The 144,179-nt window shown below is 38.5% G+C and overlaps 3 protein-coding genes and 3 long non-coding RNA genes across 10 annotated transcripts in view; 1 reads left to right on the forward strand and 5 right to left on the reverse strand.

Moving 5' to 3' along the window:
* Positions 1 to 6,898: 6,898 nt before the first annotated feature.
* On the reverse strand, positions 6,899 to 40,983 carry LOC120722694 (scavenger receptor cysteine-rich type 1 protein M160-like). Of its 2 annotated transcripts, none has more exons than XM_040013780.1 (19): positions 40,889 to 40,983; positions 39,210 to 39,530; positions 38,914 to 39,012; positions 38,492 to 38,710; positions 38,214 to 38,405; positions 37,950 to 38,104; positions 16,717 to 16,861; positions 16,162 to 16,470; positions 14,832 to 15,137; positions 14,250 to 14,546; positions 13,577 to 13,885; positions 12,684 to 12,980; positions 12,121 to 12,393; positions 11,545 to 11,711; positions 11,007 to 11,115; positions 8,541 to 8,729; positions 8,002 to 8,094; positions 7,285 to 7,434; positions 6,899 to 7,199 (listed from the first exon to the last, which is right to left on the reverse strand). In XM_040013780.1, exons 1-19 carry the CDS (start codon positions 40,944 to 40,946, stop codon positions 7,015 to 7,017), a joined length of 3,873 nt encoding a protein of 1,290 aa, XP_039869714.1. In that variant the 5' UTR covers positions 40,947 to 40,983; the 3' UTR covers positions 6,899 to 7,014. The 2 variants fall into 2 exon arrangements, with proteins under 2 accessions (XP_039869714.1, XP_039869715.1); XM_040013781.1 differs by lacking the exons at positions 37,950 to 38,104; positions 38,214 to 38,405; positions 38,492 to 38,710; ... (1 more) ...; positions 39,210 to 39,530; positions 40,889 to 40,983 and adding exons at positions 17,050 to 17,204; positions 17,320 to 17,499; positions 17,618 to 17,833; ... (1 more) ...; positions 18,785 to 19,105; positions 20,134 to 20,224.
* On the reverse strand, positions 28,663 to 84,065 carry LOC120722695 (scavenger receptor cysteine-rich type 1 protein M160). Of its 4 annotated transcripts, none has more exons than XM_040013783.1 (19): positions 83,954 to 84,065; positions 82,219 to 82,539; positions 81,874 to 81,972; positions 81,511 to 81,732; positions 81,241 to 81,432; positions 80,985 to 81,139; positions 80,021 to 80,168; positions 79,466 to 79,774; positions 77,959 to 78,264; positions 77,398 to 77,694; positions 76,669 to 76,977; positions 75,776 to 76,072; positions 75,213 to 75,485; positions 32,702 to 32,883; positions 32,171 to 32,273; positions 31,816 to 31,965; positions 30,700 to 30,795; positions 29,506 to 29,640; positions 28,663 to 29,365 (listed from the first exon to the last, which is right to left on the reverse strand). In XM_040013783.1, the coding sequence occupies exons 1-19, from the start codon at positions 84,009 to 84,011 to the stop codon at positions 29,181 to 29,183; spliced, it is 3,837 nt and encodes a 1,278-aa protein (XP_039869717.1). In that variant the 5' UTR covers positions 84,012 to 84,065; the 3' UTR covers positions 28,663 to 29,180. The 4 variants fall into 4 exon arrangements, with proteins under 4 accessions (XP_039869717.1, XP_039869718.1, XP_039869719.1 ...); XM_040013784.1 differs by lacking the exons at positions 75,213 to 75,485; positions 75,776 to 76,072; positions 76,669 to 76,977; ... (2 more) ...; positions 79,466 to 79,774; positions 80,021 to 80,168 and adding exons at positions 33,271 to 33,543; positions 33,834 to 34,130; positions 34,724 to 35,032; ... (2 more) ...; positions 37,068 to 37,376; positions 37,609 to 37,753 and having other exon boundaries at positions 28,666 to 29,365; XM_040013785.1 differs by lacking the exons at positions 28,663 to 29,365; positions 29,506 to 29,640; positions 30,700 to 30,795; ... (1 more) ...; positions 32,171 to 32,273; positions 32,702 to 32,883 and adding exons at positions 70,251 to 71,126; positions 71,269 to 71,421; positions 73,231 to 73,326; ... (1 more) ...; positions 74,079 to 74,187; positions 74,602 to 74,765 and having other exon boundaries at positions 75,318 to 75,485.
* Positions 51,844 to 59,922, reverse strand: LOC120722696. The gene is made up of 4 exons (XR_005693568.1): positions 59,632 to 59,922; positions 54,762 to 54,901; positions 54,444 to 54,543; positions 51,844 to 52,704 (listed from the first exon to the last, which is right to left on the reverse strand). It is a non-coding gene; the product is annotated as an uncharacterized LOC120722696 (long non-coding RNA).
* Positions 84,066 to 99,305: 15,240 nt separating the features above from the next.
* On the reverse strand, positions 99,306 to 111,258 carry LOC120722622. The gene is made up of 3 exons (XR_005693550.1): positions 110,814 to 111,258; positions 107,691 to 107,696; positions 99,306 to 99,317 (listed from the first exon to the last, which is right to left on the reverse strand). It is a non-coding gene; the product is annotated as an uncharacterized LOC120722622 (long non-coding RNA).
* A 17,203-nt stretch (positions 111,259 to 128,461) lies between these two features.
* On the forward strand, positions 128,462 to 130,131 carry LOC120722676. The gene is made up of 3 exons (XR_005693562.1): positions 128,462 to 128,805; positions 129,235 to 129,378; positions 130,017 to 130,131. It is a non-coding gene; the product is annotated as an uncharacterized LOC120722676 (long non-coding RNA).
* Positions 130,132 to 130,249: 118 nt separating this feature from the next.
* Positions 130,250 to 144,179, reverse strand: part of klhdc8b (kelch domain containing 8B) — a 56,903-nt gene continuing 42,973 nt past the window's right edge. The window contains exon 3 of the mRNA XM_040013762.1: positions 130,250 to 134,558. Within this exon, the coding sequence (XP_039869696.1) occupies positions 134,362 to 134,558 (197 nt within the window). The 3' untranslated portion in view covers positions 130,250 to 134,361. The remainder of the gene's footprint in view (positions 134,559 to 144,179) is intronic.

Genomic DNA, 144,179 nt, shown 5'->3' on the forward strand with positions numbered 1-144,179 from the left:
TCAGGTTTCCTCACTGCACGTGGATTTCAACTTACAAGTACAAATTTTGACCCGATTTTTCTTCCTTTAAGCTGATTGGTCAATGTAATGTCAATCACAAATTTAACAATCCAATCAGAGAACAGATGGGTTTGGCTGTTGGAGGGGTCCTCTACGGAGCTTCAGGTCCTGGAAGGGTAATACAGTTTGAAGCTGGAAGATCTCTATATAAATCTCTATATAAATATCCCATAGAAGCTAGGTCCACTAACTTTCAGTAGCTGCTGAAAGGATAAAGTTTTGGTATATCAGTGGTTAGAAATAGCATTATTACTTTAGGATTAGGGGACCTGAGTGCAGAGTTTTACACATAGTTTTTTGCTTTGTATCTGCAACCGGACCTTAACAAAAAAAATTGTAACTCGTGTAAATATTTTTTACAAACGCATAACTTTTTTTACACACACAAATTCTCATCTGTAGATGCACAAACATAAAACATAAACATAAAACTTTCAGAAATTTTGGTTTACAAGGTTACAAAACTCAGTACACAAATTCAACATTTGATTTACAAGTACAAAATATTTATGACCACAATTTGAGACTAAGGTTATGTGTGCATGGCGTGCATTGCAACTTAAATGAACTACTATAAATACTTGAAACTGTCTGTAAAGAGATTTCATGCACACTTAGTCAATGATGGCGAAATAATATTGGGTTTACAAAAACGTATATATTTGAAACATTCCTGGTTGTGTTGATGAAGGAGAATATCTGGCAGGGTTGGATGTGGGTTTACACTTGATGAAAAGGTTTGAGAAACACAGTTAAAACAAGAGGTTTATTTGGTCTTTTTTATGTAACAAATTTTACCTCAAGTCATCTGAGCATGCTTTGGATTCCACTAAATGCATGTGAAAATGTTTACTCAGAACCCACATCCACCCCAAACACGTAAACCACAGACACATAATGTCTTCCCCTCCTCCAGTGCACAAAATGTACCCAACTTACGCACACAGGAACACACGTACACACAGAGTAACCAATGAGAAAGCTGAGAAATATTTTGGTTTTTTATTTGGTTTTGAATGTGGATGCAGATGTTGAAGATCTCAGTTAATATAGGAAGTCATGAGATTACAACAAGAAAAACAAAACAAGTTTGAAAAAAAAAAACAACTAAATATATATTGGTCCAGTGGCACCATAGTGTAGTAGCTTACACATTTGTTTAACAAGTAATACATCTGTCATTTGGTTACATTAATATTAACTTACTAAATGTTGGTTTAAAATTGAAGTGTCATGGTCTGCGGTGGGTGGCTGGAATTTCCATAAGGCTCCTGAACTGACCTGGGATCCGCCCCTGGGCAGGGCCAACTCCAGCTCCTGCACACCTGGAGCCTATTGCAGGCAATCAAGCCAGAGGGATTTAAACCACACGTTGATGTTCATTCACTGCCAGTTTGTCATCAACACATGTTGGTAACAGGCCTTATACTTAAAGTTCTTGCTGTGATCTATCTTGTTAACACGACTCTCTTGTGCTGCAGTTGCTGGATTCATCTTGGCTCACGCTCCACCTCCGGACTCAGGATACCAAGCAATCATTCTGAAAATCTCTCTGTGCCTCACCTGCCTGCCCTCCTGCCATCACACTCCATCTGAAGCCCCGGATCTCAGGCCAGCCTTTCCACGCCACTCAGCCTCCCCTGGATTCTCATCACCCCCGTCTCAACACTCCATGTCCCCTACTGCAAGTAAGAATTGCTACTCTTACAACTGGCCACTTCAGAGCTGCCTCCACTACCTCCCTAACTCTATCTTCTCTCTTCAGTGTGACTGTTCCCTGCTCAGCTCCACTCCGCATCTCAGGCCTCATTCCCTAGCCACGTTCCCCAGGCCACACCTCGTCAAACTCCATGTCTTATTGTGTGTTTTTTTTTTGTTTTTTTTTTTGTCTTTGCTACGTTTTCTTTTTTGCACTTTAGCCTAATAAATTGTTACATCATCTGCTGTCTCTGCTCTGGGTTTCTGCACCTGAGTCCTGTTCAGTACAGGCCACTCGGCCCCGTGACATGAAGAAGACATCAGTCCATCGTTTGAATGTCACTCAGCATATTTCACATTAATATTGAAAGATAAGGACCCAACAATTACACAGAGAAAACCCCAACAATCAAACGATCCCCTAAAAGCAAGCACTTTGGTTACGGTGGGAAGGAAAAATTCCTTTTTAACAGAAAGAAACCTCTGGCAGAACCAGGGTCAGAGACATAGCTGGACTGGCCATCGGGCATGGTAATTTTTCGTTTTAAATGGACCAATGTTTTGTTGTTGTCTTTTTTTCCGTAACCGTGTAAACAGTGAAAGGTGGCGGATTGGACAGATGCTGGCAGACGTGTAAAAAATAACTCAATTGTTTGGTAGTGGCTATGGTGGAGCTTTCACAGATTCAGTAAAATTAGCAAGTGGTGGAGGCCAGCAGGTGGATGGGGGGAAAGGGGAGGCGGAGGTGGAGAGACCCAAGGCGGCCGCAGGTCCGACTGTCAGGTGAAATGAGCTTCAGGTAAGAAGTTATGACCTGCAGTCTATCTGGGTCAGATATAAACCAAGTTTAGGTGTAGTTTATTTTCGTTGTGCTAACTTTTTACAGTCAGTTACAATAACTCGTACTGTGTACTCTAGCATGACGGAGTTTCTATACAGTTGGGTGGGTGCTATGATGTTACTGGTGAACTTTATTTTATTCATATGGTTAGTTAGTAGAGTTGCCTACCGTCCAGCAAAAAACGGAATCCTCTGGTATTCAGAGTTAATATTATGCGTTTCGTATTGAGCTGAAAATAAACGGGATTAGTCCCGTACTTCAGCTACAATAAAAAAAAAAAAAAGACAAAAAGCTGGAGTTATTCTGTGTCTTTTAAGCTGTCAGCTGCCTCTTCTTCTCTCATTCTCAAACCTCCCTCTCCTGCTGCTACTTCAATCATGAAACTGATCAATGATCAGCTGATTGGCGTTTCTGCCACAAGTCCCGTCTCTCTTGCTTGTTTATCTCCCGCTTTGCGCCAGAAAGAGGAAACTAGCAGAGGTCGCGTTAAACAGCAGCAGAGCCTTTAAACTTAATAAGCTGTTGTTAGAATTTATTTAATATTACTTTCTAGTATCAGCTGATGTTTGTAGGAGCCACGGCCGTAAAAGCTGCTGGTCATGTTATCGGTTTGGTTATCTGGTGAGAGGGAAACATGAAGATGAAACCAGGAGATGTTCTTACTGAATCATCAGAGCTGAACAGGTGATGGAGAAACAGGTTTACCTTTTAGGTGACATGAATGGGTTGAAGGAAAGCTATGAACTGTTTCTAAGAGACAACTTACACCAGGATCCTTTTCTATGTAGAGGACAGCTGGTAACTGTGCAGGGGCGGGTCTAGCAAAGTTTTGCCATGGGGCCAGGTAGAGCATTAACAGGGAAAGGGGGCACAAAGAAATACTTTTCTTTCTTATTCTCATTTAAAATTTCTAGCTTTTAACAAATAATTATCCGAATCTTACAACCAAAGTTTTCATCTGATGTCAAATTTATAGAAATCCATTATTGTACATAGTAAGTTTTTTTCAGGGTCCCAACATAATTTCTTCAGAAGAAAGTACTGTACATGATGCCAGTATTTTCCCACATTTTCTACATACTGTATTAGTACTTTGTGTAAAATGCCATCAAAAAGTCAGTTAAGTTTTATTCTTTCTCACCTGTCTTTCTGTCTCCTTTCACTTTTAAAAGGTTGCCATGTTAGAAAAAATATTTTGCCCTGCCATGCTGTTTATTGATGTGGTAAATAAATAGTTTATGAAAATATCACTAAATCTGTCATTTATTATTTTTAATATTCAGTAATGATCATGTCTCACCTCTAGTCTTCTCTGTCTTAATTTCAGGTTTCCACCATATGTTGTAGATAGTTCAGGAAGTTAACTCAACCAAGCAGTCTTTGGGTTTCGGCTAAGTACTGTTTAGAATACCAGAATAGGGACGATGGTGTAGGTTTAAGTTTATTAGATTGATACATATGTACCAACAAGACAGTGTACATCACTGTCACAACAACGTTTGTTTTCATTCAAAGGCTTTATGGTTTTTCCTATAATACCTGGTGGGCCGGTCTCTAGTCAAAATGCCTGGAATGATTTTTTGTCCCAGTCCAGCCCTGGTCAGGGAGGGGCAGTCCTCTTGGTTGGGGGTGACAGGACAAAAAACATGCTGTGGAAGAGACCCAGAGGTTAACAATAACTGATAATTAGGTTTAGAGTATAAACGTATTGTGGGTGAAAAGAGGTGAGAGAAAGAGAAATGCTAAGTGCATCATGGGAATCATGATTGGGAAGAATGGCCTTCCAGATCTGAACCTGAATGGTGTTCTGTTACCACAGTTTTTCCAAAATGAACAGCATGTTCGACATAAGGGTGTCCATATGTACACATGGCAACAGGATACTCTAGGCTGCAGGTGGATGATCTATTTTGTAATTATATCATCAAGATCTGCAGCCATATGTTCTGGACACTCGATTGAAGAGAGGTGCTGAGCTGTCAACTGATCACCATCTGGTGTTGAGTGATCAGGTAGGGGAGGATGCTGGACAGACCTGGCACGAGCTCTGGCAGTGGCTCAGTTTGGGAGGAGTTCAGAAAGGCCATAGAAAAGACTTTTGGACTGCCTCGAAGAGATTCTGGCAAACTATCAGGTGACTCAGGAGGGGAAAGTGGTGCTATACCTGCACTATGTATAGTGCGAAGGGAGCACTGCTGACCTCAACTGAGGAAGGAATACTTTGAGGACCTTCTTAATCCCACTCATGTCTTCCATAGAGAAAGCAGAGTTTGGGGATGAGGAGGAAACTCATCAATCTCTGGGAGGGAGGTTACTGAGGCAGCTAAACAACTCCTTGGTGGCAGGGCCACTTAGGTGGACGAAGTTGGACGATCTGATATCCTCATGTTGGTGTTGTTTCCTCGTCATCATAAATAATGTTGTTCCAGGTTCAACATCGCAAGTGACCAATCACCTTCTCCTGACATCATCCGCGACCTCGAAAAAAAACAAATCTACTTCACTTGCGAGAAGAGAAACCGCCTCTGTAAGGACAATATGTATAATGCTTACTGTTTATTAAAGAAAAGTATCCTGAAATGCAAAGAATTCAAGTTCCTGGATCGGCGGACAGAAGCGGTTTCTCTTCTCGCAAGTGAAGTAGATTTTTTTAAGGCGGTATTTTTCAAAGGCACAAAAGGGGGACGTCACAACAATGTGACTGGTCACTTGCAATGTTGAACCTGGAACAACATTATGGAAAGGTGCCATCTGAGGTTGTGTGTTCTGGGCATGTCCTACCAGGAGGAGGCCCTGGGGCAGATCCAGGACACACTGAACAGATTATGTTTCTTAGCTTGCCTAGGAATGCCTTGGTGTACCCAGAAAGGCTAGAGGAGGTGGCCAGGGAGAGAGCGGTCTGGGCTTCTCTGCTTAGACTGCTGCCCCTGTGTCCCTGCCCTAGATACGCGAGGGGGGGGGGGGGTGATCATCTGCATAGCAATAAAAATTTATGCTATGCCCTCTAATAAAACTGCCTTGGGGACGTATGTATAATGTAAACAGAATGGGTCCTAGCATAGAAACTTTTGGAACTTCATAATTAACCACTATGCATGAAGAAGACTCCCCCATTGAAATGAACACATTAAAGTCTATTAGATGGGTATCATTCAAACCACTGCAGTTCACTACTTTTAATACCTACAGCATGATCTAATCTCTGTAATGAAATATTATGATCAACAGTACTGAGGCCAACTAGAACAAGCACAGATAATAGTCAACTATCTGATAATTTGTGACCTTCACTGATGCTTTTTCTGTACTGTGATGAGTTTTAAATCTGGCTGAATAAACCATTCCTCTGCAGATGATCAGGTAGCTGTTTTATAACTACTCTAAACCCTTTATAGACTTTATAGACTCTTTATAGACTGCAGTAAAGGTTTATCATATTATCATATTTCTTCATATTAGACAGATATGCATCGCTTTCTGGAGAAGGTCTGGAGAAGGCTGTATCTATTTCAGCTTCAGCTACACCATGATCCCTCAACAAGGCCTCTGACAGGGATGCTAGATGTGATGTTTACACGAGATATGAGGGGCACTGCTTACAAATTAGTCCTCTTGCTTGTATCGCTGTCTCTCTTCTCAGTGGTCTTCTAATAGCTGCGCTAGCTGGTCTGTCAGTGCCTTAGCAATGACCTTATTCATGTTAACATTGGTAGCAAGCAATGACTCTAGCTTTGATCACCAGGAGAAATTATTAAGTTATTACATAGAACATTAAATTGTGTGATAATGAATTTTTATTCAAAACACTCTGAATCGAAGCATTGATTTTAAAAAAGAAAGAAAGAAAGAAAGAAAGAAAGAAAGAAACAAACAAGTCAACAACCTAAAAGAATGGGACATTTTATTTTCAGTTTTAGAACTTCAGAGACTCTAAAACCGACATCTTATGGATAAAACGGCTTATTGTGCTGTGTATCAAACTATATATAGCATACATAAAATACAGTTTGATACTCAACATCTAAACCATTTCCCAAATTCCTGAGTCTCTGAGGCATCACTAGAAGTACTTAAAGGTTAAAACCTAAAAATGTAATAATTATAAAAGATTTAATTATAATAAATGTTACATATGAAACACTGTAAGGATGTTTATAAAAACCTTACATTCAATTATAGGTTTACAAACAAACAAAAAAATAGAAAGATAGAATACTAGTACTTAACATTCTTTTTATATATTATACATTTCAAGTTTTTTGCCAAACTTTATCAAAAGACAGATTTTGCTACTTTTTACACTGAGGTTTTGGGTCAAATTGAATTTTCTTTTAGCCATTTAAAATAATATCATTTAAGGAAGGCAAATTTTACATGATCTGATTTTTTAAGTAGGTGCTAAAGCCATATTTGGCTCACCCATCCACATCTGGCTCTAGGTAGTCCTCATCTCTCTCCACCAATCCTGGGGCTGCTGTGTTTAAGTCATCAATTGTTTGGGAGCTGTTGTGAACCTCTGCTGTAGTCTGTGCAGTTTCAGTAATCATACCAATGTCGTCATAACTTTCCTGTGAATCTTCCTCTTCGTAAGTCACCCCATCTGTCACAAAGAAAATCAGATTGCAAATGTTAAACATTGATTAGTCAAAACACTGTGATAGTGCTAGTACTTTCATTATGGACACCTTCATGAACGTTGATGTCTCGGGCAGCAGGAGCAGTCGTGCCTGAGAAGGTCAGGGGTCGAGCCTCATCTGCTTCAATATCCTCATAAGGTAAAGAGGAAACACTTTGCCCATCTTTCTCTGAGATTATTTCCGCCTCTGATCTGACTCCTGAATGAAAAATAACATGAGAACACAAAAAAAGTTTCCCCCAAAACGCCCACATCTCAGATATGTGCATATTTTTAATGAAAACTGAACCTTGACTAGTGCAGTAATTTGAAATCTGTTTTATATCTCTGTTTAGGCCCACGCTGAAAGGGAAATTGTGCACCTTTAAGTGGACATCAGGGAGAAGCAGTAGCTCAAGGCAAGAAGACAACATCAAAAAGTAAAGCCAAATTTAATTCAGGTAAGGTTTTCATTTCTATAGCCAGAACCTCTCAAGTTGATGATATAGTGCAATTAAGTAGACATAACTTCAATTGGCGTATTAATATGTAATAATGATTAATATTATCAGTGTAAAGTATAACAGTGTTTTAGGTATTACTGCTTCTTAAATTACTACATCATTACCACAATACAAATAATGAGTTTTAGTTATGTACACATGTTTAAATGACACTAAAATCTAGACTTTGATTAGGATTAATAACACGAATATGAAAAAACTGAATGAATGAACAAAATAATCAATCAATCAATAAACAAATGAATGAATAAATGACACACTACCATGACTGAGGTCTTCCATCTCATTTTCTTTGTCTATGACATCCTCATATTCCCCACTTTCAAACTCCAGTTCTTTCCCAGGCAGCATTTTTGCTGAAAGATTAATGTATTACACATTTACTGATAGAGTACATAACTACAGCTGTCTAACCAATGCACTGTGCTATTGAACCAGTGATGTACCAGTGTACCAGGGTACAACACAAGACAAGGAAAATCGCAACACACGCATAGGTTTGGGTAATTCTACACGTTTTGTATGTACATTTTCAATCAAGTAAGCAATCTTCGACTTTGCTAATGTGCTGCTTGTTCAGTCAGCAACAGTGACTGTGTTATTTAAAATGCTGTCTGAAAAGCACAGAGAAGTCAGAATTCAGTCAGTATGCTGAAAGACTGCCCTCTTGTGGCAAAAAGCCTCCAACGCCTTTTTCTTTAAACTTGGATGATGAGGATGGATCTCATGTTCAGTTTAGTTTTTGATACGTTCTAAGGTAATTTGTTAAAAGAGAAACAAGCCATGTAATAAATATACTCACATGAAACTTTGGACTTCCTGGCTCTCTTGACACAAAATCGTATAAATACAGAAATCAAAATTATTACAACAAGAAGAAATCCCACACCCACAATAATAGGTGCTATGGATGTAGAAGGAGGTGGTGAGGTTGGTGAGGGTGGTGGGGGTGGTGAGGGTGATGTTGGCGTGGGAGTCGGTTTCACATAGCCTGAAATAAAGCAAAGCCACTTAGGTGTTTCTGGATCAATTCAATTCAATTCAATTCAATTTTATTTATATAGCGCCAAATCACAACAAAAGTCGCCTCAAGGCGCTTCATAGATACAGAGAAAAACCCAACAATCATATGACCCCCTATGAGCAAGCACTTTGGCGACAGTGGGAAGGAAAAACTCCCTTTTAACAGGAAGAAACCTCCGGCAGAACCAGGCTCAGGGAGGGGCGGCCATCTGCTGCGACCGGTTGGGGTGAGAGAAGGAAGACAGGATAAAGACATGCTGTGGAAGAGAGACAGAGGTTAATAACAGGTATGATTCAATGCAGAGAGGTCTATTAATACATAGTGAGTGAGAAAGGTGACTGGAAAGGAAAAACTCAATGCATCATGGGAATCCCCCGGCAGCCTACGTCTATTGCAGCATAACTAAGGGAGGATTCAGGGTCACCTGGTCCAGCCCTAACTATATGCTTTAGCAAAAAGGAAAGTTTTAAGCCTAATCTTAAAAGTAGAGATAGTGTCTGTCTCCCGAATCCAAACTGGAAGCTGGTTCCACAGAAGAGGGGCCTGAAAACTGAAGGCTCTGCCTCCCATTCTACTTTTAAATACTCTAGGAACAACAAGTAGGCCTGCAGAGCGAGAGCGAAGCGCTCTAATAGGGTGATATGGTACTACAAGGTCATTAAGATAAGATGGGGCCTGATTATTTAAGACCTTGTATGTGAGGAGCAGGATTTTGAATTCAATTCTGGATTTAACAGGAAGCCAATGAAGGGAAGCCAAAACAGGAGAAATATGCTCTCTCTTTCTAGTCCCTGTCAGGACTCTTGCTGCAGCATTTTGGATTAGTTGAAGGCTTTTCAGCGAGTTTTTTGGACATCCTGATAATAATGAATTACAGTAGTCCAGCCTGGAAGTAATAAATGCATGAACTAGTTTTTCAGCGTCACTCTGAGACAGGATATTTCTAATTTTAGAGATGTTGCGCAAATGGAAGAAAGCAGTCTTACATATTTGTTTAATATGTGCGTTGAAGGACACGTCCTGGTCAAAAATGACTCCAAGGTTCCTCACCGCGTTACTGGAGGCCAAGGTAATGCCATCCAGAGTAAGAATCTGGTTAGATACCATAATTCTAAGATTTTCAGGGCCGAGTACAATAACCTCAGTTTTATCTGAATTAAGAAGCAGAAAGTTAGCGGCCATCCAGGTCTTTATGTCTTTAAGACATTCCTGCAGTTTAATTAATTGGTGTGTGTCATCTGGCTTCATGGACAGATAGAGCTGGGTGTCATCTGCATAGCAGTGAAAGTGTATGCTATGTCTTCTAATGATACTGCCTAAGGGAAGCATGTATAATGTAAACAGAATTGGTCCTAGCACTGAACCCTGTGGAACTCCATAATTAACCTCAGTGTGTGAAGAGGACTCTCCATTTACATGCACAAATTGGAGTCTATTAGATAGATATGATACAAACCACTGCAGTGCAGTACCTGTAATACCTACAGCATGTTCTAATCGCTCTAATAGGATATTATGGTCGACAGTATCGAACGCTGCACTGAGGTCTAGCAGGACAAGCACAGAGATGAGTCCACTGTCAGAGGCCATAAGAAGATCATTTGTAACCTTCACTAAAGCTGTTTCTGTGCTGTGCTGAGCTCTGAAACCTGACTGAAACTCTTCAAATAAACCATTCCTCTGCAGATGATCTGTTAGCTGTTTGACAACTACTCTTTCAAGGATTTTTGATATGAAAGGAAGGTTGGAGATTGGCCTATAATTAGCTAAGACTGCTGGGTCTAGAGATGGCTTTTTGAGTAAAGGTTTAACTACAGCCAGCTTGAAGGCCTGTGCTACATAGCCGATCATTAGAGATAGGTTGATCATATTTAAGATCGAAGAATTAATTAATGGCAGGACTTCTTTGAGCAGTTTTGTAGGAATGGGGTCTAAAAGACACGTTGATGGTTTGGAGGAAGTAATTATTGAAGTTAACTCAGAAAGATCAATTGGAGAAAAAGAGTCTAACTTAACATCAATAGTACTAAGAGTAGCTGTAGATAATATTACATCTGTGGGATGATTACTGGATCCAGTCACAGTGAGAGCTGTAGTTGGTTCATCATGTTTATCTGCACCACCTCAAGGTAAGTAAGCTCAGAGTTACAGATTTAAAAAAAAGTATCTTCTCTGCAAAACATGTGAAGGAATATTTCTGAAACCAATAGAACATATTAAGAAAGGATTCATGAATTCTCTTACCGGGACAAATGATTGTAGCTGGAGAAACGTTTTCACAGGAACGTTGTTTGACAGAGCGCTTGATGTCCATGGTAACATCAGTGAACTCCAGTGTTGTTTCTAAGTTGACCTTGAATCAAATTTAAACTTTTTCACATTTAGAGATACAGCCAGAATAGAAAACACTGAAATTTCTCTGGCAGTAAAAAGCAGGCCGGACTGAAGCATCAAAGCAACACACAGCAAAAGAAGTCACTAGAAGTCCAAACCAAAGGTAGGACAGTCCATTTCTTTTACGTTTCTGCAAACTTTGTGTCAGCAAAGTGTCCAGTAAGTTTTTAACTTAAAAATCTTTGAGCATTTTGTATTTAGTCAGCTAAACCTCCCATACATTTCTTTCCATTTCATAAACCTAAATAATATAAAAGTCACATTCCAGTCTTCATTATTAGATTTAAATAAACTGAAACACAGAGCCAGGAAACTGTCCATGATATTGGTTTGTAGCATACGAGATAAATTAGTGACCGGTTTCAAGAAACAGAATGTAAAGATTTACCTGTTTGTCTTCCGTAGAGCCGCTATGGTTTTCTTTCTTAATCTCTTCACAGAGCTTTCTCTCTAACACTGTGGAACGATTAAATGGACATACTCTTTCCCACTTATCTCGATAATTGACTTCAAGGACACCTCCATGTTTTTCAGCGGTGCGGAACTTTACACTTTCTGTAAAAGCAAAGAAACTGTGTTTAAAGAAGGAAACAAGCTCATCCACTTCTGTCTGGCAAATATGATGTTAGAGATGGTCTGCTTGCGTTCATAATGTGTTTAAAAAATGAACAAAAATAACTTGTACATTTTTTAAATTTTTGAGATGACTTTTCTAATGAACAAGCCAAATGGTCATTGTTACAGAAACTGGAATAAGTTCCTTAACGATGGCATAAACAACTTGAAAATGTCATTTTTATTTAAAAAAAAAAAAAAAAAAACTTTCCTTTTGTAAAAAGAAAGAAAGAAAAATTACTCAAAGATAATGAATTAAAATACTACCATAATTAACAGAGGACATACATGTATGTACTGTATATAGGGATGAGTTTATGGAAAGAGAGGTGTATGGACTCACACTTACCACTACAAGTAATGAACACCACATTTGTGTCACACTTTCCTTTAGTCCTCCTGCACTGGCCAATGATGGAATGGTACTTTTCACAGCTGACATGGTAAATGTTACTCGAACCCTTTGATGGAGCTTCGGGTTCAGTGAAGACAGCATTGCCACAAAGATTTTCTTGGCAAACTTTGTGTGCGTAGGATAGATCCCAGTTACTAGCACACACTGGAACGCCATCTATCCTCACTTCCCCACGACAGCCCTGTGAAAGGCTGACACTGGGCTCCTCTGGGAAGGAAAGCAATAAACACTGCAGTCAAGTATTGATAAAGACATAAAGCACTGAGATAGAAGTGATCAGTTAATCTTCTCTGCACTGCAAAGTCAAAATATGAAGCACAAGTCCATAATCAAATAGTTCATTTAAGACTTTTAGCTTTGGTTTGTTACTTTATCCAGTGTATCTGGAATAATTCTCCTTCACACTCCGAGTGTCTTGTTTCACTCTTCAGTGTTTCCAGTGCAAATGTAAAAAGTCTGTGATCATTTAAGATCAGTCCTGCTGATATAAATCTTACTTTTGCATTCAATAAAGACGGGCTCCTTCCTTGAGGGTGTGGTTTTATTTTCACATTCCCAAATGCTTCCTGGATTTTCACCACAGCTGAAGCTTTTGTTCCAAAAAGAATCTATTTCAATTGTTTGGGGGTGGATTTTATTTGTTGATTGGTATCCACCACAGTCCATATCCTGGCAAAGCTTTTCCTTCTCAGTTTCATTGAAGTTTTCTCTGGAAACAGCACTGAGTCCCTGTCTCCAGTGAACCAACACTGTTCCACTACAGGCCTTTTTGTCAGGTACCATCGTCCTCCATTCTGAGACAGACAAGAGAAATAAAAAGTTCACAAAACATGATGTAACCAACAGGATCTGAATGATATAAATAACACACTCTGCACACAGAAATGACATTATGATCCTGCATCAACTTAAAGTTTTACACTTTTGAAGTTTAGCTACCCTTCTGACTGCTGTGTAAATAAAATGATTTTATAGAGTGATAACAAAGAGATGACAACTGATGGCAGCGATATTTCTATAACCATCAGACTGCACAGGCCAGCTGTTTCCAGCTGATTCCAGACATTAAGTGAGTCAGACTGTGTGGCAGAGCCATACTGGTGACATGGACAACAAGCAGAAAAGAAAGAGTAAAACTGAGTAGAACAAATATGATTAATGGAGGTGAGGATGTTAACATTCTACCCTTTATTGCACTAAAAGTAACCTTTGAAGGCGAGCATGTCAAAGTTTGAACGCAGCATTATTTTTATCTCAATATTTTTCTGAAATACAAACTAGTCTCAGTTTGTTTCAATTTCAATTCAGTTTCAAAGCCTTTATTTTAAAATTAGGCTGAAGGAGCAAAGAATAATTCAGAAACTGCTGACACAAAGATCATTATACACACCAGAGCATCGGAGGCCTCTGTGTTTGCAGGCAGCTGTAGAAGCAGTAATACTGCTGCATGCAGATAATGGACTGTTAGCATTTGCAGTGCAGTTTAGGTTTGAAATGGCTAATTTATCTGCTGGTGCAGGTCCAAAGTAGGGAAGAGTCTCGACAGCATCACCACATTTAAGCTCCTGACAGATGGTGTTTCCATTGTTAGTGTCTTTGAGAGCATCCTCGCACACAGGGATCCACTTCCCCTCATACTCCACCTCTACGTTTCCAAAACATTTGTAACTGGGAATGCTAAATCTGGGCTTGACACTACCTGAAACAAATTAGTAATGTTGTCACTTTATTTTTAATTATCCATCATAGTCGTAGTGAAAAGATGAAAAGGTAACTTCAGAAAAATTCAAATTTGCTTCTTTAACACAAAAAGGATTTGAAGGAATATTTAAAAACAGATTCATGTTAAAGCAAAAATCAGTCTCTTTTTGTTTTTTAAATTCTGGTATCCTGTAACTTAGTGACAAAAATTCAACAATCCAATAAACTGCAACAATAAAACTGGCACTTTTTTCCAAAGGAGGCAAATTAGTTGAAAATGAAACATTCTGCCAAGGAAAGTCACAACATTTATTATATGTTTGCAATCTAAAAATAGTTTTTTTTAAAAAACAATTAATTACCTGAGCAAACAACATAGGCTGGTTTTTGTTTACAGGACTTATCATTGTCCTGGTTTTTGACAAAGATGCTCTGTGTCAGGTCAGTAGTCTGATTTGTTGGGTGTAAACTCTTAAAGAGGATATCACCATCTTTGGGACTGTTGTGGGCTTTTATGGGCATCCCACAGTTCAGCTTTTCACACAGCTTCACAGACTTGTCTTCTGTCCAGGTGTCTGCACACATATCTCCTTCCTTCTCTTCTACATGAATCCTGACTTTTCCCCAGCAGCTGTTCGTCAACCTCATCTCAATATTTCCTGTTGTGACATGAAAAAGTTAAATTTAAGAGGAAACTAGTATCAGCAGATATTTCACAACTTCTTAGACCAAGCTAGGTTTCAGAAAAAATAGAAAATAGTAGAAATTTGATTGAGAGAAAACAAGGAGGTGAATGTACATCTATGGACATTAAAAGGTAAAGTCTGTTATAAATAAATTGTGTCCTCTGAGTGGATCACATTACAACTAGTGACACAATAAATCAATTCCATATTGACCTTATTCTTAGTTTTATACTTTAACTCCTTCATATTTCACATTACCTGAACATTTCACATAAGCAGTAGAATTATGGTGGTCAGGAGGCAGAGGTGTAGTTCGGTTACACTCAAAAAGAGACTTTTTTCTGGATGAGCAGCTAAAAGAGTTTTTCCAAACTTTATTAATCATATCAGCCCTAGAATTGAAAGAAAAGTTTGCAGCGTTCCCACAATGCATCTGCTGACACACTGTGTCTGCAGACTGTTGGTTCCATGTCTCTTTAGACCCAGAGAGCCAGTAGATTTCTCTGCCATGCTCTATCCCCACGTGACCAGAACAGGTTCCACTTAAAAACACCACCTTGTGACCTGATGGACACAAAGAGAGAAACATGATATGTAGTAAGTGGCTGTGCAGGTCGTCTACCTGTTGAAAGGTCAGTGGTTCACAAAGACATAGACACAAAAATAGGAAAGTGGTGCATAAATACATACTTGGTGAAAGAAGCTGAATGGAGATATACCACAGTCTGGGCTTATTCCAGCATAACTAAGTGATTATTCGGGGTCACCTTATTGAGCATTAATTATAAGCTTTATCAAAAGGAAGGTTTGAAGCCTAATCTTAAATGTAGACAAGGTGCCTGCCTACCAAATCCAAACTGGGAAGTAATTCCAGAGGAAGAGGGGCCTGAAAGCTGAAAGCTCTGCCTTCTATTCCACTTTTAGGAACCGTAAGTAGTCTGTAGTCTGAGAGGGAATTTGTTCTAGGGATCCAATGAAGAGAAGCCAATAAATCACAAATCTGCTCTCTACTGTTAGTCCATGTCAGTACTTGTGCTGCAGCATTCTGAATCAACTGTTTTTTACTGGCGAATTTAATTTTTGGCCAATTTAACGTTTATAAGGTTAAAATGTGCTTAGTTTTATCTCTATTTATAGGCAAAAAATTAGCATTGTCTGTAAGACTTTCATTACTAAGCATGTAACTGTGCCAAAATAATCTTTTAATTAAATTTTTGTGTAAACAGTCAAGTATTTTAAAGAAAAAAAATGTTAAAATGGAATGAACAATGAAAATTAAATTGTAGGCATGGAAGGACTTTTGAGCCTGAAGGAGCTGTAGGAATAAAAAGTGAAGTTAACTAAGCTGAGCTTTTCTTCTGACTGACATTGATGAACGAAAATGTTGTTTTCCTGGTTTTAACAATTTATCATATTTTAGTGTGTCTGCAGCTTTTCCTGTCTTGATCCATCTTCACCAATATCATCTGTGACTTGTTCAGCAACTAAAAGACCAAAGATATAGACATAAAGCCTTCCTTTAAGGAAGGAAATTGTTTTTCTGGTTGATGTCACTGAAGGGCAGAGAAATAAAAAAAATAACACTCACCCTCACAGGTGATTCCAACTGCTTCCGTTTCCCGATCCGAAAATTGGTTGTTTGAGTTTTCTGTTAAACACTCAGATATCTTTGATATCTTCTTATTTCTTGGACACGTTATTGACAGGAAGCTACCAGAACCCTGACTGAATTTTTCAGTTTTGCCTTTTTCCCCACATTGCAGTTGTTTGCAGACAGCTGCTGATTGAGCGTCTGTCCATCCTTTTACAGGAACTTTCTTCCACTGGCCCTCATGCTTTATCTCCAATCTTCCAGCACATCTTCCAGGACCATCTGCCAGTTTCACCTCCACACTGTCTGTACCACGACAATAAGAGATTTATCAGCCACGAAACACAAAAAGAATAAATATATTAAATTAAACTCTTACTGAACACATTTTGGAAAAATAACATCAGAATTTAACAATGTCACAATTTCACTGAATGAAGTAACTCATTTTCTCTCTCGTCATAGAATTTATTGCAGGATTTAAAATCCCATTATAAAAGCAGACAAAGGCCATCAGCAGCCACTCTGTACATTTCCACTGCTGTATCTCACCTGAACACACCACATAAGGTTGGTTTGAACACTGGATATTGTTGCCATGCTGAGACTGACAGTGCCACAGTGAGGACTCTCTGCCTTTGCAGCTCACATGGTCCATTATCCCTCCTGAATTCTGATGTTCTTCAGTATAAATCAGCTAGAACAAAGCATTTATGAGTTTGCATTATTTCATTGATAATCATCCAGTATTAATGGTGCACGTTAGTACACTTATCACAATAAATCCAGTAGCACTGCTGTATGGACAGTTTCTGATACATGAACGCTCTGTATCCATGTATCAGAACAACAGGTAACTTATGGTGAGTAAACTTGAAAACTCACTTCCCCACATTCAAGCTCCTTGCAGACCAATTCAGCTTCAGTTTTAGTCCAGGTGGAGGCACACACAGGATTAACTGAATCATTCACTTCAATATTAACTCTACCATAGCACTTGCTGTCTTTACCAGAGTGCTTCAGAACTACTTTAACTTTATCTGAGAGAGAGAGAGAGAGAGAGAGAGAGAGAGAGAGAGAGAGAGAGAGCAGTTTTACAGTGTGAAGTGTTTGCTTGGAAGTTGTTTGTGTTGGAATATAGATGTGTTGAATTACCTGTGCATGTCACATTAAGGTTTTTGTTTGGGCTGAGAGAGTTACCGCAGTGCATTTGCTGGCACACATCAAGATCATAGTTGTCCTGTTGAACAGGTACCCAGTTGTTATTTTCTTCTTTTTCCAGCTGCCCAGAACACACATTTGACGGATTTCCTTTGAGCTGCAGTCTCGTATACCCTGTTCATAAAAACACTTTCTGAATTCACCACCATATTTAATATTTAACAGTTTTTATCACAGCTTTAAAATCGGTTTACATAATGTGTAAGTGTGTGTGTGTGTGTCTGTGTGTTACCTTCACATATGACAGAAACAGGTTTGCATGATGCTGAATTGTCCTGTTTGCCACTCACACACTGCCACAGATGATCTGGGTCTGCATTTTTAAAGGCTGAACAATCGAGCTCCATCTTTGATGAGCTTCTTTCACTATCCATCCATTTTAAGGTAAGAATTTCTTTGAATTCACCACACCCGAGATTTTTACACAGAAGATCGGCTTCTTTTTTTTCTTTAAGAGAGAGGAATTATATATTCTTTGTTAATCAAAAATAGTGTACAACATTTTAAAATGTGATCGAAGTAGTACACCATTAAATAAGAAGAAGAATCTTTCACAGTAGTGGAACTCTTCTGTCCTTTGAAACACAGAAGATATTTGATAGTAGCATGAATCTGATAATTTAGCACAAAGAGATTTTCTTTAGTGTGATACTTTAGTATTTCAGGCTTAACAAGACAATGTTGAAGCTTCTAATTCTGCGACTATAGTGTTTGAATATAAAAGTATCAATGGTGAAAAGTAACTTTCCTTAAGTATCTTCATTTTTATTTTCGATTGGGATTATACATTAAATATATCATCATTATTTGTCTTAGTGAAAATCTTCACTGAATGATATTTTAATAAGTAACTTAATTACAATCATTATTGGAAAATATGAGTCAATTAAAATTTAAAACTATCTGACATTAGTTTAGAATTTATTTAACCATAATTGCATTACGCTGATCTTAAACGCTGTTTCTAAGTTGCTGTGTATTGTTTACTGCATTTGCATTTTACTGAGAAAAAGTTATCTTTGTTTCTCCTCTGAAGTTATGTACAGTTAACATTTAGAAAAGAACCTACAAATGTATACATGAATGAATCACAGTCTTACCCAATCTGTCTTTACAAAAGTAACCCGATTTGCCATCAATGGAGTACTGGACAGCTCCAGCACATTTGGGTCCATTCAGGCTTATTGTGATATTACCTTGAAGAGCACAATCATAAACCAGCCAAATACAAACACAGACAAAAAACCAACAAACATCACAATCGATCTTATCAAGTCATTTCCAATATAGTTAATGTACCTTAACAACCTTTAGCTAAGAGTCATTGTCACTGAGCTCACTAAAAAAGCCCACCAACAACAACAAAAAAACAACAGAAACAAAAATCTGAAAAACTTACTTGAACATGTAATTTTCTTCACTGTGAGCTTTGGGTAATGGCTGTAGTTCCAACCAGGATGTTTACATTCCCACAGAGCGCTCTCGTGTCCTTCACACTTCAGTTCATTGAGCCAGATCGGTCTGTCTTTAGAAGGCTTAACAGTATCTATTACTGAGTTCTCCACAGGTTCCCCACAGTGAGTGCTCTTACAAACCACTTTTTCAGTGTTGTTGCTCCAGAGTGTATCCCCAACAAAGCCCCATGTGTTGTTATGGTAGACTTCAAGGTAGCCTTCACATGGGTAGCCTCCTTTGTTTTTTAGAATCAGTTTGTCCTCAGCTAGGAACATACAAGGTTTATACAGCAAAGTATTATTATTAGAATTATGATTTGTTTCATGACTTACTTTTGGGAACTGCAAAGGATAAAATTTTAAACCTTTGTTTGTGCCATAACATCTGAATACAAGTAAAAATAATAATAATAATAATTTTTTGTTTTGTATGCCTTTACGTTTTACTTTATTATTGTAATATATTTAGCAAGATATTTCTAAACACATTGTTTTTGTGTATCATTATTATTATTATTATTATTATTATTATTATTATTATTATTATGAATCCATTAAGTCTTAATCCAAACAATTCTGCTTATAAAATTTCTGGGCGGTCGGAATCCAGCCGTCATGGGGAAAGAGGCAGATAACACCCTGGACAGGTCACCAATCTGTTAACATATGGAGAAACTTGTGTTTACATTACACACACAGTTAATTTAGATTTACCAATTAACCTACTGCACGTATGTGTTTGGACTGTGAGAGGAAGTTAGAGTACCCAGAGATAACCCATGCAGACTCAGGTGGCTGTGCCAGCTCCACACAGAAAGGATTATGCAAAAATCACAATTAAAAAAAAATGCTTAAAGTGGACCCCAGGCCAGATTGGAACCCGGTATTTTCTTTCACCGCCATGCTTCCCACTATGTTTGTTTATACGTCTTTATAAATAGAAACATACATAGATTTAGCAATGGAAGCTTTTAGCGGTTGTGAATTTTTGCCATTCTGTATTTTATGTTTAGCCCCACAAAAAAGACCAATTTTTACATTAAGCTTTGAAAGATATTGTAGCGAGTGTAAACAAATAACACTGATTGTTTTCTTTGTTTGAAATCTACATTCTAACTCTTTTAAAGTATTAATATTGTATACTAATTATCAATTAATTAATTTATTAATTATTAATTTCTATAGTTTTTTCCCCGTAAATTTCAAAGACATTTTAAAGACTCATTCGTAATTCAAATTCATAATAATATTTATTACTATTAATAACATCCAGAATTAAAGAAACTAAACTTACCTTGTGAGATCACCAGCTCAACGTGAGCGATGTGAAGAAACAGGAGCAGGAACCACATCATCACCACAGCTCATGACTTGAGAGTGAGACAGTCAAACGATGTGCTGGGCTTTATATTGCCGTGGCTTCGCCCACCAAAAAGGAAATGAGCAGCATACGCGCCAAAGTTACAAATATTATCTTAGGCTAAAAGAAAACTAACACAAAAGTGCTCTGATTTCATATACAATACCCTTTTCAATTTAAACTCACTATGATGCTGCGAAATTGAAAAAATGTTTAAACATATCAACGGTAGAACATACCGTCCATAAGAATGTGAAATTGGTCAACTATTGATAAAACATAAATTCAATAAAGTTGAATATCAACCTTTTTCAGTAATTCTGATATGTAAGAGCATTATGTCCTTAAATACAAAGGCTGCTTTAGGGAACAGCAAATACAGCAATCATCAGGAAAACCAAACATCATCTTAGAGAAATATCAGATTTTTTAGAAACGGGTCATTCCATCTCACATCAGCCAAATTTCTCCTTCAACTTGTCCATTTCACATAAACATTCTATTGCACAAAGTTTGAACATGTAAAACAAGTGCTGTGAAATTTTCCTTTATACATTGAGCCCCTTTCAGGCCATTGTTCGGAACATCTAAATCTGAAACCATGTTTGAAGATGAAAAAGTCTTTTAGAGAAAAGCCTACAATTTTCACTGGTTTTTCTTACACTCAGCATGAATCAGTTTCTGGTACAAATTAGCGTATTTTTTGTTATGGAGACCTGGGTCACTTGTCTCAAATTATGAAATTTTTTAGAACATCTTCTGTTAAACCTTCGACAGTTTTTATGTCAACTGTTGAACATACATAATGATTACTGTTAATTTTTTAGCTTTTATACTTTCCAAGATACATATTTAAAAAAACATAAATACAAAACAAACAAAAAAAAACCCTTTCGGTCCATTTCTTCACACATTGTTACAACTATTCTCGATGTAACTGAGGAAATATTTTGCTAAATATATGAATATTTGCCTCTTAGTCTAAATTATCTTGAGGGCAGTAGTAGGCAGTATTGTAGGTAGGCAGAATAGGTTTTGAAAATGAAAAATATACACATAATTAACAGAATATGATTTTGAATATTAACTGGAAAATTCAGGTTAGACTATGTACTAATTTATTTATTCATTTTTTGTTTGCATGTGGTGCAGCCTTTGATATTGTGACTATGAATTAAATGTTAAAAAATATTCTGTTTTAGCATTATCATGAAATATAACTTTATACTGTTCAAAATTGTGTGAAGTTGTATTTTATTCATGTGTTTTCAAATACGAAACTGCTTGAATTATTTCTTTTTTAATATATAAATAATGTTCGTCTTGTAATCGGAAGGTTGCCGGTTCGAGCCCGGGCTCGGACAGTCTCGGTCGTTGTGTCCCTGGGCAAGACACTTCACCTACCGCCTACTGGTGTTGGCCAGAGGGGCCGATGGCGCGATATGGCAGCCTCGCCTCTGTCAGTCTGCCCCAGGGCAGCTGTGGCTACAACTGTAGCTTGCCTTCACCAGTGTATGAATGTGAGAGTGAATGAATAGTGGAATTGTAAAGCGCTTTGAGGGGTCCCGAAAAGCGCTATATAAATGCAATCCATTATTATTATTATTATTATTATATATATGTATAATTTAATTAGCTAATACACAGGCAATACCCAAATACAGATACAGATCTTTGTCTTTAATATTCAGTAAACATTACCTTCGATTTCAATGTGCAAGAAAAATGCCATGAAAGAGGGTCAACAGGTCTTTTAAAAAATAGATGTGTAAAAAGGTATTTTATATATGAAGCTAAAATTAACAGTAATTTACACAGACTGTATATTCAAACTTTGAACCATATTTATTTATTTTTTTAAATAATCGGAGGTGGCAGAGAAGAAAATATTTACAATTTCTTTATGATTTGAGAGCCCACCCTGTTCTTTAAAATGTAAATTTGCATACATTCAAGTTATTCAATTATTTTCTGAGTTAAACAAGTGTACCATCTGAAAACTCCAATATTTGGGGGGGGGGCAGGGTAATCCATTAATATTTTTGTTTTTGTGTTACACGTGTCACATTCATCCTACTAAATGAGACTTAGAATTTAATATTAAAAAGTATTCTAAGTGCTTCATTTTACTGTACTTGGGAAATTCTGCTACATAACTTTTGGAAATTGTCCAAATTTGTCTCTTCTGCACAAAATGCAGAAAATTTGTGTAAAAATGTTGAAAGAAAATGACTTATGTAGCCTTATATATGTAGCCTTAGGAGAAGTAAATAGCTATCCATGCATATCATGATAAGCTGTCAGTACAGTTACTCTAATGATAATATCCATTCTGATGTTTACAAGTTTTACATTTGAATTTGCTTAAACTGTGGTCCCAGGTGTAAACTGAAAGTATGAGAGAACTGCACAGGGCTGTGGGTTTGTGGCTAGAGACTTTTCAGAGCTGTGACTAACTGCAAAAAATATTCTCAAGTGCACTTTAGTAACTTGCTAAACTACATTCACCACCAGGGCAACAAAAATCCAGGTGCTATTGGTGCCATTAGACAGAAAAGAAATAAGTCATTAAAGGAGTTATCTGTTTTTTAAGAGTTATCTGCTTGATGCTAGCTGTCTCAAAGGATCAAAAAACGTCATACTTTTTATACCGTGCCAAACATACGAAATGTACAGGATTCTGGGTAAAGTTGGAAGTTGTAACTAATGTGGCTGCAGTAACCTTCATTATAAACTAGTAAACCTCATCCACTCTGGAGTCCTGGCCACCAAGTAGTTGTTTAACTGCCTTTTGTGTAAAATTGGAGGATAATGTTAGGATTAATTGGAAGATATTAGTGTGGCGGCAGGAGTAATAATAGTAGAACAAGAGCCTATGCTTGCCCTTAATGCTGCATGTGCTAGAATGGTTACTGCTGTTACCCCAAGTGTTAGCAACTGCTAACTGATATACTTTTAGCATTAAGATTCATCCATCCATCCATTCGCTTCCGCTTCTCCTTTTCAGAGTCGCGGGGGGCGCTGGAGCCTATCCCAGCTGTCATTAAGATTATTTCTACTTTTTTCAGAAACTGTAGAACACAAGGAGGAACACATTACACACACCTATCATGTCTGTCTCTAATGTTACTGCACTGCTGTGTAAAAGTCTTTATTTTGCTTGGAAAATGGGTGCATGAAACATGACAAGATGGAGATACGGTATATAAGGCAAAAAGAGAGCATGTAGAATTCTCAAAAGCTTGAAGGTCAATATTTGATATGTCCACCTTTAGTCTTCAACAAATTATGAACTTGTAGTTTGAATATTTAGTATAGAGAAATAGTTTTCCAGGCTTTTTGAAGGACATACAAGGTTTTTCTTTGATTCGAACCAAGCTCTTCATATTGGTTTATGGCTCTATAACCCCCTTTTGCCACTGATTTTTACTCTAGTTCTTGTGTACTTTGGCATACCTCAACAGTTTTCTCCCTGTTTCCTTATGGCTTCCTGACAGTCACCCTTCCACTGATTAAACTTTGGTAAACAGTAAAAAGAACAACTGAAGTGGCAGGTGCATCAGTCAGGTCACAGATATCAGGTCTTTCCTGGATTTTTTCCTGTCTCTTGATGACATGTGTTTCAGATACTATTCATCTACAATAAATAATTATTTAGGCCTGAAACTTCTTCTCACCAAAAAGTTCTTTGGGACTTAGAGTGTTGCTGCAGAAATATTGCTTGATGTCTAATAAACTGCTATATTTATCAAATTTAATTAAATGCAGCCAAAGAAATGGAAACACAGCTAGTAACATGGTGTCTAAATATGCATTTTTATGCTCACTTGTATGTTACGTGTGGGCACAGTCGTTCATCCTTTGAGTTAGGTGCCTTTTTAAGCTTAAATGATTTACAGGTAGTTTAACAAATCAAAAAAGTGATGTCAAGGTTCGGAGTTAATACAAATACTATATCTTCCTTTACATTATTTTGCTAGTGTCTAAAAATTAAGACACTAATGTTAATGCAACATAAAGTTTTGACATCAGTGGGTGACTTTTTCAAATATGCATGCCCCCTAAAAAAAAGGTTGCCTTTATTTATTTATTTATTTATTTTTTAATAAATTGTTGGTGGGAAAATCTGTTTGATCTTACATCTAAGCGTAAGACTCACACAGAGGTGTCTTGACCACATTTACCAGTGACGTGATCAGAAATGAAGCATAACTGACACAACCATGAGCTCTAGTTTGGAGGTAGCTTAACAGAAATGAAGCCACAAACCTCTGGGTTGTATTTTTGAAACCAGAACGACTATCTAGGCAGGAAACTGTGATCACATACGCTTCTGCTTCAGATATATTCTCAGAAAAATATGAAAGTATCAACTCCTACTGTACCTGTGTTTAAAAGTTGTTGTTTTTTTAAATAGATCCTATATTGGGTTTTAATTTGCTTTAAACATTTACTGTAAATATTCGTTCAATATTCGTATGTTTGTATGACATTGAATACAATATTAAAGGGCACGCTAACCAGCAAACAAGACTCTCTGTGTGCACAGCCCCCAACACACTACAGATACACACAGTGTTAAACAAAACTGTGTGACTTTTACACATACCATACATTACCACAAACTGTAGCAACTGCCAGGGACTAATACATTGCTTGGTTTCAAGTATTTCAAAATGAAAAAAAAAATCACATGAAAAGACAAAAATTAATTAGTGCAGTGATGATGTATATATCTGTGCAAACCTTGATAGAGTCACTTCAGAAGTTACTCAGACATCCTCTTTTACAACATGCACAAAAATCATAATAATGTTTTAAAAATGCATTTTCTCTTGTACCAGCCACACCCTGGCCTGATTACTGCCAAACAAGTTCAGTTAAATAAAACCTGTCTTAAAAAGTGTAGCAAGGTGAACAATCTCAAAAGTCAACACATCATTCCACAATCTAAAGAAACTCAAGATGAACTGAGAAACAAAGATATTACATCTATTGGTCTGGAAAGTTTTACACAAATTCTTTTATGAATTTCAGAAGGCTGGGTAGTATAGCTGAATATCATCAGCAAAAAGATGATAAGAAACATCAGGAAACTGCTGTATCATCTGGCTTCAAGAAAGAATGTATATTAAAAACAGAATAAGTCCCAGCATGGAGCCTTGAAGAACTCCACATAGAAGTTCTGTAAATTAAAAGGATAATGGATAACTACATAAGTTACCTCAAATTTCCCAAGACAAGAACAAATCACCATCATCTAAACAAATCAGTCCATGACAAACTTAAAAAAAATGGCATTATCATAAAGATAGTAGAAAATGAATTAATAAGGACACTGTAAATAACAGAAAAGTACAACAATACTTTTCTGTTATTTACTGTAGCATTAAATGACTTTTTAGTAGTTTACAGTGTCATTAATTTAGTAATATCACACTAAATTAATTACTAAAATTAATTAATTACTGTACTAAATTAATTAAATTCTAGTCACAATTGTGCCGTTACTTGGATTGCAAAGGTTCTTCAGTTATCTGCACACAAGGTGGATAAAAGACACATTTTCTTTCACCTGAAGTGCCAACTACATCCATGAAAGATACAGCTGAATTATACACCTAACACAACTTCGGCTCTTCATGCAAGCATCTGCACAGACAGCATGCTTACACAAAGATAGCCAGGAGCGCAGAATTTTGAGAAAATAGTCAGAATTTGACTTTTTTTCTCAGAATTCAGAATTTTTTCCCCAGTGGCCCTAACCTTTTTCCATATGTCTCTCTATATAACAATAAAACATCAAATTTAAACAATAAAAATGAAAGCACTGTCAAGGAATAATTATAAATAAGAAATATTATGGTCCAGTGGCTTCATAGCGTAGTATTTGCCTAAAAAGATTTCTAGCTGGATCCCACCAGGAGACACAAATCCCTTTGAACTTAAGTTTTGATTGTTTGGTCAGGGACTTTCACACCAGTGACTTGATGGACGTAATTTTGCAGCTCTAGCAGTGCTCATCCTGTTCCTCCTTGTAGAAATGACCCGACACTGACAGCAGTTTATGGCATATTTTCAATGTCAAATTAAACAGTGTCAAAGATTTTACTTCTTACCTAATGCTGTCAATAGATAAAAAAAACAAACAAACAAATTAATCTCACAATTTTCTGTAATTAATCACGATTAATCACTATTACTTGATCAATAGCCTGGCTGCAATTACACTTCAACTTTATATTTAAGCTTGTAACAGACATTTATACAATATAATGAATTAAATGGAGAATAAACACAAGGAATGTGTGCTTAAATTCCAAGAGAATTTGAATAGTTTTCTTTTTGCACAGGTTCTCTCCTGTGAAATACAACTTTTTAAAAAACCTACATACTAGTAGGTAAGCATAGACTAATATATAATATATATATAATATATACTAATATATAATATATATATTAGTGCTCTCAAACAATTACAATTTTAAATGAGATTCATCACACGGTTACTGTGGATTAATTTTGATTAATCACGAATAAATATCATTCATTTTTATTCTATATTAATAACATTTCATTTTGCATGAGCAAACAGACAGAGTAAAAACACTGAACATTTTGAACATTCAAAAAAGCTCTGTAAACATTTATCCACTCTCTCTCTGTCACTCTTGGGGAGGCACTTCAAGTCATTGAGACGAGGAACCAAAGCTATGTAAAGCGTGTGTTCTCAACATTAACAGGTCTGCAGTTTGTTGCAATTCACTTGGCAGTTGTGTCAGTCAATATGCCCGAGGTAGACTTACTGAGCCCCCGATGCTCCGTGAGAAGGTAACTACTTGGGCAAACTGCCCGAAATGCGTTGACAGAAACATTTCAGGGATTTTGAGTCATGCTGCACTCCAGATGCGTTGATAGTGTTCATTTTTTTTATTGCGTTAATTGTGATGACGCTTAATCTATGTTAACACGTTAATTTTAACAGCACTATTCTTACCACATTAAATAATATATATAGATATATAGGTAATAATAATTACCTTTATAATTTACAGTATTTAAATAACACAAAGCTCCAGACTTTGATCAATAACATGTTTAAAAATTAAAAAAAATGCAGATAAGAAAAACTGAACAAATTGATCAATTTTACACGTCATATCTGTATCTCTGTTATGACACAAGGTAAAATGGAGGCAAAAATGAAATTATGTACCTTCAAGTGGTCAACAGGGAGGAGCAGTAGCACTTTAAATTCAATTCAGTATTATTTATATAGTGTCAAATCACAACAAGGTTTGGCTCAATCACGACTGTGTCAGGGCGCTAGGTCTTTGACTCAGCATTTTTAGTTTATTTTGTATACATGATTCTTTCCGTTGCATTATGCAGATGTTCTAAGTTCACGTTTATATAGTTTAGCCTGGAGTTTAGTTCTTTTATGCCTGTGAGTTTTTTTGTATTTCTTTTTCTTGTCTTTGTGTCATCTCTGTGTCTCCTGTAAGAGTCTGTCATGTCCTCTGTGTATATGTTTCCCCAGTTCCCCAGTAAAAGCTGCAGCTCAATGATGAGCTTACCCATGTTAACATTTGCAGCAAGCAGTTGCTCCAAGTTTAACCACTGGGGAAAATTATAAATTGCAATAGAGAACATTAAAGTGCATGATGATGTAACTGTATTCAAAATATTTTCAACCCAAACACTGGTGAAAGAGTCAACAACCTGTAAGAATGGAATGTAACAAGTTTCAGAACTTCAGAAACTCTAAAAGCGTTGTCTTATTGATAAAACGGCTTATTGTGCTGTGTATCAAACTATATATAGCATACATAACATACAGTTTGATACTCAACATCTAAGCCATTTCCAAAATCCCAGAGTCTCCGAGGCTTCACTAGATATTCTTTAATTATTAAACCTAAAAATGTCAATAATTTAAAGCTCTGTGAGTAAAGCAGTGTTATTCATCCCTCCAGTGACTCATGGCAAGAACAAAATAATGAGTTAGTAGCTAACGGTCATGCTAGCTAGTTAGTTCTGTTAGCAATGTACATCCATAATTCACAGATATTTCTAATCACATGCTACTGTTGACTAGTTTCAAAACAAAATGTACCTACCCAGAGAAGCTAAACAGGATGAAACATGTCATTCACATCAATCACAACCTTAATCATGCTGTCATTAAGTCTCAATACAAACAATACACAAATTGGGTGAGTTATAGAAAAATGTGCACTGTGAACAGTTGTCAGGAATGTGAAAATTAGCCACAAAAAAGCTGTAGTCATGGGGGAAATAATCAAAAATAATAATAATAATAATAATAATAATAATAATTGGGTGTTGGGTTTTTTTGTTTTGTTTTTTTGTCAAGTTGAGCATCGTTAAGATAAGCTGTTAACAGACCAGTTAAGAAATACCAACTGCACTGGTATTTCATGTTGGACCATTTAATGACACATTGCATAAAAATGAAACAATATCACAAAAAGACGACAACCACAAGATATTGAATTCTTTATATTTATGCTTTAAAGAATATACTATATTTAGAACAATAGCTTAATATTGTGAGAAATACACTTGTATTTTTATACTCAGAGTTTGATGAGAATATTGATATTACACACATTTCTATGCTGAATATAAAAGTAACAAGACAGTTAGGTAAGCCTATAGACTAGAAGCAGGAAGAAGCGACTGGCATTATAAAACATAATAAAATGATGTCTTTTTTTACATTGTACATTTTAAGTTTTTTTGCTATACAGTATCAAAAGATAGATTTTCAGTCATTTTGCACTGTTCCTCCATCAAATGGAAGTTTCCTTCACCCATTTCAGTAAATGTATGTTGAATTTAAAGATTTTAATATTGCTTTTCATTTGATATTTATTTGAGAGAAATGAAGGTGAATTTGGACATGAGCCACTTTTTGAGACTGATTTTTAAAAGTAGTTTCTAAAGCCACATTCGGCTCACCCATCCACATCTGGCTCTAGGTAGTCCTCATCTCTCTCCACCAATCCTGGGGCAGCTGAGTTTAAGTCATGTGATGTTTCAAGGCTTTCATGGACCTCTGCTGTAGTCTGTGTGGTTCCAGGGATTGTATCGATGTCGTCATAATTCTCCTGTGGATCTTCTACTTCGTAGGTCACCCCGTCTGTCACAAAGAAAAACAGATGACATGTGTTAAACAGAGATTAGACTCACTGATTTTCCAAATTGCCATTTACTGTTATTGAAATGTGAAAACACTGTGATCGAACTAGTTTAGAACTCCAGTGCTTTCATTATGGACACCTTCATGCGTGTTGATGTTGATGGCAGTAGTGCCTGGAAAGGTCAGGGGTCGAGCCTCATCTGCTTCAACATCCTCATAAAAGGAAACATTCTGCCCATCCTTCTCTGAGATCAATTCAGCCTCTGATCTGGCTCCTGAATGAAAAATAGCAAGAGAACACTTACATCATGTTGGCTTTTTAAAAAGAACTCCCACTTGGAAACAATCTGAGATAAATCTAAGACAGGCAAATTGTTTTATAAAAACAATTATTTAATTAATTAATTTTTGCAGCTTCTCATGCTGAAAAATAGGTCCCCCAAGGATGTTTATACTGCACAAAATGAATTAAGTACTGCAAAAGATAAACCATTAAATCATAGAGAAGTTCCTGTCTTTATGATTTACTATTTCATTTTTTACAGTCGGTCTAGATTGAAAAAAAAAACCCATCAGGGTATTTCCTGTGAATTAATAGAAACTTTCTATTTTTCTGTAATATTACACATTTGATGATTGCAATTCAAATTGGACATTTACTACGGCAGCATTTCTTTTTTTATCATGCAGAAAACTAAGAAATACTATTTAAATTGCCCTTATTATTATTTTAAATGTGTAGTTACATTTCTTTAGGCTGATAGAAAGCGGGATTTTACTGGTTCCTGTAAGTGGCCTACCATGTAATTTAAGATTGACAGCCATAGACTTTCACTAAAAACTGCTGCTCTTTGTATCCAGAGGCTTAACTGTTATTACCAATGATCTCTGCCATGAAAGTCAGTTTGAAAGATAATGTTTCATTTCATATATGTTTTATATCTCTGTTCAAGTCCACGGTGAAATTGAAATTGTGCGCCTTCAAGTAGTCAGCAGGGGGGAGCAGTAGGGCTGCACAAAGAGACGACATCAGATGGGGTAAAATCCAGATTTAACTGAGGTAAGGTTTTGTTCTTGACACAGTATGATTAAGCAGAAATAACTTGCAAAAGCAGAAAAAATGGAATATTGATATGCAGTGATAAGAAATATTTGTTTAAAATATAACCATGGACATAGAAATATAAGAAGCAGCAAGACCTACAACAAACAAACATGGTGTACAGTATTTAAAGGGCACTTTGATCAGAAGCAAAGTATTTAGAAAACATGAATGAATGAATGAAAAAAATAATCAATCAATCAATAAACAAATTAATAAATGAATGACTCACTGCCATCACTTAAGTCTTCCATCTCATTTTCTTTGTTCGTGACATCTTCATAGTCCCCACTTTCAAACTCCATTTCTTTGTCTTGCAGCATTCTTGCTGAAAGGTTACAGTGTTACACATTTACTCATAGAGTACATAACAACAGTGCACTGTGTTAATGTACCAGTGATGTACCAATGTACCAGGGTACAGAAAAAGACTAGTGCGCTAATCTGGAATCAGCCATAAAAGCACTGTCAGCAGGCATATTCATTTTTGATACAGGCACTTTGAATGTAAGCAACAGTGTTATTGTTCAGATAAGATTACTTTTTGTTATGAAAAAACAGGGTTACATTTTCCTTTCAGGTTGTTGTTTTCAAATCTTTAAACTAGGCCCTCCCCTACTTTCCATGTGTGCTCACACAACTTGCAGAACAGAATTTAGTACGGACGAAGTGGCAAAAAGGTGGAGCTGAAAAGCTGAGAAAAGGAAAAGAAACGTAAAAATAAATGCAGCAAAATATATCATATTAGGCCACTTGTTATCGGGGCTGCTGCTGTTCCAGCAACAACTGCTGTAGTAACAAACCCTCACAGTAACAGGAGGCTGCCGTGGAGAAGTGCAGGGGGAGGGACAGCAGTCCCAACAAAAGTAAAATGAATGGCCACTTTGTCCATGAGCCACTGTCAACAGATAAAGTTTAGCTATTAATTGTCACATACTGTAGTGCAGTTCAACTAAGAACTAACCCAAAAACAACTTTAGCAAGGAGATTAAAAAGAAAAACTAAGGGCTGATTTTTTGTAACAGTCCAGTCCTGAGTATGCGAGCAGGAAATACAAGACACAAGCACAAGTTTGGGTAGTTTTCACAATGTTTCCCTAAGTTTTTAAAGTGAGCAATGTTTGAATGAGCTGATGCGTTCCTTGTTTTGTCAGCAGTAGTGATGGCACTATTTGAATTCAGAATTCAGTCAGTATGTTGGAGACTGCCCTCTTGTGGCAAATAAAAACTCTCAAACACCTTTTTCTGGATCATGTTCTCATGTTCAGGCAGGTTTTTTACACTTTTTAAAGTAATTCATTAAAAGTGAAACAAGCCATGTGTTTAAGTCATGTAATAAAGATACTCACGTGAAACATTGGACTTCCTGGCTCTCTTGAGATAGAATCGTACAAATACCAAAATTAAGATCACAACAACAAGAAGAAATCCCACACCCACGATAATAGGTGCTATTGGTGTAGAAGGAGGTGGTGGAGGTGTAGGGGGTGGCTCGTAGCCTGAAATCAAAAACAACCACTTTATTTATTCTGGATTCAGTCACACTGAGAGCTGTACTTGACTCATCTTGTTTATCTGCACCACCTCAAGGTAAGTAAGCTCAGAGTTACCCATTATAAAAAATCTCTTCTCTGCAAAACATGTTGAATGAATATTTTTGAAAACAATAGAACTTATTGAGAAAGGATTTGTGGTTTGTCTTACAAGGTATTTCAGCTGGAAAAGCGTTTTCACAGGAACGTTGTTTGACAGAGCGCTTGACATCCATGGTAACATCAGTGAACTCCAGTGTTGTTTCTAAGTTGACCTTGAATCAAATTTAAACTTTTTCACATTTAGAGATACAGCCAGAATAGAAAACACTGAAATTTCTCTGGCAGTAAAAAACAGGCCGGACTGAAGCATCAAAGCAACACACAGCAAAAGAAGTCACTAAAGTGACCAAAAGTATTGGGACATTCAATTTATTTTATATTTCTGCAAATTACGTGTCAGCAAAGTGTCCAGTAAGTTTTTAACTTAAAAATCTTTGAGCATTTTGTATTTAGTCAGCTAAACCTCCCATACATTTCTTTCCATTTCATAAACCTAAATAATATAAAAATCACATTCCAGTCTTCATTTTTAGATTTAAATAAGCTGAAACACAGAGCCAGGAAACTGTCCATGATATTGGTTTGTAGCATACGAGAAAGATTAGTGACTGGTTTCAAGAAACAGAATGTAAAGATTTACCTGTTTGATCTCCGTAGAGCCGCTATGGGTCTCACTATTAATTTCTTCACAGAGCTTTGCCATTAAGTTTTGGACATACTCTTTCTCTTTCGCCCTAAATGGACATACTCTTTCCCACTTATCTCGATAATTGACATAAAGGACACCTCCATGTTTTTCAGCGGTGCGGAACTTTACACTTTCTGTAAAAGCAAAGAAACAAGCTCATCCACTTCTGTTTGACAAGTATGAAGTTAGAGATGGTCTGCTTGTGTTTGTAATGTGTTTAAAAATGAACAAAAATAACTTGTACATTTTTAAAATTTCCGAGATGAATTTTCTACTGAACCAGCCAAATGGTCATTGTTAAAGAAACTGGAATAAGTTCCTTAACGATGGCATAAACAACTTGAAGATGTCATTTTTATTAAATAAAAAAAACAACTTTCCTTTTGTAAAAAAAAAAAAGAAAGAAAAATTACTCAAAGATAATGAATTAAAATACTACCATAATTAACAGAGGACATACATGTATGTACTGTATATAGGGATGAGTTTATGGAAAGAGAGGTGTATGGACTCACACTTACCACTACAAGTAATGAACACCACATTTGTGTCACACTTTCCTTTAGTCCTCCTGCACTGGCCAATGATGGAATGGTACTTTTCACAGCTGACATGGTAAATGTTACCTGAACCCTTTGATGGAGCTTTGGGTTCAGTGAAGACAGCATTGCCACAAAGCTTTTCTTGGCAAACTTTGTGTGCGTAGGATAGATCCCAGTTACTAGCACACACTGGAACGCCATCTATCCTCACTTCCCCACGACAGCCCTGTGAAAGGCTGACATTGGGCTCCTCTGGGAAGGAAAGCAATAAACACTGCAGTCAAGTATTGATAAAGACGTAAAGCACTGAGATAGAAGTGATCAGTTAATCTTCTCTGCACTGCAAAGTCAAAATATGAAGCACAAGTCCATAATCAAATAGTTCATTTAAGACTTTTAGCTTTGGTTTGTTACTTTATCCAGTGTATCTGGAATAATTCTCCTTCACACTCCGAGTGTCTTGTTTCACTCTTCAGTGTTTCCAGTGCAAATGTAAAAAGTCTGTGATCATTTAAGATCAGTCCTGCTGATATAAATCTTACTTTTGCATTCAATAAAGACGGGCTCCTTCCTTGAGGGTGTGGTTTTATTTTCACATTCCCAAATGCTTCCTGGATTTTCACCACAGCTGAAGCTTTTGTTCCAAAAAGAATCTATTTCAATTGTTTGGGGGTGGATTTTATTTGTTGATTGGTATCCACCACAGTCCATATCCTGGCAAAGCTTTTCCTTCTCAGTTTCATTGAAGTTTTCTCTGGAAACAGCACTGAGTCCCTGTCTCCAGTGAACCAACACTGTTCCACTACAGGCCTTTTTGTCAGGTACCATCGTCCTCCATTCTGAGACAGACAAGAGAAATAAAAAGTTCACAAAACATGATGTAACCAACAGGATCTGAATGATATAAATAACACACTCTGCACACAGAAATGACATTATGATCCTGCATCAACTTAAAGTTTTACACTTTTGAAGTTTAGCTACCCTTCTGACTGCTGTGTAAATAAAATGATTTTATAGAGTGATAACAAAGAGATGACAACTGATGGCAGCGATATTTCTATAACCATCAGACTGCACAGGCCAGCTGTTTCCAGCTGATTCCAGACAGTGAGTCAGACTGTGTGGCAGAGCCATACTGGTGACATGGACAACAAGCAGAAAAGAAAAGAGTAAAACTGAGTAGAACAAATATCATTAATGGAGGTGAGGATGTTAACATTCTACCCTTTATTTCACTAAAAGTAACCTTTGAAGGCGAGCATGTCAAAGTTTGAACGCAGCATTATTTTTATCTCAACATTTTTCTGAAATACAAACTAGTCTCAGTTTGTTTCAATTTCAATTCAGTTTCAAAGCCTTTATTTTAAAATTAGGCTGAAGGAGCAAAGAATAATTCAGAAACTGCTGACACAAAGATCATTATACACACCAGAGCATCGGAGGCCACTGTGGTTGCAGGCAGCTGTAGAAGCAGTAATACTGCTGCATGCAGATAATGAACTGTTAGCATTTGCAGTGCAGTTTAGGTTTGAAATGGCTAATTCATCTGCTGGTGCAGGTCCAAAGTAGGGAAGAGTCTCGACAGCATCACCACATTTAAGCTCCTGACAGATGGTGTTTCCATTGTTAGTGTCTTTGAGAGCATCCTCGCACACAGGGATCCACTTCCCCTCATACTCCACCTCTACGTTTCCAAAGCATTTGTAACTGGGAATGCTAAATCTGGGCTTGACACTACCTGAAACAAATTAGTAATGTTGTCACTTTATTTTTAATTATCCATCATAGTCGTAGTGAAAAGATGAAAAGGTAACTTCAGAAAAATTCAAATTTGCTTCTTTAACACAAAAAGGATTTGAAGGAATATTTAAAAACAGATTCATGTTAAAGCAAAAATCAGTCTCTTTTTGTTTTTTAAATTCTGGTATCCTGTAACTTAGTGACAAAAATTCAACAATCCAATAAACTGCAACAATAAAACTGGCACTTTTTTTCCAAAGGAGGCAAATTAGTTGAAAATGAAACATTCTGCCAAGGAAAGTCACAACATTTATTATATGTTTGCAATCTAAAAAGAGTTTTTTTATAAAAAAAACAATTAATTACCTGAGCAAACAACATAGGCTGGTTTTTGTTTACAGGACTTATCATTGTCCTGGTTTTTGACAAAGATGCTCTGTGTCAGGTCAGTAGTCTGATTTGTCAGGTGTAAACTCTTAAAGAGGATATCACCATCTTTGGGACTCTTGTCAGCTTTTATGGGCGTCCCACAGTTCAGCTTTTCACACAGCTTCACAGACTTGTCTTCTGTCCAGGTGTCTCCACACATATCTCCTTCCTTCTCTTCTACACGAATCCTGACTTTTCCCCAGCAGCTGTTCGTCAACCTCATCTCAATATTTCCTGTTGTGACATGAAAAAGTTAAATTTAAGAGGAAACTAGTATCAGCAGATATTTCACAACTTCTTAGACCAAGCTAGGTTTCAGAAAAAATAGAAAATAGTAGAAATTTGATTGAGAGAAAACAAGGAAGTGAATGTACATCTATGGACATTAAAAGGTAAAGTCTGTTATAAGTAAATTGTCTCTTCTGAGTGGATCACATTACAACTAGTGACACAATAAATCAATTCCATAATGACCTTATTCTTATTTTTATACTTTAACTCCTTCACATTTCACATTACCTGAACATTTCACATAAGCAGTAGAATTATGGTGGTCAGGAGGCAGAGGTGTAGTTCGGTTACACTCAAAAAGAGACTTTTCTCTGGATGAGCAGCTAAAATAGTTTTTCCAAACTTTATTAATCATATCAGCCCTAGAATTGAAAGAAAAGTTTGCAGCGTTCCCACAATGCATCTGCTGACACACTGTGTCTGCAGACTCTTGGTTCCATGTCTCTTTAGACCCAGAGAGCCAGTAGATTTCTCTGCCATGCTCTATCCCCACGTGACCAGAACAGGTTCCACTTAAAAACACCACCTTGTGACCTGATGGACACAAAGAGAGAAACATGATATACAGTAAGTGGCTGTGCAGGTCATCTACCTGTTGAAAGGTCAGTGGATTATTCAAGACCTTGTATGTGAAGAGAAGGATTTAAATTTGATCTAGGGATCCAATCAAGAGAAGCCAAGATACAACAAATCTACTCTCTCTTGTACTCTTGCTGCAGCATTCTGGATCAACTAAAGATTTAACTGGAGGCCAATTTAATATTCATAAGATTAAAATATACTCAGTTTTATCTCTCTTTATAAGCAAAAAATGGGCATTGGCTTTAAGACTTTCCTTACGAAGCATGTGACTTTCCAAAAATAATTTTGTAAATTACATTTTTGAGTAAAAAGTCAAGGCAGCATGTTAAAGAAAAAATGATAATATGGCATGATCAATGAAAGTTGTAGTGTCTTATTTCACTTTTCTGATCAAAACAGATTAACAAAAATCCCTTTCTCAGTTTGCAAGTATTAAACTGTAGGTATAGAAGGACTCTTGAGCCTGAATGAGGTCAAGAATAAGCTGAGGGGAAAAAACACATTTTCTTTTCTTCTGCCTCACATCGATGAACGAAAATGGCTTTTTCCTGGTTCTAAGATTTTGTCGTATATTAGTAATTTAGTATTTCCCGTTTTGATCAAACTTCACCAATATAATCAGTGTTAAGCAATTAAAAAGCCAAAGATACAAAAACTCTTCCTTTAAGAAAGGAAACTGTTTTTCCGGCTGATGTCACTGAAGGACAGAGAAATTATAACATTACACTCACCCTCACAGGTGATTCCAGCTGCTTTCGCTTCCGCTTCTGAAAATCGGTTGTTTGAGTTTTCTGTTAAACACTCAGATATCTTTGATATCTTCTTATTTGTCGGACACGTTATTGACAGGAAGCTACCAGAACCCTGACTGAATTTTTCAGTTATGCCTTTTTGCCCACATTGCAGTTGTTTGCAGACAGCTGCTGATTGAGCGTCTGTCCATTCTTTTTCAGGAACTTTCTTCCACTGGCCCTCATGCTTTATCTCCAATCTTCCAGCACATCTTCCAGGACCATCTGCCAGTTTCATCTCCACACTGCCTGTACCACGACAATAAGAGAAACACAAAAAGAATAAATAAATTAAATTAAACTCTTACTGAACACATTTTGGAAAAATAACATCAGAATTTAACAATGTCACAATTTCACTGAATGAAGTAACTCATTTTCTCTCTCGACAGAGAATTTATTGCAGGATTTAAAATCCCATTATAAAAGCAGACAAAGGCCATCAGCAGCCACTCTGTACATTTCCACTGCTGTATCTCACCTGAACACACCACATAAGGTTGGTTTGAACACTGGATGTTGCCATGCTGAGACTGACAGTGCCACAGTGAGGACTCATTGCCTTTGCAGCTCACACGGTCCATTATCCCTCTTGAATTTTGACGTTCAACTTTAGTATAAATCAGCTAGAACAAAGCATTTATGAGTTTATGTTATTTCATTGATAATCATTATTAATTAAGTATTAATGGTGCACGTTAGTACACTTATCACAATAAAGTCCATATCACTGCTGTATGGACATTTTCTGATACACTCAGTATCCATGTATCAGAACAACAGGTGACAAGTCACAAATGGTGACTAAACTTGAAAACTCACTTTCCCACATCCAAGCTCCTTGCAGACCAATTCAGCTTCCTTTTTAGTCCAGGAGGAGGCACACACAGGATTAACTGAACCTTTCACTTCAATATTAACTCTACCATAGCACTTGCTGTCTTTACCAGAGTGCTTCAGAACTACTTTAACTTCATCTGAGAGAGAGAGGGAGAGAGAGAGAGAGAGAGAGAGAGAGAGCAGTTTCACAGTGTGAAGTGTTTGCTTGGAAGTTGTTTGTGTTGGAATATAAATGTGTTGAATTACCTGTGCATGTCACATTAAGGTTTTTGTTTGTGCTGTTGTTTGGGCTGAGAGAGTTACCGCAGTGCATTTGCTGGCACACATCAAAATCAAAGTTGTCCTGTTGAACAGGTACCCAGTTGTTATTTTCTTCTTTCTCCAGCTGCCCAGAACACACATTTGACGGATTTCCTTTGAGCTGCAGTCTCGTATAACCTGTTCATAAAAACACTTTCACCATATGTGTGTGTGTGTGTGTGTGTGTGTGTGTGTGTGTGTGTGTGTGTGTGTGTGTGTGTTACCTTCACATATGACAGAAAAAGTTTTGCATGATGCTGAATCATCATTGCCATTGGCACACTGCCACAGATGATCTGGGTCTGCTTCTTTAAAAGCCGAACAATCAAGCTTCATCTTTGATGCTTTTTTGAATCTTTCCCTATCCCCCCTCTCTGAGGGAGGAATTTCTCTGAGTCCACCACACCCGAGATTTTTACACAGAAGCCTGGCTTCTTTTTCACCTTTTTAAGAGAGGAATAATTTATTGTTTGTTCATCAAAAACATCGCAAAACATAAAAAAAAATGATAGAACTTATTACAAATCAAATTGAGAGAGAGCAATGTTGACAATATTTAAACAGCTCTGCCCTTTGAAATATATATATATATATATATATATATATATATATATATATATATAATTAACAAAAAGAGAAGACATACCAATGTTGTTGTTACAAAAGTAACCCTGAGTGATGCCATCAACAGAGTACTGGACAGCTCCAGCACATTTGGGTCCATCCAGGCTTAATGTGATATTACCTTGAAGAGCACACTCAATTATCAGCCAAATATAAACACAGATAAAAAAAAAAAACACAAAAAAACACACACAAAACAAACAAACAAACACCACAATTGATTTCCCTTAACAGCTTTTAGCTAAGAGTCATTGTCACTGAGCTCACCAAAAATAAATAAATAAATAACAAAAACAGAGAAAAATTTGAAAAACTTACTTGAACACTTAAGTTTTTTCACTGTGACCTTTGAGTAATCGCTGTAGTTCCAACCAGGATGTTTACATTCCCACAGAGCGCTCTCGTCTCCTTTGCACTCCAGTTCATTGAGCCAGATCGGTCTGTCTTCAGAAGGCTTGGGAATATCTGTTACTGAGTTCTCCACAGGTTCCCCACAGTGAGTGCTCTTACAAACCACTTTTTCAGTGTTGTTGCTCCAGAGTGTATCCCCAACATAACCCCATGTGTTGTTATGGTAGACTTCAAGGTAGCCTTCACATGGGTAGCCTCCTTTGTTTTTTAGAATCAGTTTGTCCTCAGCTAGGAACATACAAGGTTTATACAGCAAAGTATTATTATTATTATTGTTATTATGATTTGTTTCATGGCTGACTTACTTTTGGGAACTGCAAAGGATAAAATGTTAAAATTTTGTAAAGAATTTGAGCTCCTGCCATAACAAAACATTTTGTTTTTGTTTTGTATGCTTTTATGTTTTACTTTATTATTTTAATATATCTAGCAAGATATTTCTAAACATTATTTTTGTTCATTATTATTATTATTATTATTATTATTATTATTATTATTTTGAATCCACTAAGTCTTAATCCAAACAGGTCTGCTTATAAAATTTCTGGGAGGTCGGAATCCAGCCGTCATAGGGAAAGAGGCAGATAACACCCTGGACAGGTCACCAATCTGTTGTAGGGCTAACACATGGAGACACTCGTGTTTACACCCACAGCTGATTTAGATTTACCAATTAACCTACTGCACGGATGTCTTTGGACTGTGAGAGGAAGTCAGAGTACCCAGAGATAACCCATGCAAACACAAGCTGGCTGTGCCAGCTCCACGAAGAAAAGGCCCATCATTGATTCGAACCTAGCACTCTGTAAGGTGACAATGCTCATCACTGGACCTCATGCTGCCCTTTAAGTAGTCATTTTTCTCTAAATAAAAAAATAGATCTCCACATACATTTGAAAAGTTAAAGCTTTTTGTTGACTGTGAATTTTTGAAATTCCGAATTTCCCGCAACACCTCATCTTTGCAAAAAAAAAAAAAGCTATAGAAATATAACCATTTCACATAAGTTTTTGAATAGAGAGGGGGATTCCCATTGTAAAACATTGTTAGGATTTCAAAAATATTTTAAAGATTCCTTCCTGTAATGGTGACTGATAATGAAACAAGTCCTCTGCAAGGAACAAGTGGCTCTTTAATGATCGCAGCACATAAACCTACATAGTTGGATGTAGTAGGGTGTTACAAGCGCATTCATCAGCTCTCTCAGATGTTTTTCATCTATTTTCTCCACAGCACTTTTTCACAATACTACCCTCTAGTGGTGCAATTTGGTATATCACATTAGAGGACACAACACTTCCTACTTCGACACAAACTTACTTCAATATATTTTGCAAGAAAATAGCATATTTATTTTATTACTTTGGCTTTAAATTGAGTATTAAATCTCAAATCAGTTCAGATCCACACACACACACACACACACACTGAGCTTTTTTTAAAACAGTATTTCAAAGATGTTAATTAACATACACAATACTGTGAAGTATTTAAATACTTCACAGACATTTTTAAGATACTTTCTTAAATCTAACAAATAACAATAATTAATCGTATTCAGAATGAAATAAATTAAATTAACTTGCCTGAGATCATCAGCCCAATGTGAGCAAGGTGGAGAAGCAGGAGGAGGAACCACATCATCACCACAGCTCATGACTTGAGAGTGAGACAGACAAATGATGTTCTCGGCTTTATATTGCCATGGCTTCGCCCACCAAAAATGGAAATGAGCAACATACGCGCCAAATTTAGACTGCCGAATATTGTCTTAATTTAAAAGAAAACTAACACACAAGTGCACTTATTTCTTATACAGCACCTTTTTATGCTTTTCTCTTCGTTGAACTCAAACTCACTATGATGCTTTTACACACACTAGAGATTTTATAAAAATTGTGAATTGATCAACTATTGATTCAATGATTAATAACTGACTGTTAATTAATTAATTCCAAAAATGTTGACGCAGGCTCATCTAGAAACAGAATTCTAACTATTTACACATTACAGATTTATGACATAGACTACTGATTACAGTATAGACTTCACAATCATTATATAATATCTGCCTCAAACAGGGTCATATTGGGTATTCCACTTCAAATCAGCCAATTTTTTAAGATTTTCTACCCAACCATCTCCCGTTTTGGTCTAAATCTTGAAGATATTACAAGCATAATGAGTACTGTGAAATTTTATTGTTAAAAAATAAAAAAAAAGCTTGGAGTCTAGCACTCCTGCAAAAATCAGTATGTAAGCACATACTAATGAAAAAATTAATATTGCAAAAGACAGTGACAATTTCTGAATGAGGTATTTACAGACTTAAGACTGAAGCTAAATTCAGCAAATAATAATTGTTCCAATCAAAATAGAAGAAATTCAAGTCTATAATGGAATCCAAATAGAGCGAAATCCAGGAGTTTCTCAATGATACCTTAATTATAACTAAGACAACAATTACGTTAAACACGTGCATTTCCCCCCAAGATCTAAGCAGCTCTGATCCAAAGTGTGATGATCATTACTGTGAAATTTTTGCTTTATATTTTTTGCATTTTGAAAACTTTGGAAATATGTGAGCATAAATATCACAAAAACTATTTTTAAATGTACTACTCTATTACTATATTACTATTACTGTTTTAACTAGTCATTCTTACCATAAAACTGAATCAGGATAACATATGGTGACAATTTCTAAATAGTTCACTTTGAATGCAAAATAAAGCATGTTGTATGCTTTTTTTCAACAAGAAATTCTTCATCAGAAGTGACAAAAATCGTGCTGATTGCAAATATGACAAGTTGTATCACAAAATCAAAATACATGAGCAGACTGTCTGAAAACAATACAATTCTGGAGTTCTTAGATTATTCTGACTAAAATTTAAAAATAATAATTTTGTTAAACATCAGCAAAGCATTTCCGAACATTTTCTGTTAAACCCTCTCCAATTTGCTTAAACAGTTTTTATTTTTTTAGGTCAGTCAACCGACTTTTAGGCCACTATGGTATTTATCGACTATGGTATTTATCACAGAAGGCCTCAAAATGGTAGGTAGGTAGAATGGTTCTATGTGTATTTGTTTAACAAATGTATTTTCTCAATCATAATTCGAGTGCCATCTTGAAATTCAGGATCTTGAATAGCCAAGAGATTTCTGTTTTTTTAAATATCAGTCCCAGAGAACACATCCTGACTCATGCTGACTGTAAGAAAGGACGATAGGAGATATTCATGCCCAAATAAAATCAACAGCAATCCATATATAAAATATATATTCACCCTTTGTACTATAACATCTTTATGCAAAAAAGATATACCAGAGCAGAAAATATTGAAATTCGAGTGGTCTTGAATGGAAAAATGTGTACATATTTAACAAAATAATTTTCTGGGTAATGATTATTGATATCTGATATTTTTGTTTTTGTGGCATATGTTGCCATAATTTTTCAATATACTTTGAAAATTGAATGACAATGACATTTTTTAGTTTTTGCAAGAATTAAAATTGAAAATCTAAAATTCAGAAGTATGAATCAAAAATTTGGGGGAATATTTATGTTGATGTCATGTTTCGGCTGTGTGCAGGCAGGAGAAGGACCCAAACGCAAAACTCACCACACAGGAATTAAACTCATGAAGTTGCTTTATTGCAGATTGGCACAAAAATATATAACAAAACTAAACTGGGACATAGATAACTAACACACAGGGAAACACAGCCATGAGGGAGACTACGACACTGACTTAGGCTACGTCCACACTGCAGGTCTTAATGCTCAAGTCCGATTTTTTGATCAAATCCGATTTTTGTGTCTGCTCGTTCACACTACAAATAAAATGCGACAGCAAACGCGCTCTAGTGTGAACCCTCAAAGCGGCCCGCATGCGCAAAAGAAGACGTCACACACAACACGCTCTGTTTAGACCCAGAGCACACAATATTGTTTGACTGATGGCCCTTAATATAAAGACTTCGGACTTTACGTTTCCCAATTTTTGCTTTAAGTTATTTTGTTATTTACGTAACAATGTAAATAACATAATAATGATCCTTATTGCTGTTTAAGAGAGGAGCGGTGCTTCAAAGGATAGTTGCAGATTCCTGTCAGAATCTGCAGATTATACAGTACAAATAAAATGTTCACGTTTCTCCAACATTATCTTCCCAACAGTTTCACTAACATCTACGCTGGACGCCCAGGAGTTCGCGATGTCTTATCGGGCGCTTCTCCGGCGCTGATAATTGCCGTCTGTCTTGTGTCAGTGACGTAAAAGACGGATTTAATGCGACATGACCGTTCAAACAGCAGTCGCTTTCTAAAACATCGTATATGTATCGGATTCAGTACCACATACGAAAGTGACTGAGATCGGATTTGAAAATATCGGATTTGTGCCGTTCATACTGTCATACCATGATCGGATATGGGTCACATAGGGTCAAAAAAATCGGATTTGATGCGCTTTCGCCTGCAGTGTGAACGTAGAGAAACACAGGGCTTAAATATACTGAGGGATAACGAGGGAATGAGACACAGAAGCAGATCACAGCTGGGAGTAATCAGGCTGGACGAGACAAGGGAAGCAAAACTAGAAACACTGACATGAGACACTGACTGAACTCTATACATGTAAACTTAACAGCAACTGGGGAGACAGAACATAGGAACCTGAAACGTGGTACAGAAAGGCACAGTAGACACAACATAGAACACAGAGAAGCCATATTATAAAACCTAAGAAATAAACCTATGATAACCATAACTGAAACCTAGGGAAATAACAAAGGACTCAAAACATAAACCATAATATAAAAACACATGAACTCAAAAAGCTGAGTCAGAAAGATCCAGAACCGTGACAGATGAAATGTTGGGTCATAACATTTTTATGGAAATCAGGGACAGTTGAGCAGACGGCCCATGTTGATTTCAGACTAAATGACCATGATCCTTTCTGAATACAAGCAAAGACAGATTGCCAAGTTCTGATACTAAAATAATAAAATTAATAGGTAGAAAATATCAAAAAATTATTTTAAAGTTTTAATTTGAACAAATTACCATAAAATTGTTGCTGTATCATCAGCAACAAAAAATTTTCTTGAATAAAATTCTACCAAATATCAACCTCTTGATCTTTTATATGTCTGAGAACATTATATACTAAAAAACTAATACTGGAAGCAGCACATATAGCAATCATTAGCAGAGCAAACATCAGCTCATATCAGCAAAAAAAATAATTCTTAGAATGGAAAGATTATTTAAGTGAGAAGACATGATATCAACAAACCAGGTATATTTTATCACACAGCATCTAGAAGTTGAAAAAAAAAGCATCCTTAAAATAGAGAGAATGGCATTTGCGTAAAAATTACAATGACATGAAGGGGAATTATAAAGGCTGTGAAATAAATGTAAATATGAATATTTTGCATATATAGCAAGTAAACATTCATTTGGAGTGAATGTTGCAGAGTGTAGAAAGATTATATACAAGATATAATATATAAAATATGCATAAAAACACAAGAAATTTGCTTTAAAAACACATCCAAGCGAATGGTAATGCATATCTACTAGTCACTCTAAGGCAAGGCAAGGCAAGGCAAGGCAAGGCAAGTTTATTTGTATAGCACAATTCAACAACAAGGTGATTCAAAGTGCTTTACAGAGACATTAGAAACAAGAACAAATAAAAAGCCTGATTTAAAATTGATTAAAACAAGCAAATAAACTAACTAACTAATTAACAAACAAACAAACAAACAAACAAACAAACAAAACAGTATATAAAATCAAAACAGATAAAATCAGAACAGTAGATAAAATCAGTAGTTAAATGTAAGTTTTGAAATTTAAGCTTAAAAGTGTGGATTTGGTGCTTTATTCAAATGCAGCTGAGAACAGGTGAGTCTTCAACCTGGATTTAAATAAACTGAGTGTTTCAGCTGATCTGAGGCTTTCTGGGAGTTTGTTCCAGATATAAGGAGCATAAAAGCTGAATGCAGCTTCTCCGTGTCTGGTTCTGACTCTGGGAACTGATAAAAGACCGGATCCAGATGACCTGAGGGATCTGGAAGGTTCATACTGGGTCAGGAGGTCATTGAAGTATTTTGGTCCTAAACCATTCAGAGCTTTATAGACCAGCATCAGAACTTTAAAGTCTATCCTCTGACGGACAGGCAGCCAGTGTAAAGACCTCAGAGCTGGACTAATGAAATTATCCATCTATTTTACAGTCAGATTTTACATGTGAATGTTGCCTGAACTGTGGTCACAAGTATAAAATGAGTATATGAGAGAAAATGAGTGTATGGCTCTGTGGCTTTGTGGCTGGAGACTTTTCAGAGCTGTGAGTAACTGGAAAAAAATATTCTCAAGTGCCCTTTGGTTAGCTGCGGAAATACATTTACGCCCAACCGCACATTAGGTGAAAGCAAAATAGGTCACTAAAAGACATCCAAGAGATATCTCATTTTCTAAGAGATACACTCTGTTCAAGGGGTCTCAGCAGGTTGAAAGAAAACACTTTTTTTCATCCTACGTTGATGCACATTAATCAATTCACTTTTAATGCAGTTCAGTTTGATTTTATTAATATAGTAAAGTAAGATTGTTTATATAACACAGACATAACAGTCACAATGCAATATCAATAGAGAACTATGTTAGAAAAGAATTAAAAATAACATAGATTAAAAAAAAAATGTCAGCACAAGGCCTGAATAAACAGAAACGTTTTTAACTGTTTTATAAAAGACTACGAGGAGCCACCTAAACAAAGCCGGGGAGATGAGGTGTTTCAAAGCCTTGGTGCCGCAGACTGAAAAGCTCTGTCACCTACAGTATTCAGTCTTAGATTTTGAGCTTGCGAGGGAAGACAGCAAGCAGCAGTGTTTGTACCAAGAAGTTCAGATAAGTAGTCACGAACTTGTCCATTTAGTGCTCTGCATGCAAGCGTGAGAATCCAAAATCAACTGGAAGCCAATGTAAAGAAACTAAAATAGGGGTCATGTGAGTTGGAAGCTGTAATTGATGTGGCATCAGTAACCGTAATCATAGAACGAGGGCCGCTGTTCTGACGCTGTTAGTTCAACATGGATATAATCACCTTTACTGCACCACATGCAGTTAGTCTAGTTTCCTTTTTTATGCTTGAATGATTTACAGGTCAGTGTTAACAAAGCAAATAATGAATGTCAAGGTTCACACAAGTTACATATTATAACTCCTTCTAAATCAGTTTGTGTGTTTGTCTGGTTCACTAAGAGACACTAACATAAAGTGAATTAAATAAAATTGTAAAAATAAATTAACTAGTTTTAAAGTAACAAAATGTTTTTCAATTCCTTTTTTTATTGGAAATCTGTTTGATTTCTTCTTGATCTCACTTTGAAGCATATGACTCACACAGTGGTGTCGTGACCACATTTATCAGTGGACCGATCAGAGTTAAGGCATAACTGACTCAACTATCAGCTCAAGTTAGGAGCAAGTTTAACAGAAATGAAGCCACAAACCTCTGGGTTGTATTTTTGAAACCAGATAGTCTATCTAAACAGGAAACTGTACTCGTACATATGCTTCTGCTTCAGACATATTCTCAGGAAACATAAAAATATCCATTCCGAACTGGGTTTTAAAGTGTTTAAGGGGGAAAAAAGATGATTTTGGAGCTTTCACTTGTTTTGAATATTTACTTAAACAACAGATTCATGAATTTCAGTGCTTTACATCTGTATCAAACTGAATGCAAAATTAAAGGGCATGCTAACCAGCAAACAAGACTGTCTGGATGCACAAACCAACCCTGTTGTCCTCCAACACACGCTGTAGAGACACACACTATTCAACAATGTATCACATATGCCATAACTAACTTTTACATATGAATAGTTTATGCATAAAACACTGGCTTTCTTTCAACATTGTATTTATTACCACAAAATTAAAACAGTCTATCATGACTGGTATATCTCTATCTAAATCTTCTCCTCTCAGTTTATTTGCATAAAGCTGTCAGTAACTAATATAATGCTTGGCTTTACATATTTGAATATTAAGAAAATTAAGATTAAGAAATCACATGAAATGACAATAGTCCTTAAAAAGTGCACTGATGTGTGCAAACCTTAATATAGTCACTTGAGGAAATACATAGACCTCCATTATTTCAACACTTTATTTTCTATTAGATTTAAATTAAAATAAATAAAATTGCAACTATTTACAAATAAACTTACGCACCAAAACATAATCATCTTTTGAAAATAAATTTTCCATTTCACTAGCTGCATCAGGGCTGATTACTGCCAGACCTAATTACTGTAGGCTAAGTCGACCCCTGAGCTTAAATAAATTACATTAAATTCAATTTAAAAAAACATTTTTGCAGTTGTCTATTTAAATTCCAAACTTAAATTTGGTGGCTGTAGCTCAGGTGGCAGAGCAGGTCAGCCACTAATCAGAAGGTTGGTGGTTCGATCCCAGGCTGCCTCCTGGCTGCATGCCAAATATCCTTGGGCAAGATACTAACCCCGTGTTTGCCTACTGGTGGTGGTCAGAGGGCCCGGTGGCGCCAGTGTCCGGCAGCCTCGCCTCTGTCAGTGCGCCCCAGGGCAGCTGTGGCTACAATGTAGCTTGCCATCGCCAGTGCGTGAATGTGTGTGTGAATGGGTGAATGACTGAATGTAGTGTGAAGCGCTTTGGGGTCCCTAGGGACTAGAAAAGCGCTATACAAATGCAGGCCATTTACCATTTAAATTTGATTGAGATACTTTGGCCTGATCTTAAACAAGTTTTTCATACTGAAGCCATGACTGAATAAGTCTGCAAACAAGAATGGAGAAAAATCCTTCGCAGTGATGTGACAGACTCGTCCCAGTTATCATCCAGGGAAGGAAATCCCAGATGAACAGAATAAACGTTTCAGGATTTTTGCTGACAAGTGTGGAACAACCAGTTATTAGTGTTAGAGGTCAATTCCTTTTTCACAGCGGGTAGGGTAGGTTTGTATAAAAAAAATATTTATCCTTAAGAAATTAAATCTTTTCAAAACTGAATTTTTTTAATGTAATTAACAGATTAACATGCCCTGTAGCCAAGACAGCAAACAACAGAGTAATATACATATATATATATATACACACACACATACACACACACACACACACACATATATACTGCTTTATTTTATTTTATTTATTTAATAATGTTCACACGTGTGATGTGAGCTGATTGAGTTAAACACCACTACAGCTCTGACAGTCTTTAGCCATAAAAAGAAAAAACAATGTTAATATCTTAGCAGACAGCAGATGCCAAAACCAAAATTAAAATATCTTATGTATTTAAGTAAATTCAAATACACAGCTCACATTCATCAACAAATGTAATGTTTTTTTAAGAGATAAAGTTTGCAACAGGTATCTCTCGTAAATGAGACCCTGAGTCTCAGTGGGACTACCTGTGTTACGCCCCTCTACAGCCCCTAATCTCTTCAGTGTGTTCAGATATTGCTAATTGCCACACCTAGTCAGGTGTGGATAAAAGCATACCTGAGGCAGGCTTTCAGGTAGGCTCACTAGTCTTTGGCGTTGCTGCTGGCCCTTCAACATTTCCATGTCTACCTAGGGTCCAGTTCGTTACCTATTGAGGTGTTTACTGATCATAACCCTCTTGTACTCTTGGCACACATGTTCAATCACAACTAGCACCTTACGTGCCGGGCCCTCATGCTGCAGGAATACAGTTTAGACATAAAAGACAAGAAAGGGTCTGAAAATGTACTGGCCGATGGGTTAGTTCGACTGTAATCTACTATGCCTTGTATGAGAAATGTGTTTACTATGTTGTTTGTTTTGCCTCTGTATTTATATTATTTTGTTAGCAAAAATGTTCTAATGCCACTGAATATAAATATGCTGCATTAACAGGATGAGCCAGGATGAGTTATTGATAATAACTAATGGTTAAACACAGAGTGGTCTATAAACACATACCTCTACTGCAGCGTAACTAAAAGAGGATTAAGGGTCACCTGATCCAACCTTAACTGTAAGATTTACCAAAACATTGTTTGTATTGATAAATGAGTTAATCTGGCTGGGTTGGTTGTGAGTTTACACCTGATGAAAACGTCGGTTTTTGGCGCTCAAATCATCTTAACATGCTTTGCATTCAAACAAATGCATATGAAAACATTTACTCAGAACCCACATCCAACCCAAAGACAAACCACAAAGACCCCCACCCACCCACGCTTGCATGCAGACAGAGTAACCAATGAGAACCTTGAGAAATGTTTTTAGTTTACATTTGCATGTGCATGCAGATGTGGCAGATCTCAGGTCACGTAAGTAGTTTGTTCCACAAGATAAGAAAAAAAACATGATCAATTCGGAGATTGCCGCTGGTGATTTGAGAGACTTGAATCTATGTGCAGGCCTAAAATTTTCTGTAACACAAACTCGTAACTACTTTTCTCTGTATTTACAAAACATCACATTAGAACAAGAAAAAAAAGCACTGTCAAAGAATATCTATATACATGAAATATTACAGTCCTGACAGGAAACATCTGCACCTGGTTTGGGAACAGCACCAAGCAGGACAAACAAGATCTGCAAAGAGTGGTGCGCTCGGCCGAACACATCATTCAATCAGAGCTTCCTGACCTGCTGTCCATTTACACTAAGCGGTGCAAGACTAACGCCAGGGAGATTATGATGGACCTCTCCCATCCCAACAATGGACTCTTCTCACTGTTGAGGTCTGGGAAGCGCTTCCACTCCCTTAAGCCCAAAATAGAGAGAATGAGGAGGAGCTTCTTCCCCCAGCCTATTTGGGCCCTAAACCAGGTGTAGGACTGAACTCGCCCACACACATCACATCACTGTAGGACTGGACGCTTTCACACGCATCTCCACACGCACTCTAGTTTTTCCTTTTGCACACTTCTTATGATTTATAATTAATTTTTATTAATAATTTCTTATGCAAACTGTTATTTGCACATCTTACTGTAAATTTCTGAGTTAAATCTGTAAATATTACTGTCAGTTCTGGTCGGGCATTGCACAGCAATAAGCATTTCACCTCATGTTATTCTGTGTTTGGTTGTGTGTGTGACAAATAAAACCACTGTTTACACATTTGTCTAACAAACAAGTTGCCACATTATTAACACTTTCTGTTGTAGCTAGTTATTAATATTATATAACCATTATCACTGTTTATAACTTGCACACTACCTCAATATTAATTAAGCAGTAATAAATTGCTTTTACCATATTATCCCCGTATGTTCATTCTTTGTGTTAATTAGCTCACACTCTAGCATCTTTTCACATTTATTTAAGATTTCACAAAACAAGTATTTAAGATTCATTTTTTTTTAAATAAATAACTTTCATCATCAAAAATACACAAGGATATAACAAATACAAAAATAAATGACATATACAAATAATATAATTGTTACAGAAGAAGAACGTTATGGAAGTAAAAAATGAATTTTGGGTAACATGAAGCATTTTTTTTGTAGGCTCTATTTTTAAACTGACCTCACTCTGGCCAGAAAAATGAAGAAACACATTTTAGATAATTACTGAAAAAGAAAAACAGTCAAAGTTTATCATTCCACATTTGGCTTTGATCAACTATCTCCAGCCTCTCAGCAGTTGCAGTAATGCAGTATTTTCTCGTGTTTTATTTAGTCATAATCTTATATATATTTATTTATCAACCAATTTAACTAGCCAAATTGTGTATAAACAATCGTGTTGTTAGGTAACTTGGCATTGCCTTTATTATGGGTTCAAATTCATGTAGGGTTAAAATCATGTCCTCATATTTGATGAATAAGCTCACTATAGGAAAAGGCATGAAACATGAGATGATGGGGTTTTAAATTAGTTACAGGATGATTAAAATGACAAGGGGTCAAAATGAGCCTGGTGAAGTATGTGACTGGCATGGTCAAAGATTTTAAAAATGGTGGTACCGTAGCAGCAGGAGACAGAGAGGGAGATAAATTTATTTTTATATGTAAGTATATGAATATATAGTGGAATAACAATTAAAAGCTTAAAACCCTTTGATTGTTATGTTTTTAGCATTTGCATGGAAGTTTTACAGGACGTATATACACAGCTATTTGTGATTTTCTGAAATTAAGCTCTTTTTGGGGGGTGGGGGGGTTCATATAAAGTAAGAATTTAAACATCGTGTTTTAGGTTCCAACAGCTCATTTCATCCAAATGACAGATGAAAACTTCCTTTTCACCAAAGATTCTGCCACTGTGGTTTTGAAGTATGAGAGTAAATAATCTGTCAGTTTAAACTATACTCATAAGCATCTTGTGCACATGAGTACAGTTTTATTAACCCTCATCCTATACAGAATGTTTGATATCATTGCAGCCAGGATATATTGTTCCAGACAGTATTCTTCCTCTTTTTAGTTCTATGAACCAATGATCTTTAAAAAGAAGTTTATGTTTATTTTTAGTCTTTTTGTCAGCTGCCTTTTTGATTTCCTTTGTCTTCAGGATTGAAAGGATCTAGTTCAGGAGAGGGAGTCAGTGAGAAGCCCACTGCAGCTGACCTGGTTTGTCCTTATGAATGAGGTGCTGGGAGAGAGCTCTTCAACTAGGCCTCCTGTCCTAATTGTTTCTATCCCCGAGGACACTGCAGGGCCAAAAGGTCAGCTGGTTCTCCTTTTGTCTTTTGCCTGGCTACAAATATCATAGCTGAGCCAGTTTTTTTTATATTTTTAATCTTTCTATACAACAGAACACTTTAGCAGGGATGTGGAGGTGCACCTTTGTACTCCCCCTATGGAAAGGTGGTGGTTCTTCCATGACTAATAACTAGTGGCCAATTTCCAAACTTTGTGTCGTACCTAAGGTTCTTGAAAGGCTGGTAAATAATCAACTTAAAAATTATCTGGATTAAAATAGTATTTTATCTCCTTTCCAATCTGGTTTTAGAAAACTGCACAGTACTGTAACTGCCTCCCTAAAAGTTCTCAGTGAAGCCCTGGACACAAAGATCTACTCTGCAGCTCTTTTTATTGATCCATCAAAAGCGTTTGACACTGTTGACCATGGCACTTTATGCCAACGATTACTGGAAATAGGCCTTTCAAACCAGGCAGTTGGCTGTTTCTCTAATTATCTGTCAGGTTTCTGAAAGTGTGCTTATTTACAGTAAATCAAGATCAACGGTGCAAATTAATCACAGTGAGTGATCTCTCCTTGTGATGATTCCCAGCTCCCGTGCAGTGACTTCTCACCATGGTCCGTGGTGACAAAACAACTTCCAGCTGTGTCTATGTAAAATGGTGCGCAGCTCCTTCCACACGTTTCTGTAATTCACCTGGAAACAATAAGACACTGCAGTAAGTACTCTTATCACAACGACTTTCACCTGGCGAGCTGGAGTACAGACTGTGTACAACAACGATCCAGCATCGTCTGTAGCTCAGCTACTCTGTTTGATAGTGATCCCTTGCCAAGGCTAAACAGCATCAGGGGAGTGTGATTACTACACGGGTGTGGCTGGCTCCAAGGCAAGAAAACTATCCAGGCCTAGTGTTGCACCAAAACGTGAACATCGCCATACACACACAAACTTGCACAGAGGAAAGTAGACAACACAAATCCAAATACATGGCAGGTCGACTGGCAAGGACTGGCGGACCACGACATTATCTTTCGTACTGTAAGCAGTGCGTACAGCTCAGTGGTCTCTCTTCCAGTTTTTAAATGTCTCTAATGGAGTGCCACAGGGTTCTCTCCTGGGGCCTACTTTATTTACTATTTATGTCAATGGGGGAAATCAAGATGCATCTGTCCATTTTTATGCAGATGATACAATTATTTATTTTCGAGTTGGTTTTTAAACAAGAGCAAGCTTTTGACAGTATTCAGTCTCAATCTCAGTCAGCTTAGACTGGTTTTAAATGCAGAAAAATACAAACTCATGATGTTCTCAAAAGAAAAAGGGTGCCAGCAGTATTTCCTTCTCTAGTATCTGCTCCAGGCATTTCTATTGAAACTGTAGCCTCCTACAAATACCTAGGTGTTGTAATTGATGTCAATCTTTTCTTAAAGCCACAGATTGACTATCTGTGAAAGAAACTGAGGCTGAAGTTCGGGTTCATTTTCAGAAACAGATCATGTTTCTCACCACAATTAAAAAAAATTTTTTTTACCCCTCCAGAATTACAGTGACATAATTTACATGAATACCTCTGCTCACTCTCTTTATCTGTTGGATTCTGTCATGGAGCATTAATATTTATAACTGGCTGTAGACCTTTAACACACTACTGTACTGTATATGCTCTGGTTGACTGGGCCTCTGGGCAGGATGTTTCATTGGTATCACTTTATCTATAAATCTATTTCTGGTTTACCTCCCTCATATTTATCAGAGTACATGTTACGCAAACATTTCTGTCATAGATTGCAGCCTCAGGACATCATTACATTCAAAGCTTGAGAAGAAGCCATTCTCCTTTTCTGTCCCGTCTTCATGAAATACATTGCAGAAGGATTTGAAGCTCGCTCAAATGATTTCACTTGCAGATTTCAAAAGACATACAAATGATTTTGTGAAATCATCACTGGGAACTTGTTTTTGTCTGTGTAGACAAGACAAATTGAGCTATTTTATTGTATCTGTTATTTTTGTAGTTTTAATATGTTTGGAATGGAAAAAATCTCTCTTTTAAAGAAGACACTGAGCTGCAATGGGACTGCTTGTATAAATAAAGGTTTAAAAAAAAAACAGCAGGGAAAGCATGGATAGATTATTTTCAACACAGATTAAACTGTGTTCTTATAAACTAATTTAAAATTAAATTAAATTAAAAGTTCAAGAAGTTATTTTAACTTCTAACTGATGTTTAATGAATAAACAGATTTACACAAATGGTATTTTGCATCAGTGTGTTTATTTACAGTATTTGTTTATTGCTTATTATTTGCTAAGTAATCTGTTAGCTAACTAGAAACATTTTTAATGGCTGATTGCTGAATGAGAAGGAAATGGAATTCTAACAAAAAAAATCCCAAGAATAAAAAGCTTTGAATTTTAATAGAATAGCAAACCTGATATTTGCCTGAACAGGAAGTCTGGTTTTGGTAAGCACAGGGTGGTCACACAGGGTGGGCTGTAGAGAGTGTTTGGGATGCTTCTTTCCATTGTCCACTGCCACATCACATAGATGGATTCAGAGAAGTGCAAAGATAAAAGATGGTGGATACAAAATATTACTACTATAATATAAAACAAGGAACTCTTCAACAAAAACAACAAAAAAAAGGTTAACAAAGCACTGTGAAAAAACAGGAATCCTAGATTTATATATTTTTTTGCTTACCTGCCTGTTAATAGTAGTGACGGTGTGGTGGTTGGTCATTACTTACATCAGATACCAAGGTGTGGTGCATCTGTTTGCAGGAAGATGGCCTCGAACTTCTTCATCATTTCAAAAGCATGCTGGATTCTAGAGTGTGTCCTGGAACGATGGCTGTTGAAGTGATGGGCTCCACTGCAGAGGTGTGGCCTGGTTAAGTTGAAGGTGGAGAACAACATAAACATTTTTTATTATTATGGTATGAGGTGGGTTATTTTAAAAAATCAACACATTTGAGACCTAAGAGGGTTAACCCCCCACCCCCCAAAAAATAAAAATAACTAAAAATTAAAAAGAAACAGAAAAATTAACAGAAAACAAGCAAACTTTCAGGCTACATTTTTACAGTTTTTTCCACTTCTCTGTACTTTGCAATTTCAGGGTTGCCAGTCGACAGAGGCTATTCTGATGTAAGGGCAGTGATTGGTGGTGACAGAGCTGAAGGCTAGACAGCCTGCTGCTGTGGGTCATTTCATTTCATTTTTTATTTTGTTTCACACATGATACAGCAGTAGTTCATTTCCTACACACAACCTTCCTTTCAATTAAAGTAACACTGTTTCCATGCATGAAAAGGAGCAGGAAGAAGAATAAATTTATAGCTCGAGAGTATGCAGGCAGTTCCTGAATGATTGAATAAATTGATACCACTGACTGGCCCCCACGCGCGGCTGACCAAAATCCAATTGAACTCTTAATGAAACTTGAATTAAAAAGGAAATGGATATATTTTTAGTTTGTTACAGTGTCAGAAACGAGATGACTCTATGTTAGGGGGGTCCTATTCCTCTGTGGGGCAACCTGCATATGGCCAATAAAGCATTCATTCAATTCAATTCAATTCAACCTCCTATGAACTCTTTCATGGCATGCATTTTTAATTTCGCTTTGATATTTGGGCTGATTGGGACCCGACGAATGTAAAAACTAAGACACTTTACCAGATTCTTGTTTCTTTTTTTCTTTTTTTTTTTCTTGCCTGTCCCGTTTGGCTCTTTTGCAATCAGAATTATTGTCTAAAGGCAAAGAAAGATACCCAACGGATTTACTTTACCAAATTGACCATCCCAGCCTTGCCATAATGGTCCATTTGATTCACCGTTTATTGTTTATTTTATTTTCACTTGCTGAATACGGGACAGACTTGACTGGAGGAAAGAAGGGGAGAAAGAAAGAGGGAAAGAGAAACAGCTGAGAAGAGGGACGGGGGAGAAGGGCAAAAAGCAAAAACCAACAGAATAAGCAGGGGGGGAAAAAAGAAAGAAAATGCATATATGGATCACCTGGATCACCTGTTGAAAAAGAAAAAAGAAAACAAGCAGAAGAGAACAAGAGTAATAGAATAAACAACATCACAATGATATATGGGAATATGACAGTAAATACTAAATATTAAACATTATTGTGCAGCACATAAGATCAACAGAACACAGTGTGCTTTGAGGTAGGAGCCAAAAAGGGTGTAGTTTGTGTGTGTGATCACTCGTGTGTACACCTGTGAGCATGGACGCGCTTGTTTTTTTTAAAAGGTTCCTTCATGTAATGATCTGCTAGAGGGTGTGGGGGGGCCACAGCTCCGTCCTCCAGGGCATGAAGCAGGTATGGAGGAGATCAAAACTCCAGACATCCAGAGGCCCCCAGAAAAACAAGAGACCAAGGAAGACCAACAGAGGGGCAGCCGCGCCACTGTCCCAGTAAGAGCTGAGGAGAGTCCCAGATGAGGGCTCACTCAGCAGCCGCGGAGCAGAAGCCAGGGGGAGTTGCAGTGACGTGCCCGTGAGCTCCGCCGGCAGCCAGCTGTGCCTGAGTGACCGAGCCCCAGGCCGAGAGGCCGGGGGCACCCCACCTCCAAAGTGGCCCGAGCGAGCCCCAGGCTCCAGGCCCCGATAAGCGGCCGCCAAGGAGTGAGCCGGTGTGTACCTGGATGCCCATCCCCAGACACAAAGAACCACCAACGCACCGATGTCTGAGGGAGTCCGCCACTGGCAGGGGAAGTGGTGGTAGGGGGAGATAGACCTCCAAACCTTGGAGGGCCTGAGATGTCCCCAGAGAGGTGGCGTCTGATACCCAACCTGACATATAGACACAGACATACAGGCACACACAGATACAAACATCCATTCCCACCCTCATGCCTCCTCTGCACCCTGGTGACATACCCCTACTCCAAGGTCCTGCATGTGTGGGTGGTTGTGGTGGAGCGGGAAGAGGGAGGCAGCTGAAGATGGGGAGGGAAGGAAGGGAGGGGCAAGTGACCCCTCCCTGGGGCCAGCTCCCCTGCTGACCCCAGTAGGCACCCCCATACTCCGCGACCCGCCAGGGAAAGGGGGCCCAGTGCAGCAGCGCCGCCCGGCCCCACAGAGCCCGGGACAGTCCACCCAACCCCACCACAGAGAAAACTGCACCCACCCCACCATCCACTCATCTTCCAGACTACATAAGACAATAGACGCCCAGGCTGAGATCTTCCTCCACCTCTCCTGTATCTCCCCCTCCTGCAGAGAGTTCCTGAAGAGAGGAAAGCTCCTGCAAGATGTGACAATCTCCCCCACCAGTTGAAGAGCCCCCCAGGTGGCTCGACGCACCAGCGGCACCCTGCGCCAGGGATGGGCCCCCATGCACCCACCCGCCCACAACCCCGGCAACACACCAACCAGGACCCAAGCCCCCGAGGCCTGGCCAGGGCCCCAGCCCAGAGACGGAGCGCCCCCAGAACCTCACGCCCATCCCGGACCCACCCAGGGGCAGCCAGGCTACCAGGTCAGTAACCCACGTCCGTCAGCACAGACCCTCCCCTAGCCCCGCTGCACGAAGCCACGAGGAAACAGTCACCTGAGAGCCAACAGAGCCCCTAACCGGACATGACCGCTACCCCGGGTTGAGCCCCCCAAGGAAGATGCCTCCAGGGAATCCCCAGACGCCCTAAGCCTGTCCCTACCCCCACACCAATCACAACAGTGAAGGGGGGACCAAACTAAGACCCCCCCACCCCCACTAGGTGATGGAGCTGATCAAAGGAGCCCAGAGCAATTGATCTGATGTGGTGGCAGAGGCTGTATCAAGACTAATGTAATTTAATAGATAATTTCTATATTGGTTAGAATTAAGATTATTTTTATTTTTCCAGTTCATCAGGACTGTTTTCTTGGCTATGCATAGGGCAGTGAAAACCATATGGGCTATATTCTTTTCTGAAGTGACATTATCTAAGCTGCCCAACAAACACACTAAGGGGGAAGTTGGAATGTTACATTTCAGACACTTTGATAAGTCTTCACATATCTCGCGCCAAAACTTCTGAACTGGTGGACAGAACCAAAGAGCGTGGATATAATTGTCCGGTGAATTGGTTTGGCAGTGTGAGCAGTTGTTGGTAGACGTAAAGCCCATCTTGAACATCCGATGACCTGTATAGTGCACTCTATGTAATATTTTGTATTGAATTAATTGAAGACTGGGATTTCTAATTAGATGAAAGGTTTTTAAGCAAATCTGAGACCAGAAGTTTAGGTCTAAGTTAACTGATAAATCCGCTTCCCATTTTGCAATAGGAAGTGATATTGATTCATCTGTTTTAGAAAGCATTCTGTATATTTTGGATAGTAATTTGGGGGTTTTAAGAGTAAGAAATTGAACCACACTTGGTGGTGTTTGTAGTTCAACTTGACCCGGTTTAAATTTCTTTTTTACTATGGATTTAATTTGTTGATTGTTGTTTCTAAGAAAAATGAGAGCCATATATGAGGATATTTGTTTTAACATTTGATAAAACAGAAACAGTACAATGTCCTCGTAAGTGGATATCAGGCCCTTGTAGAGTAAAATATTGTATTTTGATCTAGACCAGCAGTCCGCATCCCCGGGCCTCGGAGTCGTTTGGTACCGGGCCGTGAGAGTTGAGGCTCAGGTGTGAAATGTATAGTTTTCAGAGTTTTTATCGGTTTTCAGCGTTATTCTGTTATCGTTTATATCGTTTACTCGGTTTTCCTTGGTCTTTTCACGTGTGTTATGAATAAATTTTCTTTTTTTCGGTACCAGTACTAGTTTTATTTTGTTGTATTTATCCGCGACACCTTAAAGGCCGGTCCATGAAAATATTGTCGGGCATAAACCGGTCCGTGGCCCAAAAAAGGTTGGGGACCGCTGGTCTAGACAACCAAAAATGTGATGTACACATATGTGGACGGCAGGTCCTAGGAGGTTAAAGACATGAACAGCGTTGTATTTAAAAAGTTCTGCATTTCTTCTTTACAGAAAGATAGATCAGGTGAGTGACTTGTGTCTGTGCAGCTGACAGACTAGCTCATAGTAGCTCATGTAATATTATCAGTATCAAATAAAACGATGTTAAAGATTTTGCTATTTCTTGTTCTACATAAATACTTCTTGTTTATAATGATTATAACAACCTTAGTGAAGTACAGTATTTAAATGACACAAACTTTCAAAAATGAGGATCAGTAATAAAAAACAGATTAAAAAACAAACAAACAGATTAATGAATTTGATATTTGTTGTATTTCTGTTCAGCTCCACAGTGAAAACTGAGGTGAAATAGAAATGATGCACCTTGAATTGATCAGGAGCAATAGCATTTTTTATGGTTGGAGCCTCTGTGCTTACTTGATACACTTGTAGTAGTAGGTACAGCAGTAGTTAAGTAGAAACAACTTATGGAAGCAGACAATTGGAATATTAATATATCGATAATATTATCGATGTAAAATATTAAAATGTAATATAATACCATTCCTAATCCAAATGAATGACCTTATTGATGTACAGGATATAAATCACACTAAGCTAAAGACTTTAAGCAGAATCAGTAGTGTTTAGAAATACATTTTTAAAAAGTTAAAATAAATAAATAAATGACTCACTGCTATGACTGAGGTCTCCTCATTTTCTTTGTTCATGACATCCTCATATTCCTTACTTTCAAACTCCAGTTCTGTCCCTGGAAGCATTCTTGCTGAAAGGTTACAGTGTTACATATTTACTCTTACAGTACATAACGTGTTCAGTCAACAGCAAGTGATGGCATTATTTGAAATGGCCATGTACAGAAGGGCACAGAGACGTCACAATTCAGTCAGTATGTTGAAGGAGCGCCCTCTCATGGCCAAAAGCTTCCAAAAACCCTTTTCTCTTTCTCTCTGACTGTAGTGGAAATGGCATCACAGTCTGAAATCAAATACAGCCACATTTTAGTTTTCTGGATTCATTCATAGTGAGAGCTGTAGTTTATTTAAGTTCATGGATGTACAGTCCCTTTCTATGCAAAACAAGTGAATGAATATTTTAAAAACCAGTATGGTATATTGAGAAAGGATTAATAGTTTTGGCACTTTAGGAAACACGTTTATCCACTTTGAGTCTGAAAGACATACAAATATGAATCAGCTTAGCAAAAACACCAAGATAAGATAAGATAAGATAAGATAAGATAAGATAAGATAAGATGATAAGATAAGATAAGATACCTTTATTAGTCCCACAAGGGGAAATTTCATGTTAAGGCTGCCGACCTATTGCACGCAATGGCGGCGCCATCTTACCCTCCAATCATACATACATTATACAAAAACATCACATGGGGAAGACAGGTCAGAGAGGTATAACAATGGAAAAAGCACCACATGAGGAAAGATAAGGAGAAAAAAAAATAACTCCCCCCTGACTGAGCTCCAACATGGAGATCAGTTTGAGAACAGAAAAAAAAACACCTGCACATAGCACATGAAAAAACTCTTAATACACCAAAGAAACACATGACAAGCAACAGGGATGGGTAAAGGGTGAGAGACAGCCAGTGTAGACAGTACATCCGGGCCTGCAGCCAATGTGCTGGTCTCCTTGATCCACCGTCAGTATTGGAAGGGAATAAGCGTCGAAGGCGTTTGGAGGGGGAGGGGGGATGAGTGTACATCTGCATGTGTATATATGTCTGTGTGTGTGTGTGTGTATGTCCAGAGTTCAGCTGAGACAGTGTCCTTCGCCCTGCCAGGCTAAGTAAACAGTCTTCCAGCCAACCCGGGTGGCCTTGCATTGAATGGGAAGAACAGTCTAAACATAGTCCGTATCAGGGTGTTGTTGTTCAGCTCCAGCCTTGAGACCGCAGCTGGCGCCGAAGGGGAAATGATGGTGGTTTTTACTTTAGTGCGAACAACTCATAAGAATTTCAAAGTTGTTCTAACAGTCTGACACTGGTCTGTCAATCTCCCGTTGGAGAGCCGTGAGCTTCTCCATGATGTTATCAACCTTGCGCTCTGTGATGTTGTCATTCTTGTGCTCAAAGAGCCGATTCTGAGAACTCACGACCACAGTGAGCTTCTCCAAAATGTGATCCAATTTTTGTTCAGAGGTGTTATTCCGAGCGAGCCCCTCCAAAATGTAATCCAGTTTGCGCTCAGAGGTCTTATTCTGAGTATTCACAGCAGCCGTAAGCTTCTCCAACATCATATCCGTGCTGCACTCAATGAGCCCATTTTGAGAACTCACGCCTCGTCCCATCGTTTCAATCCCAGCGTGCAGCCTTGTGGGGGTTTGAACAGCCGGTTCCGCTTTCTTAATTCTTCGATAAGCCGGGGCCAAGCCAGCTCCGATCAGCAAGAACCCTGTTATCATGGTTCCGAATAGGTAGATATCTTCAGCGTCTTTGATCGACAGTCCCACCAGGCACACGATCATCCAATTCTGCCACCCGTCCATTGTGTATCCGGCAGGGAAAGTACCTCCAGGACACTCAGGCTCACCTGAGCCCAGACTTCTCGTTGAGAAAAGGGTGTCAATTGCATTCAGGGACCAGTTGATCAAATCCATAATTCCTCTTTTAGGTTTTAGAGAACAGACTGTGAGAGAGTTTTCCAGGGAAAAGTAATACAAAAAACACGAGACTAGACAAGGACACAAGAGGCTAAGCAGGGAAGCTAAGGGAGAGGAGGAGGAGGAGAGGAGAAAAGTGCGACCGCCTTCGTCAAGAGCAAGAGCAGAAGGGCCGAGGAAACAGCTGGCTTCCCTCTGTCCCAAGGTATGAAAGCCAAAGTGTAAAAACTGTTGCTGTTTAAAAACTCAAAAAGAAAAATTTTTCACACTTGTGAGCTGAGGTCACTTGCTTCACCAGGCTCCAGCCTAAGCTAAGTTAGACACAATGTGCCCTGGCTCTAGCTAATGTATGAGTTACATCAATCTTAAAATCCTAATTCTGTGCTAGAAATACTAAGGAAAAATCACATCACGAAATATTATCACTACTGCATATACAGATTATTTTAGATCTCTCCCACAAAGACCCTGAAAATGTTATTTTTCTCAAATATTTGTTTCATTTTTATGAAAAAAAGTTTTTAAAATAAATGGACTAAGAAAACTAAGCAAAAATGAAAGTGGTTTAGCAGAGGAAACACATATGTATGTAGTGATGTATGAATCAAGGTAGGGATGTATGCATGGGAAGACAGGTGTATGGACATATACAGACTACTACAAGAAATTTACATCACTCTTTCCTTTAGTTTTCCTGCACTCGCCAAAGTAGTAGTGATGCTCATCACAGCTGACATGACAACCATAGCTTTTGTCTCTGCGACTATCACACACTAAAAGGACCTGTGAGGGTGAGATATGTAGCAAAGAGTGAACTGGTACCTTCAGTTTTGGGGAATGTATGGGATTTCTGTTAGAGGAGAGAAAATATTAATGCAGATTCCAGGATGGTAGAGACATAGCAAAATAATTTTTGAGCTTCATGATTGTCTAAATTTCTACCTGAGTCTGAGTGATGGGGAGAGGCAGCAATGGGGAAGTGGTTTCCACAAAGTTACCTACAAGGGATAATGACAGTACGCGGCGTGAAGGCTGATTGACCTGAAGAAGGCAGGCAGAAAGATGATTTAACGAGACCAGTGATGTCACAATCAGCTTGATAGCCTGGGAAAGTGAAACTGATGTAAAGCTTAGATTAGCCACAAACACCTGGGAAAAAGAGATGTATTAGAACTTAGCAGGTGGATTTCCAGAGGCTGTAAGGTTGTACAGGTGAAGAGCGACCATGAACTTGAACGTGGAGTGGGGAAGAAACAAACTGAGTGAGTAGGTGAATAACTATGAGATAAGGAAATATCCATTGGATCCTAACTGTCACCATAATGGCAACTCCCCCCGATCAGAGTACAGAAATCCTGTACTTAAGTAGAAGAATAGAAACCTGTCATAAATAATACTGTGGTAAAAGCTAAAGTACTGATTAATTTCTTTATTCAAGTAAAGGAGAAAAAGTACCAGCACTGCATAGCACAATTTACTCAAAGTAAGAAAGCAAAGGTAGCAAATGCATTGTAGAGGGTGAATGTGCCTCCAGACATACACAGAAGAATTTGGGCCAGTGGGGAAACACCAAAATCAGCTGTAGCAGCTCAGGATAGGGGAAAGAATCACAATGCACAATCATTTCTATGTGAGGTCTAGACGTTTTCTTTGTATACAGTGTTGTGGAAAATCTCAAATAAAACTGCAACCACCAGGTGAGTGTGTTTTTGAAGTGAAGTTTATTAAGAACAGTGCAGTGGAGAAAACATTCAAGTCAAACAAAATGGTTTTCTGAGGAAGGACACTGTCCTGAACTCTTTTATACCCCCACAAAGAACACTCCACAGCATGTCATATACCCCTATACTTTCAGTCCAGCTCATTCTGGACCCCCTCCCACCCTTGAACAGGGTGCCTGGATGTCTTCAACTCTACAATAGGCCCTCTGTGATAACATTTATGCATACAGCTAAATGAGAAAGTGATATAATATGTGACCAATAAATAGAATAAAGAAATTTCCAGTACAATTGGCTATGATCAGCTGACCTTTACAGCTCTTGCTCTGAGGTTTTCTGCTCTTTGTCGATTTACACAACTGAATTCAACAATATCTAAGAAGATGTTTCACAAGCTGTCTTGGCTGGTTTCCACAAGACTCAGCTGTACATCTGCATATAAAGGATAAAGGTACTCTTTCGAGGATGTCAGTGTTCACATTTTGGACAGAAAAGACATGGTTTGAAACTGTGAACAGCCACCCTTGAACACAGGGGGTGGTTTATGGCACCAACTGTCTGCCACCTACAGTCCAATTTTGAGATCCCTTTCCAGACGTCGATTCACATCTTGTGTCAGTTGATCTCATATCACTTTGAATTCCTGTCCAAACCAACTGTTCAGGTTCAATGAAATCTATTTAACCTTGGCATTCAATAAAGACTGGCTTCTTATTTGAGGGTGGGTGTGGTTTGTGGCTCAGCTGCAGAGGAGGGGCGAAGCAGTGGGTTCACAGGTGGTCTCAGAGGAGGCTGACCAACGCAGCCAATCCCCATCGTCTAATCATGTCTCCCCTATGTGAGCAGGGGGAAGAGGTGCCTGAGATGGAGCTGTGTGTGACTGCTGCGAGTATTACAAATAAAAGACAGTGAAGCTGCTCCCATAGTGTGACAGACAGATAGTCATGGATGGGAAACATATTTGTATGGCATTGAGTTGGAAATGTAAAGAGAATCAGTATATTCATGTAAAGTATATTCATATGTGATTAAGTTGATGAAAATTATGTTGAAATTAATATTCATGTGAGTCATGTTGAATTAAAGTACAGCATGGAGCTGAGTGAGAAAAGTAACCAGTGTACTGACATTATTTTAATGAAATAACCTCTGCCCTGGTTAAATTAGGTGAAAAGTCCGAGAGGGCGAGAATGACGGGGTATGGCTGGATATCGTGTGCATTGTTTTACTGCATCCATCCATCCATCCATCCATTCGCTTCCGCTTATCCTTTTCAGGGTCACGGGGGGCGCTGGAGCCTATCCCAGCTGTCATAGGGCGAGAGGCGGGGTACACCCTGGACAGGTCGCCAGTCTGTCGCAGGGCCAACACACAGGGACAGACAACCATTCGCACTCTCATTCACACCTAGTGGCAGTTTGGATTATCCAATTAACCTATCCCCACAAGCTGCATGTCTTTGGACGGTGGGAGGAAGCCGGAGTACCCGGAGGGAACCCACGCAAACACGGGGAGAACATGCAAACTCCACACAGAAAGACCCCGGCCTGATGGTGGAATTGAACTCAGGACCTTCTTGCTGTGCGGCAACCAGTGTTGGGAAGGTTACTTTTAAAATGTATTCCATTACAGAATACAGAATACATGCCCCAAAATGTATTCTGTAATGTATTCCGTTACGTTACTCAATGACAGTAACGTATTCTGAATACTTTGGATTACTTAATATATTATCATGGTTTTTACAACAACGTGAATGTACTATTGCTGTGTGATTTATTACTATTACTGAAGGTCCACGGCTCCGAACCGTAGTAAAGGGACCTCTGGCTAATACGTCGGGTTTGTGTCGGGCTCGTAGCTGAAAAATAGCTTTACTTTGTTGTGTGGGTCAACTTTGCTAGAGAGAGACAGAGAAAGGCTGCTCCAACGGAACTTATTGTTTCGGAGGAAAACACGAACACGGTGTACAGTCGAGTCTTAATAGCTTACTTACAACTGGGCTCATCAGGCACTCTTATTGGCTGCAATGGTTATTATTATATTTACATGCTTCCAGCTCCCGTTTTTGCTCGATGACAACTCATACCTTTCCACTCCCCTTTTTCTCGCTCCTCGCGCTCACAGACACATAACGTGTATGGCAGTCCATTCTCCCTGCAACACGGACTACACTGCCCATGATGCTACATTCTTTAGAGCTATGCTTGTAGCATTCTGCCTGTTGGGCTTAGCACAACAACAACAACAACGAAAAGGCGCTCTCTCACCCAGGAAACACGCAGTCGCAGAGAGAGAGAGAGCGTCGCCCTGTAACCATGGCAACTGTAACGCTGCCGCCTGGAACAACAGAACGTAGCTGTCAAACAAAACCCAAACAGTCCTGACCCGCGACAAAATGAAACAGCAAAGTACCGCAGTGTAATCCATTTATTTCAACAAAGTAACTGTATTCTGAATACCACCTTTTTAAACGGTAACTGTAATGGAATACAGTTACTCATATTTTGTATTTTAAATACGTAACGGCGGTACATGTATTCCGTTACTCCCCAACACTGGCGGCAACAGTGCTAACCACCGTGCCACCGTGCTGCCCCTGCTGTTTTACTGCATAATACTGCTAATTGGTGATGCTTAGTTACCTTAATTTCAGTATTGAGAACAGGTAGGGGAGACCGGGGATAGTTGTAACGTGGGTCAGTTGTAACACTTCCAATTTCTCCAATCATGGCTAAGTTTCAAATGATGTGACTCATCCTGTGCATGCCCAATTCAGTTCTGCTATCACATGTGAAAAATCAGCACATTTTGTCAAACACAGACAATTTAACACGAAAAAAAGTAATTTGTATGGCAAAAAGTAAGTTTTTCTACTTTATTTCAATTTCTAATAGCATTATCTGCTTTGCAGTTAAACTCATCAAACTTGAATTGTGTTATTTGTATGTCTATGGGGATATATTCTGTGTAGGTCTTTAGTGCTAATGTTTTAGCCGTTGGCTGTAATGTTAGCTAGTTCATGGCTATAGGAGTCTGGGTCAGTTGTAACAGCAACAGTCTGGGTTAGTTGTAACAATAATGCAGATGTTACAACTTACCACAATATTACTTTAACTTATATTAAACAAGTTGGGGCAACGACATCAGCAGAGACAGGTTCACTGGTCGCTTTTGTATATGCGGTTAATGCCATTGGCAACACAATTCCTCCAATGTTTGTGTTCCCACGCATACGTTATGCAGACCACTGTGTCAGAGATGGACCAGTAGGAAGTACTGGTAGTGGAAATAAATCAGGATGGGTGCAAGAAACAGATTTCCTCATCTTTCTGAAGCACTCTGAAAACCACACCAAGGTGAGCCATGATAAAAAGTAATGGAATTGCGATGCTGGTGCACAACTACATTTTTCAGCTTCATTGTTATGTTCAAAATTGGTGCAAGAGTTGTAGGTTATAATGCCCACTGAGCCAATGAGGCCAACCTCGAGGAAGACCAACCAAAATTAATGAAATATTCAGTTGCAGAAAATTCCATAATTTGTCTTTTTTGGGGGGTTGGAATATGTTCCAAAGCTAGATTTCTGCATTCTGTCACACACACACAGCTACATAAATGTCTCTAAGTGCATTCATGTGTTGAATAAACAAAGATTACATGTTAATATTTTGTTAGTACCCTTATTTCATTGTGTTACATTTCACCCCAGGATATGTTACAACTAACCCAGACTATGGGTTAATTGTAACATTTCACTCTTTGTGTTTGAGACCATACCATGCAATGGGTAATTGTGCTGCAGAGAAAATAGCTGCACTATTTAATAGCCGAGACATGTAAATACTTTGCATTACATTTTGAATCCACTACCTTAAAAGAGCTCCAATTTACAGACAGAAATGTCAAAAATGTTACAACTATCCCCGGTCTCCCCTACATTTGTCCACTTTAATTTTAACCAGCCAAGAGAGTGATTTGCCTTAAATATATATTGCTGTAAGATGCACTGTAGATGTATTAAAGCTTTCAATCCCTTATGAAGTACATGTAAAGAGATGGAACATTGAAGTGTGAATGCATTTATTTTTCTGCTTATGACTTAAAAGATGAACATATGCAACGTGTAAGGTCACTGAGACTGAAAGCGAGTGATACACATGGATATTGTTACTGTTAATGAAACTTGAATAACAGATGCAGTTTGGAAGGTAAACCGAGTGCACTGTGCCTTTATTGTTCCTGAACTTCACTTGTATTTACATTAATTTCATCTTTGTTATAGTGACACCACTCCTGGGGCCTGTAACAAATACACCAAATATAATACTATCATATATATAATACAAAGCTTAACGTGTATGAATGCAGGAATAAACCCTTTCCAAGCTAGCATGAATGTAAAAAGAGTTTGCATAAAGTTAGTGGAATATTAACATGGTGATTAAATGACTAAAATATCATAGAATAGCTTGTCCCATTTCACACACATTTAAATGAGGCCTGATGATAGTTTTCCCACAAAATAACAGTTTATATGATTTATTTTACTGCTGACATCAGAACAAACAAATCAGAAAAATTATAAAATGCTAAATATGTACTTATCCAGAGATGGTAATGCTAAATTAATGGAGTACTAAATCAGCTAAATATAATCAGCAGGTAGCTAAAACCATCATTTACATGACTCTGACATGAGTTAAGAACTTCGTCTCAGCTCATGTTCTCTGTTCGTGGTGTGCCCCGCCGCTGGTTCCAACACCCCACCACAACACTGATAAAGATAAGTGGAAGAGGATGGATAAATGTGAAAGAAAACCACATGGCGGCTGTGGAGATGTTGTGTTGCATTTTTTTTTGTTTATAGCAGTGATTCCCATAGTGTACCCAGGTGGGCCACAATAGTAACAGAATTTCTGGTTGAAATTACTCACAAGCGTGTACAAATTGAATTAAATAGGACAATATTACTGATTACCCTGACCTAAATTTACTACTCTTGAATTGAAGTTTCCCAGTGGCAGTTTACAGCCAACAGTCTTTATTGTTGATGTTTTTGAATACAACTTTCAAAATAAATAAGATTGGGTTTTAATTTTGCTGGGCCCCAGAGATATCAAAAGCACAAACATGCTTTAAGTGGAAGAACAAAGCCTGTGTTAAAAACAGTGCAGTAAGTTGCAGTATTGAATCAACTACTTTACTTAATTGAAAGTGAAAAAATGCAAGCTTCTATCATATATTTTATGCAAAGGTATCTACACCTTGTGCCATCCTAATATAATAATGAAGAGTTTGTCCTGCACTAAACTACCGTGTTGGAAGAACACAAAGCTAGTATATATTTATTTTACAGGATGTTTCACAATTTGAAAATACATTTAATGTATTTATTCATTTATCAAAACAAATCATATATGGATCCAATATATGAAAAAAATGATGATGATACATGTAAGCTTCACATTTGCACTTTATCAAGTGTTGCTTACCTTTGAAACTTTCATCTATATCCTTCCTTCTTACATCGTTCTCCATCCCTGTATGAAATTAGCTCTAATCCTGCTCCAACTGGAAAACACAGCAGCAAGACCTTTAGCTAGCAGAAACACTGTGTGTGAAACTACACATAAAAATGTGTGTGTACTGATGTTTGTTGAGCTAATAGAAACATGTTACACTCTCCATCCTCACTCCTTTCCCGTAACACTAGATGCTGAATTACTGTGACTACAGCTTACAGACATGTGCACTCACTCTGGCTCACTTTAACCCCGAGTGTAACACTATAAATTATTCCACTGATACCACCTAAAGTAATGAGCCTGTTTTGAAAATATAAGGAGTTGAAAGTACAGATATCTGTGTAAAAATGTAGGGAGTAAAAGTGAAACGTTGTCAGACAAATAAATACTCAAGCAAAGTATAGATGCCTGAAAATTCTACTCAAGTACAGTAACAGTAACATGTATTGTTTTTTTGTTTGTTTGTTTTTGTTGTTTTTGTACCTACCACAAACTGACAGGTTGTCGTATAGTCATCACATGTGAATTTTCCCAAGACAATAATAAAGACATCGCAAGGATTTATTACATATCAGCTAAAAGTCATAAACAGGACAGAAACTAATGGAAGTTATAAACAGTTATAAACAATGTAAGCGGTTTGACAACTATTGGAATAGATGATCAGTGCAGATAGCTATAGTAACTGCTAAAATTTAAATGGCTGTTATAGTTTTAAGAATTCAGCTGAAATGATTAATTATAATAGAGAACATTAAAGTGCATGATCATGAAAATATATTCAAATTCTTTTGAACCCAAACATTAGTGAAAGAGTCAACAACCTGAAAGAATTGCACGTAATATTTTCAGGTTCAGAGCTTCGGGTGACTCTACAAGCGACGTCTTATTGATAAAATGGCTTATTGTGCTGTGTATCAAACTATAAATAGCATACATAACATACAGTTTGATACTCAACATCTAAGCCATTTCCAAAATCCCCGAGTGTCTGAGGCATCACTAGATGTGCATAAAGGATCAAACCTAAAAATGTTGTTCATTTTTGTCAGTAAAGCAGTGTTATTCATCCCTATGAACAGAATGTAATCTCAACTGGGAGTAGGGTAGAGCTTGGGAGTTAGCAGCTAATCGTAGTGCTGGCCAGTTAGTTCTGTTAGCAAAGTACATCCGTAATTCACAGTGACTCGAAATCACATGTTAATGTTGACTAGTGCTGAAACAAAATGTACCAGCGAAGCTAAACACGATGAAAGATCACACACGTGTCACTCAGATATGTTCCTGTGAAGTTGAGCATCTTTAACATGAGGACTAAAGGGACCAGTTTCAAAATACCAACAGCACTGGTATTTCAGGTTAGACCATTAACTGATGTGTTAATTGAAACAAAATCACTCAGAAAGACAAAAGATGGCAACCAAAACTTATTGAATTCTTTATGTTTTAAAGAGTATACTATATTTAGAACAGTAGCTTAATATTATGAGGCATACACTTGTTTGTTTCTACAGAGTTTGATGAAATATCGATATTACACTCACATTTATAGCTGAATATAAATGTAACAAGACAGTTAGCTTAGCTAAGCCTGAAAACAAGAAGCAGGAAAAGGAGGCTAGCTCCCCGCCTTTAAGAAACTGTAAGCTAAGCAAACCTTTTTAATATCTATCTATCTATCTATCTATCTATTAGCTAGCTCATGTGTTGCATCAACGTCACGCATTTAAACAAAGAAAACTGAATGAAAAATGTAATACCACACAGTACAGACATGTTTGATAAAAGCTTTACATTCAACTACTATTAAACACAATATCATGGAATGATTTATTGATAACACTAGTATCTGTCTTTTTTGTTACATTTTACATTTTAAGTTTTTTGCTATACAGGATCAAGGGATGGATTTAAATTCTTTTAAAATTAAGTTCTTGCATTAAATGTCGTTTTCTTCAAGGAATTTCAGTAAATGTATGTTGCATGAATATATTTTAATTATTTTTGACCTCTTATTTTTAATTAGAGAAAAAGAACAGTTAATTTTGTCGTGTTTGTCATGAGCCACTTTGTGAGACTTTTTTTTTTAAAAGTAGTTTCTAAAGCTGCATTTGGCTCACTCATCTTGATCTGGCTCTAGGTAGTCCTCATCCCTCTTCACCAATCCTGGGGCTGCTGTGTTTAAGTCATGTGGTGTTTCAGGGCTGTCGTGGACCTCTGCTGTAGTCTGTGCAGTTTCAGGGATTGTATCAATGTCATCATAACTCTCCTGTGGATCTTCCACTTCGTAGGTCACCCCGTCTGTCACAAAGAAAAATGTTTGGCACAGTTAAACACTGATTAGATTGATGCCATTTTCAAATTTGAAATTTATTGGTACTGAAATGTGAAAACACTGTGTTCAAACTGGTTCAGAACTTTCAAGTGTTTTCATTATGGACACCTTCATGAACGTTGATGTCTTGGGCAGCAGGAGCAGTAGTGGCCGGAAAGGTCAGGGGTCGAGCCTCATCTGCTTCATCAATATCATCATAAGGTAAAGAGGAAACACTCCGCCCATCATTTTCTGAGACAAATTCAGTCTCAGATCTGAATCCTGAATGAAAAAAAGCTAATGTTGGATTAAAAAATAAACTTCCACATCCCAGATCTGTGCCTGTTTTTTATTTTTTAAGAAACTGGGAGCTGTCTGAAATAAATCTAAGGCAGGCAAATAGTTTGACAAACAAGGGGGTCTACTATAGAAAAAAAGGAACACTTTAATAAACCGGAAATGTATTACTTTTTCAATTTGTGACAGTGTCAGAAAGGTGATAATTCTACCTTAAGGTTATTATTGATCTGGTAGCAGCAAAGTCTGTCAACTCTATGAAAATAAGTGATGAGCTAGTGATACTGCTAAAGACTCAAAAAGTATACTGTGTGTGCAGTCTTATCTGTTTTACTGAAACATGGTTGAATCAAAGCAACTCAGACTCTAATGTCTGGACAAACAGATAAACACAGTGGTGAGAAAAAGCTTTTTTCAGCTGAGGCAGCTCTCTAAAGTAAAACCTTTTATTTCTTTTTATGACTTGAAGAGAGTTTTACATGCATTTCTGACCACTCACCTTGATTTTTGTAATGGACTTTATATTGGTATTGATCAGGCTTCACTATCACACTTGCAAATGGTCAAGAATGCTGCTGCTCGCTTGTTGACAGGGACACGCAAACGTGAGAACATCACCCCTGTTCTTGCCTCTTTACACTGGTTGCCTGTCCATTTTAGAATTCATTTTAAAACTTAATTTTTTTGCTTTTAAAGTTTTAAATGGCCTGACTTCTTCTTACCTGTCAGACCTTCTACAACGATACACTCCACAAAGGTCTCTCAGGTCAACTGACCAGCACTCCTTGCTGTCCCCATATCGAGACTGAAACACTGGGGGGACTGAGCTTTCGCTGTTGTGGCCCCCAAATTATGGAATAAATTTCCCCTCCATCTCCCCTCCAATTTTATTCATTGTATATCGTATTGTCTATTTTACTGATGTTTTATATATATATATATATATATATATATATATATATATATATATATATATAGATATAGATATATATACATACACACACTGATTTTTACCTTTTTATCTTCTTTTTCATATTTAAATATGTATTACATAAAATATGTATTTATTTTATTGTTATTTATATTTATTTCTTTGTCTGCTTAATGTATGGTTTTTAACTGCTATCTCTGTTTTATTATTGGAAAGCACTTTGGTCAACTTTGTTGTTTTTAAAGTGCTATATAACTAAAGTTGGATTGGATTGGATAATGTGTATATACCTGGTTCCACTCTGATACAATCTGACACAGAAGCTAAAGCTAGTGGCAAGAGAAAAGGTGGGGGTCTGGATTTATATGTGAACAAAAGATGGTGTAATCCTGTCAAAGAGAAGATGTGTTGTCCTGATATTACTTTTTTGAAAGATAATTTTACTTTTTATACCTGTTTTATGTCTATCTTTTTGAAATTTAGGTGAAATTTAAATTTGTGCACCTTCAACTCGACAGCAGGAAGGATGACGTTGAAGAGGATAAAAAACATATACATGTTTTTATATAAAACATATACATGTTTTTATATAAAACATATAAAAACAGGTAACAATTTAATTTATATGGGCAGAGCCACTGACGTTCTTGATATAGTACAGTTATTTAAAAATAAGTTATGAAGACAGAAAACTGTAGTACTAACATGCACGTTAGTGTAGGTGGTGCAGCTTCTCATATTATCGTGTCCAAATTAAAATAACGATAGTAGTGGTGTAGAGTATATCAAAGGCCATTAAGCTATGGACTTTAAACACTGTTTAGAAAAAAAACAGATAAGATAACACTGAATGAATGACTCACTGCCACGACTGAAGTCTTCCATCTCATTGTCTTTGTCCATGACGTCCTCATAATCTCCACTTTCAAACTCCATGTCTTTCCCTGGCAGCATTCTTGCTGAAAGGTTACAGTGTTATAAATTTACTCATACAGCAACAGCTGTCTCACCAATGCACTGTGCTAATGTACCAGTGAAGTAACTGTACAAGGAGCACAGGAGCATGAAAAACACACCACAAGCACAGGCGTTCTTAATTTTCTCTGTTCTGTATTTACATTTGGTCGAGTTTGGTGGAGCTGATGTGCTCCTTGTTCAATCAGCAGCAGTGACGGCATTATTTGAGTCAGAATTCAGTCAGTATGCTGAAAGACTGCCCTCTAAAAGTTTCCAACACCCTTTTCCTTTAAGTATGAAAGCTCTGGATTGATCTCATGTTCAGTCAGGATTTTTATGCCTTTTAAGGTAATTCATTAGAGCAAAAACAAAAAAACAAAAAAACATGTGTGTAAGTCATGTAATAAATATACTCACCTAAAGCTCTGGACTCCCTGACTCTCTTGACATACATTCGTATAAATGAAGAAATCAAGATCACTACAACAAGAAGAAATATCACACCCACGATAATAGGTCCTGTGGGTATACGCAGACGTGATGGCGGTGGTGTTGCGGTAGTCAGTGTTTCATATTCTGAAATCAAACACAGCCAGTTTATTATGTTTTTTTCCGGATTTAGTTACAGTGAGTTTGAATTCCACTTTATCTGTATCACGTTGATCAAAGTAAGTCAGCTCAGATTTACAGAATACAAAAAGTGTCTTTCTGTCAAAAACAAGTAATTGATTGATGGATTCATGGTTTATCTTACCTTCACAAAATATTGTAGCTGAAGAAACTTTTCCACAGGAACGTTGTTTGACAGAGCGCTTGACGTCCATGGTAACATCAGTGAACTCCAGTGTTGTTTCTAAGTTGACCTTGAATCAAATTTAAACTTTTTCACATTTAGAGATACAGCCAGAATAAAAAACACTGAAATTTCTCTGGCAGTAAAAAACAGGCCGGACTGAAGCAACACACAGCAGAAGTCACTAGAAGTCCAGACCAAAAGTATTGGGACATTCAATTTATTTTATATTTCTGCAAACTTTGTGTCAGCAAAGTGTCCAGAAAGTTTCTAACTTCAAACATTTGGTCAAGTTGTGTTTATTCAGATACAAGTCTCATGCATTTCTTTCCATTTTATAAACCTAAATATTTAAAATGTGAGATTCCAGTCTTCATTATTAGATTAAGCTGAGACACAGAGCCAGGAAACTGTCCATGATTTTGGTTTGTAGAATATGAGACAAATCAGTGACCGATTCAAGACGTAAAATGGAGAGGTTTACCTGTTTGATTTCCGTAGAGCCGCTATGGGTCTCATTAATTTCTTTACAGAGCTTTGTCTCTAACACTGGGGAACGATTAAATGGACATACTCTTTCCCACTTATCTCGATAATTGACTTCAAGGACACCTCCATGTTTTTCAGTCGTGCGGAACTTTACACTTTCTGTAAAAGCAAAGAAACAAGCTCATCCACTTCTGTCTGACAAATATGATGTTAGAGATGGTCACCTTAGCTTTAGCAAAATCACTAGGAGCAAAGCAAGCACCTGTCATCACTCTGCATTTATTAAAGTTGAAGTGTAAAACATGTGTTCCACATATTTATTTTTAGAAATTTTCAAAAAATAACTCAGATTTCTGGACAGAACCTGCCAGACTATAAGTGTCATGGTTTGCAATGCAAATTATTTGTAGCTTCACTATCTTATAATGAGCTTGACAATGTCATTTTTATTTTAAAGAAATAATCTTCTGTTTTATAAAATAAATACCTAAAAATTACCCCAAGATAATGAATTAAAATACTACCAGAATTAAGAGAGGACATACATGTATGTACTGTATATAGGGATGAGTTTATGGAAAGAGAGGTGTATGGACTCACACTTACCACTACAAGTAATGAACACCACATTTTTGTCACACTTTCCTTTAGTCCTCCTGCACTGGCCAATGATGGAATGGTACTTTTCACAGCTGACATGGTAAATGTTACCTGAACCCTTTGATGGAGCTTTGAGTTCAGTGAAGACAGCATTGCCGCAAAGCTTTTCTTGGCAAACTTTCTGTGCGATGGATGGATCCCAGTTACTAGCACACACTGGAACGCCATCTATCCTCACTTCCCCACGACAGCCCTGTGAAAGGCTGACACTGGGCTCCTCTGGGAAGGAAAGCAATAAACACTGCAATCAAGTATTGATAAAGACATAAAGCACTGAGGTAGAAGTGATCAGTTAATCTTCTCTGCACCGCAAAGTCAAAATATGAAGCACAAGTCCATAATCAAATAGTTCATTTAAGACTTTTAGCTTTGGTTTGTTACTTTATCCAGTGTATCTGGAATAATTCTCCTTCACACTCCGAGTGTCTTGTTTCACTCTTCAGTGTTTTCAGTGCAAATGTAAAAAGTTTGTGATCATTTAAGATCAGTCCTGCTGATATAAATCTTACTTTTGCATTCAATAAAGACGGGCTCCTTCCTTGAGGGTGTGGATTTATTTTCACATTCCCAAATGCTTCCTGGATTTTCACCACAGCTGAAGCTTTTGTTCCAAAAAGAATCTATTTCAATTGTTTGGGGGTGGTTTTTATTTGTTGATTGGTATCCACCACAGTCCATATCCTGGCAAAGCTTTTCCTTCTCAGTTTCATTGAAGTTTTCTCTGGAAACAGCACTGAGTCCCTGTCTCCAGTGAACCAACACTGTTCCACTACAGGCCTTTTTGTCAGGTACCATCGTCCTCCATTCTGAGACAGACAAGAGAAATAAAAAGTTCACAAAACATGATGTAACCAACAGGATCTGAATGATATAAATAACACACTCTGCACACAGAAATGACATTATGATCCTGCATCAACTTAAAGTTTTACACTTTTGAAGTTTAGCTACCCTTCTGACTGCTGTGTAAATAAAATGATTTTATAGAGTGATAACAAAGAGATGACAACTGATGGCAGCGATATTTCTATAACCATCAGACTGCACAGGCCAGCTGTTTCCAGCTGATTCCAGACATTAGTGAGTCAGACTGTGTGGCAGAGCCATACTGGTGACATGGACAACAAGCAGAAAAGAAAAGAGTAAAACTGAGTAGAACAAATATGATTAATGGAGGTGAGGATGTTAACATTCTACCCTTTATTGCACTAAAAGTAACCTTTGAAGGCGAGCATGTCAAAGTTTGAACGCAGCATTATTTTTATCTCAACATTTTTCTGAAATACAAACTAGTCTCAGTTTGTTTCAATTTCAATTCAGTTTCAAAGCCTTTATTTTAAAATTAGGCTGAAGGAGCAAAGAATAATTCAGAAACTGCTGACACAAAGATCATTATACACACCAGAGCATCGGAGGCCTCTGTGTTTGCAGGCAGCTGTAGAAGCAGTAATACTGCTGCATGCAGATAATGGACTGTTAGCATTTGCAGTGCAGTTTAGGTTTGAAATGGCTAATTCATCTGCTGGTGCATGTCCAAAGTAGGGAAGAGTCTCCACAGCATCACCACATTTAAGCTCCTGACAGATGGTGTTTCCATTGTTAGTGTCGTTGAGAGCATCCTCGCACACAGGGATCCACTTCCCCTCATACTCCACCTCTACGTTTCCAAAGCATTTGTAACTGGGAATGCTAAATCTGGGCTTGACACTACCTGCAAGAAAACAAAACAAAAATAATAATACCATATATTTATAATAGTCTTATTTTATTTTTAATTAGAATTTTAAGCAACAAGAACTATCATCATCTTAGTGTAAAGAATTTCAGTCTGATAGCTTCAGAAAGATTTATATTTGCTTCTTTAACACAAATGAGCTTAATTATAAAAACAGTATTTAAAAAGATATTTTTAAAACATTTGAAGGAACATTTAAAAACAGACTTATGTCTTTTTGTTTGTTTTTTACATTCTGTTATCCTGTAACTTAGTTACTGAAGAATCAACAAACCAATAAAACTGGCACTTTTTTTCCAAAGGGTCCAAATCAGTTGAAAATGAAACTTTTTAAAAAGCAAGTTATGCCATTTATTATATTTTTGCAATATAAAATTACTTTTAAAAAACAATTACCTGAGCAAACAACATAGGCTGGTTTTTCTTTACAGGACTTATCATTGTCCTGGTTTTTGACAAAGATGCTCTGTGTCAGGTCAGTAGTCTGACTTGTCGGGTGTAAACTCTTAAAATGGATATCACCATCTTCGGGACTGTTGTGGGCTTTTATGGGCGTCCCACAGTTCAGCTTTTCACACAGCTTCACAGACTTGTCTTCTGTCCAGGTGTCTCCACACATATCTCCTTCCTTCTCTTCTACACGAATCCTGACTTTTCCCCAGCAGCTTTTCGTCAACCTCATCTCAATATTTCCTGTTGTGACATGAAAAAGTTAAATTTAAGAGGAAACTAGTATCAGCAGATATTTCACAACTTCTTAGACCAAGCTAGGTTTCAGAAAAAATAGAAAATAGTAGAAATTTGATTGAGAGAAAACAAGGAGGTGAATGTACATCTATGGACATTAAAAGGTAAAGTCTGTTATAAGTAAATTGTCTCTTCTGTGACACAATAAATCAATTCCATAATGACCTTATTCTTAGTTTTATACTTTAACTCATTCATATTTCACATTACCTGAACATTTCACATAGGCAGTAGAATTATGGTGGTCAGGAGGCAGAGGTGTAGTTTGGTTACACTCAAAAAGAGACTTTTCTCTGGATGAGCAGCTAAAAGAGTTGTTCCAAACTTTATTAATCATATCAGCCCTAGACTTGAAAGAAAAGTTTGCAGCGTTCCCACAATGCATCTGCTGACACACTGTGTCTGCAGACTCTTGGTTCCATGTCTCTTTAGACCCAGAGAGCCAGTAGATTTCTCTGCCATGCTCTATCCCCACGTGACCAGAACAGGTTCCACTTAAAAACACCACCTTGTGACCTGATGGACACAAAGAGAGAAACATGATATACAGTAAGTGGCTGTGCAGGTCGTCTACCTGTTGAAAGGTCATTCGTTCATGTGTGAATGTTAGACAAAGCCCTTAGACACAGGATTAAAGCACTGCATGAATGTGTGCTTGTGACTGGGTTAATTGGGCTTGTAGTAAAAAGTGCTTTGACTTTAAAATGCTGAATGTGTTTGCTGATAGCTGAGCAGAATAATGATTCTCTACTACTTTCAGCAAAACACACTCTGGGTGCTCTAAAGGAGTAGAAAAGCATTATATATATGTATGAGCACCAGCTAGTTTTTGTTTGCAGTGTAGGTGCTGCATTCTGGACCAGCTAAACACGAGCTAAAGAGGACCGAGAGGTGCATGTGACAAGTGAGTCACAGTACTCAAGACAACAGAAAATTAAAGCGTGCAATAAAAGTTCCACAAAGCTAAGTGTCAGTAAGGGTCTGAAATTTGTGATGTTTCCTAATTAAATGAGCGAAATAGACTGGGTGAGCGTTGAGATGTGAGATTCAAATTTCAAATCAGTACCAAAAATGATACGAAGGCTCTTAAATGATGATTCGGTTTTACTGTAACAACTGACAACCTCAGATTTTTTAGAATTAAGGTGAAGGAAATTTAAAGACATTAAAAGCAATGAAGAATGCTTGTTATTTATTCCTGTTGTCTTACTATTTATATTTTATTTCTGCACACTTGACGAGGAGCCCCCACAATTTTGTGGTAAATTTACAATGACAATAAAAAACTATTCTATTCTATTCTATTGGCCAAGGTGTGAGTGGCTGGTAAACACTCCACTATTGGGCAAACATTATTTTGTCTGTAATTAGTCTGCTAATCTACTGACAAAGACATTTGGCACCCAAAAAAGCCTAATGACTTTTTCACAAAAGACAAATTGTTTATTTGGGTTTCTAGTTGGATTTTCACAGGTAAGTGTATTTAGACCTTAGACTTGATGATTTACTAAATAGAAGCATGTAACTAAGCAGAGGGAAAAAAAACACTTTTTTCTTCTGACTGACATCGATGAACGAAAATGGCTTTTTCCTGGTTCTAGCATTTTATTATATTTCAATATGTTTACTTTGGGAAAGCACTATCATTTGTGACACATGTGTAATTACTTATAACAGTTATACACAGCAACAAGGTCAAAGGGCACGTGACACTCACCCTCACAGGTGATTCCAGCTGCTTTCGCTTCCGCTTCTGAAAATCGGTTGTTTGAGTTTTCTGTTAAACACTCAGATATCTTTGATATCTTCTTATTTCTTGGACACGTTATTGACAGGAAGCTACCAGAACCCTGACTGAATTTTTCAGTTTTGCCTTTTTCCCCACATTGCAGTTGTTTGCAGACAGCTGCTGATTGAGCGTCTGTCCATTCTTTTTCAGGAACTTTCTTCCACTGGCCCTCATGCTTTATCTCCAATCTTCCAGCACATCTTCCAGGACCATCTGCCAGTTTCACCTCCACACTGCCTGTACCACGACAATAAGAGATTTATCAGCCACGAAACACAAAAATATTAAATAAATTAAATCAAACTCTTACTGAACACATTTTGGGAAAATTTAATCAGAATTTAACAATGTCACAATTTCACTGAATGAAGTAACTCATTTTCTCTCTCGACATAGAATTTATTGCAGGATTTAAAATCCCATTATAAAAGCAGACAAAGGCCATCAGCAGCCACTCTGTACATTTCCACTGCTGTATCTCACCTGAACACACCACATAAGGTTGGTTTGAACACTGGATGTTCTTGCCATGCTGAGACTGACAGTGCCACAGTGAGGACTCATTGCCTTTGCAGCTCACATGGTCCATTATCCCTCCTGAATTTTGACGTTCGACTTTAGTATAAATCAGCTAGAACAAAGCATTTATGAGTTTGCTTTATTTCATTGACAGACAGAAAACACTGACTGATTTAAAGACAACGAGTCACTGCATATTGTTAGCCTGGGGAAAAAAGAGTGGTGAATAAATATAAATCACGGACAGTGGAATAACTTAAATTACCAAACAGTACTGATAAAACTAACATCCACTTGTTTGGTTGGATTGATTAGGAGCTCAAACTGTTGAACTTACTTTAAACATTTTTAATTTTAATTCATTTATTTTAATCCAGGGTTTCCAACTCCAGGCCTCGGGGGCCGATGTCCTGCAGTTTTTAGGTGTGTCAGTAATCCAACACAGCTGATTCAAATGGCCAAATTACCACCTCAACATGTCTTGAAGTTCTCCAGAGGCCTGGTAATGAACTAATCATTTGATTCAGGTGTGTAGACTCAAGGTGAGATCTAAAACCGGCCTGGAGTCGGGGACCCCTGCTTTAATTATTTTGAGGTTCAAACAATGCCATGTTGATCAAATCAAGTGATTATTAAAATTCACAAAATAAACATTTGTTGCAACCCTGTAAAAAAGCATCAATCCAACTATACTGAGGAGAAAAAGCTACATGGTGATCACTAATATTCTTGTGACATCAAAGAAATATATAATATTGTTATCATCTCCAGCAGCTTTTACTTCATGTGCATTCAGTATTAATGGTGCACGTTAGTACACTAATTACAATAAACCCAGTAGCACTGCTGTATGGACAGTTTCTGATACACTCAGTATCCATGTATCAGAACAACAGGTAACTTATGGTGACTAAACTTGAACACTCACTTCCCCGCATCCAAGCTCCTTGCAGACCAATTCAGCTTCCTTTTTAGTCCAGGTGGAGGCACACACAGGATTAACTGAATCATTCACTTTAATATTAACTCTACCATAGCACTTGCTGTCTTCACCAGAGTGCTTCAGAACTACTTTAACTTTATCTGAGAGAGAGAGGGAGAGAGAGAGAGAGAGAGAGCAGTTTCACAGTGTGAAGTGTTTGCTTGGAAGTTGTTTGTGTTGGAATATAAGTGTGTTGAATTACCTGTGCATGTCACATTAAGGTTTTTGTTTGTGCTGTTGTTTGGGCTGAGAGAGTTACCGCAGTGCATTTGCTGGCACACATCAAAATCAAAGTTGTCCTGTTGAACAGGTACCCAGTTGTTATTTTCTTCTTTCTCCAGCTGCCCAGAACACACATTTGACGGATTTCCTTTGAGCTGCAGTCTCGTATAACCTGTTCATAAAAACACTTTCACCATATGTGTGTGCGCGCGTGTGTGTGTGTGTGTGTGTGTGTGTGTGTGTGTGTTACCTTCACATATGACAGAAACAGGTTTGCATGATGCTGAATTGTCCTGTTTGCCATTCACACACTGCCACAGATGATCTGGATCTGCATTTTTAAAGGCTGAACAATCGATCTTCATCTTTGATGAGTCCCTGAAATTATCACTAACCATACTCTCTGAGGGAGGAATTTCTCTGAGTCCACCACACCCGAGATTTTTACACAGAAGTCTGGCTTCTTTTTCACCTTTTTAAGAGAGGAATTAAAACAGTCCAAAACATTTCAAAAAGCAATAAAATATTATTATAACATCAAATTGAGAGAGAAATCTTGACAATATTTGAACAGCTCTGCCACATAGAAGATTAGCAAAAAGAAAATACATACCAATGCTGTTGTTACAAAAGTAACCCGGAGGTTTGCCATCAATGGAGTACTTGACAGCTCCAGCACATTTGTGTCTATCCAGGCTCAATGTGATATTACCTTGAGGAACGCACTCAATTACCAGCCAAATATAAATACAGATAAAAAACAACAAACACCACAATCGATCCTATCAAGTAATTTCCAATACAGTTCATTTTCTTAATTTTCTTAACAACTTTTAGCGAAGAGTTTAAGCTTTTAAAGTTGCAGTTTTTGGCAGTACTTTCAATACCCCCCCCCCCCACCCCCCACCTCCCCCCCACCCCCAGAAAAAAAAGAGAAAGAATGATCTAACAAACTTACTTGAACACTTAAGTTTTTTCACTGTGAACTTTGAGTAATAGCTGGACTTCCAACCAGGATGTTTACATTCCCACAGAGCGCTCTCGTCTCCTTCACACTTCAGTTCATTGAGCCAGATCGGTCTGTCTTCAGAAGGCTTAACAGTATCTATTACTGAGTTCTCCACAGGTTTCCCACAGTGAGTGCTCTTACAAACCACTTTTTCAGTGTTCTTGTCCCAGCGTGTATCCCCAACATAACCCCATGTGTTGTTATGGTAGACTTCAAGGTAGCCTTCACATGGGTAGCCTCCTTTGTTTTTTAGAATCAGTTTGTCCTCAGCTAGGAACATACAAGGTTTATACAGCAAATTATTATTATTGTTATGATTTTTTCATGGCTGACTTACTTTTGGGAACTGCAAAGTAAATATTTAAAGTTGTAAATTTAAAATGTCTTTTGTTTATTTGTTTTTTTTTATCTGAATATCGGTAAAAACACTTTTTTTACAAATCTTTTTAATCCCTTCATGTCTTTCTTTAGGATAATATCATCATTCCTCAGCAGATTTATACAAAAACAACAATGAAAAACCACAGTGGTTTATATTTTTTTAACATATGGGGTGTCTATTGTAAATGGCATAGATTAAGAGGAAGGGTATTGTACACCCATGACAGGTTACCAGTCTGTCACAGGGCTAACACATGGAGACAGAACACCGCTGATGCTCACACTCACCATCATCATTAAGAATTACCAATTAAACTAAGCCCTTAGTACTCATGCAGATACGAGGAGAACAGACAAACTACACACAGGAAGGTCCCAGGCTGGATTTGAATCACTTTCGCACTGTGAAGTGACAGTACTAACCACTGGACCACTGTGATTTCCAGCGAGGGCTAAATTTGCTAATGGGCCAAAATAGCATGCGAGTACAATTCGGAGGTATGCTGATGGGTGTGGTTAGTTTTATGGATAATTTACAAATATTGCACTGTTTTAAACACAGGTGCAGTCAGTTCATTTCAGGACAAAATCAGCCTGTGTTCTTAATTTCAATATTGTCCTGACTATATTTTGCACCTGCATCTGCAGAATCCGTCACAAAAATCTCGGACTTCCCTCCTCTGACACGTGGCTCTTGTCACTGAGCTCTTTGTAAATACTGTACTTTTCTTGACTTTTTTTTTGACAGAAAAACCCAGTTTGCACTTGAAAAGTCTTGATTTAAAAAAAAATCACAACAGAAATCTGGACATACACTTGAATTGAACTGTTACATTTCTTCCACACCTTGAAAAGGCTGCTATAAATAAAACAATTTTACATATAGTTTTTAAATAAAATGAGAGAAGGAGAGTCATAGGTGCCCTGTGTGATTGTGAGTGCGAATGGTTCTCTGTCTCTATATGTTTGCCCTGTGACAGACTGGCGGCAACCTGCACAGGGGGTACCCTGCCTCTCGCCCTAAAACAGCTGGGATAGGCTCCTGCGACCCTGACCCGAGAGAATGGGTGGATTTTAAAATATAAATAATATTTCAAAGTTATTTCAAGGATTTATCCTAAGTTGAATTTTACACAAAAGTACTGCATTGATTGTTTTGGGGGGTTTTTGGTTCAAATTCAGGATCACATCTGGACTCAGTTCTAACGCATTCACACACACGGTCATATAGAGAAATTCAAATTAGTACCAACAATTAACAATATTACTACTGTTCAGAATGAAATAAACTGAATTAACTTGCCTTGTGAGATCACCAGCTCAATGTGAGCAAGGTGGAGAAGCAGGAGGAGGAACCACATCGTCACCACAGCTCATGACTTGAGAGTGAGACAGACAAATGATGCGCTCGGCTTTATATTGCCATGGCTTCGCCCACCAAAAATGGAAATGAGCAGCATACGCGCCAAAGCTAGACTCACAAATATGAACTTAGATTGAAAGACACACAACTAACTAACACACAAGTGTCCTTACTTCATATACAGCACCTTTTTATGCTTTTCTCTTCATTAAACTAAAATTCCCCTTGATGCTGTGACACTGGCACACAACATACTGTATTAGAATGTACAATTGATCAACTGTTGATAAATTATAAATGTTAAGTTTAATAACTGATGCACGTGGCTGTTTTGATGTTTTTAATTTGCTATTATTATTTTCATTTGAAATATTTCAATAAACTGATCTAGAAATGATTTTTTTACTCAGCACTCTCTATGACATAATTTTGACGCCATTAAATAATATCTGCCTCAACAGAGTCATAATATTGCTTCATGCAAACAAACTTAACATAGTTTACCAAGTTCTTTAATACTGATAAATTCAGTTAATCCATAACCACAGAAAAAAAGATGTGATGTTAACAAACTCTAATGTTATAAATGCAATTAATTTTTCTTGTGTTGCTTATGATGAATACCTTTATGCAAATGAGCACAGACAGATTATCATGTTCTTTAATACTAATAAATTTACATCACAAAATCAAAATAAGGATAGGTAACAAACATAAACACAATTTTTTAATTTAAAAAAATCATCATGAACATTTTTTAGCAACATTGTAATAATAGTAACACCAAAAATATTCCACATAGTTTTCTACAACTAACAGATAAAATAAGTTTTTGTCTTTGATTGTTTTCAATGATTCAACAGCATCATGCATTTGCTGTGTATGAATGAGTATTAGGGCCAGGAGTATTAAACCCTCTACAAAAACCTTGTGTAGACGAGTAGAATTGGTTTTAGTTAGTTTAGTACCTTTTCAGTACAGAAACACAGTGGGACGATAAGTATTAATCACACTGAAAAGATGGTGCAGAGAGCTGCATCTGGTCAGAAGGAAAAACACACAAACTTGGAAGAGATGGCTAGATTTGTGCAAAATGAAATAGCTGTGAATAGAAAGATGCAAGAATATTGATGCAGTAAAGAGTTTGTATTTTGTATCCCAAGATGGCTGATCAACTTATCTACACAAAGCGTTTTTAGAGAGTGTAGCAGCCGTGCCAGTTTGTCTTGAAACGGCAACTGTAACCTCCACATTTGACTTTTTTATCAAAGTATCACTTCAACTTTAATCTCAAAATATCTACTTTAATCCTGAAATAAACATTATTTATTTCTTCTTAACATGGTCCTAATACTCTGTCATAGCTGTGCCTGTTTTCAAAGAGCTCTATAAATAAATATAGTATGGTAAATCAATTTTAAAGAGCAACATTTTGTTTGATTTAAAATTAGTTTTTTAATCAGTGTCCTTAGCCGCAGCAGACAACTGTATAATTCCACTAGTATTGTGAAGATGAAGGTTTCAAAGCATTTGTCTTTAATGAAGTTACATTAAATGTCAACTTCTATCAGTAACCCTGATATCTGAGATCATTATGTCCTTAAACAAAAACACAAAGCCTTAGGGAGCAGCACACACAGCAAAACATCAGCTCACATCAGAGAAATGTCAAACTATTAATATTCTTAGAAAGGAAATATTATTTCAGTGAGAAAGAAAGACTTAAAAACAACAACCTCCTGCTGCATTTTATCAGACCGCATCTACAAGCTGTAAAATCTGTGAAAAAAAAAAAAAAAGAAATACACATATATATATATATATATATATATATATATATATATATATATATATATATATATATATATACATAGCATCCTGAAAGTAGAGAGCATGATATTTGAGTAAGGCTTTAAATAACATGAGGAATAATCAAAAATACTACACACAATATCCAAGTATTGTATTTCACAATGGCCAGGAGACATACACTCAAGTATGCATTGCCCAGTATATGCAGCATGTATACAGGATGTGATATATAAAATATGTATATAAACATTAACAACTAATGCATGGTAAAAACGCATCACTCTAATGGAATTATCCATCCTGACATTTTACATGTGAATGTTCCTGGACTGTGGTCACAGGTGTAAAATGAGTGTACGACAGAGCTACACGGCTCTGTGGCTGTCTGGCAGGAGACTTTTCGGAGCTGTGACTAACTGGAAACAACGTATTCCCCGCTGCCCTTTTGATTCTTACTGAAATTCATTTACCCAAAAAGCCCATTTTGGCAACAAAACAAACCAAGTTGCTAAAAGGCCTGCAAGAGTTTTCTAGACATAAAGACATCAATTCTGGTTAAAGTGTCTCAGAGTCTCAAACTATCGAGGGAAGACACTTCAGGGTGCATTTGTTTTATTGTTACATACTTTATACGTCTTTATACTGTAGATATCATGAATGAATTATTAGCAGAATGTGCTTATATTATAAAAATGACAGCCAGGCCTGAGTTCTCCTGTAGACCCCCCAAAATTAAAAAAAAAAAAAAAATAATAATAATAATAATAATAAAACAAAATCTACACATAAATCATAGCAATGAAAGTGTGATAATAAGGCCTTCCCTCGCCGACTGATTTATCGCTATCACTTTGTGACAGAGGTAGTGATGATGCTATAATAACGACATTAAGATTATTTTTGCCTTTTTTCCGGTCCCGTTATTTCTCCCCTCCTTGATGTGCAGAGAGTACAGAACACAGAGAGGCACACTTTACACACACTCTCATCAGGGTCTCTCCCTATTGTTATAAGAGACATAGATATAAATGTTAATATATATAATATAACCTATAAAAATATATATTTATAAACTACTGTCCAAAAGTCTTAAACCACCTTTCATTTCTCTATATTTTTTCTAGTAGCTACATTAACTAGACTGAAACATGCACACATGCTTGAATTATTCATAGTGTGAAGTATTTTAACAAACGTACATATAATACGTATAATATATAGAAATTAACACACAGTATAATATTTAAATATGATTTAAAATAAAAAATATTTAAAAATATTGTAATATGTTTAATATATTAATAAAATATAGACTTATTTAAGAGAAATTTAGTGTGTACTTAACAACATTTTTAAATCAGGTGTTGAGACAACTTTAAAAAAATGTTTTTCAACATTTTCTCTCATTTATGAATAAATTTCATTCTTAATTTCACTCCTTTTTAAAATTATATAAAATAAAAATAATTATTATATATTTGTATATTTACATAATAAAAACTGTAAATCTATATTTGTATGTTTATTTTATGTAAAAATATTTTTTGCTTGACATGTTTTTGTGTGTGTCTCAAAGCAAAGAATCAATGTCAAGGTTCAAAGTTGCGTATCATAACTCATTGTAAATTATTCACTTCTATCAGGCTCACTAAAATACAACCACACTGGAAAAACATCAAATTAATCTAATGAAACTCTCAAAATAAATACAATAATGTTTAACTATCACATGACATCAGTTGGCATTTTTTTCAAATATGCATAACCCTGAAAAAAAAGAATTGTTTTTTTAATAGTTGTTGTGGAAATCTGTTTGATTTCCTCTCGAGTACTATGGCACAACATTCTGAGTATTTGATGTCACATCGAGGCGTATGACTCACGCAGGGGTGTCTTGACCACATTTATCAGTGGGCTGATCAGAAATGAGGCATAACTGACACAACCATCAGCTCAGGGTAGGAGCTAGCTTAGCAGAAATAAAGCCACAAACATCTGGGTTGTATTTTTGAAACCAGATCGTCTATCTAGGCAGGAAACTGTGATCGTTCACATGCTTCTGCTTCAGACATATTCTCAGGAAACATGAAAGTATCAGCTCCTAACTGAGTTTTAAGTGTTTATTTGATGAAAAAATAGACGCACGTAGGGCTTATATTTGTTTTAAATATTTAAACAGCAAAGTCATGGTATTTTTCCCATTTGAATCAAACTGAACACTAAATTAAAGGGCACACCAAACAGCAAACAATACTCTCAGGGTGCACAACCCCTCCTTGTTGCCCCCATAAGACAGTGTGAAAATACACATGAAACAATAACAAAATACAAGAAACTAATAAAATCAGTGCTTTCTTAACATAAATTAAGAAATCATGTGCAAGAACAACATACATGAAACAATGTTTTGAAAATATATTTTAAATTTCGGTAGCCACATCCAGGTCTGATTAAAGTGAGCACTGTCGAATCAGGGGATCACTTAAATAAAACCTGTTTGACAATGTGAAGTAAGATCTCAAAAAGCAACAGTCATGCCACAATTTCACTGACAGCTATCTGTCTTGTTAGAGCCATTTCTAAGGCTCTATCACTCACCAAACCAGGGTGATACCCATCAACCATTATGAGGTAAACTTAAAACAGAGGTAAGCCTTTACAGGAGTGGCTGTCCCACCAAAATGACTCCAAGAGCACATTGATGACTCGTCCAGGTCACAAAAGAACCCAGTGCAACATCAAATGCACTGGCTGATGCAGCAGGGCAATGATCCAAAACAGCAAGTCAAAACATAAATAAATACTGTAAAGGTTTTGAAGCGGCCTGATCAAAGTCCAGACTCACATCAGACTGATTTGCTTTGGCGTGACCAAACAGGTCGTTTGCGTGATGAAAAACCATTCAGTGTGGTTGACTTCAACAGTTCTGAAATGATCATTTCAAAATGGTATTTTGTATTCACTCTGGTTATTTTTGTCTCATTTCTAACATTTGTTTAATGATCTGAAACATGTAATTGTGACAAATGTGTAAAAACCATTTAATTCTGAGTACATTCATTTACTGACACTTGTGACAAATTTTCTCAGTAGTATCTATCAACATCTAATAACAATTATTAATGAACGTAACAAGTGAATGCCCTACACTCAGGACAGACAACTGATTAATAAAGTTTTTTGTTTGCTTCTATGAGGAAGTTACTAACAACTCTGATGGTAGGTGATCTTTCAAAAACAGCAATACAGCACTGATAGCCTTTAGCTACATGGAAAAAAACAGTGCCAATATATTAAAGCAGATGCAAAGACAAGAAAATTTCCTATGTGTGTATCACAAAAGATGAAATGATAATAACTAGGAAGTGGTTTAGGAAAAAAATACATGAATAAAACATGTATGTATGTGACTCTTTTTAAACGATACATCTGTGTGCCACAGAGAGAGACGGACATCTTAAAGTTCTGTCTTGTCTTTAATGTCTGAAAGGAAAAGGAAAAAGTATGACTTGTCACATAAAAAAAATTGGTACCGAACAAATCACAAACACAAAAATCACAAATAATTAAGTCAAACAATTCAGCAGATCCAGTACCTAACACAAAATACTGAAGCTAAAAAAATAAAGATTTTGAATGATGCTAACCCAGAGGCATTGCTTAGTTTGAAAAGTATAATAATTGCAGGTGTTGTATGACTAAAGCTTTATACTCACCCTGCCTGGCCTTTGAGTGAAGTGCTTTGAGGGAGAGTCAGTGATAGCAACACATACTTGTGCTACATGTGAACTCTCAAAACATGATCATTAAAGAATGATCCTGAAGCCTTGCAAAATGCCTCATCATAGCAAATCTCCTTGTGCCTAAAACGAGTGGAGCATGTTTGACCTTCTCTGCAGTACCAACACATGGGGCTTTTTTTCTAAAAATAAAGAAAATGATTAAACCTTACTGTACAGCAACGATCACTGTAAATCATGACCAAATCATAACTATTCCCTGGAAAACAACATATTTGTTTATTTATTTTTGTACATTTATAAATGTGTATATTTATTTATATTGAGTTGTGTATTATATTTAGTATTCATGTATAAAATGTCTACAAAAATATCAAGAACGTTTTTCAAGAACAGAATTGTGAGACAACAGTAATTAAAAAGGACAAAAATGCATTTGTTTGTTTGTTATTAGACCTGTGTTTGTTAGTTATTAATGTTGCCAGCTGCCCTTTTTTGCCAAAGGCGCTCTGCCATCTGTAAAGGATTTTGCTAGCTTATAAGAAATGACATTTACATGACATGTTCCTGTCTGTTATTCATTTGATGTGTTTTCTGTAACAGCAGGAGATGAAATCACCCAATAACTGTCATTAAAAAACTCATTGCACATCTATTTGGTTATCACACATTATAATATATTCTGTTTTCATTGTCACTGAGTAGATATAGGCTGTATATTAGCAGAAATATTTGGGTTTTTTAAGAAGAACACAGTTGTACGTGTTGAGTACCATCATCAGAGACAGTCAGTAAATCAGGAAACCACATTTTACTCATAATTAGATTATAAATACTATATTATGATGAAAATTCAGATTAGTGTAGTTATGATGTTTTCAGAATCAGATACCAAGGAAATCCTGTAAAACCAGGAAAAAGTTTTACTTTTTTATTTATTCACACCGATATTTATTTTTGTTATTGATTTTATTTTATTTTTAGCAGCCTTTTTTGTTGCTTTTAGTGCGAACAGTGCAGATAATAAATGCCTGCATTTTATTGTTTGGGTTTTATTTAGCTCTTGCCATTGTCTATGTTCACTCACTATCACACTACCATATTGTTATCAATAATGTCGGTCATTTCTGCTTTTCTTCAATGATGAGCCAAAGGTTGTTAAAAGAACACCATCTTGAATGTGACTTTGGTTCAAATCAACCAAAAAATGTTTGATTTATAGACTCAAACTGTTTTTGGGCAGATTTTTTTTCAGTATTTAGTTTTTTAAGTAACTTGACTGATTCTTTTATAGTGGTTTCTCTACTCCTTAAGCGCTTTCGCTCTGATTAACACATTGCAGAGCAACTTAAGATTTAGTATCTAAATCCTGCATAACTACTCCACCATATATTAGCATAATAGCTTGGCAAAACTGTTCAAACCCTGCCCCAGAGAGAAAAAAACAAAAAAGTGCAGACTCCTTGAATCTAAATAAAAAAGGCATATGTTTACCACTGTGATAACTAATGATTTAAAATATTAGCAAGAAGTTCACTTTAATTAGATTTTATTTATATAGGGCCAAACACAAAAGCAGTTGGCTCAAGGCACTTTATATGCAAGGTAAAGACTAAACTATAATACAAGTAAGAGACAAAATTTTGAAATATTTCACTTCTCTACCTCTAGGAGGATGTGTGAATGGTATGCATTTCAACTTAATGGAACTAATATAAATACTACATGGATGCTGCCAGTACTGACATTTCATGCACAGTTTGACAATGATGGTTAAATAATGCTGAGATCTGGTTCAGATTATCAGGTTCTGGTGGTATTGATGAAGGTGGGTTTACACCTGATGAAAACATTTGGGAACCACTGCTTTAAACAACAAGTTAATTCAAACTTATTTATGTAGCACATTTAATCTCAAGACATTTTGCCGTGCATTGCACTCAAATAAATGCATCTGAAAACATTTACCCAGAAACCACATCCACCTCACACATGTAAACCAGAAACAAACAGCTAGAGTACCCCACGCTTGTGCGTGCCCCCCCCCACACACACACAGAGTAACAAGAACCCTGAGAAATGCTTTCAGTTTAGCATTAAATGTGGATGCAGATGTCGAAGATCTCAGGTCACATCGACAATTTGTTCCACTGAAAAGGATTAAACTAATCCAAAGCATCATCAATCTGGGGCTCACCACTTGAGAGGAAGACTTTTCAGTCCTGCTCCTAGACCTAAGTGACTGTCAGGGTTCCTGGGTCATTGACCCAGTGTTTTTTAAAGTTTTGGACTTTGTCACTTTTTATTTTCCACGTGTTTTTTGTTTTATTATCTTAGTCATCTGTCTGTGTTCTGTTCTACTTCCTATGTATCATTAGTTAGATTATTAGTTGATCCAAATCACAAATCTGTTTGGTGTTGTGTCAGGAAGGGTGTCTGTTAGAAACTGATTTGTTTCCACATTTTCACAGTTTCCCGGTTCTGACCCATTATTATGGAATTACATAGAATAAAAGGCTTTATTGGGATTGTATTGTATTATGAGGTCTTTAATATAAGATTATTCAAGACATTGTATGTGACGAAAATCATTTTAAATTTGATTCTGGATCTAACATGGAGCCAATGAAGAGAAGCCAATATAAATATAAGTAAACTAATGAAGAAGATCTGTAATTATTTATTTGTCTGCTTTCCTGCATGTTCAGCATGCTAGTCTATTTTTTGCATCACTTCCTCTTTGCCACATTGACAAACTCAGTATTTACATCATTACTCTTTAGTCCAGTAATTTTTTTTGCCTGCCTTCTGTAAGCCAATCAGCCTCAGCCTCTTATATGCTACCTATTTAATAAAATACTTCTTCTTTATTTTTTATTTTTTGGCACAAGCAGAGCAAAGTGAACTGGAATCACATTCCTTGTATAGACTTAGCCAAAACAAGGTCCTGTCCTAATTCCTATCACTGGCCGGATTCTATGTTCTTATGGTGAATCATCGGAATTTAACTGTCAAATAGCCTATTAACTTCTCCATCTCAATTAATCATGCTGAATTGTTCTCAGTAAAGAATTCTGGGTTGGTTTTTTTTGTTATTATTTAAGTAGAATTGAAGTCAGATATGTTTTGGACGGTTGTAGATCTCTGCTTTAGTCTGTTTGGTTTGAGGGATGTCATCAATATCATCTTAAATTTCCTGTGAACCTTCCACTTTGTCACCCCATGGGCTAAGATTATAAAAAAAATGGCAGACTAAACTGTGACAAGTCCAATTCCTGATGCTTATATAAATTTACTACATAGTGGTATTTAATGGGAAAACCCTGTGATGGAACTGGTTCAAAACTTTTCAGTGCTTTCATTGTGGATGCCTAATATATTATACTCCTGATATGTTATTTTTTTGTATAGTTACAACACCTTCATGTTTCAGATCCAGCTTTCCATCCATTTTCTTCTGCTTATCCGGGGCCGGGTCACAGGGGCAGCAGCCTAAGCAGAGAAGCCCAGATGTCCCACTCCCTGGCCACCTCTATGGGCAGAAATCTGTGCCATCAGAAACTGAATTTGAATAAGTTAAATTTGAATTTGAATTGCTCAGATTGAATCTGAATTGTAACTTGAATAAATGCTTTTGAAAACTGAATTTGAATTAGTCTAATTTGAAATTGAATTTATGGTTTGAAAATGATCATCACTAAATTGAAATTGAATTTTATATTTTGAAAATGAATTGATTTGCTTTGAAACTGCATTGATTTGCTTTGAAACTGCATTTTATCCTTTAAAAATTCAGCTCTCGAATAATTTCAGTTTCACTTCTCACCATTCAGTTTCAGTTCTACAATTCAATTTCAGTTCCAAAATTCAGTTTTTTGGAACTTACATCCGGTTCAAGCGCAGATTAATAGAACTACGTTTTACTAGCGGACCGAAAGTGTTACTGACGGGAATCTACAGCATCTTGAGCTGAATTAAGACTTCAGAAGTCATTCGTCATGTCGAATGACCAGCGGATAAACTCTCAGGTTGGTAATAAATGTATTACATGTATAAGAACAAGCGTCATGTTAACAAATGATAGCCGTAAGGTAACTTTTATGCTTATTGTAGCTGTTAGCTAAAAACGCTAATTTAGCGTAGTTTGCCCTGAATTCAGCTTTGACAAACAAATATGATCGACTGTTTCTAGTAGAATTCCAAAGTTGTCATCTTATACCCTGTCAGAGTACCCCCTCTGTATGCTTACAGAGACCCCTACAGTAGGGAAACATGCAAAACGGTGTCCAAACCTTTGTATTTTAGCTTTATTTATGTCTTACACAGCATCCCAACTCTTTAGCTAACTTAATAACTGTAGCTAAAGTGAATAGTTAGTCTAATTCATTAGTGCAGCATTACTGGATCACCTCTGTTTGAAGTGATATAATATAGAATTTTAAAGGATAAAATGCAGTTTCAAAGCAAATCAATGCAGTTTCAAAGCAAATCAATGCAGTTTCAAAATATAAAATTCAATTTCAATTTAGTGATGATCATTTTCAAACCATAAATTCAATTTCAAATTAGACTAATTCAAATTCAGTTTTCAAAAGCATTTATTCAAGTTACAATTCAGATTCAATCTGAGCAATTCAAATTCAAATTTAACTTATTCAAATTCAGTTTCTGATGGCACAGATTTCTGCCCATACACCTCCTCCAGCTTGTCTGAAGGAACACCAAGGCACTCCCAGCCCAGCCAAAAGATATAATCTCTTCAGCGGGTCCTGGATCTGCCCTGGGGCCTCCTCTTGGTGGGATATGCCTGGAGCACCTCACTCAGCAGGCATCCAGGAGGCATCCTTGTCAGATGCCCAAACCACCTCAGCTGAGCGCCCACACAGATGGCTGGACACCTCACCCTAAAGGAAAGACCAGCCACCCTTCGGAGAAAGCTCATTTCTGCCACTTGTATCTAGAGTTGGATGTTGGACCGGTCTCGAGACCACTTTTACGTGGTCTTGGTCTCGACGAACTTTTGTCTTGGTCTTGTCTTGGTCTCGACGGACTTTTGTCTTGGTCTCGGTCTTGGTCTTGCTGTTCGCCGTTCTCAAATCGACATAGTGTTCGGGAGATTTGGAGTCAACCATCAGCGGAGCGGGGGGGTGGCTTACTGGGCTTAAGCCCGGGTCATTTTTTCAGAAGCATGGGGTCTTTTGGAGTGTAATTTGTTAGTTAGATGCCTGACTGACAACTGTATAAAACAAAAACAACACACGAAGCACAGAGTGCACCATCGTAAATTCCCCCTAATTTTGGTATGATCCGAGCTCAGGCACTAGGCGACTGAGCGCAGCACCCATGTGAGCGAGGGGGGAGAAGCTGCTGCCTGCGAGTTTGCTGCAGACAGAGGAGAGCTTAAGTTTGACCAGGTACCAAAGCAAATCATTCGTACTGAACTAATAATGTAAATATGACGGTGTATCACAAAAGATTGATATCAAACTGATCACTTGGTTGCGTTACTTGCTGTTCGAGTGAATCAACAAATGGATAAATAAAAAGCCGAACAGCAATGCTGATTTTTTAGAGAGTCTTAGCTTACATTTCATATTTTCAGTTGTTACCCTCCACGGCTAAACAAACTCTCTAAATCGGTTTCAATTGTGTACTGATGTACACAACAATGGACATAAGGAGCTTCTTTCAAAGAAAAAACTCAGGTAGATGTTATTTTATATATTATGCTTTGGATGTTGTTCAGTATATCTATGCAAAACAAGAGGAATTTCAATACACAGCAGTATATTCACAGTTGAAACCAGATATTTACATACACTTTATGGAGAAAACATAAAAACTTTTTTTTACTGTTAAACATCAATTTAGAGTAAACTTTTGTTTTAGATAAATAAATGTTGAAATATCTTTTGAATTAGTTAAATGTCAGAATAAAAAGAGGGAGCTGTCTATTTTAATCACTTTCATCAAATTTAGGAGCACATATACACTAAGTTTATTATTAATTAATAAGAAAACTCCAGACGATTCCATTCTGGGCTGAAGAAGCTTCTGATAGGTTAGTAGAGTCCATGTGAGTAAATTGGTGGCACAGCTGTGGATGCATATAAGGCAAAACACAGAGTCTGTTTCTTTGACATGGGAAAATCAAGAGATGTCAACCAAAACACCAGGAAAAGAATTGTGGAGCTCCATAAGTGTGGCTCAAGTTTGAATACAATTAGGTGCCATTTGCAATTAAGAAATACAGATAGTTTCTCTCTTTGTATAGTATTTTTTTTCTCTCTTATTTCTTTTCTAAATGTACTTGTATATTGTTCACATGTTGAAATAAATTACCAATCAATCAATCAATCAATCAATCAATCTTTACTCTTAAAGTTAACAAATATGTTTTTTATATTTATCAATCTAAAAAAAATAAACATTTAGTCTGATTTGATGTTACAATTAAAAAAGTGTTTGTGTTTTTATCTGAAGAGTACATAAATATCTGGTTTCAACTGTATATTTGATGATGTTGGTGTTTGGCTTGATTGTCAGCACAAAGAGGGAGAGAGAGGAACAGAGAGGGAGAGAGAGAATGACGACAGAACAGAGATGGAACAAGAGCAGGTGAGACACACATGTTAGTCAAATGGTTGTTTGCCAAAACTCATCAGAACATGTATCTAGTACCTAGTGTTTCTTTTTAGATACCATTTGTTACTTTTCAAATTCTATATTTATTAAGTTATGCAGGCTTGTTTGCACAACAAGGCTAAATAATTATATAAACTTTTCTCAATCTAAATATTGTACTTTGGTAGAATTAAAAAATAAGTGTAGTGCAGGTCTATGATGATTTTTAGTGCTACTATCATCTAGTTCTGATTCTGGTTCTGTCTTGGTTACTGTTGTAGTCCTGTTTTAATTCTGGATCAGTTCTGGGTCTGGTTGAATTGGGGTTTAGTCCCTGTGTCTTGATACAGGCCTGACTTTGTTCTGCCTTGCTGCTTAATTAAAAAACTAGTTTAAGGTGTCCTGCATATGTATATAGAATAGCATCTGGCTGCAGTTTAAAGACTTTTTTTGTCTCGGTCTCGGTCTTGGTCTTGGTCTTGGTCTCATCTCGACTCGGTCTCGGTCTTGGTCTTGGTCTTGTCTTGGTCTCGATACCCTCTGGTCTTGGTCTTGTCTTGGTCTCGATACCCTCTGGTCTTGGTCTTGTCTTGGTCTCGGATTAGGCGGTCTTGACTACAAGTCTACTTGTATCCGGGATCTCCTTCTTTTGGTCACTAACCACAGTTTGTGACCATAGTAGAAGGTGGGGAAGTAGATTGACTGGTAAATTGAGAGCTTCTCTTTTACGCTCAGCTTTCTTTAGCCACAGCATCAATACATCTATCGATCTCCAACTCCCTTCTCTCCTCACTTGTGAACAAAATTTCAAGATACTTAAACTCCTCCACTTGGGGCAGAAACTCCCTGACTGAGAGTTGGCACTGCACCCTTTTCTGGCTGAGGATCATGGCGTCAGATTTGGAGGTGCTGATTCTCATTCCCGCCGCTTCACACTCAGTTGTGAACCACTCCAGTGCGAGCTGAAAGCCATAACCTGATGAAGCCAGCAGAACCACATCATCCTCAAAAAGCAAACATGAGATTCTGAGACCACTCAAGTGGTCTGAGACCATTCTGTCCATAAAAATTATGAGCAGAATCAGTGACAAACGGCAGCCCTGGCGGAGTCCAACACCCACAAGAAACAAGTCTGACTTGACTATGCTCTTGCGATGGTTGTATAAGGATCACCCTTGCATATCCTTGAGAGGGTATAGACAAAAACTGCATTGTTCCTCCTGAATCCGCGGTTTTACTAACAGATGAACTCTCCTTTCTAACACCCTGGCATAGACTTTCCCGGGCAGGTTGAGTGTGATCCTTCTCCGCCCCCGATCTCCACGTAACATTGTAGAGGCGTGTCAACCAAGACAGCCCTACAAAATCCAGAGCCTTCAGAAACTCAGGGCGAACCTCATCCACCCAAGCAGCCTGCCACCGAGGCCTTGTTTAACTGCCTCAGTGCCCTCGTCCCTGGAGATAGACCAGTCGTCCCCCTCATCCCCATACTCTTTCAGCCTGATGGTTCCCTTCACCTCTGGTATCCACCATCTGGTTTGGGGGTTACCACCACAACAAACACTTTGCGGCCGCAGCTAAGTGAAGCAGCTTCAGCAATGAAGGTGTTGAACATGGTCCATTCGTACAAAATGTGCCCAGTCTCCTTCACAATGTTATCAAAGCTCTGCTGAGGTGGGAGCTGAAGAACCCGCGGGCCGGGATTCTGCCGGACTTTCCCAGTGCAGCCTCACTATACGTTTAGGCGCGCCAAGAGTGCCAGGTCTGTCCAGCAACGTCCACTTGATCCCCCTCACTACCAGGTGGTGATCAGTTGACAGCTTAACACCTTGTGTACCTGAGTGTCCAAAACATAGGGCTGCAAATCAGATGATATGATTTCAAAATCCATCATCGACCTATGGCCAAGAGTGTCCTGGTCCCACATGCACTTATGGACACCATTATGTTCCGAACATTGTGTTCATTATGGACAAACAGTGATTTGCACAGAAGTCCAGTAACAGAACAGTGCTCGGGTTCAGATCTGACCAGCTGTTCCTTCCAATCACCACACTCCAGGTCTCATTGTCATTGACCACATGAGCATTGAAGTCTCCCAGTAGTATAAAATATTGTTTTTCAATTATTATTTCTTTGATCAAGGGAAAACACAAATTTTTAATAAAATATATACATATAAATATTTATACCCAACATCCACAATGACGGCGAAACAAACAGGACCAGACTGACCAACCTGTGCACTGCCTGGATTGATTACAAGAAGGCCTATGACTCAATGCCCCACACCTGGATCCTGGAATGCCTAGAACTATATAAGATCAACAGGACCCTGAGAGCCTTCATCAGGAACTCAATGGGGATGTGGCGGACAACACTGGAGGCCAACCTCAAGCCCATAGCACAAGTCACCATCAAGTGCTGTATCTACCAAGGAGATGCTCTGTCGCCACTGCTGTTCTGCATAGGCCTGAACCCCCTCAGTGAGATAATTGACAAGACTGGCTACGGATTCCGACTACGGAATGGAGCAGTTGTCAGCCACCTCCTGTACATGGATGACATCAAGCTGTATGCCAAGAGTGAACGAGACATCAATTCACTGATCCACACCACCAGGATATACAGCAATGACATCGGAATGTCGTTTGGGCTGGAGAAGTGTAGTCAGATGGTAACAAAGAGAGGGAAGGTAGTCAGAACGGAGGGGATCAAACTACCAGAAGGCAACATTGCATAGAGGACAGTTACAAGTACCTGGGGATCCCGCAGGCGAATGGGAACCATGAAGAGGCCGCTAGGAAAGCTGCAACCACCAAGTACCTGCAGAGGGTCAGGCAAGTCCTGAGGAGTCAGCTGAAAGGTAAGAACAAGATCCGGGCTATCAAAACCTACGCCCTGCCCGTGATCAGGTACCCTGCTGGGGTAATAGGCTGGCCAAAGGAGGAGATAGAAGCCACTGACATCAAGACAAGAAAGCTCCTTACCATGCATGGAGGGTTTGGGACAAAGCTGGACTGAAAGACAGCACAGAGGCACTAATCATGGCAGCACAAGAACAAGCTCTGAGTACAAGATCCATAGAGGCTGGGGTCTATCACACCAGGCAAGACCCCAGGTGCAGCCTGTGTAAAGATGCCCCTGAGACAATCCAGCACATAACAGCAGGGTGCAAGATGCTAGCAGGCAGGGCATACATGGAACACCATAACCAAGTGGCCGGCATAGTATACAGAAACATCTGTGCCTGGAAGTGCCGAGGTCAAAATGGGAGACGCCGCCAAGGGTGGTGGAGAATGACCGAGCTAAGATCCTGTGGGACTTCCAGATACAGACGGACAAAATGGTGGTGGCTAACCAACCGGACATAGTGGTGGTAGACAAACATGAGAAGACGGTCTTAGTGATCGATGTAGCGGTTCCGAATGACAGCAACATCAGGAAGAAGGAACACGAGAAGCTCGAGAAATACCAAGGGCTCAGAGAAGAGCTCGAGAAGATGTGGAGGGTGAAGGTAACGGTGGTCCCAGTGGTAATCGGAGCACTAGGTGCAGTGACTCCCAAGCTAGGCGAGTGGCTCCAGCAGATCCCAGGAACAACAGCGGAGATCTCTGTCCAGAAGAGCGCAGTCCTGGGAACAGCTAAGATACTGCGCAGGACCCTCAAGCTCCCAGGCCTCTGGTAGAGGACCCGAGCTTGAAGGATTGACCACCCACAGGGGCAAGTGGGGAATTTTTTTTATGTATATATATATATATATATGGACTGCAGGTAAAAGGTATGGCGAGTGACTGCTGTGTTTTAGCAGCTGAAAAACTACTGCAGTTCCATTGCAGCGTGGCATGAGAGGAAGCATAACAGATCAGACTGATTTCACATTTCACGTCCCCTCCCAAACTTGTGACAGTATAGCAGAACATTGAGCTGAGCTGATGGGCTTCTTGTTTAGTCGTGCAGCAGTCATTGCATTATTTAAAATGACTCCATACTGAAGAGCCCAGAGAAGTCAGAATTCAGTCAGTATGCTGAAAGACTGCCCTCTTGTGGCAAAAAGCCTCAACAAACCCTTTTTCTTGACATTTAAACAATTAGGATGGACCTCTTGCTCACTTGTGATTTTCGTGGATATCTTGACAACACAGAATTGTTCAAATACAAAACTCAGTATCACTCCAAGAAGTTTCACATTGACAATAATAGGCAATAATAGTGGGCTCTCCCTCTCTACCCTCTCTCAGTCTTTGTGCTACCAGTCAAAAGTGCAACAGTGAAACAGAATTTAAAGCCCAATAACTTTTATAACAACATTCTAACTAAATGAGAGCTGCTGCCATGAGGTAACATTTGACATAAATTTATAAAAACAGTTCTAATAGGTTTCTTTCTGTACTTTAATTCACTGTTTATAGATGTTGCAAACATACAATGATCCACAGTTTGACCGGAATAAGAAACTATAACAAACAAAGATTTTAGTTTTGGTACATCAGGTCCATGGCTGACAACTAATGATGTACTAGACTAGTGACTTAGATTATTCAGGTATTCATGTTACTCGTATTCAGGTTTTAAAAAATGTTTTATTCTATTTATGTCATGGTAAGCGAAGGCAGACCGTGGGGATTTGAGGAAGGAGGACCCAAATGCTGGATTCTTTAGTGAAGACAATGTGTTTATTTACAGTGAGGTAAATAACAGATGAACAATAAATCCCCGTTGCTCCCTAGACTCCCGTGTGTGTGTCCCACTCCGACATCCGTGCTCGTGCTCTCCGCTGTCGTGTTTCTGTACACCCTGTGCGTGCTGTCCTTCTTGTTCCACGTTCCTCCTGCAGGAAAACAGAAGCAGCCGTCAAACACTGACCCCCGCGGGCATACACGATCAGCACTACCGAACACTGACACACACTGACTTGGAGTTTAACTCAGTGATCCTGCATCGGTGGGAGCTCCATCACTCTCCTAAATAGCTGCCCCGACGAGCCCTGATCAGCAGCAGGTGTGTGGGAAGGACTTCAGGTGTGCCAGTCCTCCAGCAGGGCCACACCCACGAGGCCTGAAGGTGCCTGTAACTTGGTCAACAGAAAACAGCTGCACACACATACACACACACACCTGCGTACATTAAATGTGGACACAGAACAGTAGCAGTGCAGAAGACACACACATATAATAATAATAATAATAACAATAATAATAATAATAATAATCCACACTGCTCACGTAGTCCCCAGAGCCGGGTCCGTGACAGTTTACCCAATTTAGGTTAGCGTTTAATTTCGTATTGGTCCGACTTGCTCTTTGTTTTGTATATTTTCTATTAGCTATAATAAACAGCTCACATTTTGTTATTATCCAGTTCTGTTCCACATGTTTGCGTTTGGGTCCACTATCTAACTTCCCCTCAATCTGCATCCGCTGTGTTTCTCACACAGCATAATGATGGTTCTGGCTTATCGTAAGCTTCTGAGCTTTGTTATGATGTTTTTGTTCCAGTGATTTGGGCGAACTTGATGGGTGTGGAAATGTTCTTACAAAACAAGTTACCACATTACGTAGTGTTATCTACACTAGTGGTCTCACCGTTTCCTGAATGTTTGGTTTCTGGGTCTCATCAGGGTGGAGTTTTAGGGCTGACGTTATTATGAAGATTACTGAAAATAAAAATTAAAGAACCTGAAGATAATAGTAAACATGACTGTGAAGACTCACCATTTAAATCTTTTCTGAATGTCTTGATTTTGAGTGTGTTGGCATTGTCAGGGTGCTGGATCTTCAACCCAGCATTTTAAGTTTATATTGCATTCGTGATTCTTTCCCTTGTTGATTTAAGTTCAGGTTTTAGTTTTGAGTTTAATTTTCTTTATGTCTCTGAGTTTACTTATATTTCTGTTTCATGTTTTCTTGTCTTTGTCTCCTCCCTGTCTGTCATGTCCTCTGTGTATATGTTTCCCTAGTCATGTCTTTGTATATTCCCTCTTCGTCTCATGTTTGTTTTCCTATTTGCGTCTCTCTCCACCTCTCTCCATATCGCTCCCATGCTAGTTGTGTCTTAGTCATGTCTCTGTTTCATCTCCCTTACCAGTTCTCATGTTCCTGTAACAGGGAGAACTGGGCCCAGGACTGTATTTCCCTATGTTGAGGGCTCAATGCCAAACTGGCGGGGCCTGTGTCTTTAAATACTGTTTTCAAGTTGGCCAGTGATGAGGCTGTGCCTTCTGTTTCCTTGCTTGATGGACTAAAGACTGACAATGTTGACCCTGAATTCGCCTTAGTCTCAAATGTTAATGTTAAACTCTCAAAAGAACTTTTTTTTTAACTACATAACTGCCAAACTAATGATTGCAAACTGGCCAGAACCTTACATGATCATTTAGGTTGTGACAATGTAAACAAAGAGACAGAAATGTATTCTGAAGGTTGTAATGATGGTCTTGTTTTCAATCCAGAAAATAATCAAAGTAAGTCTAGTGGGATTGAGGCAACCAGTCCAAATTTGTTTCTCTCTGTTCTTGGCCTTATGGAGTTGTCTGTTTGTTTTGCCTCTGAGCCTGCCATTGACTATTCTGGTTCTATGCCAAGCCTGCCCAGCCTCCTGTGGCCTCCACGCCTCAGGGACCAGGCCAGTTGGACCCTCTCTGCCTTAGCTCAAGGGTCACCCATCACCAGAGTCTGCAAGCCCTGTGCAGCCCTAGGCAGGGCCCTCGTCTTAGCCAGCAGTCTGCACGCTGCCGTCTGGTTCAAAGTGCAGTCCTGATTCAGCTTTGACCTTGGAAGATTATTGCCTGTGTGTGTAAGACTGGCTGCAGGAATGTGGACGATAAGAAATGTGTATCTGTCCCAACATCATGCAGAATTTCAACTGGATTTCATATGTTGTAATTGAAAAATACAGAATCATGATTTATATGTGATTTTGCTGATAGCTAATAATGGTGAATACTGATTAGAATATAATCAAGTGTAAATTGAACAAATATGATCTTTAGCACAAATGCTTGTTTGCTTCCTCCCTGTCTCGTTGTGTCTGATTAGTTCCAGCTGTGTTTCCCTCCTGTTTCCCATTCCCTCGTTATTGTTTTTGTAGTTAGTCCTTTTTCTTTCTTTGCCTGTCGCTGGATTGTCTCCCTTGGTGGCCTCCCATGTTCCCAGTTTCTTGCTTCCCAGTTTAGGTTTTGTTAGTTTCTGCTTCTGTTTGTAGTTTTGTTCAGCCCCAAATAAAGGCTGGCTTTTTTTTTAATCTCCTCACGCCATCTCTGTTGTCTGCATTTGGGTCCACACACCCTCTCCCAGCAGACGTGACATGAGGAGCGATCCTTGTGGATTGACAGACAGCTGACAGGTGTTTCACCGTGCCATAACCTCATCAGTCCTACGAAACTACAGTTACATAAATATGAATATTAACATTAAACATTTTTATTTGTTATTGCTGTGAGTTAGTATTTTAGTCAAAATTAAATTTAAGGTCCATTGTTGTTTTGGAGTTGGAATTTCGGTTGATGAATATCATAAATACAACAAATCATGCTATTATTGTAGGGGAATACAAAGTGCCAACTACAGAGTTGTAGTTAATTGTGTTGGGGACTTTCATTTTTTTCACCTAATAGTAAAAGTGGATTGAGATCATTTAATACTTAATTATAGTTTATGAAATACACCAGAAGTCAGTTTCAAGAATAAATGTCATGGTCCGGAGTCTGCGACTCCGTGTTTATGTTTAGTTTATTAGTATTCTGTGGTTTTGGTTACCTTGGGTGTTTGTACTCTTCTGTTTCATGGTTCATGTTCCTATGTTCTGTGTCCCCCAGTCTGTGTTAAGTTGGTGTGTTATGTCTTTGCGTGTATGTGTTTCCTGTTTTATTGTGAAGGTCTGCGTCTTATGTGAGTGTTTTCAGTTTGCCTCCCTAGTCTCATCACGTTAATCACTCCCAGCTGTGTTCCCCACCTGTGTGTAATCTCCCTGTGTTCTCTGAGTGTATTTAAGTTGTGTCTTCTGTCATGGTAGTTGCTGGTTCGTCTGCGTTATTTCCCCTCCGCCATTCTGTGTTTATTCCTCCGGCTTCCTGGTCAATTTTTCCTGCAAGGTACCCTCGTTCGTGTTCTGGTTTTGTGTTTAGTTTAGTTTTCCCAGTTTAGAGTTTTTACCGTTCTGTTTCTCGCCACCCTTTTTGTTGTACTTCTCCGGTTGTAAATAAAGCTCACCCTCCACTTAAGCAGTCTGCATCTTGGGTCCGTTATTAATCCACACGGCCTGCCTCGGCACCCCGTGACAGTACGAACCAGCCACAACATGGATCCAGCAGACTTACCTGGGGAGAGCGATCTGATGCGAGTCCAACGCCTGGTCGAGTGGATAACCCACACCTCGAATATGAGAGCAAGGATCGTAGGGATAAATGCTATTGAGGTGATCCTCAAAGGAAATCCCTATCTCCGCCAGGTCAGAGGATGTTTGGACTTATTGGCCAACTTGTATGAAGCCAGGGAGGTGGCGCGAGCTCGGGAAATATCGGACTTGGTCCAGCAGCAACAGACTACAGACACCCCGGAGCAGCCGCGTCTGCCTCACCTACCGGATGTAGTTTTGCCCGGCCCGTCGGAGCCGTCTGCGGGGAAGAAACGTCGATCGCGCCATTGCTCCTCTGAGGAGAAAGGCTGTGGGTAAAAGGCCGGCAGTTCTATAGGGGAACGTGTGCTGACAACGTTTGGGATAAAGGCAGGGCTGAGCCGCATACTGACCCTCGTATTATCCGAGGAGGACTGAATGCATGACTGATGCACTGAGAGAGCGTGGATCTCTCCTACACGCTTAGCTGAAGCTAAAGCAATTAATAGAGCTGTCTTCAAGGACAGAAATGTTAACTCAACCTGTTCCAGGGGTTCAAATGGGCAACAGGAGAGCGCAGCTAATACTGTGGGAAGGTCCCACGATGGAGCCAGTGGCCTAGATGCTGGCCACTGGCTACTTCCCAGGGTGAAAGTATTGCTACTTGAAACCAGCACTAGCTACAGAACAGTATTGCTACTGCTTGTATGCTAGTGGACAACTGAAATGCTGTGAACAAAGCGCCCGAGTTGTTCACTCAAATCTGTGGACAGTTTAGCTTAGCACCCAATAGCACAGTTGTCTACAGGCTTCTGTGAGAAGTGAGAAGAGGGTTTTGAATGACATCTGACGCTATGTCAGCCTATTATATAGAGAGGCACTAGCCCCTCCTGACATGGGCGTCACTTAGTCAGCCTGTAAGGGCTGGCGTAATGGCATTTGAGCTTCTGATGAGGTCACACAGGAGGTGTTCCCATAGTGAGACACGAAACGAATGCTATGAAAGAGAACTGTGAGTAATGTTCATGTGTGTGTGAAAAAAAGTGTATATGAGGGGCTAGTAATTCTGAGAACCCCTGCTGCAATAAATGAGGGACAACTGTATATACTTTCTCTATGACTATTGTTTTCAACCTGTTAACATTTAATATTGTCTCGTGGGCGATCGTGGCTCAAGAGTTGGGAGTTCGCCTTGTAATCGGAAGGTTGCTGGTTCGTGCCCCGGCTCGGACAGTCTCAGTTGTTGTGTCCTTGGGCAAGACACTTCACCCATTGCCTACTGGTGGTGGTCAGAGGGCCCGGTGGCGCCAGTTACCGGCAGCCTCGCCTCTGTCAGTGCACCACAGGGCAGCTGTGGCTACAATGTAGCTTGCCATCACCAGTGTGTGAATGGGTGGATGACTGGATGTGTAAAGTGCTTTGGGGTCCTTAGGGGCTATACAAATAAAGGCCATTTATCATTTGACAGAGCCAAATGATTCTGCAACAGAGCCATCCCCTGTTGCTTCTCTTGGCTCCCCAGTCCCTGGTCCCTCCGCTCCCGCTGCTGCACCCACAGGCATGTAATTGTAGCAACAGATGTACAGCAAGCACTGATAGCTTTTTACTCACTTGAATTCCCTTGTGATTACCTTTACTAAATATCTACAACCCATCTGATTATATCCTGTTGTTTTTTTCAATGTTGAAAATGAAAATCTAGTAGCAGCCTTCTCATTTCTTTGTGTTATATTGTGCTGTGTTTTACAGGCCCACAGAGGAGGACAGCTCCGAGGCGGACAAGGGACGGGTCCCAGGACGGGTCCCAGGACGGTCAATCGGCGGTGAAGCTGGCCATCCTGGAGTCCGTGAAGAGGCCACGCCAGTCTCCAACAGAGCATTTCCTCCTCAGCCTTGTTCCTGGTCTGGAGAGCATGCCGCCTCACACAAGAGAATTTGTAAAATTTCAAATTTATAAATTAGTTTGTGAAAACAACACAGCTGTGTTAAATTTGGAAACATTGGACCCTAGCAATCAGTAGTTTTCTGATGAGGCAGCAGGCTCTCCAGGGTAGAAACAATGTTCTTATTTTTCTCCTCCTTCTCCCTGATGCTCTTCCAATTTAAGCTGGGTCCTTTTTATTCCTGTCTCTCTGTAAATAGCTATATTTTATATATTTATGTTTAATGTTTTTCTGTTTGAGAATTTTAATATTATTTGAAATAATTTATTGTAATGACTAATGTCTCAGTTCTATTACACAGCAAATATTGGCACACAACTTGACATATGTAGAATTTATTTCATATTATACTAATGACAAAATAGGCTAATATATAGGAACATAGTGAAGACCAATTATTTAAGAGAATAAAGAGAGGTTAGTTTATTTTAGAGGCAAGCTCCATTTATTAAGAAAATTTTTAAAAAGGCAGGAATGCTCTTTAGAGGTTTGTGGGTGGCTCAGAGCCATTGTGGGGAAGTCGCTGGGACTTCAAATGGGCTATTCGTTTGGCTGCCAAGACACTGCTCCCTCCGTCGATGTCACGAACCGGAGTTCAGCACACAAGCTGGACCCAGAAGCAGAGACAACACGCCAAGGTGCACGCAAAATAAACTTTATTTTTAACTAAGGGTGTCCCGGAAGGGTCGAAGGAAAACACGCTGATTAACTGGAAAACCAAGGGACCGGGAGATAAACAACTCAGGAACGCCGTAGTCGGGACTGTGGGAGGCTGCAACAGAAAGAGGAAGAGAGTTACTGGGGAACAGGGAAATAACAGCATAAGCAGGGTAGAGTTGTTAATCTTACGATCAGGGCTGGGCTGTGGGAACCGGAGGGAGGGGTGAAGGTCCGCGGGAGAGCTCCAGGGAAAACAGAGGAGATGAAGAGCGGTGGTGATCCGAACTCCAGGCGGGCAGGAGGACAGGCAGATGAGGGGTCAAAACATGCCAAACAGTTACCGGAGTGCACAAGGAAAGGATTAGCGTTGTTTGAAGCAAGTCAGAATTTTACAACCACCTTCACGTGGGGCCACGTTACCGCTGAAACGTGACTAACGGACTGGCATGGAGCAGCTGGCTGAGCCGGGTTAAATAGTCCACCTGATGATCGCCTGGGATGGGATGCACGTGTGGAGTCGACAGCCACACCCGTGGGCGTGGGCATCCCATCAGCTCCTTGGACACCCGGCTGCGGACCATGACAGCCGAGAAGTGGACCATGAACTTCTCCCTCACCAGGATAGCCTCTCTGGAGGAGTTGTTGGCTGCTACATGACCCAGGCCTTTTTTGCCTTTTTTGAAAAATTAACCTGTGATAAGACATAGCATATCAAGATAGAATTGTTATTATCATATAACTAAAGATGAACCAAACTGTTCACAATTTTATCTAGCTCTCAGTTTTAAGAAAGGCTGGTGACCCCTGCTATAGAGTCTGACAGCTGCAGGGATTATATACAAATATTCAACTGGTTCTATAACAGAATTAAACCAGGTCTAAAAAAAAAGGACTTTATAACAGTGGTCCTCACACCACAGTTTGATATCAGCAAACATCGAGAGCATATATTGATATGACACCACAGCCATGCTATCATTGCAAACACTGATAACTCAAATTCAAATTCAAATTCAAATTTTATTTGTCACGTACACAGTCATACACAGTACGATATGTAGTGAAATGCTTGGACAACTGCTCGTGACCTAAAGAAAACAAAAAACAAGGAAAGGCTATGAATAAGATAGGAAATAAATATGAAAAATTAAAAAGGGTAAATTTAACTAGGAAGGAATAAAATATAAATTAAGGTTAAAAATGAAATAACTGTACAACACAAATTAGAATGAAGGGTAAATTTAACTGGGAAGAATAAGATAAAATATATAAATTAAAGTTGAAAATAAAATAACTGTACAACAAAATACACAATATAGAACTATATAAGAATGTATGAAGAAATCTAAATATAAATAATATATATGCAATAACAGCAGCTGTACAAGTATTAACCGGAAATGAAGAATATAGTGACCAGTGTTGTGCAAAAACAAAGTCCAGAAAGTCCAGTGTGTGTGTAAGAACTATATGTGTGGGTCAGTACTGTGTGGTGGTGTGATTGAGAGACCGTATCGCCTGCGGGAAGAAGCTCCTCCTCAGTCTCTCTGTGTTGGTCTTCAGGGAGCGGAATCGCTTTCCTGACCTCAACAGAGAGAACAGTCCGTTGTTGGGATGGCTGAGGTCCTTCACGATCTTCCTGGCCTTGGTCCAGCACCGCCTGCTGTAGATTGAGTGCAGGTCAGGGAGCTCGGAGCGGATGGTGCGCTCAGCTGACCGCACAACCCTCTGTAGAGCTCGTCTGTCCTGCATGGTGCTGTTCCCGAACCAGGTTAAGATGTTTCCCGCCAGGATGCTCTCTATGGTGCACGAGTAAAAGTTCCTGAGCACCTTGGAGGGCAGTTGGAAGTCTCTCAAGCGTCTGAGGTGGTAGAGACGCTGTCGGGCCTTTTTCACCACGGTGTTGATGTGACAGGACCATGACAGGTCCTGCGTGATGTGAACTCCGAGGTATTTGAAGCTGTCCACTCTCTCCACTGGGCACTCGTTGATGACGGGGGTCTGGTAGTTCCTCTCCTGCTTTGTGCTGAAGTCCACTATCAGCTCCTTTGTCTTACTGACGTTTAGAAGGAGGTTGTTCCTCTGGCACCAGTTCTCCAGATTCCTAATCTCCTTCAGGTAGGCCGTCTCGTTGTTATCAGAGATCAGGCCCACCACGACGGTGTCGTCAGCAAACTTGATGATGGTGGTGGAGCTGGTAGTGGCCACACAGTCATATGTGTACAAAGAGTACAGCAGGGGGCTCAGAACACACCCCTGGGGGGCTCCAGTGCTGAGAGTGGTGGAGGCTGAGACATGTCCGCCCATCCTTACTGCCTGTGGTCTGCCAGTTAGGAAGTTGGAGATCCACTGACACATAGATGAGCTGAGTCCCAGATGCTCCAGCTTGGTGGTGAGTGTGGAGGGAATTATGGTGTTAAATGCAGAGCTGTAGTCTATGAAGAGCATTTTAACATAATTCCCCCTTCTAGTGTCCAAGTGAGTGAGTGATGTGTGGAGGAGATGAGAGATGGCATCGTCTGTGGAACGATTTGGACGGTAAGCGAACTGTAGTGGGTCCAGTGTGTCTGGTAGTGAAGAAATGATGAAGTCTCTGACCAGGCGTTCAAAGCACTTCATCACTACTGAGGTGAGGGCTACAGGGCGATAGTCATTGAGAGAAGCAGGGTGGGGTTTCTTCGGGACAGGAACAATGATGGACTCTTTGAAGCATGTGGGGATCACCGACTGAGATAGAGAGATGTTGAATATCTCAGTGAACACAGGAGCTAGCTGGTATGCGCAGTCTCTTAGGATACGACCTGGGATGCCGTCTGGTCCTGCTGCTTTCCTGGTGTTCACTCTCTTGAAGGCTCTCCTTACTTCATGCTCGGAGATGACGAGCACGTTTCCGGTGCTGGCAGCATCTTCCTGTCTGCAGCCGTTAGCGCCGCTAACACTAGCATTGTTGGAGACCTTAGCTGCAGCCTCGAAGCGAGCATAGAAAGTGTTCAGCTCGTCTGCCAGAGTCACGGCCGCGTTCGTCATACCGGTTGTTGGTGCTTTATAGTCCGTTATTGTCCTTAGTCCCCGCCACAGGCTCCTAGAGTCACTCTGTTGGAGTTGTGACTCTAGTTTCCTCCCGTAGCGCTGCTTCGCCTCTTTCACCGCCCTCCGCACGTTATATGATGCGGCTTTGTACGGGTCCATGTCCCCCGTCATGAGTCCCGTGTTGTAGGCAGCGGTGCGGGATCTCAGAGCGTCGCGGATGGTTTTATCCACCCACGGCTTCTGGTTGGGAAACGTTGTGATAGTCTTTGTCTCCACGGTATCATCCGCTAGTTTCCCGATGAATCCCACAACCGCTTCCGTAAACACGTTGACGTCATCGTCGGAGCTGTTCCTGAACATGCCCCAGTCTGCGTCATCGAGTGCGTCCTGTAACGCGGCCACCGATTGGTCCGTCCAGCGCGCGACCTAACACAGCATAAATCGAATTAAATCAGGAATTGATGAGACCTTTCGAGTATCACTAGAAATATTATAAACAGTCGTCTCCATACCACAGTTTGCTTTCAGTAAACATTGACGGCATTCACTGATAGCATACCACAGCCATGTTTTCAGTGTATAAACGGATAGTTTAGCATATATTAGCACAGGTATCAATACCTGCGGTGGTACTGCTGAAAGCGGCCGTCATCATACAGCAAGTGGTGAAACTCACCAAACTGCTCACGCTTCTGGAGGACCCGATGGACCTAGGTACGGCGAGGACGTCCTTTACGCCGCTTCTCTGCACTCCACAGTAAATAGAGAAGGGAGACTCTCAGACGCTAGATCGACAGTTGTCATTGTGCAAACATACTGTCTGGCACTACTTCCTCCCACATTTCCGCTTTGTGTTGGACATGCTTCGAGGTGCAAATGTGCACGCGTCAAGCTAGGGGCGTCTGGCGCGTTTTGGTCGCGTCTATCATGTGTGAACACACCGTAAGAGCCGTTTCGTTCGCGACTGACACATCACTAGTGGACGGTCCATGGGCTATCCCTTGGTAGGGTGCCTGGACCCTGGATTGTCCACGGCGTCTGCCATAACGCACCAGGGTCCAGTCTGAAGTCCATCCAACCATGGTGAGTTGGATGGAGGCAAGTTTATTAACTGGTTTTTCTACCAAAATTTAAATTTAATTTTTAACTTTAATTTTTAACTTACATTTTTGATAAGTTTTTAAAGAAATAAAAGAAATAAAATGACTTGGTTTTGTAAAAATCTTTTAGTTTTTAAAGAAAAATTAAATTACAAAAAGGCCAAATGAATTTTCATTTGTGTGCCGGTGCGGTGACGTTTCGACCTGTGAAGGTCTTCTTCAGGCCTAGGCACATAACAAAAAGAAAAGAGTGGCTTACTCTCAGCACTGATCTGCTCTGTTCGAAGGTTTGAGGTGGAATGAACAGAGAGTGCCTTCTGCTTCTATTTATACACTCCCACTTTTACATGTCTGTTTTTCAGTTCGAATTTAGTTTAAGAAAGCCAAATCAGTTTTTTGCTCTTTTGTTCTTAGTTTTTTGGGTAGGATTTTTCCAAATGTATTTGTTGATCACTCCTCACTATCAGTAACGTGTTTTTTTTAGAAAGATTTTAATTTTTTAACCATGTAAATAATTTGTAATCATGTAAACAATTTTTTAATCATGTCATTCATTTTTAATCATGTCTATAGGAATTTTTTTTAACCCTGTATGTAGTATTTTTTAACCCTAACTATATTTTTAATTTTTTAAGGTAATTAAAAATGTATAAAGGAGTTTTTAACTGTAAATTTGTAATACTCTCCCAATTTGGATTATTGCCAAATGGAAATTGTAATTAATTGTTATCCAATGATTGGGTTTAGGGCCAAATAAAAAAAAAAAAATTAATAATCCAACTAATTGTCATGACCCTGTGCCTTCTCGGCTGACTCTGTATGGCTACAAGTGTTTTTGTTGTGCTGCATCTCTCTCTCTCCCCTCCCGCGCACTGCGCTCTACCGGGGCGGAGTCGTGACGGCTCCAGCCCCTGGCTCGGACACCTGCAAGCAATCATCTCACCCACTTCTTAAGGCGGCTGCTGAGAGTGCTTCCTCGCTGGATTATTGTGTAACACTCGTCAGTGTCATCACCTATCTGAGCCGTTTTTCGAGTTTCTGTCGTGCCACTACTTACCTGCCTTTCCTCTCTGTGCCAGAATTCTCGCCAGTCTGAGGACCGCCGTTGGTGAGCTAAAGCCGGAGTCCGAGCTACCTGAGCTTCAGTGGATTTTGTACCTAGCCCTCTTCTTCCCGTGCCTGTGTTCCCCGGAGACCCTCTTCCCGTGCCCCCTCACCCGTATATGTTCGCACCTGGTGTCTGTGTGTGTAAATAAATCACGAACTTAAGTGACGGTCTGCCTCCGAGTCCCTCCTGAGCCTGACACTAATTAGGTTTAAGGCCGGAATGTTGAAAGCAGGTCATCGGCGATGCACGGGCCGGGGCATGTCATGCGTAGCTCCCCTTTCCCCTTTCTCGTCTCACCTCCCCTTCCGTCCCTGGAGGATGACCGTGTAGCCCCCAGGAGACCCTGAGACAGCAACCTCGGTGTAGCTTGTTTAAGTTTTAAGTTTATTTATTACCTATTCTTTGTTATTATCATTCTTTATTATTATTTTTTATTTTTATTATTTTTTTATTTTTTTATTGCTATTTTACTATTCTTTTATTGTTTCAGCCGTTTAATTTTATTGTTTGCTTTTTAATTTGTAAGGACACATCATCAGTAGTTTCGCCATTATCACTAGACACACTCTTCCAAGGAAGGCCCTGTCAGGCTTGATTAGACCCTGCAGTGTGTCTCAGGTTTAGTGCAATTACTTTAATTAATTAATTTCATTTTGGCTTTCAATAATAAAACAATCTAAAATTAAGATATTGTTGTTGTACAGTAAATTATCTTTCATATTTAGTGGTCTAATTTATTACTCACCTGTGTTTTAATTTTTAAAGGGCAAGTGAGGCCCTATTGACTTTGTAAACTCCTGACATTATTCATTTTTAAGTTGATTCTAATAATAAAACCCATCCAAAGAGGAAAGAGAAAGACAGATGTGATCAGGTGGAAAGTGCAGAAAGCTGACTGATGTCGACCTGTGGCTGCATTGGGTTTCAGAAGTACCTATCCTAAATCCTATACTCGTGTAAACGTACTAAGACTATATTTAATACTGAAAACATCTTAAACTGTAGAACTCTTGGACACAAAGAGAGCCTGATTTAGACATTTAAAGAAAAAACACTCAGGTGAAAAAAAAGTCAATGTTCATCACATCGTTGAGTCCTGCAGGTGTCTATACTCTCACTAAAGTGCAGAGATGGAAATAAGAAAAATGACTGCATTTGTTGGATCCTGCATCAGTAAGGCATTGAGGACAGCTATTGAGGATGTTAGAAATGTTGTTAAAATTTGGAAATTAGATCAGCATAAAAAAAATCTAATTTATTTTCACAATTGCAAAACAGTTAAACACTGAACAATTCCTTTCCACGTGCATTTTTTTTTTAAAAACTTTGCTTAATTTAGTTTTCATTGACAGGGTTTATAGGTGGGCACCTCCCACTCACACACACCTGTGAAAACATGCCAAGGATGAATTGGTTACAGTTTACTGTAAATTGCATGGCTCTGGGATTAATTTCAGTCTGTATAAATTTATAAAACAATATATTTTTGAGGCACTTGTACCTGACCTGGACTATGAATGTTTTTAATACAACACTACAGTTCAAGGAGTAAAGTTTGCAGTAGAAAAGACAATGTTAGCTTATATAAGATGATGCATGCTATCCCCTCTTCCCTAAAGAAACTATGACATTCGGACTGAAGGATCAAACCTCTGAGCTTCTACTTTGTGGATGATTTCTTGAGAGTCACAACAGGAAACCACGGGGCTTTCAGAAGAGCTTGGTAATTGCATAACTTCACCACTAGATGGCGGGTTTAGATAACAGCTTGGCATTGGATCGACTCAACAGATTTCATAAAAGGTTTTCTGATACAACAGTGATACATTTACTGTTAGAAGCATATTAAACACAAATACGTAGTTTACTTTTGTTTATACAGACATTAAAATCCTGGAAGCAAAATGACGTCTGCACTTGTAGAGCTTGGAAACTTAAACCATGGAAACAGTGGTGGTTCAATGCTCAGTCGAGCAGATCCAGGACAGAGGATTAAGCTGATGTGATGGAACCTGTACCTGTAACACAATAATTTATACCAATACACCTTAGTAACTTAGAGCACATGTCCAAATTTCCTGTCATTTAAATTTTAAAACTTGGTATTCTCACCTTGACAGTCATGTCTGTCTGACACAACTTTTATCAGTGAACTCCAAAACAGTGTCATCCTAGATTCTCCAGACCAAGTTAACTGGTAATAAGTATAAATACTGTAACTACTCGCTTCTACATTCTTTCAGCCTGCTACTTATGTTAACAAGTGTAGTGCACAGAGGACTTGGTAACATGATAGCCAGCAGAGATGGACACACCACTGCTGCTCTGCTAGCTTAGCGAATTAATAATAATGGATTGGATTTATATAGCACTTTTCAAGGCACCCAAAGCGCTTTACAATACCACTATTCATTCACTCTCACATTCACACACTGGTGGAGGCAAGCTACAGTTGTAGCCACAGCTGCCCTGGGGCAGACTGACAGAGGCGAGGCTGCCATATCGCGCCATCGGCCCCTCTGGCCAACACCAGTAGGCGGTAGGGTAAAGTGTCTTGCCCAAGGACACAACAACCAGAACAGAGAGCCTAGGGATCGAACCGGTGACCTTCCGGTTACAGATGCGCTTCCCAACCCCCTGAGCCACGGCTCAAAATGTGGTTTTACAATTAGGTTATGGTTAGGTTTAGGGTAAGGGTTAGGGTTAGGCATTCATTTTTAATGGTTAGGGTTAGGGTAAAGGGATAGAAAAAACAGAAAAAGAAGAAAAAGAAAAGAAGAAAGAAAGAGAAAAAACAAAAAAGAACAAGAACAAGAAAAAAACGAAAATAAAGAAAAAAGAGAAAGAGAAGAAAAGAAAAGAAAGAAAAAAAGAAAAAAGAAAAGAAAAGAGGCTAGGGAAACCATGTCAATGAAGGTCCTCACTAAGATAGCTGAACGGGCTTGTGTGTGTGTGTGTGTGTGTGTGTGTGTGTGTGTGTGTGTGTGTGTGTGTGTGTGTGTTTGTGTGTAAGAGAGAGAGAGAGAGAGAGAGAATGAATCGTGTTTTGTAAGGCTTTCTTTGTAACTGCACCTGCAGGGTTCAAGATAGTGCTGCTTGTGAAGTCCAGATATGGTGCTGCAGGTTGGGGAGGGTAGGAGCAGCTGCAGTGAGAGCTGCACTGCGCTCTACCTGAAAAACTGAATCCTGCATCAGATGTGCCCTGTGTTATTAAATACATAGACAGCGCTACACTGCAACTGTTTAAATATTGTGTGTTATTAACTATGCAGTCCCTCTCAATGAAAAGCAATGGAAAAGCTTTTTTTATTTAGTTTTGGTTGGTCCAAGTGAGAGGGTGTTGGCACTGAATTCATTGCCTGGGGTCAGATGTGGAGTTCTTGTGAAGAGCATTTGGAGCAAAAGAGCTAAACCAGGGATGTCAACCATAAGGCCCAGGGGCCAGAATCAGCCTGGAAAAGACTCCAATCCAGACAGCTGGACGCCTTTGGAAAATATGAAGGAGGGCATACATTTTTGGACTCTAAACTGTATGTTTATACATTTTACAGCTTTTCCTTCTGATAAAGACATCCCCCACAACAAGGCAGCTAATAGATGAACAATTATATAACAGAAAAGTTCCTGTTTTTCATAGAAATTTAGGTTTAAAAAAAAGAACATTTTCATCAATCAATGAAAACTTTGTTTTATAAATACAGGACAACTTGGCTAGTGAGCTACCAGAACTTATTTCTGTGATTTTACACATTTATTGTGTTGATGATCATAAAGTGATGAAAATCATGATAAAAAAACAGAAAAAATATGTATTGTTGAAATTGAATCTTTATCTTATGTTCAGATTTCAGGGATTAAATGTGTAATTAAGCATCATTAAAGTAACAACAAGTTTCAGTAGTCCGGCCTATATAAGTTCAATGTGGCCCTTGATTTAAAATGGGTATAACATCCCAGCTTAAAGGTGGCATATGATAGTTTCCCAGTGTGTCCCAGCCAGCCAACATATGCACTCACAACACTTTAAATAGGTAAATGTTTTTCAGTCTCACCAGTGATTGTTCATCACTGTCCCCAATCACCAAATCAGCCTCCTGCTGATTAGCAAACTTCTTCTTTTCCACAAAATGAAAATAAAGTCTGAAGAAGCCACAAATGTGTGGAAGAGCTGGATGGTGCAGTGACTGAGGACTTTAACTTAAATTATGCTCAAAAGCGCACACTCAAAGAGAAAGCGATTTAAGGTCCCCAGTCAAAGGTTTTCCTTGCTGCCTCGTGAAACTTTGTGGCAATGGCTACAAAGAAAATCTGACTACAAAGTTCTGGACTGCTCTTAGATTAGTGTTTTAACTGCTTGCAGAGACATTACAAGAGAAAGATATTATTGCACTTCTTACAAGAATTCTGAAATCCATGGGAGATTTCTGCAAAAACAAAGCTAAGAGAAGGAGTAGAACTTTATGAGGGAAAGCTATTGAAAACCTCATTTTACAGCAAAGTAATCACATTTTTTACCATCTCCAAGGGGTGATGCGTATGTGTGTGTGTCATTCTGTCTTTAAACACCATAGCTTGAAAAATTTTGAATGAATTCAACTGTAGTAATGTGAAATGGGGTCACGCTAACAAATCATTAAAATTTGCTTTACATCAACCAAGGTCTCCAAGGTCAACACAATGATTTACTGGTCAAAAATGGACACAAAGCCTTATAACTTAGAAACTATGATATTATGTTGTATACAGTCAACATATGGAAAGTATGAAAGTATGATTTCAGTCACTTTAATTTTAAAACTGTGCAATTTTAAAGCTGTGTATATATTGTATATTCTGTGTATTTATTATCTCACTCTTATTGTCTGTTTATGCCCTGTCCCTATCTCCAACATCATGCTGCTCTGTTGTATCTTAATTGCCCCTTGGGGATAAATAAAGTCTTTCTAATTCTGATTCTGACATAAATTTGACCTCTGAGCGCTCCTTCAAGGCCTATAGATTGATCTGAAGGTCAAAATGACAATAATGCTCTATTTCAAACTGTTTCTAACTGTTGGTGTTTGTACTGACAACATATAGACATATAGTGAATGATTTATGGGGATCATATTATAGTTTGCATCCAAATACTGTCAGATTTGAGCTCTGAGTTTCACTGTACTACATTTAAAAAGAACAAAGAAAACACAACAAACTTCTGCAAAATGCAAAACCATTCCCTTAAAAGTAAATACTGCCTATTTGGTGCCTCGGTGGAGATTTGTGCTCTCGGAGTGCTTCCTATTTAAATAAGATTTGTCTGTTTTTTTTATACATGCAGTTTCTCTGTTACAGTGAGCACTGCGATTGCAATGAAGATAAATAACATTTCAAAATAAATCTCCAGATAAGTTCCCAGAAGTGTTTTAAGTTGACTGCCGAGTAATGAGACTTGCTCGTTGAAGGACTTTGCTGCCTGGACTAATTTGCCAAATGTGTATCTTGTTTGCCAGAAACTTCTTTTTAAACTTGCAGGTGGTACACTTACAGTAAAGAAAACCAAACTCTGTATTTCTACTCTAGTGTCTGAGGTAATAATCAGAAGAGGTTGTGATTAAAAATGTGCATACAAATCAAACCTGATGACCAAATATTTGATTTTATATCGTGTTTTTAAGTTGATGTATGCAGAACCTGCAGCCGTATCTTTCCGGGTGCCTTGTGCAATCTGTCAGCTACGTGACCTGTATATGCTGCTTGTATGAGCAGAGCAGCCAGGCCTTGTACCACAAAGATGTTACAAATAGCTTCATGATGCCGTGGGTTGCTGTGAAAGAATATCAGCGTGTCTTGGATGAAAGAATTCCACACTCTGCCAGCATGTTCATCAGACCCAGAGTCATGATTTCCTGCTGTTTATCTGCTTTGTGTGTGTTTGTATTTGTGTGTTTGTTTAGTTTTTTGGGGGTTTTTTTTGCAGAGCTAAAAATAATAAGGCCGCAGTAGCCAAACAGCTAACAAAGTCAGCATGTGATATGTCCCACGAGAACAAAACCTCATTATTTTTGTTCTTGCACCTAGATAACATTATCTACAGCGTAATTCATATCTGGCGTGAGTTCCCACTGTGTTTTTGTGCATTATTCATCCCCAGTTTCCCTGCAGAGATCTTAAGCATCTAGGACACCATTTTTAATCATTGCCATTACATGACATTACTGGAAAAAGTCCAATTACCTATGTGTGTCGAACCAGACTCCTGGGTGAAACAAGTGAGAGGATGATCATTAATCTTTGATTGCTAATTACCACGAATCATTTCTGCATCTCTCACTGTACAGCCTAGCACTGTGTTTGACTTGAGCTCGCACAAGGCCATAAAGAGCTGCACGGATATTTCCTCTAATTTTCCACGTCTCATACATGCCAGCTGAAAGTAACTGAGAGATGCGTTCATCAGTCTAATTGCCCCGCACTTCAAGTCAGTTTCTGCTAACAATGGTTCAGCAGTTTCTGCGGGGGTGTTTCTTTTTTCACTTTTTCCTCTCAGCTGTCACTGTTACCTAACCGTATATCCCCAGTAGTCATGATGGCAGAGGGAAAATGTCAATTTACTTTATCCATTGCTTCTGGGGGTGGTTGATGTTGTCTTGGAGTTCAAATATTTGGTAGATGATTGCATGATTGCTTGAGGACACATTTGTTTGCTTTGGTCTGTGACCACAGATGCACTAAAGTATCAGCTGAAATCTGAAGGAGGCTTATCTGACTGAGAAACAGAGGGATACCAATTATCGGTTCATAACTTTTCAAACATATAACTGCTTATGTGCTTTTAAAAAAAAAAAAAATCTGCAATTGGGACCATAATTTAGAAAATAAACATCATATAATAATGTACACTTTTATTGATCCCCATGGGGAAATTCTTCTCTGCATTTAACCCATTCACTCAGTGAAGCAGTGGGCAGCCACCAGGGAGCAGCGTGTGGGGATGGTACCTTGCTTAAGGGTACCTCAGGGTAGCCGTTCAGGGGATTCGAACCCCTGACCTTCCAATCATGGGCAACCGCTTTATCTACTGTATTGTGTCCAATAAGATCTGAACTAGTGATTGGGATCATAAACCTACCAACAGGGTATTTACTGAAGTCACAGAGCTGTTTTCCCACAAACTGGGGCTTCTTTTTGCAAACACAGGAGTTGCCCCCATGGCCAATGGGAAAGAATGCAGGTTTGAGGCACTTCAGCATTCAATTTACTTTTCAGCTACATCCATCTTTTATACACAGTCACTGGTATTTACCTATGGCAGTTATACATTATTGTGAAGTATTACATTTGTGGCAGCTAAATGTTTAAGGGTGGTATACAATTCTCTGTTTTCCTAGAACAAATAATAAATAATAACAAAAACAACACAAATTAAAAATAAATAAATAAATAAAAACTCTCAAAACATACACACACACAAAATTAAAAGTTGTTTTTTAATTGATGCATCTCTTTCTGTGACCAGGTGTTATCTGGCTTGATCACTTCCAAAAGACGGTGATTGCTTAGAAAAATCAATATCTAATCTTGGAAATGTACCTTCGTGCCTGGAGAGCATTCAGTTGATCGAAACACTATAGCTGTGAAGAATTTTCTTTTTGGTCCACACCTTAAAAAAGCTGAATTCATAAATTGTTAATTTGTCTCTTTTTATCAATGCTGACAAGTGGCAACTTGTTGCAGATGAGAGACGTCCACAAGGAGTGGAGAGAGGCTAATGCTACTACCAAGCTTTGTTTGCTTTGTAACAACAATAAGGTAAGTGTTAAACTTTATCCTGAACTACGAATTTTTATCTAATCATGTGTTAAGAAATAAATATATATTCTTAATGGTTTTTTTTCTGCCTAAATCCAACAGCACAGTGTTTTAAAAGATTCCCAGTGTATTGAAATTTGAAATCATGCAATCCTGACCTGGAATCAGTATATAAGATGGAAGTGAGAATGTAACACTGTCATCCTAGGCCCTAGGATGATGTGTTGCACATTAGGGTGCCAAATACTGCCTTTGTGTGCAGATGGTGCTTGTTGAAGCACCATCTGCACACGGTAATAAATGTACTTTCTCCTGCAATATCACACACGTGATGATTCACTTTGCAGGACTGTCTACATTAGCAGGATGTGACAGGGACAACCTGATATCATGACAAAGCGTGTGGTCCTTCATGCTTAGCCTCTCCAAAGGGTCAAATGAACATGCATGCAGGAGTTGCACTACCAGCAGGGGGAGGAAAGTTGATAGAGGAAGGTATAAAGATAAGATAACATAAAGAAGAACTTTATTGTCATTGTAGTTATACAACAAAATTTGTTTGGGTATGAAGGACATTCTATGTTTGAAAAAATTAAGCTAGGTCGCTTATATGTATTTACATGTAAATGTGTTAGTAATGTCTGTTTAAACACATTCCTGTGATTAGTTTAATCCTAGCTTGAAATAAAATGTCTCCCTCTGCTGGTACTGCAGCTTACTACAACTTCTGCATGTGTGTCCATTTCACGCTTCGCCTCTTCAAAGAATGGTAAACCGGCATATCTATTACATGTTTTGACATGATCCTGGTTTGTAAGATAAGGGTCTCATGTCTCATTTGGGACTTTTGTTTTCTGCATTTTGTGTTTCATTAGAATTTTAGTTGTGGTTCATGCTGTTAGGATTAAGCACTGAAAACTATTCTGTAAGCTTTTGGCACTAGGTCTATAAAGAAATTATGGGTTCGGCTAAAATGCTTCAATATTTAACAACACTAAACCTGCAAAATGAAAAAAAAATGGTTTAAGTTTAATAGCAGTGAGTGCTTCTGTATATCATGAGTTAAAATTGAACGCTGTCTCACTGTCACCCTAACCCAGAGCAGCACAACACTGATTGCAAAGGACACACTGTGCTCATCCGTGAGAGAGCTCTGACAAAACAGCAGCATTTTACATTCCAAGAATGAGACGGAGCTGGAATGTGTCAAAGAGTCTGGAATTCACTGGTGTTTATCCTTTTCTTCTGGAGCCAGGAAAAGACCTGCTTTCTAGAATCACACAAAAGTATAAATATAACATTGTTGGAATGTAAAAAGATACCACATTATATACTTTCCCATAAAATAAACACTAATCACAGAATAAACAAGGAGTAAATGACTTTGTGACCCATGTTGCCTCACTGGTTTATTTTGCACTGAGTATGATGCTTCCCAATGCTGCATTAGCAAAGCATGGGACTGAGAGACTGGACTACAGCTTTAAAAAGACATATCACTGTGGGGGGTACTGAGCTACCCTTAGCCACAGCTTGTCTAACATACACATACTAATTATACTTAAAACTTGTTAGAGTGTAGCTCTGCCAATTCACTGTAGCTTTAACTTGTGAAAAAAACCCAGCTGGCTACAGAAGAAAGGTGATGTTTGATCCTCAGTGTGCAGATTATCTGAAATTTAATGTCTAACCTCCTCAGCATCAAAACCGAAGATCATGTCACTAAAAAAGAAACTCAAAAAAAATAAAGATTACCACTGAATGAATATGTTGAAAAAATTTAAAACAAACTTTGTTTCTTTCCTGAGTGATCATAAAGTAAAAAAATTGGTACCTGGCTTGTTGTTGTGTTTGATATAGCATCTTTTGACTCACCTGAGCACTCAGAGCACTTTCTCCCAGAAATATCACTCACCAGTACAGCACCTTTATCTGCGCCTTTCTAACTGCTGCACTCCGTTGGAAGTATCGGGGGAAACTATAAGGTATCTTGCCCAAAGATACCTGGACAGGAGGACTCAGGGATCAATACGACAACCTTCTAATTGTGGTCTACCCACTCTTCTATCTGAGTCACAGCTACCAACAAAGCAAATTAATGCCTGTGTTTTGTTTTCAAGTACAGGATTTCTTTTTAACCCTCTCAGGCTCAAATTCAGTTTTAGTTGCTAATGCACAACCAAGTCCTGCAGTGGTACTTCTAAGTAAAAAAAACTCATAAAATATGTATGTGGGGTAATCAGGTTGTTAGTTTTTAACTGTTGCAAATCGGCAACGCCTGCCTCGAGAGGGTTAATAGCAAAAGCCAATTCAGTCATTTCAGCTGGTAAAAAAAAAGGAAAAGGAAAAAAAAGTCAGATATGAAAAGCAGCTTTCAAATTACATTGGTATAAATTCAAGGACCTGCAGTTTCAAAAGTTGTGAGTGGATATCGGAGTTGTTATCACTGTAAACCGCACTATTTGCAGCAAACAGCCATTAATGCTTCTAAGCATGTTTTCACTCCAAAATGTTTCACTTCAAAACCCCCATATATGCACAAGCATTTATACAACCTCAAACTTCAATTAGTATGATAAAGTGATGGTGTCACGATGCAGCCAATTACTTGCTACGTAACATGCTGAAATGCTTCGTAGTCAACTAAAGATATAAAACATACGGTGAAAGTATCATCTCAATTATAACTTCATAGCTATTTCCTGAGGACTCCACCTTGTATTTACTGTGACGAGGACTCAATGTGACGATAGTTTGAAGGAATGAGGTTGATGTGGCGAAGCACCTGACCTTGAAATCAGACATCTAGTATCACTGTGAGAAAAGTCATTTTTTTGTATTCCACACACTCTGTAGAAGCGCTTCATGAACAAGCTGCATTTGAAGTGGGCTTTGAAGTCAGCTTCATCTATTATGAATAAGGTGACATTTTTTCTGACGACAGCTCCCAATGTGCCTCTTAAGAGACAGCCAGTGAAACAGGCACATGGAGATAGATGAACACCATTATCTTAGAGCTGGAGTCCGACAGGGAGGTGGAGGGTGGGAAAAAAAGGTACACAGGATGTATGGAATCAGACAGCAAGTCAAAAATGTTTATTATAGAACAGGATTCATAGTCGAGGCACTACCTCACATTTAGTATAGGCACTGAACTACTGCACTGGATTCACAGCAACTACTCGGTCTGAAAACCAAAGCCTGCCAGTCACATTTACTTTGGCTACAGCTACATGTACAGCACGTCAAATCAAGACACCCAAATAATGCTAAATGTTAAAGATATAGCAGCAAAATGATCATTTAGATTGAACAAAGATACACCCATAGTGCATGCAGAACAGGCGTGTGGTGCAAACTGTTATCGGTTGGTGTAATTCAACATGTAAATACTGGTAAACTATATATAAAAGAAGGTCTGAAAACTGAAGCCAGTATAGAAATGCCTTAAACCTGCATTTTTCCCAATGGCCAGCAGGAGGCAGCAGCTTTGGTCGCCAGTTTCAAGTCATCCTAAATTCATAATTAAGTGTTTTCTGTAAATTTGAGTCAGAAAAGAAGATAAACAGCGCTCAATGGTCTGGCTTGACTTGTGATTAACAAGTCATTGACCAATGAATGTGTAACAACATTTATGATACAAGAGCCAAAACCATATCTGCTCATATCACTGAATGGCTCCAACTTTTTAATTATTCTTTTTAGGCTTCATCATCAAAGCATGAATTAGGAATTCGGAATGGAAGAATAAAAGTCAAAGTAACTCTGGTTGTATTATTGTTCCTCTCAGAAAGATAGGAAAGCTTATTGTATGTAATCTGTCATTATTGAGTTATTAGCCAAAGTCATGCAGCTGTTAATAGGATGGATGGATTGTGCTCTAACCCATTGTTAATCCTTGTTATCATTTTTAAAACCCACTGATTTTATCTGGTGGTGTAAGAATGTGTCTGGCAGGCTTTGGTGAGGGGAGACAGCCTTTCCCTTTGTACATCCACGATCCTATCAGCTAATTTAGCCTCGTACTTCTCTCAGCTCTTTAATACAATCTCATTCACTGTGTTTTTATCCCAACCATTACTTTAAAACACAATGTTACATTGACCTATTACAGTGACAACAACAACCACAACAATGAATACCACCAAGATTACTTCATCATTATAACCAGAATTATAACAAGAAAAGTAATGCTGGCGTATGCCCTCTATCTTTCTGTGTGAGTGGTGAATGAAAAGGAAACACTCCTCCTCCTGTAAACAGGCAGTAGCCTAATCTTGTTAGATGTTAGAGGGATTATCAAGTAGAAGAAATAATTTCTTAATAACTTTGTACATGTGTGGTGCAGAATAAGCACCTAGCATTAGCTTTATCACAATACAACATGCTGCCTCTTGTGTGACACTTAACCCTCAAGTGACTAGCTATGGTTGTTTCTAATGTATCTAATAGGCTAACCCAGTCAGAGGTATGAGTCCAGTCAGAGTGAGCAAATCAATAAAATGTATGTTTGATATGAGTATCAATACCACTTTGTGTACAGTGGCACTAAAGCCAGAGAGCTGAGCTTAGCATAAAGAGTAGAAACAAAGAGTGTCTGTCTTTAGTTTAACATTCTGAGACTCTTTTGTTTGACTCGTACCAGAACAGAAAGGTTCAAATACAGTTAGGGGTGACCTTAAACTATTACTTGGCAAAGGGCAGAAATATTATGGATAGAAATTATTTACAGTAAATGAATTACTATTTGTTAAAAAGTCAAATTAAATAAGCTTTCCTTTGCAGCCACCAATAATCGGAAAGGCCCAAGCTAGTCATTATCCCTGACCTCCAGTCTTTATGTTGAGCTAAGTTAGCCAACTCGAGCTCTAGCTTCTCATTTAAATATTAACTAATTAATGAACAGTTCTCTGAACTGTTAAACTATTAGCAGCAGCCAATTTTAAATAAAATGTTATTTAATTCATTATAATTTACAATTATAAAAACAGTTACAGATTGTCCCCACTAGGTAATGAAAATGAAGTGATCTGTTTTCTAGTAAATGTTAAATTTTGGGCGAAATTGAGCAAGACACCAGGGCATGATTTCAAGTTTGACATTAGGAATTGATCTAAAATTTAATTTCTGGCAGTTAGGTCACTTGGCTTGACTCAAATCTGCGGGGTAAGTTAAATGTTTTCTAAAATGTGCTAAATGTGTTTTCATTTTATGTATATATATATATATATAGTCCAGCACCCTGAGGCTGTATGCTAAGCGGAAGGAAGGGGGCCGGGGACTGGTGAGTGTCAGCACCACAGTCCAGGATGAGACAACGAACATCCAAGAATACATTGGGAAGATGGCCCCAACTGACCGAGTGCTCAGTGAATACCTCAGGCAGCAGAAACCCAAGAAAGAGGAGGGAGACGAGGAACCATCATGGAAGGACAGGCCCCTGCACGGTATGTACCACCGGCAGATAGAGGAGGTGGCTGATATCCAGAAATCCTACCAGTGGCTGGACAAAGCTGGACTGAAAGACAGCACAGAGGCACTAATCATGGCAGCACAAGAACAAGCTCTGAGTACAAGATCCATAGAGGCTGGGGTCTATCACACCAGGCAAGACCCCAGGTGCAGGCTGTGTAAAGATGCCCCAGAGACAATCCAGCACATAACAGCAGGGTGCAAGATGCTAGCAGGCAAGGCATACATGGAACGCGATAACCAAGTGGCCGGCATAGTGTACAGGAACATCTGTGCCGAGTATAACCTGGAAGTCCCAAGGTCAAAATGGGAGATGCCCCCAAGGGTGGTGGAGAATGACCGAGCTAAGATCCTGTGGGACTTCCAGATACAGACGGACAAAATGGTGGTGGCTAACCAACCGGACATAGTGGTGGTAGACAAACAGAAGAAGACGGCCGTAGTGATCGATGTAGCGGTTCCGAATGACAGCAATATCAGGAAGAAGGAACACGAGAAGCTGGAGAAATACCAAGGGCTCAGAGAAGAGCTCGAGAGGATGTGGAGGGTGAAGGTAATGGTGGTCCCCGTGGTAATCGGAGCACTAGGTGCGGTGACTCCCAAGCTAGGCGAGTGGCTCCAGCAGATCCCGGGAATAACATCGGAGATCTCTGTCCAGAAGAGCGCAGTCCTGGGAACAGCTAAGATACTGCGCAGGACCCTCAAGCTCCCAGGCCTCTGGTAGAGGACCCGAGCTTGAAGGATAAACCGCCCGCAGGGGCGTGCTGGGTGTTTTATATATATATATATATATATATATATATATATATATATATCATGCTACAACAGGCTGCCACTAGGACAGCACTAAGCGAGGCCTTATTTTTATAAACAATTCTCAAAAAAATTAAGGGAACACTCATAACACAACAATTTTAACAATTTAAATTTTTGGGAGCTCTCAAGGGGTTGATTTTGGTTTCCTCAGACCATTATTGATAAATTATAACCTTATGTCTACAGCGTGTTTGTTATCAACGCCAAGTACATCTGTAAAGAGTATTAATTTTATGAATATGTCATTCTCAGACACACATGCACACACACACATACATAATTATAATTATTGACAAAATATTTACAAAATAGTTACTCAAATATGAGACAAAGCATTTTTCATCATCTCGTCATCATCTGATGTGAGATCCCAGTGTTCCCTTAATTTATACATTAATGGCAACCATTTAAATGACTTGCTGGTTTCCAATATATTATTTTGACTGTTAACTTCAAAGCGTTTTTCATGCACTTGCATAATGAGAAAAATAATTTAATGTGTAAAATAGGGTGTGGCGGGGCATGGTTCATGATGCGGCTGCGGGGAAGGCAGACACACCTGAGCTCGATAAGCTCATCACGCATCCCCTATTAAACTTGCCGGGACCCGACGAGTTTTCTTGTTGTTGTCATGTATGTGTGGCTGAAGAGCTGCAGCCAAGGATGTAAGAAACAAGCAACCATATAAAAAAGTGTGTTTAAGGGTGAATATGTGGTGCCATAGGGTAAACACTACTTATCAGCAGTCCTAAATGATTGCGCTGAATGTTATGGCTGGATTTGGATCAAATAACATCAATATGTTATAACTCGGTCAGTGAACCTGAATTAATAAAACAGTACTGTATATCATGATGTAAAATCTCTCTATTATATTTGTATTTTTACAGTTGTGACATTGAATTTAATTGTTGCTGAATTGGACTCATATCTGACTCTTGCTAGTGTTAGTGTCACTTGAGGGTGAAGCCATGTAAGTGCATAGTTTTTATGTATGGTGTGATTCTATGACTACATGTTTACACTGTCATTGTAAGTGTAAAGCAGTATAGCATAAACAAGGTTCTATTTAACTGCTGCACATTCCCACTTATGCCTGGGAGAGTGTAGAAAGCTTCCGTCCCCACGTCTCGTCTTCTGTCTTATCACATTCAGTACATTCGGTAACTTTTAGTAGGCCTCCCAAATCACATTTGCAAATACAGAGCACATGGCAATACTGAGACCACAAAGCAGTTTACCAGGTTTTGTCAATCACTGTAGGGAAACAGCACAGTACAGGGAAAGAGAGAGAGATCAGAACAGGAGAGTGGATTCTGGGTTTGTGTTTCCCAAAATGTCTGTACAAACTAGTTTCTACTTTGATGCCGAGCAGTGAAAATGACAGACGCACTGAAAGGCCAGTGGTCTTCGAGATGGTGACAGTAGAAGCATCTTGTTTCAGTCACAGAATTTTTTCTACATTTCGCTGAAACCCACTCAAGAAATTGAAGTACTCATAAAATAGTACTCATAACCTTTGTAGGCTTTTATATTCCAACAAACATAGTATCCTTGTCAGAAATATACAAAGTGTGCTTCTACACATCTCATCTGACCCACATGGTAAAAAATAAAGATATATTTTTTTAGTCTGTGTATGTCTATTAAAATATATTTTCAGCCCAAGCAAAGCTTTGCAAGAACACCAAACCAGTGACAAACACTTTGGGGAACCCAGCTCAGATCTGGACAACACTACAACACATCTGTCACCTCACGACCTCAATCCACAAGACAAACAACTGGAAGCCAAAATAATGAACAAATAGGAACAATTAACAACAAAAAAATACTCATATTTAATCTTGATCACTTAATCAAAGACATGTTTGTTTTTTCTTTCTTTCTTTCTTTCTTTCTTTCTTTTATTTTTGCTTTTTTGGGGTTTTATTTTGGGTTTTTTTGTTCAGCTCCAAAGACACAAAGAATAAAAAGAACTCATGGCTATGCTATGCTAATGTAAAAGCGAACACATTTATGCTACCGGCGGGTGTTGACACTGTTCCCTGTTGCCCGGGCAACCAGGAATCCGTGCTGAAGATGCCCGCACAACAAAAAAGAAAAGAGAAAAAAAGGAGAAGCTTTTCATTGCTGAAAAAACAACACAGTTCTGATTGGATTCAAACTGAAACACTCTAACTTAAGCATTTCCCACCCCTCGTCTTTGCACTGTGCTAAAAATGCACCCCTGTCGTTTTGTCCCAACCTGAGTCTGCTGGCCTTATTTTTGTGAAGCAAGGCACAAGGCTGCCTTTACCAAAACATGGCCCTGAATGTGTCGTGGAGAAGACGGTACATACTGTATCTGCAGTTTTAAGAGGTAAGGACACACAAGGCAACTTTTTCTTTTTAATTTGTTGGGGGAGGGGCCCTGGGAGTCTCATTTGTTGCTTGAAAATGTTTTGCATTAGTTCCCTGTCAGCAGCGCTCTGTAGTGTAGGATGATTATTGTCATATGGTCGGGCACTTGGTTGCAAAATTGCTTCACGCCTCAGGTTCTGAAGATTTTTGAGCCATTTCGTGTAGAAACTCTTATCAGTTAAAACCATATTAATGCTGCTGTCGTGAGAAGCAGGATCACAATACATTTTGGCTTTCAACCTGTATTGCTAGAACACATTTACATAGACATTTACATATGCTTGTGCATCACTTGCTCATGGTCTTCTAAAACAGAACAGCACGTAATTAGCTGCTACCTGTACTGAAGCATCCTGATCTTTTGTTCTGTTTCTCAACCTGCTGTCAGACGCTGCAGAGGGATCTTACTGCAGTGACTACACAGCCTAGCACATACATCACATCAAGAGCCAGAGAGACAGACTTTCACGCCGAAGGACAAATTCTAGACTTACGAGACGTCTTCTCAGGAAATCCATCATACCATGTTAAGGTCAGAGAGATGAAGATTTTTTTTATTGTTATTATTAAAATGCCAGTAGAGACCGCAGGCCAAAAGAGAGAGCTAGCTCTAGAAAAGTCCCAGAATATCTCAGGAGACTGCAGTGTGGCAGGTAAACTGGATCCAATAGCTGCAGCGACAGAAAGCTTGCATTGTACAACCTCCAGAAAGCAATAATAGATGGTGAATGTGTCATGGTGTCAAAAAAAAAAGCTCACATGCACCTACACAGGCATAATAACAAGCATTCCCACAAGCAGATACACATGAACAGCTACACATGAACATGATTGTAGGACACCAAGCTGACTAAAAACCCTTAGCCCCTTTCATCTCTGCCTGACACTTGTTTTTATGAAACAAGTCAGGCCGTTTTAGCTTTGGATGTGTGGAGACCAAATCAGACACAAAAGGAGGGTGAAATTTGTAATTATTGAAAAAAAACCATCAAATGCATGCTAATGTTGCTCAGTTGCCACTGGAAAAAAATGTACGTTTAAAAAATGAAAAAAGAACTACTGTAAGATATATATTTGTTATTAGCAACTAAATAGCTATGAAATGTGAGCTTTCACTTGTAGAGGCAAACCCATCCTGGGTTCTGATTGTCCTTACTTTAAAATTTTCAGGTTCACATCTGCCTGTGGTGGAACACAAGCCCCTCCTGTGGTCTTCTTCCTGAGGCTGAATCCCTATCTGAATTAGGGGTTTAAGGACACGTGGTGACAAATGCTGTACAGACTGTGAAGAGATATGATTTGTTAAACAGATGTTTGTTAAATTACGGTATGTAAGTACAATAAATTAGCTTTAGTTTTTTAAATAGAGGGTTCTTTCAGCAGATTGTCTTTCTGCTGTTTTCCACCTTCTTACCACCTGCAGCAAACAGCTGTTTCCACATAAAAAGCACTGGTAGCTCCTCAAGAGCTCGTGCAGGTTGCCAGAAAAACGCCTCCGAATGTTGCTGTGTGTTCAGCCGCCCCCAAGCTAAAGTACGAACCAAATTAACTCTGCTTATGTCCATTAACCATCACAGGGCCAGTCTCACTGTCAGTTCCTCTCAGTGGCATACTGTAGTATTACAATACGTACACATATGTTCCCTGAGCCTTGTTATGATTATTGTGTAAACTGTCAAGACAGCTAATTGTTACTTCTCCTACTGCAGCCATGAGCATGGGTGTGTAGTGAAAAAAGACAAAGAAGAAGTGTAAAAAGAAACTAACAGCTGGAGATATTTAAAAAAAAAACTAACAAACAAGCGAGACGGCCAATTTGACAAATTATGACCTAAATTTAAGCCAACCATATACTATGTGGGCAGATTACATGCATGTAAATATACACATTTTACCAATTCTACAAATTCTTCTATTCTACAAAGTCATTGTTCCAAAGACATCCACGATATGGCCAGGCATCCATACGGACAGAGTCCTGAAACAACCGAGCTGTTGAGAAAGAATGTCCAAACGTCCAAACAAATGTATCCAGACAGACTATGCATGCATTCACGCTTGCTTGGCTCTGTGTACAAGCAGGTGTGTGTGTGGTGTGTTTTCAGTGTGTGTGCACACATGCATATATGAGCTTCTGACTTGTACCTAACGTACTCAATTAGGTGCACACAGTGCAGCGCCTAAAATAACTGACTGTCAGCTGGCATCTCATCTGAGCCCCTGTGCCTGCAGTGCTCTCTCACAGCAATACATGTGTGAGTCTGTTAGCACGGTGCACCAGGGTGTGGGCCAGAAAACATATGAAGCAGGTGGAAAGACAATGAAGGAGACGTATGTGTGTGTGTTTGCATGTGTCTTAGTATGAATAAAAGCTTATTGTGGGGGCCAGAGACAGCTCTTTCTTCCTCTACTCCTGTGTGTCTCCAAGTTTTTCTGCGGATTAAGTCAATATTTCACTTATTTCAAATGGTCTGGATGTAAGTGATAAATATCATCTTTAAATGTTAAACCATGTCATTATAGTTGGTGGGTTATATAAAGTATTTTTGTGTATTAGTGTCTCTACTAATGTTAGCTAGTGCCATTATTTCTAGTGTCTTCACTACTGTTCCTGCCTACTATGGCTATAATAGAAAAGTTTATAATTTAGACCCGAGGTTAAAAATTCTCAGTACCAAACCTGCTAGGCCTTAAAAGAGTGCTGTGTTACAGTAAATGAATACAGTAAAAGCTGCTGACTGGATCTGTGTTTGCATATTCAGAAATGCCACCATTATGGGAGAACATGGTTCAGCAGAATACATAAAGACCAGCAGAGACTACATGCTGCACAGTGATTTCCTTTGCTTTCTTGCTCAAACTCTCTCCTCTCCGCAGGTCAGCGCATCTGTCACAAAACATTGTGTACTGCGGCTTTCTCCATTAACTCTTTAACGCAAAGCCTCACCTTTGCCCAAACAATCTAAAATCTGTCTTTTTCAGTGTGACTTGATGAGGTTACTGCATTGGTGGTGGCTTGGAAACGTTTGTAGCAGCTACAGATGTTGAAATCACGGCACTTACAGTAGATTCCAGTGAGACCAAGAATAATTGGAAACTACCAGTCCTAGAGCATAGTGGTCAGCCATTAATGTCCTTTCTTTTATAACAGAAAGCATATAAGAGACGGGTGTTACCATTTTGAAATTATCTATTTGTGAACTATGTGTTAAGCCTAATCTTAGCCATTTTGGTAAAAGCTAAAATAATGGAGGGTGTTTTTGTTTTTCTTGTGTGTTTTGTTTTTTGAGTGGAGTTGGAAAGTATCAGCTAACAAACCTCTGCTAACTTGGTTAGCTTGGTTAGCCTGCTGCATTGGTAAATAATTTGTAATTCAAAATGACGTTAAATACAGTGATAATTTTGGGTTGTGAAAAAACAATTTTAAAACCAAATACTTAATGAAAAAACAGAGTTACCTTTAGTACACCCTAATGCTGAACAAGAGGATGTCAATCAGAGAGCCTCTCCCTTAATAATGAAGCCTTAATCTAACTCAGACTGGTGAGTTTAAAATTGGCCAACAGTAAAGCTGTCATTAAGCTATGTGTTCAAAATATCTTTTTTTGTACAAGGCTGTAACTATGTTTATTTCTGCTGTCTGGCATTTTAACATAGGACTCTATAGGGATTAAAACACCTTTGGCCATCAGAGGAGCTGCAGCTTCAGGCACTTTTAGGCTTCTTTTTAATTTGCCTTTTTTTGCGCAAAATATCTAGCTTGCTAGCTTGCTAGCAGACCTATGCCAGAACACACTAAAGGAAGGCCTTCAGTGGAAGGCCAACCAAGATCAGCATATAAGCACACATATCATCCTTGCTGGCTATAAAGCCAGATTGCAAGTTAGCTAACAGATTGTAGGCTAGCTAATATTAGCCAGTGGTAAAAACACATTTACACATTATATTTGTAAAGCTTTCTAACTATTTTGCCCAACACTGATAACTAAATACACTAATTATATTTTATGTAATCGATAATGCGAGAAGTAGCATATTTTATGTTTTTTAAGCAAAAAAAACCCCCAAAATATTGTTTGGATCCTACTGAAAATGCAGACTAAGAGCAGAAAAAAGACGGTACTGCAGAAACTTTCTGTGAACTTTTTCAGTTTTGTCTCCTCTGCAAGCCACAAACTTTTCAGTCTCCTTTCCTTTTAGCCACACAGACATGAATATTTTATATTCACAAGACAGATTTTTTTTTTTTTTTTTGCCAGAAACACCTTTAAATAGACAACTCTGACATCTATGTTCATGTGGCGAAGAAAAAACTATGATGATGTTAGCTCTGTCACGCCCAAACATCATATTTCAAATCACTTTTCTTTCCATAGAAAACCATGAAACTGTCCAACAATACTCATGTCAACCCTAATTCTTAAATACTGTATGGTTTTAACTAAATACATAAATGTCCTCACATGTTTATACCTAGAGAGTGATAAAACTGCTAGAATCATGATTGTAAAATCCTCTTCCCAGTGTATCTGCAATCTGACTGATATGAAGTTAAAATAAAAATTAGGGTTATCTGGATGCTTCTGTGCAGCACATTTGAAAAGCCCTACATTTATTCTGCCATCAACTACATCTGCGTGGTACAATGTAAAGTAGCTCTGGAAGTGATTGCTGTGATGCACTGGTGGACAGATGTGAAGCATATTGAGGTGATAAGCTCAATCGCAGCCAGTTTTTCAACTGAAATGAAGGAAACACAGTGTCTGACTCAACATCCATCAGTGGTTGACTGATTGTAGAAAATAGATGGGTTTGCAGCTGCATGAGTTGCTCTTGGTGTGTGACACCAGGTCGTGGTTGCTTTACACGCATATACACAGAACAAAACAAACCAAACCAAAAAAGTAAGAAGCCAAAACAGTCATTCGTATTCTCAGAACCTCAACAGTCTAAAACTCAATATAGTGTTGTTTCTAAGGTCATAGAAAAGTGTCTGAGCTTACTGTTGCAGCAGTAGGGGAGAGCAACAAAGAGATTCAGATATGGCCCTATGTTCCTTTATTATCCAGAAAAGTACCCTGCTTTTATTCAGAAAAATGCTCAACAGTTCAAAGGCGTGTTATTTCTTCAGACACGGTGTCTGTCTTTTTGTTTTGTTTTTTTGCTCATTTTCTTCTTCCTTTGATTTCCCCAGAGTAAAAAAAAAAAGAATTGTCAGTTTTCTGTCCTTGCCAGTCACAGCAGTCCAGTTGTATGTCCTTAATCTTGTATTCATCCAGAGATGTCACAACCTGTCTCCGCAGCTCCTGTCAGAAAATGTTTGTCGAATGTGAAAAAGAGTTTCCCACAGCCCGGTGCACTAGACGAATCCATCAGCCGGACATAAAGGTAGAAGAGTACAAGCAGGATCTGTGGATCCATTTCATGTGTTTGTGTCTCTGTTCACGCACATGAAGAAAAATATCAGTGCCAGTTTGCACATATTCTTGCTCGTGTGTTCGTGTGTGTCTTTGTGTCACACTGCTTCCTGCATGCACAGGGCCTCCACAGCATTACTGGGTCCCTGTGAAACTCCACCAATTACAAACAGCATGTTGGTCGCCTGCAGAAGAGCAGAGGAGCAGCGCGCGGTGGGCATGGGCGCCACGTACTCCCAGCGCCGCTTCACTGGGTTATAGCTCTCCACCGAGCCCAGCGGCGAGGGTTCATTGCCTGCAAAATGAAAAACAGACATATTAGAATGATGACAGTGATGCTTCATGTGGGGAAGTATGACCATTCAGAGGCTGTATATTAACATCCACTGCCTGAACAGTCCAGACAATATTTCTTCAAATAAAAGACATATATAGAACATAAGGAGGTATTTAAACCTGGATACTTAATGTCAAAAGCTGACATGTTAATTTCGATGCAAATGCAGGTTTTAGGAGCTCCAGGGTTTGACTCTGAGAGGGGTGCAACAAAACTATATATATAAAAAAAACCAAGCCAGAGGGTTTATTTAAGAATGAAACTTTTATGTCACCTAAGACATGCTAGGTCTCAACCTGGATGCTGATTCCTCTTTCTGAGGCGCACTGTGATCTACTGCTTTTTCTCTTTCCCCCACTCTCCTCCTCTTATACATCAGGATGCACTGTTTTTTTCTGTTTCTATGGTGACCAGCATCACAGCAAGTTCGGAAATAATACGTTCTGGTGAGTTTATGTTGTGCATGTGTATGTGTGTGTGTGTGTATCTAAGAAGAACTATCATCTTCATTTTGTTAAAAGAAGTAAGTGATAATGCCGAGTCGGTCTTTTCAAAGCCCGTAGCCTCGCTCAGGCCGTGGTTCCTTCATCATCTGTAGAAGACACATTCATCACAGCTCTCTCTCACTCACACACACACACACACACACACACACACACACACACACACACACACACACACACACACACACACACACAGAAACATATTCCTTGTTGCTTTGGAGCTCAAAGGCTTCCTGTCATTTGTTTGATTCTCAACCCGCAGACGTCATGTCAGCGCTCCTCCTCCTCCCTTTGACCTTCACTCCTCATCATGACTGCCATTATTCTTCCCTGTTATCTCCTTTAACACCTTTTCCATTTTACATTACTAGTTCCTTTTTTAATTCTTCCCGGCCTCATTTTTCTTATTCTCATGCCTCATTTCTAATTCTTATCAAACGCTTAGAAACAGTCTTTCTTCAACTTTACGGCTCTTAACCCTGCTTGCGAGTCCTCCTCCACCTGCTCTGTTCATTATACTCTATTCTTTCTCCCATCGAGTCCATTAAACCTCCTGTTCTCAGCCCTCCTGTTCTCATTTTGGCTTTTCTTTTTTCCACTGCGAAGCCTCTCGTCTCAGATTCTCTTCCTTTCTTCTGTACCTGTCACCCCTCCAACCGTCAGCCTCAGTGCATTGTTCGCCTCTCCTGTTTTCTTGTTCTTTGCCACTTCTGAAAATTGCTCTTCTGTTTTTTTCCTGCTCTCCCTTCCCTTTTGTTTAGCTTTATGTAAACACAAAACTTAAGCTGCTGAGTGTACAGTAATGGAGTTTGAAATAAAATGACTCATCCCATTGTAGTGACATAAAAAATGACCTTCAGAGTAAACTTTTTAATATTATTTTTACAGTCATGACGTTTCACTATTGTCTACCATATGCCTTTGAAGTATTCTTATTTTATTACCTTTGGGGTTAGTTCCACTCAGCTGGAGCTATGCAATCAAAGATCTATTGAGTTTTCACTGATGGCGAAAACTCTGAGTATAACTGAAGAATGGTTACTGAAAACTAGAAGAGGAGACACCCCAAGGACAAGACAGCTGGGTTTTTCTTTATTTTTCATAACAATATAAATCAAATTAATGAACACAGAGAGCAACAAGAGAAGTCGTGATTGTAGTTCAGTACTGAAAAATACATCCATCCTACGCTTATTATGCTGAGACTTGGAAAAAAATCCCACGTTGAAGGGAGAGACCAAACCATGAGAGAGAGCCCGACAGATTGAATCTCATTACAACAGAAGTGAACTGTGGTTTTGCACTGAGCTCTGATAAACTACATTATAAATCATATCCATTTATAATGATCCCATTACCCCTCAAAAAGGTCTGCAGTACAGCTCATTCAAGTTCCTTTGGAGCTTTTTTACCCCACTCAGCTGACCATAATGAATTGCACCTTGACATTTATTTGACGTGCAGAACATCAGCTACAGCGACCAAGTTTTTAGTCAACAAGATCATAACATGCTCCATGTTATCATGATCATGGGTGATCTGTATGCGGTTAATCACAGTTTGGGTGTGCTTTGCAGTGAACAGACCATGCTATGTGAGTGTAATTGCTAATTTGAGTGTGGTTCAACAAAAACCTCTGAAAAAACAAGCCTAATGTTGCAAGGGTTAATGCTCCAGTCTCTTGTCTAATTTCTGGCTCAAGTAAAAAAAAAACATTACTTTTTTAATGGCTGCAAAACTGAAGGCTTTAAATAATGGGTGAAGTATTGGCAAATATATCCAAGTCTGCCTTTACTTGTTTAGAAATGCCATGCCATAATATGTTCTGACCCTTTATAATCAACCATCACAACATGTACGTCTTCTCTTTCAACTGACCAATTGAAAAGCACGCCTGTGTGCATATTTCTTTGCATAGCTGGTACTCTTTTAGAATCACTTTCACTGCTCAAGCATGGAGCTACACCAGCTGCAGCACAGTTTCCGTCTGATTTTCAGGGTTAGCCTTCCTAAGGTCTTTACTGTTCACCTGTTTCTGACCGCCTGTTGTTCCTGCTTTCACTGCAGGTCAAACAGAAGCCACAGCAAACCTGCTGAGGAGCTTGTATTACTGTCTGATCTGTGCTGTAAACAGTGCCATTACATGCACTCTTTTCAGCACTTACCATATTTTAGTAGCTAATGCATAGCTTACAACCTTGACCTTCTTGCCTCCTGTTCTTTATCACTACAATTTACATTGTCAGTGGGCAAAATGCTGCAATCATAATTTAGCAGAGTACAGGAAGAATGCCACATGCCCTCCTGCCAGCTCGCTGGTTAACAGTAAAATGGTGGACAGTTTTACTGCTTGCAGACTTCCACAATGTGACTTGGCAGGGTTCAGAGCAGGTCAGAATTTACTCTGGGGGATACAATTATAATATAATATACAATTAGATGCCGACATCTAATGCAGCAAGAGTAAGGACTTCATCAGCTCATTTTTCTGCTGTCAAAACAGAAGAGAAGCTCTGATTAGTGTTGGTTTGTTACTGACATAGCTGGGTACTAATTAAACACGCCAATTTGTAAGAAAAACATCTTTCAGAAGAAGTACTCTGCTTAACAAATGTCCAGAAAAAAAGACCACTGAACAAATCTATTCATTAGAAGGGGTGTTTTTCTTTTTGTTATCCGCACTATCAGTGTGGTATGAAAAGGTTAATTTGAAGTTTTGCCCATAGAAAAACTGCCCATGTGAGCCTTTTTCTGAACTACCTCCCACAGCAGTTCAGGAAGGGCCCAGTAACCTGGCTCCAGATCTTCTGACTTCTGAATAACTGCAAACCTCTGGCACCAGAAATGCTTTGGTGCAAAAAATCTCTGGAGGCTAATCTGACACCAAACACAGCCTTAAAGTCTAAGCTGACACAGTTCTTATTTTTAGGTATATATTCAAACAGGGATAGTTAAAAGCTACTTTTAGCATCAGGACATGAAGAAATTACTGATTAAAAATCTAAATCAGCATATAATTATCTGTTCTGTGCTTCATTAACCTGTGATGATGGGGTTCAAGAAAACTTGCATCTGTGTTATAAACTAGCACAGGCGTGACAAATAGTAACAGTGTCACTTTGCATTAACACAGAGTGGCAGATTTATTCCGAGGGTACTCAGCTTGTTGAAATACAGAGATTTACCTGCTGACTGACAGTTTAAACCACATTAAGTTTATATATTTCTGTCTCTGTCACTGTGTTATTTGTGATTTTAGTTTGAGTTTCCTTTAATACGATTTACTTTAAGAGGCTTAAAATGACAGATGAGGTCAAAGTTGTGTCAGCAGTTTTCTGCATCTATGACTCTCACAGATGCAGAACATCTCATCTGAATACATAAAGATCAGGAAGTATGTGTATGCAAAGTGTGTGAGAGCCCATTCCTAATGGCTGTTTTTGAGGTTCATGTGCATGCAAACACAAATAATCTGATTATGAAATGATATCCATGAGCCCATAACTGCATCTCAAGTCAGTCCTCGTGTGACAAGTCGTATCTAATTATAATTTAGGTGCAGATATCAAGTTGTCAGGCGTTGTCATGAATTAAACAAAAGTACAAGGCGGTGCAAAAATATAAAATGCTGGGTGCGTGGGTGGAGGTGGTGAAGACAGTGTTACTATAATGGATACAAATACAGAGAAATGCACAAAAAGAGAGAACATCGTGTTCTGTTTCAGACTGAAAAGTACAGAAGAACATCAAAGACAAACAAACGTTATTTAAAAATGTCCTAACTGGTTGTAACATAATTTGGCCTCCTCCAGCACGCCTTTTAAAACAAGCCCTTTAATAAGATGGGTACTAAGAAAAAACAATCAGTGAAAAAATACATCCAACCTCATCACTGATCACCATTAAACTGTACACAAATTCTAACTGTTTATCATCTGACCTTTTAATTATTAATAGTTGTAGTATTACAAAAGTCTAGTTAAGTTCTTCCAGCTTTGTGACTTCATTTTTGTAAAGACAAATTGAGCTTGATTCATGTAAGAAGTATTAATAAGATCCATGTATGTATTCCTTCCAAGAAAAACCTGAGAAAAACTCACCCACAAAAACCAAACAAGTAGTCTTAAAATTACTTTAACTGTAACATCCTTTCTAAGGGAGGACTATAGGTAGGTGGAAAATACTGGAAACTAGTTCCGGCCATTTCAGAGGTGGTGTGACGTTGAGTGAAAACCTGTCCTGTGTCTATTATCATGGTTCACTTTGATCTTGACTACAGATATTAAATATCTGTAGCTTAGGTAACAAAACCTCATACATGAAGACACAGATATGCTGATGTATTCCAGATGCCAATAGCGATAACTGACATTTTAATATGAGTGACAGAGAGGAGAGCAGTGCTGAGCTGATTATTTGCTTCAGCGTTTACTTAAAAAAAATGTTTTATCTATACAAATACTGTAAACTACATGCTAAAATTAAAATTTGAAAGCTACTTTTAGCTTCTCCCTTGTCGCAAGGGTTTTATGCCCTTTCTGATGCAATCTCTTAGAGACTGGTATTTCTCTACAAACATTTGTCAATGAAGAACAAGTTCTAAAGAGCTTGCAAAATTCAAGTAGGGTACTGTAAAAGGATGCCACGATAGCAACAAATCAGTTCATGAAATTTCTATTCCACAGTTAAGTGGTATTATTGCAAAGTGGAAGTGTTTAGGAGTAATCATGAAGTGACAGGCCATGTGAAGTTATGCAGCAGGGTCGACACAAAAACTGAGCAGCTGGAGCTTCATGACATGGACTTTTCTGGTTGAGCAGCTCTTGTAATGTGTAGTTGGCCCACTGTGCTTGTCCTTAATGTTTAGTTTCTAAACATTTTTCTGTCAATTGAATTTACACATTAGTTAAAAAATCCAAGACAACAAGCTAGCTGTTGCAATATGGTACTGTATAGAAGATGGATGTAAAATAGATGTAAAATTGCCCAATGGTTTCTGACATTGCATTTTGAAGACTCATAATATATATTTGGCTGCCACCATATTCAGTTTTTGGATGCAAAATTGACTGTATTTAGACCTTGGTCAGCAAGCTATATCCAAAAACTCTATAAGTACATCACATATGTCTGCTGATGAATACACAGTGGCAGACTAACACTAGAATTTCACTCACCAGAATTAAACTGTGGTCTGTATCACACAACATTGCATTTTATTTGTCAGATAATTGCATAAAAAAATCATCTAAGAGGCACCAACAATACAAACATGGTGGAGAGGCCCAGCTCAGTGATTTTAATCAGAGGACATGAGCGTAATCAGTTTTCTAATTTGTGTTGAATATGTTGAAATTCCAGCAGGCGTGGAAGCAAATGAGGAGTAAGCATAATAGCAGAATAAGACATTTTCTGCATCGCTTACTAAAGTGATGCTAAAATGACACTAAAGTTTGCTCTTTACTATACTGTGACATTACTGTTATACAGCTCAACGTAATGTCTTTGCAATTATATAGTGCTTTTCAAGTCTTATTGAGCAGCATTTTAGATTACAGATCACATTTTAGCAAAACATTCATACAGTGTTTAAATCCTATACACTTCAAACAATTTATCTATCCGTCATCAATTAATCTAACATGCATTTCTTAGGACTGTGGGTGAAAAGTCTGAGGCAAAGGACAAAACTTACACAAGCACAGAGAGAACATCTAAACTCCAAACAGAAAGGCAAACCACAGTGGTGCAACCGTATACTTTCTATATGGCTTATTTGTATGGATATTTGAAGTTTGTTTGAAGTTTAGAACTTTATAATATGGATAATGGATGCCAATAAGAGCAGACTTGAGCTTGGAGTTGCTCGCTTTTGTGTGTTTTCGAAGCTGAATTCTACATGATGGTGTTGCCCATCCATCCAACCATTTTTCTACTGATTATCCAGGTTCAGATCACAGATAGCAGGAGTCTAAGTGGAGACACAGAGACCTTTCTGGCCACGCTTACATTCGAACATGGCATTCATTGTAAACAATCGATGAAGTCCAATAACAGAACACTTTCTGAGTTCAGCTGATTAGCAGATCATTCCTCCCAATACTGACCTTCAGGGCACACTGTCATTATCCATGTCAGCATAGAAGTAACTAGAGGTGGGAATCACCCCACGATACGATATTATCACAATACTTAACGCACGATACGATATTATTGCAATTTTTAAAAATATTTTGCGATATTCAGATTCTGTACATAAAGGTAAACTTTATCAATATTCATTTTATCTAATATCAAAGTCTCGCACTCAGTCTTTCTCTCATTTCAGTCAGTTTTATTGTTGACAAACTGAATGGTTTGTATTACAGTCTAGTCCAACTTAACTGAATGCAACCATCTGGTACAATTATAGCTATTCTGAACTATGCAATTTGTGAAACCTTATGCAGCCCCTTCAGCAACTGAAGAATTTGAAAGTTCAAAAACAAAATATAATTTTACATTAAATAAAAAAGTTTTAAACTTAATTAAAATAAAACATGTCTTAAATTAAAATAAGTAAACTGTCATGTTTATTGCTGCCAAAAAAAAGTTAAACACATTTGGACAGTGAAGGAATGTCAGGATTCTTGCTCAGAAAAGGGATCAACATGCTCTGAAGTCAGAGCACAAAAACCTTTTTTGTAACAAAATATTGATTTCTGCTGTCCCCGTATCGATACATTATTAGCAAACAAAATATCACGATACTACACAGTATCGATTTTTTCCCCCACCCCTAGAAGTAACCCAGTAGAACCACCACCTATTGTCTGCACAGAGAATCTTCAAAATCTCTGCTTTCTTAACCCTTCGTCAATTTAGCTGCATTCAAGAATGCCTTCGTGGATGTGTTTGCCTTTTTTATTTCCCTAGTCAACAGGCAGAGGGAGGGAAATGTGCCATGAACCAGAAATGACTCACAAGCCCAAAATATCATCATGGATTAGATGGCGAGCCAAGCTCACAGCTGACATTACCACAGAAGAAAATACAACACGTCTACCTCTTTCCCCCCGCTCACATACATTTATTTCTTTCATCCAGCTCAATCCTCTTTTCCCTTTCTTTCTCCATTGGCTGTTGAATTGCGTAACTGTCTCTCTCAGCAGGACAAGATTGGCGTTTTCCTCTCTTTCTCACATGGTCTGACACACACACACAAACACACAAACACGCACAGCTGTCAGGCCACATCATTGACTGCCACTCTGGATCTGGGGCAAAAAAAACAAACTGCATAAGTTTTTTAGGCCTAGAGAGTGTGTTAGAGCAGCGGTCCCCAACCCCCGGGCCTCGGACCGGTACCGGTCCGTGAGTCGTTTGGTACCGGGCCGCGAGAGTTGAGGCTCAGGTGTGAAATGTATGGTTTTCAGGGATTTTATCGGTTTTCAGCGTTATTTTGTTATCGTTTTTATCGTTAACTCAGTTTTCCTGGGTCTTTTCACGTGTGTTATGAATAAATCTTCTTTTTTTTGGTACCGGTACTAGTTTTATTTTGTTGTATTTATCCGCGACACCTTAAAGGCCGGTCCGTGAAAATATTGTCAGGCATAAACCGGTCCGTGGCGCAAAAAAGGTTGGAGACCGCTGTGTTAGAGTGTCCAGTTAAAAAAAAAGATCTAATTCTTTACATTAATGGTGCTGTAACTTAGAGTGACAAATCTATTTGCAAAAGGGGAATTGCAACTGTTAGCATGCAGAGGAGGAAGCTGAGAAGGATTGTGTTATTCTCCCCAAGCTTTTCATTTCTCCTCACACTGCAGATGTGTCAGATGTTTTCTCTCGGACATTAATGATGAGGATAAACATGATGGAAATTTAACCTAATAGGCTTAAGCTGGAGCTAAGCTGTGTTGATTTCATAGTAATGAAAAAAATAACTCTTCTCTTCCTGTAACTTCCTGCTCTGTGTTGCTGCTGAGGTTGTCTTACAAGAACAAACATCTTTTGAATGCATCAACAGATTTCATTCTATAACTCTGGGCTTTACATCGGATTGCGTGTGTTGATACAGCTTTGTGGATATATAACCGAGGCTGTTCTTGCGGATGCATGCAAGTGCAAAAGAAAAGAGGGTCAATATCTGTTTAACAAGCGTGTCACTGTGAAAAATGCTGACCTGTGATTAATTTGTAGCATTGCTCAATTTCACTTCACACTGTATTTACTTTAACAAATGCAGCTCAGTCAGGGAGAAAATGGAAAGTTAATGGAAAATTAATTTGCTGGTTTGCGAGCCTGTGTGTGGCCTTGATGAGAAATGAGAGTTGTGGTCTGCTCTGACAAGTTCAGTGTAAATGTTGAGGCCTTTTATCATCTGATGATCTCTTTAATAAACAAATAACAACAATTAGTCAAGCCAAGGCCTTGCTCTACATGGTGCAAGTTAAGGGTTCCAGATACTGAGATAATTATGTGCTTATACCTGGATCACAGATGGTTTGACTCTATGTGTTTGTTTTAGAAGGAAAGTTGCAAAACAATGCACAGTTTTTTTCCTGAATGATCACATTCTTCAAACAATTCTATGTTGATGCCAGAGGTTTCTTAACAATGCCCCATCTACAGCATAGGTGACAAGTGGTTTGAATGGGAAAACTATCATATGCTAGGGCTTTCACATTCACAAGAATCCAGCTGAACATCCACAGGAGGTTTGTGTTAGGTAATCCACAGCTTGTCTAACACAGGGTTCCCCAAAGCTGCAAGCCACTTTGCAGCCCACCTTCACCCTAACTTTTTCTTTAATGGTTTATCCAGCTTAATTAATGTCAATCAATGTCTTGTGTTATTAAAATGACCTCTGTTCTATGCTGGTATCTGTGCTTTTGCTGCTCTGTGAGCCTCTGGCTTTGCATATATGTACAAAGAAGGGTGTGAAGCTCCCAAAGTAACTGTACTGTGAAATGTCATGGAACAGCTGGATGAATGATCAATCTTCTTTTGACTATAGTGGTCCGTTTTGTTGTGAGAATGTTGTTTGTTTACTCCAGTCGAGTTTTACAAACACTAAAGATTCTCAAGTGACACACTA

This window comes from Simochromis diagramma, unplaced genomic scaffold (genome assembly GCF_900408965.1).
Source record: "Simochromis diagramma unplaced genomic scaffold, fSimDia1.1 OVJJ01000705.1, whole genome shotgun sequence".
In the NCBI taxonomy this organism is placed as follows: Eukaryota; Metazoa; Chordata; class Actinopteri; order Cichliformes; family Cichlidae; genus Simochromis; species Simochromis diagramma.

What these genes read in the sequence shown, in the direction of transcription:
- LOC120722695 (XM_040013782.1), bottom strand. Translation starts at nt 84,011, where the DNA reads ATGTGGTTCCTCCTCCTGCTTCTCCACCTTGCTCACATTGAGCTGGTG. An exon ending in ACCTTATGTGGTGTGTTCAG is followed by an intron (nt 79,775 to 80,020) that starts GTGAGATACAGC and finishes GTCGTGGTACAG; the next exon opens with GCAGTGTGGAGGTGAAACTG. An exon ending in CAGAGGCCTCCGATGCTCTG is followed by an intron (nt 76,073 to 76,668) that starts GTGTGTATAATG and finishes TGTCTGTCTCAG; the next exon opens with AATGGAGGACGATGGTACCT.
- LOC120722694 (XM_040013780.1), bottom strand. Translation starts at nt 40,946, where the DNA reads ATGATGTGGTTCCTCCTCCTGCTTCTCCACCTTGCTCACATTGGGCTG. An exon ending in TGCTTATGTGAAATGTTCAG is followed by an intron (nt 14,547 to 14,831) that starts GTAATGTGAAAT and finishes ATGTCACAACAG; the next exon opens with GAAATATTGAGATGAGGTTG. An exon ending in GGTGTTCATTACTTGTAGTG is followed by an intron (nt 11,712 to 12,120) that starts GTAAGTGTGAGT and finishes TTGCTTTTACAG; the next exon opens with AAAGTGTAAAGTTCCGCACC.